Source organism: Ptychodera flava, chromosome 5, assembly GCF_041260155.1.
Source record: "Ptychodera flava strain L36383 chromosome 5, AS_Pfla_20210202, whole genome shotgun sequence".
Lineage (NCBI taxonomy): Eukaryota > Metazoa > Hemichordata > Enteropneusta > Ptychoderidae > Ptychodera > Ptychodera flava.
In genome coordinates, this window is record NC_091932.1 from 43190982 (window position 1) to 43335160 (window position 144179).

A 144179-nucleotide genomic window follows, 5' to 3' on the forward strand; every position below is an offset into this window, starting at 1 on the left:
ATAATCGTTTCTAAAACTATGCAATCAACCAGAATATGCGGTAAACGGTCATACCCTGCTTTAGATCCAATCGAGTGACTTCAACGGTGTGCGATTTTAACGAATAAGAAAATCTGCAACGAACGAAATTATGACGTTTTGGTCTCAAAAGTGGATCAGGTGACTTAACTGTCAACAAAGGGCTCTCAATCTGGCGATGTGAATGCTTTGACCAAGTCGAAGGAACTCAGACAGTCTAGTTCGTGACGCATATTTCTCTAACTTTGTTTGTTCCCAAGGAAAAGCTGGTAGGGCGCCTTTGTTGATCCAAATTGATTCGCATTGTCACTTCATGTACGAATAGTTTCGCACAATGCCGTCAAAAAAATCGAAAGGGGTGCACAATCCCGGCCCTAAGGACTGAGCCCCGTCCAGGGACACACGGCAGAGAATGAACAGTGTGTCAGTTTACGCGCTGGTGGCTATTTGCCAGCAGACAGAACGGTCCAATCGGTTTACTCTGCACATGAATGTATACACCAGCTGAATTGTCTTGCCATAATCGCCCGTACCAAATTTGATACGTTGCCAGTTGCCAGGCCAGAAGCAGAAAAAATGCGCCTTTCAACTTCCCTCAATGATGATTCTCTGGGCGGTTATATGGCTCTCTCTATTTTGATGGAACCGCCAATCGTAGTGACACCTGCAGCAGTCAGTAAAAGGGTAGACTGGGGTCGTACTTTGGCCATAGTCGACTGATTCCGACACGTTGAAGGTATTGTAAGCCGGGCTGATAGCAGATCTGGTATAGGTGCAAAATTAACAAAATAATCTGTTTCACGAATGGTCACAGATAACGACGTCATCTCGGGTGTCATATGAATTTGAACCAAAACATGAAAACAGTGTGGATCACAACGTGGTTGTACAATTTCAGCTCATCTGTATCGTTGTCAATCAGACTATTTCTCAGTCACGTGATAGTACGAGTATACGAGAGAATATTGTGTGCCACTTGTCAATTACCAATAATCGACATGTCCTGGTCCAATTGAAGATGCCAATACATGTCGATTTCCATAATGAATAAATTCCTAACGGAATACGTTATCGAGATACACTGTATTAAACGGTCGTTAAACAATATCCCACTTATCGAAAACACGCCTAGGAATTCCTTGCGTTCTTTCGTTACCTTGGTGATGTATATTGCCAAAAGTATTGGTCAAATATTTCGGCGTGCGGCCGGAGTCGATTGTCTACATGGGCCGAAACTTACGGATGTGACGTCACATCGGTCAACATGCGAGTTCAGCTCTCTGGATTCTGGAGAACTCGGAAAATCCGCAGCGGTTGTCAGATGATGTCTCAAAATATATGAAAGTGTATCTGCAGGCAGTGCACAACGACGCTCTGAGTCGTCCATCTCTTGAAAAGTCCGAAGTTGGTCGAAGTTTTATTGGGTATGGTCACGTGCCTTGAGGTGTGAAATATTACAAAGGTGAAGGTAGATTGGAGCATAAGTAATGAACCTGTTGAACTAGATTTTCTGTTAATCGACGACAGCTATTTTACACCTGGTTTGCAGTTATGTGTGTGTTGACAACATCGGTTTGACGAATCTAATGGATGTGTATGCAGAGATGAACTGACGCTGTAATTCTGGCGTATCGTGGCGGGAATATTATTGCTGTCCCTTTATGTCGTTGCCCCGACTCAAGCCTGCATGCTTTATATATGTATGGTACACCTGTATGCCAAACAATCACAGCCGTGACAATGAACCAGAACGTTGGCCTTGTCAAAACATCGCGGGTCTCAGGGAATTTATTATCACCATGACAACGGCAAATTGCTTGCTGGCGTTGCACATGTCGTGGTGTCGTAGTGACCAGATTAAGAGTGGTTGTTCCCCCCTGTCATGCACATCACCTGTCTCGTAGGGAGGTGACGCGGTTCACAGCACAGCCAGTTGGTATTGTTCAAGGCATGTGAAAGAGTGTAATTGTTAGCTTGGGAACTTCTGACAGCGGCTTTCATAGTGTATTATTGTGGCGGAGCAAAGACTTGGGCCAGTCGGTCATGTTCCAAAAAATTTGATATTTTTTGATTTCATGTGTCGTGACAGCTGGGAAGATTTCTAAGGTCGTTGACTTGATTGAAGGTTATCAAATCGGACTCTAAATGCTGACAACTGATTTCTCGGTCGCCGGGCTACATAATTGAAGATGGAGACCTTCAGGACCGTACTGATTTTACTCGTCATCTGGTTTTGTGAAATCACTCCATCAGGCTGTAGATATCGAAGCACTGGCACTTCTAGAGGTAAGCTTTGATACTGCTCTACTTAAGTTAAGCCACATAGGCCGTCAGTACGCCCTGATGGATGCATTTTGCAATGATAGGAAAATCCACTCAGAGCTATTTCTGTCACTGGACCGGTGCGAAATCTTATTTTGATGCGGTAGACCCGCGCGCTTTAGGATTTCACCAATTTTGTGAGTAGATTACTTCTGATCGCCAGTACACGTATTTTAGTCACGCACAGCGATCTGCAAACCCACTCTATTTATTTATATTTATTTATTTTCCTCACGAAGTGGCCGGTCTTTGAGCCCTTCTCCCATTGTGAATAATTAAATTACACTACAGTTCGTGTATAGATGTCGATCTTTATCTGGAGTTTTACAGACGGATGAACGCTCTCGCCATGATAAGCGTTTCGCCAGCAGTACCTGCGGATTGTCTGTCTTTGACCAGTGGCTTTTAACTGACCGGGGTATCATATGCACTGTGCTGTGAGCGTGTTTCAACGGACCGATAAGACACAACTCCAGCGACAAGATAAACGCTATCCTCTTTTGTATTGAAAGTTATGCGAATTGCAGACCCTTCGCCCGGCTGAATTTTTCGCCATTTTTCTATTAAACTCCTTTATGCTGTCTGAAGTATCTAGGACGGAGCGTGGTTCCACTCCGACTATTTTGAATAAGTTTTCCGATTTCAACTGATGTATCTTAAAGTGTGGAGATAAAGCTTCGCGTGATTTAACGTGTTGCTATTCTCAAAGCATGCCGGGCGAGTTTTCCCTTGGACCCGCCGTCGTCCCGTGCGACTGCATCCTCTTGACACTCCGAGCTGAACATTTCATCCCGTGACACGCAGCAAGCACGTCTCTCAGTTCAGCTGACCCTTACTAAAACGGGGTATCAATTCTCTCATGTCCTTGATAACAGTAAACGGTACGCAGTCCAACAGATAGACCAAACCTGCACGTTCTGACAAACCAGGGCGGCATCTGCCAAAATGTTATGCGAGCTAAATAACCCGTCCGGCAAGACAGTACATTCCCGGCGCATTGTGCTTCGCCCAGAAAGAAAGATGTTTGTAGGGTTCCTAAAAGATGTTTTGTTTTATTTTGTTAGTGCTCACTCAGTCACTTTCTCTTTGGATAATTAGTTTTTCTTTCGTCTTAATTGAAACTACCATTTGAATAGAACTCATTCATTCCTGATCATCCCCATACAAAACTTGTTTAGATTCTGACGATTACGTTGTGTCTTTTGCTCTCGCGATTATTTACTGAAAATTACGGATTGCCCGCGTTCATTCTGCCGCCGCTCTGCACAAACTTTAAGCCCCACTCTGTTGCTCGGTAAACTGACAATAGCCGCCTAAATACAGACAAAAACAGACCCAAGGAACTTTTAAAAGACCGGCCACCGTGACTGAAAAGCGACCACGATGTTTTGGGAAGTAATTGCTTAGTAAACATTTTAAAACCTTGGGATTTGCTTCAAAAATGTCGGAAATGTAACAAAATTGCCCGGTAAATATTTACCCCGAAGTGTCAGAAATTCCAGCAAACAAAAAAATGTGATAGAAGATGACAGATACTTGAAACGATGATTGCTCTAATACAACCAAGGAGTTAATTATATAGGTACTTCAGAGTCCATTGGAGATGAGCTGTACTTCTTTAGATTGTTTGTTACAAGCGGTCACCCGGACAAAGCGAGAGTAATCAATTTCCAGTGATTCATTGCGCGATCTAACGGACAAATTACTTTTTGGATGATTTACGCACTATAGGGTTCACCTCTGTCCAAGCTAGAAGACACAAACCGAACTTTGAGAGGTTTTTTTGAACACTTCGCGAATACTTTATTGGAATGACTATGAAGTTTATAAATAACTTGATAGAGCCGGTCGAGCCGATTTCGCTATGATTAACCGTTTGTTTCTTTTCGATGACACGTTCTGTGACTTATTGCGTGTTGTGTCAACGTTGGCCAACATGGCCGATAATACGTAATAATGTTGCTTTTTTCTCGAAATCAAGACTGTTCACCATTGTCTAAAAAGACCAGACAGTGGCGAGCATATCTGTGCCGTTAAAAGGGCGTGCAGACAATAGAATCCAATAGCAGCGATGAGTTCGCACGGGTGTGTGGAAAAAGTCAACAAAACCCCCACCGCTCCAAAGTACCTTTACAACACAAATATAACGTACTTTTGTGGAGTTTATGGCTCTCTATTTGACAATTACAAGTTTTATGTTTGGGCAAACTTTCTGTCCCACACATGCAAAGACTATGCGGTACAGAGATGGCATGCACGGGATTAAATTATATTGACAGCGAGACTTCACCGGTAAACCGGCGCTATAGACTTCCCCATACCACTCCATAACACCATTTATTATCCCCTTGAGGAGCAATCGCGGCGTTTTTGGAACAGGACCTGGCACCAGGAAGTGTCCCGATTTAAACAGATCATCGGTAGATTTCGGGGCGTTCAAATCTCACCAGGTTTCCATGATCCACAGAAACGCCATTTTTCTCGTTTAATCGTTAATAATTTAGTTTCTATATGCTCCACATGTGGATATTTGTCCTTGTAGCTGTGTTCCCTTGACAACTTTAGCACGGTAATCCTGCATCGCCAGAAATCGCTTTGTCTTTACAGTTCTTTGTTCAAACAGAACAATGGAATTAATTTGGTTTGGATCAAGTTATACCCGTTTTTCTGACACGCACTGTCCTCCTAGTCCATGTTCACAAGCCCCCATCACCGAAGTTCCTAGGCTGTTTGGTGCGGTATTTTTTGTTGAACCTTGTGTAGAATAAGTAAAGATACTTTTATCCGGGTTTGTTAACAGGTTAATCGATTTCTTTTGTTGGGTTAGATACATAAGGACAAACTCGCCAGAACCAATCAGTTTGCGGACAACGTTCGAGAAAATTAAACAGTTGTACCTGAATGATTTATTTGACATTTGATTACACCATGCTTGTTTTAACAATTTCCGTTGACATCTGTCGGCACACAGAATCTTCCCCTGTTCAATAAGAAAACCATCATGCCGTGGGCTACACTCAGGGACTAGCAAAATAACCGAAGTACACAGCACTGAAACATGTAATTTACGCCGATCTCTTACGTAAATTTTGCAAACATTGCAACTACAAAGCAGCCAGAAAGTATCACTGGCTCAGCTGGTGCCATGGCAACTTATTAAGATGTTTTATTACCCCATTGTTGTCATGGTTACACTAAACTCTCCTTTGGCTATCCCTGTTCGAAATGCCCCTTGGTTTTTTACTCACGGGCGATTTGATTTTTTTTCTGTTTTCGTTTGAGTTCAATCACAGCTGTTCATTTGGTAAACGCTGACAAATCTCGTTGTACCGAATAGGCCCCATAGTCTTACATAACGCATGATACGAATCAAAGCACAACAAAAAGATAAAACTTCTGCTGCGCTCCATGTACTTGAAGAACGTAGACCGTCCCTGTTTACCGTTGAATGAAAACAAGATCGCATTTCAGGTCGTTCAAGTACCATTGTGCGTCAGTTTTGTTTGTTTTTTCCTCTTTTTTCTCTCTATGACGGCGAAGCAATAATACTCGAAAACTAAAAAAAATGTCTGCCGTGATTCGCAGCATTAATTTACATTTGAGAATGTGAATGGCGAGTCCTGACGAGGGCACAAAGTATGGTCAGTTCAGATTTCGAGTCAAATCTAGGTTTCAAAACACCATAGAAAAGTCTTCGTTTGCAACAATCGACATATATGACATGCTGATCCGTCTGCTGTTGTGAGATGGTTTTAGATAAAATATTTCTACCAAATCGAAGGACATACACTAGTGACTCGTCAATCAGTGATGTCTTGTCAGAAATTCTCGATTTTTTAATACCTTCAGATTCTCCAATTGTCTTATACCGAAGACAAACTTGCCAACATCATCTTTCAACTCGTAATGAGGATTCTGAGTGACTTTTCTTTCAAACGTGTAAATTTCGAAATGTGGACGTTCGTAACACTAACACTAACACTAACGCAACTATCTTAGCCCTGGATTATTGAATGAGGTATTTTTTTCATACTGTTTAAGAAATACGCATTGCTGAAAAAATTACAGTGAGGCGTCTGTCATTTTTATTCAAACATAGAAGATTTTTGTACAAACAAGAAAAAGGTAAACGTGTTAATATTTTTCACATTTTATCTCAAAATGGTACCGTCAGTGTTTCGTGTGTAAATGCGACGTTAGCCGAAGTTAAATGTTTGACATTGTGTTATTTTAAACTTTTACTAAATAACGTATCGATATCATTTTTAATAAAATTTTCTCCATTTTAATACATAAATGTCGACTGTTTAGAATTAAACATTCGGGCCATCGGGCGGCTTCTATGTTTTTCAATTATTCCAGATTTCAAAATGACTGAAGGGGGTGGGTTGTCAGACAGAGCTTGTGCGGTAACGATGCATGGAGACACGACTGACACAAAGGTATTTACAGGACAAGGAATCAATAGAGACACATATCACACAAATTTACAATCGCTGTAAGCTAGGGACAAGAGCCAGTGTACATATCGTTGCTTTATCGAAGTGACCTGGTACGGGCCCAAACATTTATTTCTATCTGGTATCAAGGACGGAATGCATTGAAAACGAACTCTATCGCCACATCGAATGCAAACATTTTACATGAAATGTTAAAAACAAGAAGATATGATTTCACCATCTGTTTCTCAGTTTTATCTCAAGAACATCATAAATAAGGAACTAATAATAGATCGGCTTCATGTCACATTTCTTTTCCATTTCTACAAAAGTTAAGATTGGAATTGAACGGCTGTGCTAAAAAATCGTTGTATTTTCTATTCAAGAATGGCATTTTCGAGTCCATTAGCTGTAGTTGTTTCACGATTTTGCTCAATCGCTTCGTCTATTAAAATAGAGCAATATTATCTCCAACTATTTTTATATGGCTATATACCGATGAAGATGACATTACTATGTCAACAAATCTTAGCGGTCGTTTGATTGATAGGGCTACTCTCGCAAACTTTTTCATAATCATAAGTGTGAAACTCAAGTGTTTTGCGGTTACATTTTTCCCGCTATTTCCCGCTTTAATCCAAACACAAGTTACGATCAATCTCTTTTCAAAATCATTCAGTCAGCTGAATCGAGATTCAGACCGAATCAATTTGCTTGCCACTCGTCGTCGCTGACATTTTGATTTATCTCATACAGACTTTGAGTACTAAACAAACAATGTTTGGACTCGAACCAAATCTCTGCCCCGCTAATTATTATCACAAGATCGATTAATGCTCTCATTTAAGTCTAAGTGGCTAGATTTGCATCGGTTTGGGGCCGGCGCGATGCGTCATGAGGTAATGTAAGATATAGAGCCGATTTGTAAATGATGAAACTTTTTGTCTACCATCTGGATATGAACGCTACCAACGTCGCGCTTTGAAAGTTGAGAGCAAAAAGCATGAACGCGAGCCTTTGCTTATCACATGCCCTTCTTTGAATGTTAAGTGAGCGAGACATGTCTTGCTAAAAATAGACACCGACTTAGTAATAGCTCAGGTGATACGGTAACATTCGTGTGACATTCTTAAAAGGCTGATAGCGGCGACACGATACACAGTTTTATTGTCAACATCTTGGACACTATGCAATGAAAGGCGCGTGAATGAAACGAAAACATTACTATTATCATCGTAGAATTAAATTTCGCAAGTGACTCAACAGATTGAACCTCGCTGTTTTCTCAATTAGGATGGAGTACGATATACAGATACGTAGGCAGGCTATTTTGTTGAAATTGAAGTGATTAAACCTTTTTTGAAGCGGCTAATTTAGCCTACTTCATGTTAATTTGTACCTGTCCCTGGATGATAAGTTTTCTATAGAAACCGACGTGTGCGCTGTGACCATGCAGACGAGTTGCCCATCCGTCAGAAAATCAGATCGACAGACCAATACATGAATCGATTAAAAGTCTGGTTGAGTGTGCGAATATATATTAATAAAGACTTAGTCATAGAAAAACCTCTTTTGGCAGACAGATGGATAACACTCTAAACGGTCACAGCGTCAGACAGACAGACAGATAAGATGAGAGACAGACAGAGAGATTACCCCGTGAACTCTGGCCAATTTTTCGTAGTGCCCGTCTAGGGTCATCCTTTTGGTGGCATGTTTTGTTCTCAGCGATGTTTGGTTCTGGTCTGACAGTATCGCAGATGTGACGTACTTCCGTAGTTTATGCGTTTATTAACACGAGTACTCGTAGAATAATGCAATATTTGAATTTCTAAATCCCTTGTAAGATCTGTAGTGGTATAACACTTTGGGAATTAAGGTATTTGAGGCTTGGTAATAAATTAAAACCTGTGGAACACCTGTTAACAGAAACACGCTGGCTGGGGGTGAGGCCTGACGAACAAGCGCGTTTATGAGACAATTGTCTTTGAACGTGCCTCTTTGCATGTTCGTGACTTGTTGCACGGAACAGTTGAAGTCCATTTCTCCGATGAGATTTGTGCACATCTAAAGATTAGTCCAGCCTCAAAAATCTCTCTCATAGCCTGAGAAGTTTGCCAGGTGCACAATCTTAGTAAAATGTATTACTATTGTACAAAGCTTTGCTTTTTTGTCATTTTAAGATGTTTTACGTTATGCAAAGAGTGACTTACGTTATAACTATAGATTCTCTTTCGTAACCTTTGCTTCTTTTTACCCCACAGTCAAAGGCGGCAAACATACAAATTAAACTGAACAAGGATTTTTGCATTTATTGGCTCAAACTTTGCGGCGTAATCCGTCCAGTTGTTTATTCACAGTTTGTAGTTATGTAATAATCATGTTGTGATGACTTGATGTGAGAAAAGCATACCATTTTCAATTCCCAGATACTGTACCAAACTTTATTTTGCCAGACGTCAAATATTTAAGGCGTGAACAGACACGCAGGGCGTGTATGTTAGCTTAGCAGTATTAAATTCGTACGCTGACAGGAAGATTTTATTCCCTGATGTAATAATACGAAATAGAAGCCTTTGAAATTGGCAGATTAGCACAACTATTGAACTATATTATTGGTTAAGATCAATGAATAATACGCTTCATATCACGGTGCTTATCCGTTTTCATTCTGTAATAACACAGGTGCAGATTGCATGATTACAAATTTGTCGGCTAGGAATCATAGATTGATAAACCACGGTCCCTCCACAAAATGACTTTGAATTTCAAATTCTGTGGAGGGTTGTCACATTCCTTGTGACGCGGTAACCCCCACAAGCCTTATCAATGATGTGACATAGATGTTTTTATACTTCATATCGTGTCATCGAGCCATCAATGTACTCAGTCCGCGTGCTACTTTCGACCTTATACAGACGGGAATCCAGGCCAAAGTGTTCTAGCGGAAGATCCGTGTGTTAATAACAACTTATATCTTCAAGTACAATTGTGTTACTTTCGTGCTGCTTTTTTCTCTTTTCAACGTTCCCATTTTGTGTATTAGCAACGTTTTTTGTTTCACTCCAAAGAAAGCCTTACGAACCCGAGTTCTGCCCGTCAACACGGATTTCTTATAGACAGTGTGCATTGTTATTGCCAACAAGAAAATTTTGCAGTACAGAAATTAGTTTCATGATATGAAAGCAATTGACACAAGTTGTTACCCTGGAAACCTGCTTAACTTTTAAAAGCTGTAAATAGTTTTTCATACCTTGACAGGTATAGAACTACAATGTTAGGTTTGCGTGTAACGAAATTACGATATTTTTTCTGTTTTCCCATTAAACTTAGAAGCCTGGTGAACATATTATAAGACCTGTTTTAAGTCAGCATATATCAAAGTCTCTACAATTTTGACTCATAGGATCACATGATCTCACTGTATCCAAGTAAATCCTTCTATCTATGCATCCCCGATATTTGAGCAGTAACTCACAATGATTTTTTTGGTCAGTATTTGAAATTTGTCTAGAGCATGTACCAGAAATAAGGGTTAGTAATTTTCAAAAGCTACCTATCCTTTCAGAAATTTGCCTGCTCTTCAAAATTCATCTTCAGCAACTTTCATCAAAGCCAATAGTGTGAGTTCGATTCTGAGTTAAGTATAACTGTTTGTGAATGAAATTGAGCAACTGCACAGTGTTGTACCTCAACATAAACAGGGGAGAGACTATATGGTATTACATTAATTTGATATTTATGTTCTCGATTGTTTTTCTGTCAATTAATAATGTCGGACACCCATGAACACCAATACTTGGACCGTATCATGTTACTTCAGTCGTTTTCGAGTATGCAAGTTTCCTGAAAATCGACATGACAAGACTGAATTTCTTCCAACCGGATGAGGACGACGTCAAACTCGTCCTGCCGGGCATGCGGGCGGACAGTAATTTCAAACATGGTCGAATAGGTTTTATTTTTCCTGTTTTTTCAGTCATTTGGTATCATCGATACTTGGGCGCTCTTTGCCTTATCTTGAGTATATTTGTTGCAGCGTTCTGAAGTGGAGCCTTCAGGACATAAAACTTGATTGTAAGATCTAATGACATCATCACTGTACAACGTAAACAAGCCATAAAAATATGTGTCGTTATCGATAAAATGGCGGCGTTCCTGGTATCTCCGCGCGCGTGATATTTAAGAGGATAAAATATTCGCGGTAAAAACATAGTCTTTACAGAATGGAAATTATTTTATTGACTGTCGTAAAAATGCCATGATTTAAACAGCGTACTGACAGTGTCTGACTCGTAAATATGTACAAATGTAAAGAATGTTTAACGTCGTCGTCGCTGAAATGGTTTGTTTGCCAGCAGGACGATTCAGTGCTTGCAAAATTTGAGTGTTGTGATTACACCCACTTGTCATATATTTACGACTGTGTTGCATACAATACGTAACTTTGCCTCCTTTCTTTCCTTTCACGTGGGAAGGGTGGGAAGAATTTGTACTCACTACAAGGCGAATGTTCGCTGAACTTTCAAAGATTCGCCGTAAAGAGTTATTCAAAGAATTAACAAGTAATAAATATTTTACAGTTGGAAGTCAATCAGGTAAGTTTTTGTGGTCGCAAAGTGATGTTGCTCTTACGAAAGCCCTTACAAACGGCAGTGAGTAAGTCCTGATCAGGTGGCTTAATGTATGGGTAGTTCATCTTTTAAAAATCAGTTTTGCCAGCCGTGCAATAAAAATCCACAAGGTGGTTTACGGACCAAGGCTTGAGCCGTACAACTCCATTATGCGTTCTTGGTCTATCGTTCTCGGTGACGTGGCTGCTGACATGTCATCTTTCGAAGAGCCACAGTCCACAGTGCGAGGTTGTTTGTGGTTGGTTGATGGTCTTGATGGTAGATTTTAGTGCAATGTCAGAGAAGTCAGGGCAGTGGGTATAAATTGCGGTCAGTTTGCCAACGTTGAGTCGAAACACGGCGACAACGTTCCACTGTCGCATAGGCAGAGAATTAGTTTATACTCCATTTTATTGTCTGTTACTTGTACTTAGTGCAGGTCGATGTTTTGATAGTAATTTGTTTACTGACTCATCTCTTGTAACCTGTTATCAACACCAATGCCACGTAGCAATAGGACTGACATGGCATATATTGTAATCCCAGGGAAGAATATAACAATATTGTTGTATATTTTACGTCGGCTAGCCATCGTTTATGAATCGACCGACACAAAACATAGAAGAGTTGGTGAATAAGAGTCCACGATCGTCCACTGTGATTGTAACTTTTGATGAAAGTCATAGCAATATGAAAGCACGGCATAAGTTGTAGGTTGAGTGGCTTAAAAAAGTGCCAGATTTAGAAGTGATCACGGGCTGTATATAAATGGTTGCACGAAGATCAGTCTGTGATTTGATTGATGGAGTGATCGGTCAATATTATTATATGCAGCCATACAGACCAAACAAAGCATACAGATCATCCCAAACAGACAGAGCGACCCACATTTTTATGTGACAGACAGATAGACAGATAGATATACATACATACATATATGCATACATGCATACATACATACATACATACATACATACATACATACATACATACATACATACATACATACATACATACATACATACATACATGCATGCATGCGTGCATGCATACATGCATACATGCATGCATACATACATACATACATACATACATACATACATACATACATACATACATACATACATACATACATACATACATACATACATACATACATACATACATACAGGGGCACAGGCGAACAATACCCTAAGAGAGAGCTACAAATGTTAAATTGAAATTTGTAGATAGATTCCCAATTTACACAAGTCATGGACATAATAATTATTAAATCCATAAAATTACTTCAGACACTTTCGAGAGGCAGACTGAATCAAACTAACAACGTTTTCGTGAACTGTACCCTACCTACATTATTACCCTGTTAAGAAACCGGGAGAATTATTAGTTAAACGCTATTGATAGACACAAGGTCCCTCCGAAGGCCATATTACGACAATAGTGATAAAAACGTGCGAATTCTGGGATTACCCGTCCTTGACAGTTTGTCACTTGTTTACCGACTCGCATAGAGTTAATTTGCTGCAATAAATCTGACGATGATAGATTGTATTGTGGATTTGTGTGTCAACAAGCCGCACGAGAAAAAAGTTGGCCTGAGACTTGGATTCACTGTAGTCGAGTATCCTTTCGTAACTTTTCAGGGACTCTTGCCCCTCTCTTTCTCAATCGGATTCACCCTCAGATTCGACTCTTTCTCACCATTCTCTGTGTTCGGGCGACTTCCAACCAAGTTATCCCATAAACGCAGCCGGGAAATATGAACACTGTATGTAGCTCTATTGATTTATGTGGACATGTTTTTAGTTTTGATAATATCGTCGCACAAATCTCTTTTCAATTTGTCAAAAAGACTATATATTGTGTGTCACATCCGGGACGTTCTGGAAGTGAATTTTCGATCTCATTTGTCGTTTTCATACTACCATAACTATCATCAGAACTGAATCCTTTGGATTATTACCTTCGGGGAAAGCGTTATTTTACGGTCATGTTGAGTGTTGAAAACTGCAATTCACACTGTTTTGAACAAGGACTGCTTAGTCCGCACGCATTTTCGCAAACACTGGAAGAATCGAGTCGAAAACCGTTTTATGTTGCGATCCAGCGTAATGTGAAGTTATGATTTCCGTGTACATTCTGCCGATATTTCAAGTTGACATCGGAGAGGTCAATAAAGGGCAGTATAATCACACCACAACGATGCAGTGAACTCAGTCTCACGAATTCTTCTGCCATCAAAGCCACGCCGCTATGGGGACTCACTGTTGTGGTTATAGAAAGATCATAGAAGACAATAATGAGATTTACGATTATTACTTAGTCCTACCTGGCCCGCAAAGTTCACACGATCTCTGAGTCTCCTGTGCCCTGAGATATAGCATGTTTGGCGACCAACGAGGCTAAATGAGAGTAACTTCAAAATAATGCAACATTTCGTCGGACATACATGAGTTTGTGGACGTGTATTTGGTGAATCGAATGCTTAAAATTAGCAGCGTCTTTCATTACCACAAATTACGGAATCAAAGCTTTGCATGGCCGTACTGCGACAAAACTTGTGTTTTAGTCACTTGTAAGAAACATTAAATGTGTAAATTTGTTGACAACGTCAAAGACACAGTCTCTGCGTGTACTGGTTCGGCGTTCTTACGTTGCGCGGTACCAAGGTACGGTCGCCGCAATGTCGCACAGTTTGCCGGGAGCCGTAGTGTGTACAATTCACATTTATTGAAATGAAATACCTGTGTGTAGATTACCGAGCAACACTACCAAACATGTGGCCTCTACTTCAAAATGATAAAAAAACTAACACTGCCGCATAAATACTCATCATTTAACCAAACATGTGTCCTGTATTATAAATGCCAATCAACGCCATCGTTTGTCCCGTGAAGCTGCAGCATTTGAATACTAGCGTGGGAATTTAACTGTCAACCAAAACTTAGCAACCATGATATTTCAAAGTGTTCGACGTTCAACTTGATTCTGAAAATATTTGAAATTTGCCGAAATGCAAAACTTGTTTGCCCTACTTCCTCGCAAAGTAGACAGGTTAAATTTGATAAAGATTTAAAGGGATTTAACTAAGATTTCTAAATGACTTAGAGTCCGAGTTCGTTAATTCTCTACTCAAGGGCAAAAGAGACGCTTTTTGTTGGTTTGTGTGGTGATTGTAATGTGATCCATACACACTGTTCATTATTTTGTTTGCTAAAAGCCAACATTTCAACTGCTGTGAACCGTAACAAAGTTGTTGTCGTCGTCTTTTTTATTCTGAAGATGATGGATAGACCAAAGTGTAGCTCCTCTAAACAGCTCCACTGTGTTATCATATACTTTTACAACAATGGCGTCTTTCAACACCAATTTCCGGCGACGCCGATGCTCGATTTCGGCGACAAATTCTCGTCCACAGAGTATTTATCACTGTCTCCCATAATTTGAAATAAGTGGAAACCATAAGACGCCTGACGCTATTCGTAAAGAAAACTCACCAATTCATTTTGTTCCTCGAGAAATCCAACTCAAGGAGTTTGCGAAACGTGACAAAAATTTGCATCATCAATTTCGGAAAGGCTCAAGTTGACAGCGAGTCTGACGACTACAAACTTCATTTATGCGCCGCGCCGAGTAACTACTTTAGTCGGGTGACGTCAATTCTCTGATAAGTGGAAATGTCCCTTCAATTGTAAGGCTAAATGATAATGAAGTTATGCTCGATTTATTCAAAGGAAATTTCTTTCTTATTGCCAGTCCATTTGGTCTCTCAAGCCAAACGCTTCCACGACCACTGTTGTACACAACTCTAGCCCTTCGCATATTTTGTAGTGCTTGTTTGAATTCTTACCATAGTCCGTGCAACAGGAGACCGCACTCCTTTCTCTGGGTCACATATCTTAACAATTTGGCTTTCGGTGAAGTTTTGATCACCAGTCTAAATTTTCCACCCATTGTCAAAGCGGAATTCACGGGGAAGTTACTAAAACCTGAATAGAAAGTGACAATTCCCGTCCGGTAAACAAAACCTGCCTTTGGGCTACAGGATCGGTTTACAATCGACCACCAAACACCCACCTTGCCCAAGAAAGGATTTTTCGGGATCACTGTCTTGGAACGACTGTCAAAGTCAGCAGTCGCTCGACAGACAGCTGTCAAACTCAGGCAGTGACTTATCTATGTGACAGTTGGACGTAAACTTACGCAAAGAAGATAACGCACCATTAGGTTTCACTCTCTCACTTAGTGCTAGGCAAACGGATCGCAGCAATCCGTTGGAAACAGTTATGCTATACCATGGAAGGACTATAGAAACAATAGTGTGGTTGCATTAGATACTCTTCCAAGACAAATCAACTATAGCACTCCTAAATTCAGGTTCGCTGAAATAAATTCATAATATCAAAAATTACAGCGAATAGTTCAATATGAAAAGAAAACATGACTTGACAAAACGCATCCGGAAGGTATGAATGAAGATAGACTTTTTTCGATGGAATCCGGATAAAAACGCTACCTTTATTATTGCTTTTACCAAAATTGCGAAACGGGTTGTCACGCTTATAGCATTCTCAGTTGAATGAAAGTAAGAAAGTATAACTTCGCATGTGAAGATAAGAAATCCGTATCGCATGGCAAACTTTGACAATCGATCGAATAATTTCGTGCAGGAATTATTAATTTGTGATATCCTTTTCCCTTGTGACGTCATCGCTAGATTCAGAACGGAAATCTCAGAAAAGCTGTGGTTTTATTCGCTTTTGTCATCTTAATCCAAGCGTACCTGACCTATAAGAATAAAAGAACACAATCTTTTGTGAAACACTTTATGTTCTTTCTTACTCGTTTCTGACTGTGACTAATAAATCACCATAATTCATTAAACTAATAATATTCTCGTAAATCTCTGTTTATGAACTCTCCATCTTGTAACAAGCAGTGCAGATTAACACATGACCGATTGCATGCGACGCGGCCAATAAAATACAACGGTTGAAATGAACTCAACGGTAGAGAAAATTCCCTGAGAAAGTTATCTGAAGCCAATCTGCACATACTTTTAAGGGAAAAGTAGAGACAAGTTGAAGAGACTAGAGGTCGCCGAGCTTTTTCAGTGGTATTGTCTGAATGTACGACATAACTAGTTAAACTTCTAATAGTAGCGTCTCCCTGTGTAATGCGTCGCGACAATACACGCATACGTTAATTCGCCTTTTCTTTTCTCCAATTTAAGAGCCCCATAAGTGATGTCAGGACCTCGGTTCGGAATAATGCCGATCGAAATAACAAGATCTTCAGAATAACAATGCCACTTCGAATACTGGGCATTCTTTGGATTTTCACACTCCGATTCGCTCATTCTGCCTTGCTATTCTTCGGTTGCCCCTCCGATGGGGCATGGAGTCACGTGACCCCCTCAAAACCCACCCACTTGTGAAATCACATTGAATGGAAACAGTAGTTTATTTTCTTATTCGGACCTTTGGTCTGAGTTTTGCTGGTCAGTTGTTGTACCGCCACTTCGAAGCTTCGGGCAATTCTTTAAGTTCCCTGGAGATGCTTATACTCAGAACATTTAATCGCAAGAGGGCGTCCAAAAACTATCGAGAACAAATAATAACGGCAATTAATATAAAATGTCAATTATACATCAATATAATAACACAGAGCATACACCAAAAATGAAAGTTACGGTAAAGATTTCGTCTTTATAAAAAAACATTCAAAGAAAGTAAGAGACACAACTTGATTGGTTTTGTATTTGTTGTTATTTTATAGCTCAAGTCACGACCGGAGTTTCCCCACTGTTGTTTGACCAGGGTTAGTTTTCAAATTTTCTGTATGTTTGGTTTAATTCCAGTTATCACTCGGTGCTGACACATCTCTGTTTAAATGACGCTCGCCGCAAGCTTTTTGCAGTCGATCTTCGGAAAAAATAAACACTTTTAAACAAGCATTTCTGAACTATATATGCAAGCCAGTAAATGTAACATTCTGTCGCTGAACTTGTATAAAATAGTAATCCGGGACGCTTTACAAAATACTAGTACACATGCTAGCGCGCTTTAAATTAGCCACGTTGCTTATTAGGCTTTGAGCTTGTCTAGTTCGTCTATCTCGTTTTGGCAATAAAAATAAATATATTGTTGTGCTTAATTTCGGGCTCTTCTGTCGGGTGTGTGGAACCGTTCAGGGTAAATACTGTCATTTAAAGAGCGAATCAAATCTAAATCATTCTCCAACATTTTGCTTTACTTCTTTTGCAGAGTGTAGGCACGGATGTAAGACATGTTCCACCTACAATGGCTGCGTGACGTGTCGACCCAGACTCTTTCTACTTCTTCACAGAAGTGACATGAAACATATCGGCATTTGCACGCATGAGTGCCCCGTCGGTTACTATGGACACAGGGCACCGGAGATGAACATGTGTTACAGTAGGTAATTTCAAGTAGTATGTCAGAATGTAAGAGCAATGCGATGTTATAAAAGAACGATAATTAAAACGACAAAGTCGGCCATTTTTCATGAATTTTCTTTGAAAGATACTGAATAAATGGGTGACCATGCATATATTCGACAAATTAAATGAAAAACAACCGCAAAAATGAATTGACAGTCATGACCATTAATTCATTTTCGCGATGGTTTCGTTGATCGTGTCTTTAAACCGGGGTCGAATATATGCATGGTCACCCATTCATTCAGTATCTTTCAACATGTCAAACAATATTAGTAGTATCTCATATCAAACAAAATTCATGAAAAATGGCCGATGCTTGATTGCCTCAGACGTAAACATATTCACAAGTAAATCGATCGAAATTTTGACAAATATAAGATATAGGCCCTAACGATGCATGTACTTGTGTTTGTAACTTGTTTACGCTCGGTCTTACAGTCTATCTTTCACACGATTTATTATACAAGATCAAACCACAGACAAGCTTTCTCCTTGTCTGTGATCAAGCCTAATGCTTTCCTTTTCTTTCCCAGAATGTAAAGTCGACAACTGTGCAAAATGCTTTGGTCGGACTTTCTGCACTCGGTGTCAATCTCCATACTACCTCTCAGAAGGCGATTGTGTTGAAACCTGCCCGGATGATATGTACCCAGATGAAAAAACAAGCGAGTGCAAACGTACAGGTAACCCTTATGCCAGCATTGGCAATTTTAATGACTTGTTTGGTTTGATTCTGAATCTTTAATGCAGGACATCCATGCATTATGGTTTTCTCTGATACGCCCATCCTTCGCTTTCTTGTAATCTGCTTTACGCCATATGAAAGTTCATCTTTTAAATTTGAAATATAAGAACAAATTATATTTTTCTGCAAATCGGAACTTGCATACAAAAAAACTCAGGGATCTAAAATAATGACTTGATTTGTTAAGGTAGAATGCGCCTTGGAGACAGATATCGGGACTCTCTAACTTTTACAATTCTCTTCTGATCTACCACTTGTTGGGGTTCATTTTATAGCTCTTTGTGTAAGAAATATATTCAAACGTCTTAGTTTTCGAAAGTCGAAAATTTTTCTCCATAGAGTTAACATAGGGATGGCGTCAATTTTAAATTTCAAAAATATAGGTAAATCTTTGGTAATCTGTTTCCCAGTACCAAAATGTGCACGGTGACACCCGATTTTTATCCTTGATTTGGAAAGAGAATGGTTGAAGTATTCCTATAGGAAAGTTTGAGCAAAATTTTCAGTCTTGTTCGAGGTGCATACTACCTTAAGCTTTTATTGTAAATCTTTGTGTCGTCTGCAAAATTAAGCTTACAGTCTACATGCAATGAGTATCTTGACACGTTTGTACTGTGGACTATGATGTTTGATCTTGCCCCGACTTTTAAAATTCAAGGCAGAAATAAAGATCGATACTTTTTGAAAGTTATGGCTCGCTCGCATTCTTCTAAAGGCTCGCCACAAATTTTAGAGAAAGATAATATAATGTGTCAAATAACGAACCTGGAGCTACTATCACTATAGGGAAAAAGTGCGTGACTAGAGCGAGAAACTGACGCTTTCTCGCAATCGGTGAGAATCTGTTCTTATTCTCACCGCTGTCGGTGAGAAAATTTTAATCTCCACTGGAGATTGGTGAGAAATGCACTCCTTGGCGAGAATCAAGTGTTAGAACAAATTCTCACCGGTGAAATGGAAATTCTCACTAAGTACAGCGAGAATGGAAATTCACTGGCGAGAATCATCAAGACTCGCCGTTCATTGGCGAGAATCATAAAGACTCCGAACGGCGAGTCTTGATGATTCTCGCAGTGAATTTCCATTCTCGCTGTACTTAGTGAGAATTTCCATTCTCACCGGTGAGAGATTTGTTCTAACACTTGATTCTCTCCAAGGAGTGCATTTCTCACCAATCTCCAGTGGAGATTAAAATTTTCTCACCGACAGCGGTGAGAATAAGAACAGATTCTCACCGATTGCGAGAAAGCGTCAGTTTCTCGCTCTAGTCACGCACTTTTTCCCTATAGTGTATCTATTTGAACGTTCCCTAGATTATTGTGACATTCAAGCAGAAAGTTTCGGCCAGTATACCGCACTCCCAATCCACGGTGTCAACCACGTATTTCCCTCCAAAGCACGTTTAATCAATAGTGCCTGTCACTCAACTACGTAGATACTTTATTTTTATTTATTTATTTATTATTTATTTATTTATTTGTTTGTTTATCTATTTATTTATTATTCATTTATTTCGAGAGCAGCTTATCCACCAAAAATGTACAGAAAAAAGGGGGGACACAAACTATAAAAAAACTAATACAAATGGAAATGAAAATATCAGACAGAGAAAACTTAAAGATACCATGCGATTTGTGATGAATCCGTTCTGCTGTACTTACTCTGTACGGTAATACACTGAAACTTTTGCGCTTAGCTCTCAGAGTGAACCTGTGTGAAAGCATCAAATTCTGAGAACTCGATATCTTTCTCATTACCAATGCTTGGTTTGGATGTTCATCCTCCTACACTGAAATTTTTACCATACTTATACCAATAAGACATGTTGGAATGACGCTTCCACAGTACAGTAGAATGTCTTTATTTTTTAACGTTTTGAAATTTTACCGTCGTTTTCCGGTAACCTCAGACAACTACGTAGTTGTCTGAGAGGTAAGAAGATCACTAAAGTGGACAATAACTTTATTGTTTTACTTATAATATGTACAATTATGAAGAACCAGTTCGATTCCCAAATTCAAAGACTAGTAGTCCAGTAGCCAATCTCGCCATCCCTTAGTATTTCCCGTTACTCTCGATAATCCAGCGAGATTAGGAAACAAATCACGCGAGATTATATAATGACATCATTAAATCCAAACACGTTACCTCCACCAGACAAAAAATATAAATACTAGATTTATATTCTTGTGTCGAATCTAAATGCTGCCGATGGTCCCATAGTACCTCACGGTCGTAATTTGGAAAAATACATTCTTAACAGAGGTTTGACTACTCTCTTTCAAAATGAAATGAAATGGCATCTTGCGGCAAAATATTTCTACACTAGGTGTTCCCGAAATGGTCCACATTATATTGACCGATAGCTTGTTAAAAAGGTCCGAAACAATTAGTCCCAGAAAGATTAGAGGTTGATCGAGACACTGCGTTAGCAATCTATGATTCACTTATTTCTTATTTGAATTTCAGATTAACGTTTGAGATTTCAAAAAATGCAAAAAGTAACCCCGAATACTCCAAGTTACATTTGTGGTCCGGAGTTGAAATACGTTCATTCTTCACGTCAAGGAAACAAAAATTCTAAAACCATAGAATGTGTCCGTACACATGTATCTATTTTCAAAACAATTAGCTAATGATTTTCTAAAAAGTTTTTTTTAAGTTTCCATGGAAATCTTACTATGAAAATTTAAATTATCACAATTTAAGTCCTCTCCACTGAAATTGGTACTTGCGTGAATTGAAATCTCTGATTTTGTCAACAAAAATACTTTCAAATTGTCAAACATACCATGTGATACTACCTACCGACCAAATTGTCTTAATTTCACATATTTTATGGTTAAAATATGGGATTATCAGCCTATTGACGGAGTTATACAACTGTAATTAAATCTTTATCAATTTCTAACCAGAACAGTTTTACTGTGGAGAAATCATTCTTCATTGCGTAATTCTGTTGAATTAATTATGAACTATACAAATTTGAGGACGTCTTCTAATGAAATTCAGGATTTAGCTCTCACAGCCAGCGTAGCCAAGTTACAGTTGACGCACGGGTCGTAGAGTGCGTTCCGCTGTTGCCATGCTCCATGACGTAGTTAGTGACTCGATCACCCTTAACTGAGTGCTCTCTGATCTTTCAGCTCTCATCTTTGCAATTGATCATTTTCGAATGATTCACGATATCACAGGACTTTGGTATTAAGTCTATTGAGTGTTTTGCTCCTCTCCTAGTAGAACTTACACCATCGTCCAAATGTGCAATAATTGAGGTGATTTTCCACTTTTTCGTAAATTTATGACAAAATCACTGAGAAGATGCAATAAGTTAACGTATGTGATGACTGCTCGAGCATACGACATCTAAGAATATAATGCAAAGTAATATGCGCTTGCAAAATTTGTATCGTGCTTCGGCTAAAATTGTTAGACGTCAGATTTTTATTGCGGATAAATCTCAAATGTTAGGCCTCCTTGGTGACACGAGATGGATGTACCTAGGTTAATTAATCGTTTCTCACAAAATTCCTTTTTCTCGTCTCTTTCTTAAATCAGTAGCCGGGTTATGCGTGATTGGAGTAACAGACCGCTGAAAAAAAACCGACCGAAAGACAATAATTGAATTTTAAGCTGATCTGACCTGACCTGACCTCATAGTGCTGAGATATTATCGGCAGTAGTGTACATGTGTTTTATGTCATAGATTGCGGACATTGACCCTGAGGTCAGGGTCTATGGCAACGCAAAGTCACTTCTGATAGTCTTTAAGTTATAGAGTCAGGTGCAACAAACTTGTCAGCTTGGTCAATTTTACAAAATCATCCTAAAACATGTTTCTTTAGCTGATATAATCATTTCACATATTTTTAATCGTGACCTTATAATTTTGAGGGGAAAGTCAAAGTGTTCGTAACTTCCCTCCCAACAACACATGCGTAAAACATGCCCTCCCACTGAATAATAATGCCGCCCCCCCCCCAGTATCAATGGTCTGGCCGTCCCCATTCCCCATAAAAGTCACGGTTCAACATCCCCTCTGCATGCCCTCTCGCAAACAGTGACAGTTCCCCTCTACCCATTAGATGTACATACGTGTATCATTTAAACCTTGCAACATTGCTCCCCTCTTATGCACAATCCCTTCCTTGAAGTTCTATGAACCACAGCATTCCCCTCCCCCTCCCTATTTTCTGGTACCAACAACCAAGAACTTTCTCCCTCCCCACGGTTAAATTGACCTTGTCTTCCTACATACTGAAATTTGCCCCCACCCCCGCTGAAAAACTGGGCAAGAACATCTTTCAGCACGAACAACTTCGTTGGCGGCACCTGTAGAGTTGTCATCGCTTGGAGTGGGCATTTGCCCACCACGTATAACAAGTCAGATATGTCTACTACGTATGACAGGGCAGATGTCGCATCGTTTTCAGAATAGAGCTTAATACCCACAGCTTTATTTAATAAACGACGCGACATTTAGCCTCTGGCAGAAGTAAATGTCATGTTGACTGCGGCAACCAGTCAAGATCCCTCAAAGCCTCGAACCGCACGAAAATTGTCCACTGTTGCGGGATGTGGCATGTTTTCAGATACACGCAGTGATAGCGCCACACCATGCCCCATTTTGGAAGCACACATATCTAACGTAGCGCATAAAATCTTTGTCCATTCCTATAAAATCAAAGAATAATGCAAACGGATGTTTTAGCTTTGTTTATCATGACTTGGTAAAAAATTTGGACCTAATTTTCCTGCCATGAAAGTATCTCATTCTGGTAAGAATCGAAAATATTGTGTGCCTTTGAAATTAGTGAAACGTCATTATTTACGGCCTGGGGGAGGTCAGAGGAATTTCATCGGAAACTCCGAAATTTTGAGTAACCCCCATGCCAACCATGATGAATTTGAGTAACCCTCCTCTGTAACTGAGAAATTTTGACTGCCCCCTCAGAAAAGTGAAACACCAAGACATGTATTTGTAAAATTTACAAAAATACAGCCATAGTAAATACCTTTCAAATCCCTGCTAGATTATCATTGATTGCCTCATGATAGTTGAAAAAGGTGAAACTAACAGAATGAAATTCAAAGTCACAACAAAATGTAGTTATAAAGCTCACTACTATAACCTGTATCAAACTATAGAGTATTGTTTAATTTAGGATGGGTACCATGAAAGGGTTTTAAACGAGGATATTTGACAGGGCAGAATTTGAAAGTATGGGGGACACGCCAGATGCTGAGGGGAAAGCCTCAGAGGGGCTGTCCCCTTTTTCATGGAATCTTTGAAGAAATTGATAAGTGCAATGGTGCAGTCTGGTACAATCTTAGAGGTGTTTTAGTTTATTTTTACCTAGGAAAACCGTTAGAACACCTGAAGGGGGAGAGCACGAGAAGTGTCCCCCTTTCGCATCGAAAATTGTGAGAAATTGGTGTGTGAATGGTGTAATCTGCGAGGTGTTACAATTTATTTCGCACGAAAAAATTATAACCTCTTCTTCCTCTCCACATTTTGAGCATCCCCCTTGAAGTTTTCAGTATTTTGAGTGACCCCTCATATTCCTCTAGCCCCCACAGCGTAAATAATGACGGCTCCCTTATTTGTTGCAGCGGTGTTAATACTATATGGTTTGGTTAACTGCCCCATTTCTGCCGCTGGCTGCGCTGTACTCCAAGAAATGGGCCCAGTGTGCGACAGTCATTTTGGTCAATATTCTGGTTATTTGATGTGGCACACTGACTATTGAATCATTTAGCAATGTTGCACATGCGTTCCGAGGAAGCGAAAGCATGAGATCGAGAAAGCATGAGATCGTCATAGTACAAGGCTATTCTTTCCCCTGCCCTTAGTTCTGGACACAGTTTGCTCCTTCGAATACACACGAGAGCGTATTTTATACGTAGAGCAAGCTGACATCATTAATGAACCCTGGGCGAAAGAAACAACTCACCAACCAGATTGCTCGATAAAGCTGGTCAATGAAAATCATTGAAACAACAGCACACACCAGACCCCTTTCATGAGCACAACGCAGCAAACAACAGAAATGGGACACGGGAACTATGAGGGCCACGTCTGCTTTGAGTGTGATTCATGCATGGAGCCAAAATAATTTGTAGGCACCGGTGAGGGCCGTTGAAACTCCTGTATGAGAACAATTAGGAAACCCAAAACCTTTGCGAAGATAAGTTAATGTGAAACTTTCTGGTTTTATTTGCAGTCGACTGCGAGGTTTCCACGTGGAGCGCTTGGGGGATTTGTTTGAAAATGGATAAAGCATGTGGCTTTAAACGGGGACTAGAAACCCGCACAAGAGAAGTTATCGTAAAGCCCTCGTCACAGGGCAGATCTTGTCCGACGATAAGAGAGTCCAAGCCATGCAAGATGAAGCCCAGACACTGTCCAGGTGAGAATCACGCTCCAAGCAGAGGGGCCGGGCGCTGTATGGAATGCTTGCATCATTTCCAAAATTTGGTGGTGATTTGCCAGGTTTTTATATAAAAAAAGATTAACGGGGTACTATATCGTAGCGTACAAGATATCTGTGCTTGTATCCAATATCATGATTTTGCAAGGAAAACAATCGACCTAAGTTTCCCACATGACAGAGTGGAATAAAGTGGAAAGTATTCATACTCGTTTGTTATATCTTACTTCACCTGTGGCAGTATTTGTGATGTTAGATTTCATAAGATCCATACTCCCAACGATTGCGGCTATAAATTTGTTGATGTCCTTCACTAACATCATTTAGCGTGTGTGATTCATTGAAAAGCGCGCTCAGTTAGAGAGGCACCATTGCCAACACTTCGATTGAAGTCCTTATCAGACCGAGATCGTTGTAAGGGCCTGGTCAGATTTCATAGGAGGGGTGGCTGGTGCGATGGGAAGAGTTACCATTCATGCAGCACTTTGAGGCTGGCCATTTCATTTCGTGCACGAATAGGCAGCGGCTCTGCAATTTTAGTGCATGGACATAGGGAAAGATCAAGTGATACTTTTACAACACTGTGGAAAGCAAGGCCTAGGAATTTTCAGTATATGGGGAAATCATGAAATATGCTGAACTGAAGATTGTAAAGACAGATCACTCTAGTTTTGACTGTACTTGTACTGTCAAATACGTCCTCTCTATAGCTGATAAAACGCACATACGACATTGTCATTACTTTAACACTTTGTACAAAATCTATCTTCACACATAGAAACATCAAAATATGTAAAAGAAAATTACAAACTTTGTTTTATACCAATAAAAGAACTTTTCGTGAAGCTCATATTGCATCGAACACATCTTTTGTTAAAACATACCATATGGAAAACGTGAAGAGGACATATTTTCATATTTTAATAAACCAAAAAGCCAAGAAAGTATTAAATCAGTCTCTTTCACTACTGTGGTCCGTCATAAATTTTTTTCAATATTTCTGTCACAAATTTGCCACTTCTTTTTTTTTCTGAAATGTTGCGGTGTCTATTGGATTGTAAACCCATCATGAATAAAGTCAGAAATATTATTGCTGACACTCAAATTGCTTATGTAAATTACTTTGTCGACAATATGCTGACAGACTACCTTTATATTGGCATTTCTATCTGGAATGTGAAAAGACTACCAGGAAAAGGTCCTTGTTTTTGATCAAGAAGAATGGGAAAGGTCAGCATTTGTGTGCAAGCAATCAGAGGAGGGCCAGTTTTACTAAGTTTGAAAAGCACCAGCCCTTCCCATATTAATTTTGTCCTGGCCCTAACTTGTATAAATGTACTGTGGATAGTATCGAAAGTTACGACAAAGTATTCCTAGTTAGGCATTTTGACGTTTTGATAGTAAGGCTGTTTGATTTTCTTCAACCAAGTAAAGATATAATTCTTTTTAAACCAGCAGCAAGTCACGCATGCGCAGGGTGTAATTCACGTCGGCTCTGCTCGGCACCACCCGGAGGAAAAAAACGTCCCCATACATATTTACACCTTTTTCCCCTGTTAATTGTTATATCCCTTTACTCTCACAGACCATCTCAACAGTTCAGAACCGAAACCTGCTGAAGAAAGGGGTAAGAATAATAAGAAAAGAACACGGAAAGGGGCAATAGAGACAAAAGGAGACGGAAAAAGAACAAGTCCAGACGGAGAAAAAGGGTTCGGGAAGAGCGAAAACGGCGACGTAAAAATAACAGGCGGTCCCAGAAAAAGCGAGAAAAGATGCAAAAGCAGACACTGACAGCGTGATCTCATCAGAACAAAGGGTTTAAAACAGACACTGCCTGTTAGATGTAGCTGGCCAAACCAGAAGTCAATATTTCCCAAGATCACATGCTTGAGCCTGACACTTCATCGGTGTAACTGGATACTCCAACGTAAATTAATTACGGACCGGAACATCTTGTTTCATGTATATTGGAATATGACAACAAAACGGTGACCGAATTTCGACGGTGAAGACATGGTGGGCGAACATTTCTAGTTTGTTAAATGGACTAATAAGAACAATGCTTGCAACAGTCTTCGTGTTCGATACCACAGAAACAGTCTTTATGTTCGATACCATAGAGACAATCTGCGTGTTCTGTGCCATAGAAACAATCTCCATGGATTGTAACCGACTTAAAACTCGCTACATTATCCAGGAGTAAGTTTACTTTGATATTATCTAACGAACTGAAGGCGGTGCAAAATTGATTTGGGAAGGCTACCTCACGCGCCAACGACCAATAAATGGACGTTCACAAGGTTATTATTGTTACCATGTCAACAGCTAATGAGCTAATGGTTCATACTCCCAATGTAAATACATCTGCGTTTCCTTGGAGACTAACTCAAACTCGAACTCGACTGGTTTATTTTTCGTTGGTCTTTTTTTTAAGGAATGTCAGTAGTGTATGCAAAGATGCATATGGTGCTTTCTACAAGGGGCACTTCCAAGACTTCCTTAACTCTTGGTACAACTCCGGACAGGTTCAGCAAAAGCGGAACCAGTCATATTTCATCGTCTGTTGTTGTTCGTGTTCAGAAGATGTGTATTTTAGAAATCGTTTACTTCACTGTTACTGTATTGTATCAAAAGTTTGAAACTCACCAGAAAACAATGGTTTCCGCTTGATAATAATGGGGACATGAACAGCCAACTGCCTAACATATATACTTGCAATGATATATCATTAATATTTTCGGAAAAAAATCTTAATTTTAAGACAACTATTGTGCTGATTTTCGACTCAAAACTTTAAACGAGGCATTATTTGACTTTAAATGACTTCAAATCCATTCTGAATCATATTAAGACATCATACATATGCAGTGTTGAAAATTGTTTATGAGCAGTCACGTTTTTATACCTTAAAAGTGTTTGTAAATTTATTTTTTATTAAGAGCATTGCATGCTCGTTGTAAATTATTTTGGACGTGCGTCATCATGTCGTACAGCTGTCTTTATCAAAAGGCATTGTCACCGAAGCATTAAGTTTACTGTGCCATTAAGGTAGCTCGCACCACGAAAGTGAAAGTATTAAACTTCTGCGCAAGCTATCATCAATGAAAATATTCAACTATTCTCTTTCAAAATCAAAAATAAAAGTCAAGGGTCAACGTGCAAATTTGAGTAACAGAGAAACAAACTACCTTAAATTTACCGATATTTGATATTCAAAATGGAAAAATATTAAATTTTCTTATTTGACAAAAATAAGCCGGTGAACAGTTTACTTACTACAGGTTCTGTAAATGACACCACTCCAGTTGTAGACAAGAAAATGTTGAGAAAAATTTTGAGAGTACGAACTTGTCCCCGAGGCACATTCTACCGTATGGTCAGGCGTTACTCACTGAGGGCGCTATCTTTCCCAGGACCGACAAGGAGATACAATTTTTGTATTTACATAAGGATTTCTTTATAAAAGGTAGATGAGAATGTAAATAGTGATGTAGCAATCTTATTTAAAACTATAACGATATTATGTGATCGTACACGTAACTTGAATTTTGAATTCTGCTAGAAGACGTGTTTGTACAACTTTTATTCTGGCAGTTTGTAGATTTCAGCTAAAGTGAGAATAAATCACCATTTAAATAATGATCGACATTTGACTGTACGACTGCCTTTTAATGGTGTACGTTTTCATACTTGTATATGACTGTGTGTCTGTGTGTCTGTGTCTATGTATGTATGTATGTATGTATGTATGTATGTAGTATGTATGTATGTATGTATGTATGCATGCATGCATGCATGCATGCATGCATGCATGTATGTATGTATGTATGTATGTATGTATGTATGTATGTATGTATGTATGTATGCGGTGTGTCTGTGTGTGTGCATCTACTTACCATAAAATCTACATTTTTCACCTTAGTATTTAGTGTGATAATTGATTTGTCATAGGTTCAAGACTGGTCTTTGTTCAAGTGACATTATTCCTGAAATATACAAATCAGTTTTAAATGCTCAAATAGTCAAAAATCAAAACAAGGATGTACTTATCCAATTGCTTTAGCCTAATATTTATAAGATCTACTAAATTTGGAACAATATTTGCAAATATATATCACTAGGTTTTTTTCATTACAATACACTAAAACAACTTCAATCTGTTGTAAAACTATCCTTATCACTTATTAAATTTGATATGTTGGATTTCAGAAACGCATTCTCGGATTCGTCCAAATACTATAAAATTTTCATATTATGATTTCACATATTGACTAAACAACTTTTAACAAAAGGTACCACAGTGATAATTATGAATATTTTGACTTCGATTCCTAGAGATGACATTAGAAAAGGTTTACTACAGATGTTCAAATTTACATAAATATGTTTTATTGCAAAGTTTCTCATTCAGCCACAACAATTGTGTTCCTCATATCACTTGGCTGATGACTTTTCAAATTACTACTCCCTATTAATGACGTCATTCATGATACCACCTTTTTGCAAAAGAACTGAACCTGAAGGGTGGATAAGTTTCGATTTTGACAAGTGAAATGTTCATCACTGTTGATCAAATGGGAGGATTTTTTGTTTTATCAAATTGTATTTGCATCGTGCTTCATCTTGAAACATGCTGAAACCTTGGTCAGCAAACTTTATCTTAAGCTACCTCGTCTGGCTATCCCTGACGCTAATTTATGACCAATGATACAGCAATGACATGATTTCTGGTAATTTTTGGTTTCAGTCAGAAATACAGATTATGATAACATAACGACTTTTAAAGTACTTCCCGTTGATACTGTGTTGCAACTCCCACAGGAAGTTGTAGAGGTATGTGACATCAGAATGGACTACTTTTCCCATGGCAAAAATCAACAACAACAAAACTAAGCATAGGTCAAATTTTTATCCAAAAAACCCCTAAATATGTGTTGATAACATGAGAAATATCCCTGGGCTGTAGACAAAACTCTACAATGCTATATAATATAATAAAATATTCCTGAAATTTGTGAAGATCCCCTGCTGGCCTTGATATACATGACGCGTAATCAACTCTGGTGAACTCGTCTGTTTACTGATCCGGGATTACTCCGGGTCATGAAACGCTTTATTCAGTTTTTGTTTTCATGATGTTTGTTAGATGAAGTCCCTGATAAAGATCTGATTTTGACCTTTTATAACTGAGTGGGTTAATTTTATCAGTCTGCAGGGTAGGTAGCAGCCTTACCAAATTGGCTGGATTGGGGGGGGGGGGGGGGGCAAAATTAATGCAATCTTGCATTTAAAATTGGGGAAAGCAGTCAATTTGCATAACTTTTGTAATTTACATTATATCCATTTTGGCATGCGCAATTTTGGATAACAATAAATATGGTATCTTTTAATGGTAGCTGATGAAAAGATGTTACATCCACAGTGAAACAATTAAGCCTCAGTAAAAAGTACGGTAAATCAAGTCTTGTTAGCTAGCATCCTTTTTAAGCTAATTTAGCCAAGTTTTTAAAATCGCTAATTTAAAATGCCGCTAATTTAAACTTTCCCCCATATTGGCTATGGTCAAGATGTCTTTTCAGCTAATTAAAAACCCGCTGATTGCCATGAAAATCCAAAATTGCTAAAGCAGCATGCAGCTAATTCAAAACGCTTTACAGTAGTTGGTACAATGTACGTGCTTTCTCAAATACTTAGAACAGCATAAAGCTCTTTCTCTCCCAAACTATTTGCCCTACACTTTGTGCAAGTAAAACTAGTATTTTGGACAGGTGTTTCCTGCCAGTTTTGAAAACAATTACATGTTTGTTCCCACTATTTGTCGGACTCGAAGATTCTCGTTGTCTTTGTCGTTACAATGAAAATTGAATTTTTAACTTCGATCCAATGTACAACTTGTTCCTCATACTAAAACATTAACTGGCAGATTCCCAGACTTTATTTGGATTAGTCGGTAGCCCTTAAAAGCGAAGTTTGCGAATTATCACAATATCACTCTGAATCGTCAACAGCATTACCAGAGCTTGGTGTTTCATCAGATGCGTTTAGTTTGGTAGGACAAACTTGAAATTTTGCTGCATTTTAAACCTCGTTTCTGTCAATGCGGAAATTGTACCCTCAATATCCTTGAAGACAATACCAAGCTCTACGTTTTTACTGGGCACGAGACTGTTCGGCGTGAATGTTGTCCAGAATTTAAGTTCTGGCGATGTGTTCCAATTTACGGAGGATCTCACAAATGGCTCCCTATTAATGAAGGCATAAAGGTTAACGTGCTGCCAATTTATTAAAGGAGAGGGCGCATATTGAATATTAGGGTACGAGCACAGTTAAAGGCGTGGTGGGATGGGAGGGGGGGGAGAGAGAGAAAATGTTTTGTCATTTTCACAGCGCCCCCTTTCAACATTAGGGACAATTTTGAGAGCCCCTTCCATTGGCAAGGAAATTTTACGAGGGCCAAACCCGTAAATATTAAGCTGTAGAGCCGACCATAAGCTCCCAATGTCACTGTGTGTATATCTATCTCAGGGAGTGTTCTCAGACTTGAATTCTTGTATATGTCATTGTTTCCAAATTAATCTATACAGCCTAGGGTATCTGTTCAAAACTACCCGTCATATCACGATCAATGAAACCATCGCGAAAATGAATTAATGGTCATGACCATTAATTCATTTTCGCGATGGTTTCATATATCGTGTCTAAACTGGGGTCGAATGTATGTATGGTCACCCATTCATTCAGTATCTTTCAACATGCCAAACAATATAAGCTTAAGTAGTATCTCTCATAAAAAAAATCGTGAAAAATGGCCCACTTTGTCCCTTTGGCAATTTGTAATTTCTGTAGCACAAAAATTTACACGGTAACCCCGAAATTTTTGTTCTTGATTTTGAAAGGGTATGGTTGAAATACTGCTGACGAAAAGTTTGAGCAAAAGTTTTAAGCCTTTCATTGAGGCGCATACTACCTTAAAGTTTACCTGCCTCTGGAGTAGCAATTTGAATAAACTTTGGGCCATTACTATAGTAAAAAAATTGCAAGGTGACTCTCAATTCTTGTTCTTGATTTTGAAAGAGCATAGTTAGGCACAAACAACCTTAATGTTTACCTTGCGCAGGTGCTGCACATTGAATTGAAAACAACGGTAAAACTTGGCCAATTTGTAATTTCTCTAGTAAACAAAATATTGCACAGTGACCCCTAATTTTTATTCTTGATTTCGAAAGAGCACCAATGAAATATTTCTTACGAAAAGTTTTGAGCGAAAGTTTAAGCCTTTAATTGAGACACATAAAAAACTTAACGTTTACCAGCCTCTGAGGCTCCTCTTTGAACAGAAAATATAAGCAAATCTTGGATAATTTGTAATTTCTCTAGCACAAAAATTTGTACGGTGATCCCTAATTTTTATTCTTGATTTTCAAAGAGTATGGTTGAAAAATTGCTTGAGAAAAGATTAAGCAAAAGTTTAAGTCTTTCTTTGAGACGCATACTACCTTAAAGATTATCTGCCTGTGGAGGCGTTTTACCCAATAATTGACCTGCTGGGCGGCTGTATGTTTGGAAAAGGTCAATAACATGCTTGAGTTACAACTTGAACTTCGAAAAGAGTTTATTTATTTCAATGTCAAGAGAAACAACAGCAAAATTCTGCAGATTTTGCAAACTTTTGACCTCTCCATCGGACGCTTTTTTTCAGTGGGCAGGGGGGGGGGGGGGGGTCGTGGTGCCTCAAAACGCCCCCACACGGCCGAGTACCCCACTCTGCTTCCTTGGGGGGACAGCATTTACTGAAGCTATCTTCTCACCATAATTTACATATCCCTAGGAGTAAAAATCTGTTTTTATCACGTAACTTTCACATTTTAATCTAAAGTTCAACGGCTGCATGTAGGAAACATCAAATTCAGGTACTACTTTCATTACGGACTATCTTTGTGGGTAACCCATGTTATTTAGCCCGACAGTGAACTAATCTTCAAAAGGTTTCAACTGACTTTAAAAAGACGGTTAGTCATCGTAGAAACAAAAGAAATCAAAACAACCAATAAATAAACAACTGTCTGTACTTGGACTTGACATGGGGTCACTTAAGGTCATTGACTTGACAAGTTCACTGGAGTAAAACAGGATATGCTTTGCTGGTTTGGGGAAATATCGAAAAGATGCCCGACAGTTTCGCAACTAAACGTCTTCTACAAAGCAAGTAACACTCTTAGATTTTTGATTGGATTAAGGTAGAATTCGCATGGAGGACAGTTATTCGGACTCTCAAAGTTTTTCTTATTCTTTTCTTATCTACCACTTGTGGGGCTTAATTTTAAAGCTCTTGGTGTACTAAAACTTTCTACCGTCTTTGGTTTTCGAAAATCAAACATTTTATATTCCTACATGGAGTTAACTCAGAGTTGGCCGCCAGTTTGAATTAAAACTATCGGTAAACGTACAGTGATCAGAAATTCAGTTTTTCTGGTTTTTGAATTTAAGGAGAAATTATGGGAGACTTTGAAATTGAATGATGGCCTAGTTTGAAGAGTTAAACGTATTGGGAACTCTGTTTATCTGAACCAAGTAATACTGATTCTACTACAGCAACTGCGACCACACAGTACAGCCTGCACCACAGCATAAATTTCTCCGCTTGTATTATCGGACTCCAAAGTCTTGTAGGGGATTGTTCCTTAATTAATCTATACACCCTTGGGCATCTGCTCAAATCGATCCGTCATATGTAGGTCCGCGACTTGAACTGATTGTACAATTTTGAGGTGTGACTCCGGTACGTTCAAGTTAAAAGTGATCCGGTGTGACAGCGAGGTAAATCCGCAAGATATGAGTTAGAAGGGCACTAAATAACAGGAGACAGTCTTGAAAAAAGTATTTTCTGCCGTTAAGACTGATTTCGATGTGATTTGCATCTTAGCAATTTTGCAATACATTGAGGAGCGGTAAGTGAATGGAAAGCCCAAGGTCACGTGACCATTGCAATGCATCCCTGCTCTTCATAACTTAGTTTAGGGTTTTGCGTCACCTAAAAGCTGTCTTACGCTTTGGCTTATAATGCTCAATTTGGAGCATTCACCACCGCTAAAACACGCACATGGATTGCTCCATTTAGAAAAGACGTCGGATATTATCGCTTGTCATTTTGTGTCAATTTTAGGGTATTAAAACCTTATAAAGCTATACTGCTAATTACTTATTCACTTTATTTTAATATACGGTGCTACTATCTTGGTCGACAGTCGTAGCTGAACGTCTCCATTAACACGCGCCTTGATGTAACGGATGGATGTTGGCACTTTTTGCAGGTGTTCGATTACTAAAATTGGGGTCGATATAGCAACGGTTAGCTGCTTGAACTCTATGACGTACGCGGTCTGCTACCGTCAAATACAAAGCTCTTAGTAAACCATGAATTAATACAAATATAATGGTAATAAAAATCATTATTTTTGTAGGACAACGCGGACGGTAGATGGTAGCTTTTCTGCAAAACACAACAGGTTTGATTTCGGCGACCTAATAATTTCAGCTTTGTGAAGTCTTTTATTAAGCTCATACTAACTTAAAGTTTACCTGCATTTGGAACTGCACTTTGAATTGAAAACATCGGCAAATCTTGGGCAATTTATACTATGGGTTTGTCAAGCAGAAAACTCTTTCCACGGTGACATCTGATATTTATTTTGATTTTAGAATCTGATATTTATTCTTGATTTTAGAAAGAGTATGTTAAATTTAAAATATTGCTCGAGACGCATACAACTTTAAAATTTACCTGCCTCTGGATCTCCACTTTGAATTGAAAAGAAGGGTAAAGCGTGGATTATTTAAAATTTCTACTGACATAAAAAATGCAAGGTGACCCCCATTTTCTTTCCTGATTTTGAAAGAGCATGGTTGAAACATTGTTGAAGAAAAGTTTTAGCAAAAATTTAAACCTTGGATTGAGGCGCATACAACCTTAAAGTTTTCCCTGCCTGGAGGTGCACTTTGAATTGAAAATATCTGTATAAATCTTGGGCAAGTTTTTATTTCTCTAGCAGAAATATTTGCACGGTGACCCCAATTTTAATTCTGATTTTGAAAGAGTGTGGTTGAAATATTGCTCGAAAAGCGCTTGAGCGAAAGCCTAAGCCTTAGGATGTAACCACTCTCCCACAACATATCCTTGGCTGGTGTAGGTTATTTAAGGTCACAGACTGAGAATATTACCTAAATTATACAAATATGGGAGTTTCCTTGAGCAGAAGATTTATCTAACTAATAACATCCTTCAGAACTTTTATATCAAATTAGAAAGTTATCGGACAAGTAGTTTTTGAGAACAAATTTTCTTGACCAAAAATGATAAACTTGTCTTAAAATACGTTTTCTTGAACGAAAATGACAAAATTGTCTTAAAAATACAAATTTGCATATTTCAGGACAATTTCCACATATCCAACTATTGTCATCCCTGGGCATCTGTATGCCAAATATGAACGCTTTCTGTCCAGCAGTTTTAAAGACAAAAGATTTTTTACGTTTTTTTTATCAAAAATAACAAAAATTGCCCCAAAACGGTAATTTTGCCAATTTTGTCATAATTTCAACAATTTAGAAGGGTAATACCATTGCAAATATTCAACCCAATTTGAGAGCCATTGGACAGGCGGTTTAAGAGAAGGATAATTTTTACTTAAAATGAGGAAACTAACAAAAAATTTCAGCAAAAATACAAAATTCAAGATATATTCACGATATACATAAAACTCTATAAGGTCTACGTACTTGCACACTAATTTTCAAAGCAATCAAAACAGCGGTTCTTGAGTTACTTATTTTTTACCATTTTCACATTTTTTATAGCTCATTTGCATAATTTGGGCAATGCAAAATTCATTTGAAAGAAAATCTCGTCAATAGCCCAGGATGCATCCACACACCAAATACCAAGCTAAAACGTGCAGCGGTTCATGTGTTTTTTATGTTGACGGACATACTGTAGGTACATACATACATACACACATACATAAAGACGCAACCGACTTCAGCTTATACGTACGATAACCTCACATTGGTATATGAAAAGTGAGCTAAAAAACTGTTTTATCTTATCCTTCACATCTTAATCTAAAGTTAAACAATCATGGCTGCATACGGACTTGCATTCACCTGATTTATATGAAAAAAAAATTGGCAAAGAAGAAGATAATTTACTTGTTTTACAACCTACAAAGTCATTGAAATAACGTTGGCCAGCCTCTCTCTGTAAAGGACTAAAAGTTTGGCGAAGTTGAGAACTGGATGACCCGGGTTGAACCAAGGTCATCAACCATTTTGTACTATTTGTTTCTCGAGACATCTATAATGATTTTGACCTGAAATTCCCAATAGTTGGTAAAAGCATTGGGTAATAAATATCTTTAATTTGTGTCCTACTAAACCATGTGAAAATCTTCGAGGTATAACAACCATCCCCCTCCACCCCCACCCAACCTTACAATTTGTTGAGCCTGACATTTGCAATTTAAAACAGCAGACTGGCATTTCAGTCGGAAAGAGAAACCTGTCTGAGTTGAAAATCACATGAAAAATACAAAGATAGTGCCAAAGAAAAGAGTTTGATTTTGGAGTTTTGTTAATGTTGACCGTTTTCAAGTATGAAAAATACCGCAATTATACAGTGTTGCTCTTAAATATTTAAACCAGAAAAACAAGAATGACAAAAGTAAATAAGGTCTGAAACTTTAGGAACTGGAGGTCAACGTTAGCAACATGCATAGCAGAGAATGTTGCAACACAGCTACAGTAATCCCTCTTAGTTTGAGCAGGTCTGTTAATATGTAACAGTTCATAAACAATGACAGGAAATGACTCAAGGTCCGTGGAGTAGCCTGTTTCAGTCACTGGCATGCCACCACTCCTGCACATTTGCAGGATTTCCCTTTTTCTTACCTCATTTGCATATTTTTGACACTGACATGTTCATTTGAACAACGTCACATCTCAACCTCTGCATCTACCTGTACACCAAATACTGAGATGGTAGCTTTGGCGGTATGGGAGCCTTTGCATGTGACGGACATACATCCGCACATACATACACACATACATACATACAGACGCCACCGACTCACCATATAAGCTCTTTTTGGTATTTATATACATACCAAATATGAGCTAAAAATGAAAGCCCACTTTAATCGATCTTAGTCTGAGGACAGCGGAGACAGCAAGGCAGTAGTTTTCTGAAATAGATAGTCCTCAGGAATTTAAAAGCTCCTTGCATCGAATGCCCGACACTTTCCAACTAAATTTTCACTAGAAAACATGTAACACTCTTACTTTTTATTGGATTAGGGTAGAATGTGCCTCAGCTCAGTTAATCTGACTCTAAACTTTTTTCAATTCTTTTCTGATGTACCACTAATCAGGGTTCATTTAAACCTCTTGAACGCATGATATCAAAATTATCAGGAGTTGTTTTGATGGTGGACTCCATATTGTGACAAACACTTTATTGAAAGTGAACCATTGAAAAAAAATCGGGAGAATACGAGTTCGATCTTGAGGTAAATGACACACGAAAGTTTTGTAAAAGTTGAGTTTCTGCAGTTGAGTTTCTCTAGATATAATATTTATCTAGGCAGTTTGTGATGTGTACTGTCAAGTGAATGGAAAGCCTGAGGTCACGTGACCAATGCCATAAATGTCCGCTGTTCATAACTTAGTCAACAATTAGTTTGATTTTCATAAATCTGGTAATGTGATGCTCACCAACAAATACAACAAAACCTATATACACAATATTATTGCAATCATTATAATATTTTATTGCATGAATCAATCATTCATATTCGACAAGCTACAAGTAAGTATTGCATATACATGGATACATTTCCAGTTTGGTAAATAATTTGATTTAAGGTCAGGTAAACATTTTCTTTGAATATTCTGCTTTGACAGATGGGTTAGCCAATGTAAAAACATATTTCATCTGAAATACTTATATTGTTTTCCATGAACAGAATTATTTTTTGAATCATACGACATGTTATGTACCTGGTAGTCACAAAAATGAATAAATAAACTAATCTATCAAGGTGTTATGCAGGAAGATTTCAATGGTACATTATATCTGTAAGGCTTAAATTTTGCAGTTGAAGTGATCATATCTAGTTGGTTGGAACTGTTTGACCATGTTGACACAGAAGAGATCTAGTTACTTGCACACGTCACTAGCTGCCCATATGACAATAAGAAATAAATTATAAAGAATTTGATTAAACTTCTTACTTGTTATAAATAGGTAAGTAAACTTTTTACATTAGTTACATCTAATTAAAAGCAAATTTGTATATGATTCTAAAAACATACATTTTTTAAAAATCTTACAGTGGTTTTCATTTGGAACAGGTATACAGTCTAAATAAATTTCTAAAATGTATTTATGGATGACAGAGTAAAGTGTTGAATTATGAATTATAAGCATAGCAATAATCTTACTTGTGTATCTCTATTTTATAAAAACCAAAAACACAACACTTTGATTTCCGAGTTCATAAATGGTTTCATAGAATATAAATTATTTCACTACCAGACATTGCATAACAACATACTTTCCCTGATGAATTTGTGTAACTCCTGAAGGACCCAAGATTCACTTTGCTATTCTCTGCTTGAACTGCCTTATACTCAGTCATATCTCTTCATTCTGTGATCTTTCAACATTACTATCTGCAGCAAATCTACCAAGAGAAGATGATTCTGTCAGTATATATTTGCAAAATGCAGTGCGAAAATGTATTGCACACAAAGAGTGCAATGTCACAGCTACTATGAATGTCATTAGATATTAAATTGTTAATCTATCTGGCACTGGCAGTCATGTCATATCTCTAACACTGTCTGGGACTGCATGTATTGATCATCAATTATTATGACAGTATAAGTGTCAGTAACAACGCCATTTGCAATATCAGTGGTACTGTCTATGTCACCACACATGCCAATGTCAGTGGTACTGTCAATATCGCTAGACATGCCAATGTCAGTGGTACTGTCAATATCACTAGACATGCCGAATGTCAGTGGTAATGTCAATATCACTGGACATGCCAATGTCAGTGAAACTCTCAATATCACTAGACATGCCTATGTTGGTGGTACTGTCAATATCACTAGACATGCCAATGTCAGTGGTACTGTCAATATCACTAGACGTGACAATGTCGGTGGTTCTGTCAATATCAGTAGACATGCCAATCAGTGGTACTGTCAATATCACTAGACATGCAATGTCAGTGGTACTGTCAATGAAAACAAATTTAACAAACAATTATGAAGTCTTTTGGAAAAATTTGATCACTGAATAGATGAAAATAATAAACTAAGAATGTACGCCAAAATAAAACATAATTTTAGATTAGAACCTACTAACACAGTTGCAAGGTGAGAAAAGAAAATTGCTCACCAAACTTCGCATTAGCAATCATGAGCTAGCAATTGAAAAAGGGAGACACTCTGTTCCAAAAACCTAATTACTGAAAGATACTGCAATCAGTGTAACACCAACAGTATTGAAGATGAAACACACTTTTTATTAGTATGTCAGAAATACAAAGTCCAAAGAAAGAACTTTTTCAGTAAAATCAATTTCCAAATGATACAACTGAATGAAAATCAGCATATTTCTCTACTAACAAAACAAGAGTTATCTTTAAATGAACAACTTGCAGATTATATTTTTACTTTATATAAACAAAGAAATACCTAGTAGTTATGTTTTATTATTAGCTACTATTATTATACTGTATTACTTTATCTTTATTGGAGAATATTGAACTTATTTTTGTATCACACTTTAATTGCCACAAATGCGATGTAAATCCTATATTTACAAGCAAGCAATAAAATATTATTATTATTATTATTATTTTATTATATCACTAGACATGCTAATATCAGTGGTACTGTCAATATCACTAGACATGCCAATGTCAGTGGTACTGTCAATATCACTAGACATGCCAATATCAGTGGTACTGTCAATATCACTAGACATGCCAATGTCAGTGGTACTGTCAATATCACTAGACATGCCAATGTCTGTGGTACTGTCAATATCACTAGACATGCCAATGTCAGCGGTACTGTCAATATCACTAGACATGCCAATGTCAGCGGTACTGTCACGAGATACATGTATGCCAAGGTATTGGGATATCATAAAACAATGTTGTGATCATCGCGGTCCAGCTGTTATGAGTAAGCATGTGTACTTGGCTGGGCCGATCAAGTTTCTGCAAAAAATCAATTCACCGTCATGGACAAGCTAAAGTGACGTCTTTCATAATGTCCATTCAATATCCTAAGAAAATCAAGGCTATCAATGACAGGAAGAAAGTTTGTTTGGAATTATATTTTCTTTGTAAACCACAGTTCTTTGATGCAGTGCGGTAGTCTGGCATATCATAGAGATGTAGTGTATGCAACCATCCCTGGCCAGTAGTCAAGAATTCTGCACGTTTTACATTAATACATTTATCCATGCACGAAATACATTCTTTACATTTAATAGATTTATTACATGAAAGGTCTTCACGAAATACATTCTTTACATTTAATACATTTTTTACATTTATTACATTAAAGGTCTGCACGAAATACATTCTTTACATTTAATACATTTTTTACATGAAAGGTCTGCACGAAATACATTCTTTACATTTAATACATTCTTACATTTATGTCACGAAAGGTCGGGTTACAGCTGGGTCTAGCTGGGCTAGCACGAAATACATTCTTTACATTTAATACATTTAATACATTTTTTACATTTATTACATGAAAGGTCTGCACGAAATACATTCTTTACATTTAATACATTTTTTACATTTATTACATTAAAGGTCTGCACGAAATACATTCTTTACATTTAATACATTTTTTACATGAAAGGTCTGCACGAAATACATTCTTTACATTTAATACATTCTTTACATTTATGTCACGAAAGGTCGGGTCTACAGCTGGGTCTAGCTGGGCTTGCACGAAATACATTCTTTACATTTAATACATTTAATACATTTTTTACATTTATTACATTAAAGGTCTGCACGAAATACATTCTTTACATTTAATACATTTTTTACATGAAAGGTCTGCACGAAATACATTCTTTACATTTAATACATTTTTTCAACAAATGTCCGTACGAAATACACGGAACTCTCGGGCCTTTCTCGGGAGTTATCGGACATGATCGGGACTTTGGGCCGGTCTTGCACGAAATGCATTTTTTACATTTAATACATTCTTACATTTTTTTACAATTAGTACATGAAAGGTCTGCACGAAATGCATTTTTTACATTAAATACATTTTTACATTTATAATATGAAAGGTCTGCACGAAATACATTCTAAGGTCGGGTCGGGTCTAGCTGTGCTTACAGGAAATACATTCTTTACATTTAATACATTCTTTACATTTAATACATTCTTTACATGAAAGGTCTGCACGAATTACATTCTTTACATTAAATGCTTTTCTTCATAACATGTCCGCACAAACTATCAGGACTTGGTTGGGAGGGACGGTCCGACCTTATCGTGAGTCTAGGCGGGCCTTGCCCGAAATACATTCTGTACAATTAATACATTTTGTCGTAAAAATGTCCGCACGTAAAACACGTTACAGGGGCCGTGGTTGAACTATCTGGACTTCGACATGGCCATAGGTGTGAATGGGTGCTGAATAACAATAGATTATGTAACACTTTGTCATGTCAAACTTGTCCTAAGCGTCGCTCAGCGGGAATGTACGTTGTGCTAAGACGATTTTCGCCCATTTTGAACTTTTACAAGCCACATCTACAACCTGCCCGAGCTTATGATGTATTTTGTGCAGAACTTTCATGTCATCCATGTAAAACATGTAAAAGTGTATTAATTGTAAAGAATGTATTAAATGTAAAGAATGTATTTCGTGCAAGCCCATCTAGACCCGGCCCGATCATAAAATGTATTTCGTGCAGACCTTTCGTGTAAAAATGTATTAAATGTAAAAGAATGTATTTCGTGCAAGCCCAGCTAGACCCGCCAACCAAAAATGTATTTCGTGCAGACCTTTTGTGTTAAAAAATGTATTAAATGTATTAAATGTAAAGAATGTATTTCGTGCAGACCTTTCGTGTAAAAAAATGTAAAAAATGTATTAAATGTATTGAATGTAAAGAATGTATTTCGTGCAAGCCCATCTAGACCAGCCCCGATCATAAAATGTATTTCGTGCAGACCTTTCGTGTAAAAAATGTAAAAATGTATTAAATGTAAAGAATGTATTTCGTGCAGACCTTTCGTGTAAAAAATGTATTAAATGTAAAGAATGTATTTCGTGCAAGCCCAGCTAGACCCTACCCAACCATAAAGTGTATTTCGTGCAGACCTTTCGTGTAAAAAATGTATTAAATGTATTAAATGTAAAGAATGTATTTCGTGCAGACCTTTCGTGTAATAAATGTAAAAAATGTATTAAATGTATAAATGTAAAGAATGTATTTCGTGCAAGCCCATCTAGACCAGGCCCCGATCATAAAATTATGTATTTCGTGCAGACCTTTCGTGTAAAAAATGTATTAAATGTATTAATGTAAAGAATGTATTTCGTGCAAGCCCAGCTAGACCCGCCGACCATAAAAATGTATTTCGTGCAGACCTTTCGTGGCATAAATGTAAAAAATGTATTAAATGTAAAGATGTATTTCGTGCAGACCTTTCGTGACATAAATGTAAGAATGTATTAAATGTAAAGAATGTATTTCGTGCAGACCTTTCGTGTAAAAAAATGTATTAAATGTAAAGAATGTATTAAATGTAAAGAATGTATTTCGTGCAAGCCCAGCTAGCCCGACCCAACCATAGAATGTATTTCGTGCAGACCTTTCGTGTAAAAAATGTAAAAAATGTATTAAATGTATCAAATGTAAGAATGTATTTCGTGCAAGCCCATCTAGACCAGGCCCGATCATAAAATGTATTTCGTGCAGACCTTTCGTGTAAAAAATGTATTAAATGTATTAAATGTAAAGAATGTATTTCGTGCAAGCCCAGCTAGACCCGACCCGACCATAAAATGTATTTCGTGCAGACCTTTCGTGACATAAATGTAAAAAATGTATTAAATGTAAAGAATGTATTTCGTGCAGACCTTTCGTGACATAAATGTAAAAAATGTATTAAATGTAAAGAATGTATTTCGTGCAGACCTTTCGTGTAAAAAAATGTAATAAATGTAAAAATGTATTAAATGTAAAGAATGTATTTCGTGCAAGCCCAGCTAGACCCGACCCGACCATAGAATGTATTTCGTGCAGACCTTTCGTGTAAAAAATGTAAAAAATGTATTAAATGTAAAGAATGTATTTCGTGCAAGCCCAGCTAGACCCGACCCGACCATAGAATGTATTTCGTGCAGACCTTTCGTGACATAAATGTAAAAAAAAAAATGTATTAAATGTAAAGAATGTATTTCGTGCAGACCTTTCGTGTAAAAAATGTAAAAAATGTATTAAATGTATTAAATGTAAAGAATGTATTTCGTGCAAGCCCAGCTAGACCCGACCCGACCATAGAATGTATTTCGTGCAGACCTTTCGTGACATAAATGTAAAAAATGTATTAAATGTAAAGAATGTATTTCGTGCAGACCTTTCGTGTAAAAAATGTATTAAATGTATTAAATGTAAAGAATGTATTTCGTGCAAGCCCTGCTTAACCTGACCCGACCATAGAATGTATTTCGTGCAGACCTTTCGTGTCATAAATGTAAAAAATGTTAAATCGGCAACTATTGGCCATAGCTCAATGCAACACACAGTCCACACCCCAGTCATGCAAGCAATGATGTTTTTCTGTTATAATTCAATCGGGTTAATATTGTAGCAAGGAACGTACAAAACATTGCAGATAAATCAATTGGATGATCTATGTTGATCTATGCAAATTTCAAGTTTAGTGGACATCTGAAAATTATGCTTTTTGCCTTCATGTACGAGATGGCACGTTTACCAAGCTAGACGCTCACTGTTAAAAAAACAAAAGGTTTATTACAGTTTCACATTTCAACCCTTTCTAAATTGCATCTTTCTCAGCAATATTCCCAAACCTCTCTCCTTGCATCCCTGCAGCTAAATGCACTGAGGAGCAACAGACTGTCATCATTAACACTTATTTTTGCCTTGTTTTCATTTCTGCATAACTTCCAATGGCAATGATATGGTAGTACAGCAATTAATAGTTTCTGTTGTAAGTATATAAACCTATTCCTTAATTACATTGATATTAAAGATTGATATTTCATATCATTTACAACAGCTTTACATGTATGTTGACACAAGATCATTAAGTCAAATGATCATTTTACATTTTAGATCAAAGACAACAGCAGGAAAATTACCGATTCGACAACAATGCTGTTAACAATTCATGACAGCGCCCTCTATTGAGTGTCATGATTGAACTTTGTCCTCGCATGTCATTGGGGTACCAGGTAATATATTCCTGATGCCAAATCACGTGAGCTATAATGGCTGGTTGTTGTTGATACATGTACAGCAAACTTCTGTGACCAGTTTAACTTCCTTGTGAATTACTAGTTTCAAATCAATCGTCCGGTGTGAATCTACGGACCTTGTGTGGTGACAGTCAGAGACTTGGGTATGTTACACTCTTTACTTGACATTTCTGAGTTTGTGCTCAGACTATTAATGTATGGCAAATTGCCACTCAAACTTTGACGCAAAAACACTGTCTTGTTTAACTTCAAATTTACATATCACTATGATGATTTTGATTATTCTGTCAAAGAATATGATCAGAATGTAAATATGAAGATGAGATAATGCATTGAATTTTCAGCAATTTTCTCTTTAACAGAGTAAATGGTGAAGCTTCAGTACAATGGCCATTTGATTATTTGGCCTATTTTTTGACCTTAAATGACCTTTCTGAAACAACTAGAAAAGTGGAAAATGAAAGTGGTGGTGAGGACCTTGTATTGAATTTGTATTAACCCCTTTCCTCCTATGTATTCATCATTAACTAAATTCTTTATGTGATCTTTCTCTTTCACTCTGTTAGTCATTATTTGCAAAACTTGGAGGGGTAAAATGAAAGAAATCTATTCAGAAATCAATTGTACTAAGTCACAAACTTTGCTACTTTAATTTTCTAGAGCATACCTTGCAAAAACAGAGTCAATAACATTTCTATTTGAACAGAACACAGCATGTGTGTGAATTATACTGACAAATGTACAGTTGTGTGCCGAGTGTAAATTTCTTGAACTGATTGTGATGAAAACATCTTTTCCATAAATTATTTTACAAATTTATTTAGGATTATGTGATTCATATACCGGGTATGTCACATGCAGGAACAATTCCAACTTGACTGCAGATAAAAACACCTTACCAAGATAAATCTTGGTGAAAATTCAGATGAGGATAAATCAATAACATAGCATTCCAGTATTGTACCTTAGGCCAGAGACAAAATATACTTCCCTGGATTTTTTGGCAAAGCTACACAGGTAGCATTCCAGTATTGTTCCTTACGCCAGAGACAAAATATACTTCCCTGGATTTTTTGGCAAAGCTACAGAGATAGCATTCCAGTATTGACCCTTAGGCCAGATACAAAATATACTTCCCTGGATTTTTTGGCAAAGCTACAGAGATGCATTCCAGTATTGACCCTTAGGCCAGATACAAAATATACTTCCCTGGATTTTTTGGCAAAGCTACAGAGGGTAGCATTCCAGTATTGACCCTTAGGCCAGATACAAAATATACTTCCCTGGATTTTTTGGCAAAGCTACAGAGGTAGCATTCCAGTATTGTTCCTTACGCCAGAGACAAAATATACTTCCCTGGATTTTTTGGCAAGCTACAGAGGTAGCATTCCCAGTTGACCCTTAGGCCAGATACAAAATATTCCTCCTTGGATTTTTTTGGCAAAGCTAGAGAGGGTGGCAAGCTAGCTGTATTTATTACTATTTCTAATGCAACTCTACACATTCTTAATAACATGTGATCTGAGCATTCAAAAAGCACAGCTTCCCTGGACTGAAATCTTTCTGATTTTCCGTTTAATTAACCTCACATGCCATACATTTGAATGCTACAACTGTGCAGTTTGTATAGGCCGATTATAATCATGTCAGATTTAGAAAATATGTTGGCATCATTGTTTGTAGAGTTGACAGTTTAGAGCCAGTTGTTTTCTCTTAAATATGAGAAGATAAAGCCAGATATGTCAGATATATCTTGATCTCTGTAAATTGAAAGTCTTGAAAGTTTTGCAAAGTGTACTGATCATTATGAAATCTGCAGTTCATATGACAAGCCTGACAATTCCTGATACTTTTCTGTTTCCTCTATGAGAATTCAGTATTAGAAAGCAACATGCACTAATATTTCACAATCACATTTTTCTTTCAATAAATAGTTCTGGACATCTGCTTGTGCAAAAAAGAGTGGAGTACATTCACAGCTGTTAGAACTTAGACACTTTTTAGTTCCTATCTTACAACTGACATGATAACAATTTCATTAAAACACAGAATGACTAAATGTTTAAATTTACCCCAAAAATTATATATATATATATATATATATATATATATATATATATATATATATATATATATATATGGTATATATGGTATATATGGTATATATATATATATATATATATAATATATATATATATATATATATATATATAATATTATATTTATATATATATATTATATAGTATATATATATACACACTCACAACACACTGAATTATTCAATGTATATTACACCTTTGTTTTACTTTGTTGTGCAGGGGGGGGTCACCCTGTTTTTGAAAGTTGGAATAGGGGGTCACCCTGTTTTCAGAAGCTGGAATGGGGGGGTCAGCCACTTTTTGATGTCGGCAAAAAATAATCCAACCCCCCCCCCCCCCCCCCTAGGCCAAAGAAACTGACCAGTCCCTCACAGAGAGTGACTTCGATGAAGATATTCTATTGTACAGCACTTTGTCATTTTAAACATATTTTCAGGATAAGAAGCTCACAATAGAATCTGGAATTTTACCAAGAGACTAAAATGGCAAATCTGCAGCACTCTTTTTAACATCATGGAAGAACAATTCATATTGCCCTGCAAATTGGAAACTGATCACAGATATCTGTGAAAACACACTGGAGAAGAAGTCTAAGTTGTCAGCAATTTACTGCACTGTCCTTGATGTTGAACTGAGTGAAGAACAGAGGGAAGATGCAGCAAGACATGGAGTTACTTTGATTCCATCTACAAGGCCAAAATGGTCTAAGCCAGATGAAGATCCACCTGCAATCAATTGGCTTCTCAATCACAACAATTACTATCCAGGACTTGCAAAGTTAGAAGATATCACACATGTGGTTGGGTTGTATGCAAAGACACACAATGCTGCATCTGCAATACATGAAAGTCTCTTCCCTCAAGCCAACCTTCATCTGGTGCCTTCGAAACCTGCAGCATTATTTGTTGGAAATTCCTGGAGCAAAGATGAGCTGGGTCTGACAGGATTTCAAAGAACTCTTATCCAAGATTTCTGTGAAAGGAAGGCCCAGGCAGGAGAAGATCTGAAAGCCTACTCTACTGTACTTGATGTCAAAAGCAGTGATGACCAGAAGACAGATGCAGAGAGTTGTGGTGTTACCTTGATTCCAGCACAGAGAAGGCTAGGCATTGAACCAAAATCTGATCCACCAAAAACAGAGTGGCTGTTGAACCATGAAAGTTACTTTCCTGACCTGGGAAAGATAGAAGATGTCCAATATGTAGTTGGTTATGCTCCAAAGACTGGACATGCAGCAGCTTATATCCGAGCAAAACTTTTCCCAAAGGCAAAGCTAGTTCTTATCAACCATGCTTGTCCGGAATCTCATTGTCTGGAAGCTGAAGAGTACGGTGTGTTGGAATTTGAAGAGAAGATGCTGAAAATGGCAAGTCTGGCAGACTTACTGTTCTCCATTGGTCCTGTCATCTACGAATATTTCCAGAATGCCTACAGGGCTGAGTTTCATGGTAAAGAGTTGTCAGAAATTCCACATGAGGAAATCCTTCCAATACCACCAGCATGTTTCAGAGGGAAAGATCCAGTACTGAGAGAGACCACCATACAATGTATTCTGACATGTGGTCAGTTGGACACACAGAAAGCCATAGAAAGATGTGAATCAATGGCAGCTTCAATTGGTACTGCAGCTAATCGTCTATCAGAAAGTCAATCAAACATCAATCCTCCCTCATGGAAGATCCAGGGAGTATCTCAACAGGCAGACCACACTGTGGTGAAGTCCCTCTCTGATAAGATGCAGTGTCGTCAAATAAAGCCAACACTTCATCCAGGGCATTCAGCAAAGTCTCTGCACAGATCTCTACAACAATCACATCTCTGCCTGCCTGCACCATGCTATGTGGATTACAGCTTCTATGGCTTAGAAGCAATGGTATCTGGTTTACCGACAGCTACCTACAATCACACTCATCTGGCTTGCTTCATTAAGAAGTACTTGAAAGAACATGCAGACCATTGTGTTGTAGACGATACAGGGACAAAGCTGTCAGATAGAATATTAAAAGACCTTCAAGATATACCCTTGGCTTTCCAGAAGGCAAAGGCCCTGAAAACAGACTTACTGCAGAGTGAAGTCATATCAGCAAGCTGTGCAAGGTTTGCATCACTTTTAACAAAAGATGTCAAGCAACAAACTGGAACTTATCAAAAGGATCATGGAGTCAAGATGGATGAGAAAGGTATTGCATAGAATTTTAATGTTTTCTAAGCATTTAAGTTGTAATTACTGATAGTATAATATATGCATTACATAGATAAAACCTTATTAAATTCCTCAAAAATGTACCATTTGGAAGTATGAATGCTATTAAAAGACATTCTATGGGTATAGGTATGAGTAGGTTTAAGTATATTAGATTCACTTTTAGTTTTGTAACACGACAAACAAATAAGAATTTCCATTTAACACTTTCTGTGGATTTCTAGAGGGTGTTTACTTTCTACCTGTTACTTGTTATTTCACTTTGCAATGGACATCTTCTTTCTCTGTGTTAGATGAAGCGAAGACTGATGATGCACCAGAGAAGCCTGATGAAATGTCAATAAAACAGCAGCAAACTGTGTCTGAAAACAAAGGAAATGGTCATGAGACATCTGAAACAAACACTGCAGTGTTGAATGGGAAAGGAAAGGAAACTGATAAGTCTGAAGCAATATTACCAGGTACACAGTTTATACTTTCAATTGCTAGGATAGCTGCAGCATTTAGAGACTAAAGTATTCATTTTACACCTGAAATTGAGAGACCATTTTTAGGTAATGGAGCAAATATCAAATGAGACAAACAAAACATCTGAATAATGCAGAAATACAAAAAAGCTGCAATATATTATTTGTGAATTGAACTTACAAAATACTGTATAGTATGGCTGCTATGACAGTTGTTTAATTTTAGTAGATGTGACACTATATAGTATGTGAGACAGAAAGGTTAGCTGGGGAACTAAGCACAGATGACAAACTAGTAGCTTATTGCATGATGAGCACAATGATAAAACTGCCCTTTTGATCAACTCCTTCTCTCATGTCCTTGTAAATGTACAGAAGTGCAAGTCTGTAATTGTAAACAATTATCATAGCAGTCACCACAAGTGTGACATTTAAGTTGCTCATTTAATGTATTGCAATGACAAATTACACAATGCCAGGAAACTTCACACTTTTGACAAACTTTTAAATCTTGTTCTTAAAGTTGACTCCTTCTATACTGGGTGCAAAATTTCTGATTTTTGCTTTTCTATTTCAACAGCTGCAGACTCTCTAACTGTACAAATAGGATTGGATGAAAGTGTTCAGCAACAAGACCTCAGAGAACTAGAAGAAGTTAACGCCCTTCCAGCACATGTCAGACAGGAACTGATGGAGGAACTGATGGAGGAACTGATGGAGGAAGTGGTGACTACACTCAGAGCTGCACTGAAACGTAGAGTAGAAGATGTACTGGGTGATGAAGATAGCTGTCAGGAAATAAAGAATGCATGCAAGCAGAAGCTTGGTGATGTAGATCCATCCAGTTTGACAGCAAAGTCCTTAGCAATCTTGCTGAGGTTTCTTACTCTTTATAATCTCTACAGGTTAAAGCAGACTTGTAGATCTGGAAGTCTGGCCAGAGCATTTGAACCACTACTGATAACAGATGAAATGAGGGAGCTTGCTGCCAAAGTTGGTGTAACATTGAGACTGAGAGCAACATATGATGAGAAGAGGTTCAAAGATGTTGAACTTTTCTTCATTAATCGTAAGTGTTGCTTAGGATTGTCTCTGATCATTTGAATGATTAGAATGTAAATGTTCAACAGACTCATACTACCGTAGTACCGGTATTTCAAAGGTTTGTTGTGATGCGATCTCACATTGCATTGATTTGAATAGGAACATCCGGGGAGTTAGCTGGCTGTGTGAACGATGTAATAACCAGTTTCCGTAGTTACACAGTCCAGTGAAGCCCTTGGACGTTTTTGATGTCAAGGTCTCAAATTTTGATGTAAAATATCCATGCAAGTAGTGCTATTTTGACTTTCGTTAAAATCTATTTTTATGCAGTTGATGATGGTAAAATTGTTTGAGAATGCCCTGCATGAAACTAAATGTCATATAGCGTTAACTATAAAGAGACAGTAATAAAAATATTATTGCCTGAACACATGAGTTTATGTGTCCTGCAGCAGGAGACAATTAGCCCTCCTGGCATCGGGCAATTTATCACCTGCTCTCAGAGACACAAACCCATGTATTCAGGCAATAATATACAATATTGCCTGGTATTAATGTACGGATTATTTGTCATTATATATACCGGATTTTTCTGAGAGTCGACCAGGGCCGTTTTAAAAGAAATAATGGCTACATTGTCTGTTCACACCTGTAGCTAAATAACGCCCAAGGCCGTAATTCGGTAAAAATTTACCGCCAATTAACTAAAAAATAAAGGAGTTATCAAGATTAAGTTCGTTCGGGGTTGTTCGGGTGTTTCGGCCGTCCCTCGGCAGTTGACAGATCTTCAAACATGGCGTCACGTGTCCAAGCGTCGCGTCGGGAAGTTCAAGTCGTTCCACTGATTTTGATGTACACGATGTTAAGAGGTCGAGGAACAGATAATTGAGGAAGGGAGCTTTTGTATCTGCAAAGGCGCGGAGACTGAGTTGATGATAGCTTGTGATTACAAAAAAAAATGCCATACATCGTAGAGCAGCATTGTTACACGCCAACTTTTTCCAAATCCAGTTCTTGGTTCTTGCCGTTGTTTATAATGTTGTACTGGCATTAATGATATTAATAAGAAAGCATAGCTTTTAAACTGCTACGTCCATGACTTTAATGAATGGTCGCGATATAAAAACAACACGTACAATGCATTGAAACAAAGCGTCGCAGCGTCGCCTATGGCGTCGCTGGCGTCATTGAACACCCGGGAACGCTACAACTCACGGCAGTGCTGCAGTCCGCTGCACCATACTCAGTACATGATTGAAAAGTTCGTGATCAGAACTTTCATTCTAACAACGAAAAGTTCCTGCGATCGAATGTAAAGTATAAAAAACGACGTTAAAATTACCAAGATTTTGAGAATGAAAAACTTAAATTCTTTGTAACTTCACTTTTCGTGGACGGAACGTGTCGGTTCTACACTATCATGACGCACTTGACCAAGCTACGCAAATACAGTCTTTGCGCATGCTTTATGACACTGTGGAGAAACTGAGTCTGTTACGGTCAAAATCAACATCCCTTATTTGGCCATAGTTCAAATTCAAAGTCATGAGTCACCATCAACTTCCGTCCTTTAATGTTTATCTTTTGTAATACGCACTGCGCACATGCAGCCATTCCAAGCGTGCTTTTAGACACTTTAAGTTAGACCTTCAGAGAGTGGACATGTCTCTGAAAGTGACCGGCTATAGTTCTCGCCAAGATTGCTTGTAAAGACCATTTTGATGAAACAGCTTTGAACCTGTTGATGCGATAGTCTTATACAACCCTACACAAAATCGGTAAGCAATTCAGTTGATTCTTTTGTGACTAAAAGGCGGACATTCTTGAAGGAACATTGAATAGCCTTATTCCATTGTGAGACTCTAAGAGCACGTGTGCCTAACAAAAGGCCAAGGACCTTATTGAAGTATGCAAACAATGAATGTTATAATGGACACATTCAAGTTGGACTCTGATTACGTTATATACAACCTTTTTGAGACCTTTTAGTTAAAGTAGATTTTAGTGATTGTATTCTTATGCAACTTTGAGTTAGTGATTGTTTCAAAGCAGCGTATTGTTCATTAAGTCAGGGCTGCTTTTATGCAAATGAGATCTTGTCAACGAAAGTAAACGTTCAGTCACCGTTAGAGGGCGTTTACTGAGGTGGGTCATGTGACCACCCCACCTATTATGACCTTTGACCCCTGAGTCATCTTAGAGGGAGTATTACTTCCTGTTAGTTACTTCCTGTTTCTAATTTCCTGTGTCATAGAGTGTATTTACTTCCTGGTCAAAGAAAGTATTTACTTCCTGTGTCATAGTGTGAACGTAGCTTAGTTCTCACTTCCTGTATCCTTTTGTTTTGATTTGTTTTCAGTTAATCGTTCCCAAACGTTCTCAACGTTTGTAGTACAACATTCTACTCAGAGAATTTGTTGTTCTCAGTCTGGAAGACATGCCTATATTCGAATAAACCACGTGAAACTTAGATCGGATATTTGCTTCGTCTTATTTAAGAGGGAACGCATTACGGAATATCAGTTGTAGACGACTATTGCATAGTAGTTGCAGACAAATAATTTTGAGTCTTAAGGAATTTGTTTGCGCGCTACATTTCTCATTAACGATTTTGCATCGGACTTGTGATATTCACCTAAGTCAAACCATGGAAGACGAAGAAAAGAAATCAAGAACTTCGTCACCGGAAAAGGAATTGCAAGAACCCAGGCGTAGCGGCCGTGACAGAACACTGTCCGAAAAAGGACTTAAATATGAGTTAGCTACTAAAGGGGCTTCTTAGAGAAAAGAGCGGGTTCACTAACCCAAAAGTCCACAAAGATACGGGAGCTCATTGCTGATAAGGCAGACCTATTCACAATCAAACTGAAGTTTGAAGTGTGGAAGGAGCTGCATCAAGGCTTTGCAGACGCGGGCTATGAATACGAAAGTTTACTCCCAAAGGATCAGGTGCCAGACGAACGCCTTCGTTGGCTGGCCGATGTCGAAGACGTTTTTGGGACCTTCTTTAAAGACACCACTGCATGGTTGAGCGAACAGGAAGCGAAGCCAGCACCAATTCATCCACAAGAGGATGTAGGACCAGAAGATAGTGTCTCTCAAGTCGGCACACCGAAGCCGTCTGTAGTTGGCAGCCAGAGTGGGGTCAGCCATCATACGAGCCACAGTGCACTCTCAGCCACCAAACTAGCAGACGAAAGGGAAAAGGCTGAACTGTTGGCAAGGTCAGCCAAGCTCAAGAAGAAGCAAGAAATTGAGCGTGCTAAGTATAAGCTTCAACTCCAAGAACACCGGGAGAGGCAAGAAATGGAGCGGCAGAGACAAGAAATGGAGCGTGCCATGGCAAGACATGAGCTTCAACTCAAGGAGGAGCAACATGAACTTGACACGAAGATTGCCGTAGCCGATGCTAGAGCTAGATCTCTGAATAAGTTTTTTGGTGACGAATTCGAGGACGATATCGCCATCAATATTAAGACTGAACCACTGGAGGACGAATCCATTGTGTCCAGAACAAAACCACGAAAGACCACAACACCAGTACGAGTGTATAAGAAGGAAACTCCTACAATAGAAAGGGAGAATGACAGTGAGGCGGATGATTTAGAAGAAGAAGTCAGTGTAGCAGCTTCCAGAATTTCCATCAGAAGCAGTAGCAGTAACATGAGTAAGACGATCGTGACTCTGCACAGTGGGCCATGATCAGAGCAATAAAGAAAATGTCCACAGTGATAAAGAAGTTTGACGGTAACATCATGGAGTACAGATCATTCATAGATGAGTTTGAGACCAAACTAGTACCGACTGCCGAAGATGATAAAGATAAACTCACTCTGCTGAGACAGTTCACGGAAGGCACAGCCCATGAAATAGTTCAAGGGTATGCGGGTATAGATGCAAGTGAAGCATATCAAGGTGCCATGGAGGAGCTGGAAGAGCGCTATGGTGATCCACACAAGATAGCCAACGCCTACCTGAGGAAGGTTTTGGACTGGCCTCCAATCAAGCCAGACAACGTTGCCTCGTTAGACAAGTTCGCCATCTTCTTGAATCGATGTAAGACAGCAACCCGATGCGTTGATGGCCTAGAAATACTAGAACATTCAGAAAATATGAAACGGATCGTCAAGAAGCTTCCTTACTTTATTCAAGATTCTTGGAGTAAACGCACAGCGAAGATACGCAAAGCCAAGAAAAGAGTAAGATTTGAAGACCTCGTCGATCTGGTGAAGTCCGAAGCAAGCAGACTGTCATGCCCGGACTACAGTAGACAAGCAATGGCTAGTCTCGACAATCCAGTGAAAAAGAAGAGAGGTACAGACAAAGTGGAACAATCTTTCGCCACTAGCGTTACAAGCGCAGACAAGAAGACGAACCAAGGGAGCAAGAAGAGCAACACTTCAACCTCCAAACCAAACAAGGCTCAACAGAAACCATGCCTGCACTGCCAAGATAACAATCATTCTTTCGACAGTTGCGAACAATTGATTGCAGCCAGTCAAGAAGATACTGTTAACTTTCTGAGAAACCAAGGTGTATGTTTTGGCTGTCTGAAACCTGGTCACCGGAGTAGGCAATGCAAGCAGAAAGCTAAATGCTCCAAATGCCAAGGAAAACACCCAACAGTACTACATCAGGATCGTCGACCGACAACTGATAAAGATGAGGATTCAAAGAGACCAGTACAGACGGAGAGTGTCGCAGTACACTGCACCACGGCAGAGGTGGACCAAGTACAGTCCTTTATGGGGACCGGTGGTCAAGACGATGACACCGGTGGTGATGATGATAACTGCAAGGTCCTGCTGACTATTATCCCTGTCAAGGTGAAGTTGAAAGGCTCAAATAGAATGGTACAGACTTATGCCTTTCTGGACACAGGTAGTGTCATATCATTCTGCACAGAAGCGTTACAGAGAAAACTTGGAGCCACAGGCAGAAAGACAAAGCTGACGGTAAATACAGTGAACGGCTTAGGCAGCCACACCTGCGACAAAGTCACGGGCATAGAAGTTTACAACCTAGACTGTTCAGAGCCACAGGTAGAGCTGAAAACAGTATACACTAAACCAGAGATAGGCGTCTCTGAAGACTACATTCCCCGCCAAGAGGATCTCATGAGATGGCCGCATTTGAAGAATATAAGGCTTCCAAGAATAGATGCCGAAATAGGACTGATGATAGGTACCGGAGAAACAGCAGTATTTACCCCTCTGGAAACAATACGTGGTCCGGACTCAACCCCTCACGCATGCAGAACACGCGTAGGATGGATCCCCTGGCACGTAGTCAGATTGAACGAACAAGGGCAACATCCTCCCAGCTACAGAACAGAAGTTGTGGCCGTAGAGGATATGGAAGAATTGGATAAACTAGACAGGTTAGTGCGACATTCCATTGACCTTGATTTTCCTGAGCGCATGATAGATGACAAAAGGGAGCACTCCCAAGAAGACAAGAAGTTCATGCAGAAAGTAAAGGAAACCATTGAGCTAGTAGACGGACACTACAAAATGGGACTTCCATTCAAAAATGAAAGAGTTCGACTACGGACAATCAGCACTATGCCTTACAACGATTTAAAGGCCTGGAAAGAAAGTTGAGAAACAACCCAAAGTTCCATGCCGACTACCAGAAGTTCATGGCAGACATAATTGAGAAGGGATACGCAATACAAGTCCCTAACGACGAGTTAGATCGAGACGACGGAAAGGTATGGTATATACCCCACCATGGAGTATATCATCCGAAGAAACCAGAGAAGATCCGCGTTGTCTTTGACTGTTCAGCAAAGTTCCAAGGGGTGTCGTTGAACAACCTATTACTACAAGGGCCAGATCTGACGAATAATCTACTAGGAGTGTTATTACGATTTCGACAGGAACCAATCGCTTTAATGGCAGACATAGAGGCTATGTTCCACCAGGTAAAGGTTAGAGAAGAGGACAGTGACTGTCTACGCTTCTATTGGTGGCCAGATGGAAACATAGAAAGCCCTCCAAGAGTCTATAAAATGATGGTTCACCTGTTCGGTGCAGTATCATCCCCGAGCTGCGCGAACACAGCACTACACAAGATGGCCGACGACAACAGCCACCTATTCAACAAGGAAGTTGTCAAAACAATAAAGAGAGACTTCTACGTAGATGATTGCCTCAAGTCGGTAGAAAATGCGAAGAAGGCAATCGAGTTGACACAAGATCTGACTGCAGCTTGCAAGAAGGGCGGTTTCCGTCTAACAAAGTGGGTGAGCAACAGCCGTGAAGTATTGGAGACTATACCAAAAGAAGAAAGAGCTAAGGAAATCAAAGACCTGAAGCTGGAATACGACTGCCTACCAGTAGAGCGTGCCCTAGGTACTTCATGGTCGGTCGAGTCAGACACCATAGGATTCCAGATCAACATTGAAAGCCGGCCTCCAACGAGAAGAGGCATACTATCAATTATCAGCTCAGTATACGATCCCATTGGACTCGCAGCTCCGTTCATCCTACCTGCAAGAATATTACTTCAAGACTTGTGTCGTAGAGGTATTGGCTGGGATGCAAAGATCAAAGAAGACGATCGGAAGAAATGGCTAAGATGGCTATCAGATCTTCCAAAACTAGAAAACGTATCAACTCAGAGGTGCTACAAACCAGCAGACTTTGGCGAAGTCAAGGTACGTGAAATACATCACTTTTCTGATGCCAGTGAATATGGATACGGTGTCGCATCGTATATCAGACTCATAAATGAAAACGGAAGAATTCACTGCGCCTTCCTTATGGGAAAAGCAAGGGTTGCACCACTGAAGAAAATTACCATCCCACGCCTGGAGCTGACAGCAGCTACAGTGGCCGTGAGAATGAACAGAATGTTGGAGGAAGAACTCGACATTAAGAACGACAAGGTATACTTCTGGACAGACAGCACATCAGTGATTAGTACTGCGCCAATGAAACATCCCGATTCCACACCTTCGTAGCCAACCGGATCAACATTATACGTGAAGGTTCGGATAGTAAACAGTGGAAGTACGTCGACACAAAATCCAACCCAGCAGACGACGCATCTAGGGGACTAACGGTAGACAAGTTCCTGCAAAACAAAAGATGGCTGCGAGGACCAGATTTCCTGTGGAAACGAGAAAGTGAATGGCCTACACAACAGGACATCTCCAGAGCGCTAGGTAATAAAGACCCAGAAGTCAAGCGGGAAGCATCCGTGTACAGCACCGTACTAGTAGAGCAAGAGTTTGGGGTAGAGAAGATCTTACTACGCTACTCCAGCATGATGAAACTAAAGAAAATAGTCGGATGGTTCCTGTTAGCGAAGAAAAATCTTCAAGATAAATGCCGCAAAAGAAAGGAAGGTGATGAAGACACCAACGCAGATACTAGCCAGAAGAGTTGTGAAACAACAATCCCACCTGTTTCACTAGAGAATCTGCAAAGGGCAGAAGATGCAATCATGAAGTATGTGCAGCGAAAGCATTTTCCAGATGAAATGGCACTCCTACAACGAAAGAAGCAAGTCAGGAGATACAGCCCATTATATAAGCTGGACCCAATTTTGGATAAAGGAATAATACGAGTTGGCGGACGCCTGGAACGTGCCTCAGTGTCACCAGACAGCAAGCACCCGATAGTGCTGCCTAAAGACTCACCAGTGTCAACAATCATACTCCAAGAAACCCACAAAGAAGTCGGACATCTTGGAAGGAACTCGATGCTGGCGAAGCTAAGAGAGAAATATTGGATTCTACGGGCGCCTACAGCAATCCGCAACCTCGTAACCAAATGTGTCATCTGTAGAAAATATAGAGCGAAAGTTTGTGAGCAGAAGATGTCAGACCTACCTAAGGACCGCATCACCCCCGAAGAGCCACCATTCACTCGCACAGGTGTAGATTACTTCGGACCACTGGAGGTCAAACGTGGCCGTGTCACTGAGAAGAGGTATGGAGCGATCTTCACATGTATGGCGACTCGTGCGGTACACTTAGAAGTAGCCTGCTCATTAGATACAGATTCGTGCATCAACGCCATCAGAAGATTTATAGCACGAAGAGGACAAGTTAGGTCCATCAGATCAGACAACGGGACTAACTTCGTCGCAGCCGACAAAGAGCTGAAGGAAAGTATCAGGAGATGGAACCAAGAGAAGATAGCTGAGATGCTCCACCAACAAGACATCAAATGGGAATTCAACCCCCCAGCAGGTTCCCACTTTGGAGGAGTATGGGAGCGTCACATCAGAACCATAAGGAAAATCATCTTTTCCTTGCTCAAAGAACAACACACTTCGCATGTCAGATGAAGCACTCCGAACGCTGTTCTGTGAAGTGGAAGCCATAATTAACAGCCGACCGATCACCAGGCTGTCAGAAGATCCGAACGATCTAGAGGCATTAACACCCAACCACCTGTTAATGCTGAAACCAAAACAGGCCCTGCCACCCGGCTTGTTTCAGAAGAATGACAACTACGTACGCCGTCGATGGAGACAAGTGCAGTACCTGGCAGATATATTCTGGAAGAGATGGATGAAAGAATATCTCCCGTTGCTACAAGAGAGACAGAAGTGGCTCGAGATCAGAAGAAACCTCAACGTTGGAGACGTGGTGTTGATCGTCGACAACACAGCGCCGAGGAACTCCTGGTCCATGGGCAGAATCACCGAAGTGATGAAAGACAAGAAGGGACTCGTCAGGTTTGCAGAAGTCAAGACCAGAGCGACTACTCACGACGTCCAGTGGACAAGTTGTGTGTGCTCCTGGAGGCCGACGCCATTGAAGATTCGTCTGAAGGACACAAGAACAGCTAAGAACTTTAATCTTTTTTATAGTGATATATGAACAGTATATTATTCATGTTTGTTTAGTTAGATTGAATTTTGACCAGTTTAGAATATTGGATTTATAATTGTTCCGAGTCACATCTACACAATTAGGGGACCGGAATGTTACGGTCAAAATCAACATCCCCTTATTTGGCCATAGTTCAAATTCAAAGTCATGAGTCACCATCAACTTCCGTCCTTAAATGTTTATCTTTTGTATTACGCACTGCGCACATGCAGCCATTCCAAGCGTTGACTTTTAGACACTTTAAGTTAGACCTTGAAAGTGACCGGCTATAGTTCTCGCCAAGATTGCTTGTAAAGACCATTTTGATGAAACAGCTTTGAACCTGTTGATGCGATAGTCTTATACAACCCTACACAAAATCGGTAAGCAATTCAGTTGATTCTTTTGTGACTTTAAAGCAGACATTCTTGAAGGAACATTGAATAGCCTTATTCCATTGTGAGACTCTAAGAGCACGTGTGCCTAACAAAAGGCCAAGGACCTTATTGAAGTATGCGAACAATGAATGCTATAATGGACACATTCAAGTTGGACTCTGATTACGTTTATAGTACAACCTTTTTGAGACCTTTTAGTTGAAGTAGATTTTAGTGATTGTATTCTTATGCATCTTTGAGTTAGTGATTGTTTCAAAGCAGCGTATTGTTCATTAAGTCAGGGCTGCTTTTATGCAAATGAGATTTTGTCAACGAAAGTAAACGTTCAGTCACCGTTAGAGGGCGTTTACTGAGGTGGGTCACGTGACCACCCCACCTATTATGACCTTTGACCCCTGAGTCATCTTAGAGGGAGTATTACTTCCTGTTAGTTACTTCCTGTTTCTAATTTCCTGTGTCATAGAGTGTATTTACTTCCTGGTCAAAGAAAGTATTTACTTCCTGTGTCATAGTGTGAACGTAGCTTAGTTCTCACTTCCTGTATCCTTTGTTTTGATTTGTTTTCAGTTAATCGTTCCCAAACGTTCTCAACGTTTGTAGTACAACATTCTACTCAGAGAATTGTTGTTCTCAGTCTGGAAGACATGCCTATATTCGAATAAACCACGTGAAACTTAGATCGGATATTTGCTTCGTCTTATTTAAGAGGGAACGCATTACGGAATATCAGTTGTAGACGACTATTGCATAGTAGTTGCAGACAAATAATTTTGAGTTTAAGGAATTTGTTTGCGCTACAGAGTCCATTAGCAAACCCAGGCTAATTGTCTCAGTTCGGTTGCGAAGGTACAGTCGGCCACCGCAGAGGCGGAAAGGGAGTGTTAAAACCAATGGAATAAAGGGATTAAAACCAATGGTGCACAATAGTAATAAACGTAATTATCTCAGTTGTGACTCCTTCTCTACTACCTCCATGGTTTGTCGAACGCATTCAAATTTAAGCGAAGAAAATCATCGATCAGATTTTGACGTGTGCACGTGTTCTGAGGTGACCTAGTTTGTAAGTGTGACAAGTTATCGAAGTAGTCAACGTGTGAAAATAGATACACGTTGCACGCAAAAGAGGTCAATAATCGTAAACAATTGTGGATCATACCATTTCTACTAGGATTACTACTACTGTTACGTTTGTGAATGCAACAAATTTACGCGAAGAAAATCATCAGATTTTTGTATCAAAGCGAAAAAAACCTGAAAAGTAATGATGTACATTAAATAAAAAAATAATGAAACAGTTATTTTTATGATAGTCATTTTATTTATTTCATGATCCCCATCGTGCAGAATGGAAAATTCCTGGCTCCTGCTTCATCTGTCAATCATTGTCGGCATTGTGTGGCAAACACTAACGTTGACTTTGCGTTTGTCTGGATCATCCACCTGCATTTTAGTAGCATAAATAGGGGGGTACGGACATACCGGTATATCGCCGAAGTAATTATCTTAGAAGTGTAACTTATTTTATTTGTACGCTATATAAAACTTTTGACCTTTGCGTAGGTAATTTTTTCAAGGGGAGTCAAGTTGAAATGCCGTAGACAAAGGTTGAGATGAAATTTAAAATTCTTAATAACGGCCCACCCCCAAATAACCGCCCATGGGCGGTTTTTCGAGTGGGCGTACTCTCAGGGTATCATTTATATAATAATCATCACTTCTCTGGGGATATATACAAAACCAAACATACATAACAAATCATAGAAAAAAAATCATACCCAGATATAACAATTTAAATTTATTTTTCTCCAAATTATCGATCAGAAACAATGACTAGTATGCGAAGTCAACGCCATGGCTATGATAGCTAGACTGCAATGACTGTTGAGAAGTCAACAGCCAATGTATGACAGACTGCAATGACTGTTGAGAAGTCAACAGCCAATGTATGACAGACTGCAATGACTGTTGAGAAGTCAACAGCCAATGTATGACAGACTGCAATGCTGTTGAGAAGTCAACAGCCAATGTATGACAGACTGCAATGACTGTTGAGAAGTCAACAGTCAATGTATGACAGACTGCAATGACTTTGAGAAGTCAACAGCCAATGTATGACAGACTGCAATGACTGTTGAGAAGTCAACAGTCAATGTATGACAGACTGCAATGACTGTTGAGAGTCAACAGTCAATGTATGACAGACTGCAATGACTGTTCAGAAGTCAACAGTCAATGTATGACAGACTGCAATGACTGTTGAGAAGTCAACAGTCAATGTATGACAGACTGCAATGACTGTTGAGAAGTCAACAGCCAATGTATGAAGCAGACTGCAATGACTGTTGAGAAGTCAACAGCCAATGTATGACACACTGCAATGACTGTTGAGAAGTCAACAGTCAATGTATGATAGCAGACTGCAATGACTGTTGAGAAGTCAACAGCCAATGTATGACAGACTGCAATGACTGTTGAGAAGTCAACAGTCAATGTATGACAGACTGCAATGACTGTTGAGAAGTCAACAGTCAATGTATGACAGACTGCAATGACTGTTGAGAAGTCAACAGTCAATGTATGACAGACTGCAATGACTGTTGAGAAGTCAACAGCCAATGTATGACAGACTGCAATGACTGTTGAGAAGTCAACAGTCAATGTATGACAGACTGCAATGACTGTTGAGAAGTCAACAGCCAATGTATGACAGACTGCAATGACTGTTGAGAAGTCAACAGTCAATGTATGACAGACTGCAATGACTGTTGAGAAGTCAACAGCCAATGTATGACAGACTGCAATGACTGTTGAGAAGTCAACAGTCAATGTATGACAGACTGCAATGACTGTTGAGAAGTCAACAGCCAATGTATGACAGACTGCAATGACTGTTGAGAAGTCAACAGTCAATGTATGACAGACTGCAATTACTGTTGACAAGTCAACAGTCAATGTATGACAGACTGCAATGACTGTTGAGAAGTCAACAGCCAATGTATGACAGACTGCAATGACTGTTGAGAAGTCAACAGTCAATGTATGACAGACTGCAATGACTGTTGAGAAGTCAACAGCCAATGTATGACAGACTGCAATGGTGAGAAGTCAACAGCCAATGTATGACAGACTGCAATGACTGTTGAGAAGTCAACAGTCAATGTATGACAGACTGCAATGACTGTTGAGAAGTCAACAGCCAATGTATGACAGACTGCAATGACTGTTGAGAAGTCAACAGCCAATGTATGACAGACTGCAATGACTGCTGAGAAGTCAACAGTCAATGTATGACAGACTGCAATGACTGTTGAGACGTCAACAGCCAATGTAAGACAGACTGCAATGACTGTTGAGAAGTCAACAGTCAATGTATGACAGACTGCAATGACTGTTGAGAAGTCAACAGCCAATGTATGACAGACTGCAATGACTGTTGAGAAGTCAACAGTCAATGTATGATAGCTAGACTGCAATGACTGTTGAGAAGTCAACAGCCAATGTATGACAGACTGCAATGACTGTTCAGAAGTCAACAGTCAATGTATGACAGACTGCAATGACTGTTGAGAAGTCAACAGTCAATGTATGACAGACTGCAATGACTGTTGAGAAGTCAACAGCCAATGTATGACAGACTGCAATGACTGTTGAGAAGTCAACAGTCAATGTATGACAGACTGCAATGACTGTTGAGAAGTCAACAGCCAATGTATGACAGACTGCAATGGTGAGAAGTCAACAGCCAATGTATGACAGACTGCAATGACTGTTGAGAAGTCAACAGTCAATGTATGACAGACTGCAATGACTGTTGAGAAGTCAACAGCACATGTATGACAGACTGCAATGACTGTTGAGAAGTCAACAGTCAATGTATGACAGACTGCAATGACTGTTGAGAAGTCAACAGCCAATGTATGACAGACTGCAATGACTGTTGAGAAGTCAACAGTCAATGTATGACAGACTGCAATGACTGTTGAGAAGTCAACAGCCAATGTATGACAGACTGCAATGACTGTTGAGAAGTCAACAGCCAATGTATGACAGACTGCAATGGCTGTTGAGAAGTCAACAGCCAATGTATGACAGACTGCAATGGCTGTTGAGAAGTCAACAGTCAATGTATGACAGACTGCAATGACTGTTGAGAAGTCAACAGCCAATGTATGACAGACTGCAATGGCTTTGAGAAGTCAACAGTCAATGTATGACAGACTGCAATGACTGTTGAGAAGTCAACACTCATGTATGACAGACTGCAATGACTAGCTGTTGAGAAGTCAACAGTCAATGTATAACAGACTGCAATGACTGTTAAGAAGTCAACAGTCAATGTATGACAGACTGCAATGACTCGATGAGAAGTCAACAGCCAATGTATGACAGACTGCAATGGCTGTTGAGAAGTCAACAGTCAATGTATGACAGACTGCAATGACTGTTGAGAAGTCAACAGTCAATGTATGACAGACTGCAATGACTGTTGAGAAGTCAACAGCCAATGTATGACAGACTGCAATGACTGTTGAGAAGTCAACAGTCAATGTATGACAGACTGCAATGACTGTTGAGAAGTCAACAGCCAATGTATAACAGACTGCAATGTGTGTGAGAAGTCAACAGCCAATGTATGACAGACTGCAATGACTGTTGAGAAGTCAACAGTCAATGTATGACAGACTGCAATGACTGTTGAGAAGTCAACAGCCAATGTATGACAGACTGCAATGACTGTTGAGAAGTCAACAGTCAATGTATGACAGACTGCAATGACTGTTGAGAAGTCAACAGCCAATGTATGACAGACTGCAATGACTGTTGAGAAGTCAACAGTCAATGTATGACAGACTGCAATGACTGTTGAGAAGTCAACAGTCAATGTATGACAGACTGCAATGGCTGTTGAGAAGTCAACAGCCAATGTATGACAGACTGCAATGGCTGTTGAGAAGTCAACAGTCAATGTATGACAGACTGCAATGACTGTTGAGAAGTCAACAGCCAATGTATGATAGCTAGACTGCAATGACTGTTGAGAAGTCAACAGTCAATGTATGACAGACTGCAATGACTGTTGAGAAGTCAACACTCAATGTATGACCGACTGCAATGACTAGCTGTTGAGAAGTCAACAGTCAATGTATGACAGACTGCAATGACTGTTGAGAAGTCAACAGTCAATGTATGACAAACTGCAATGACTGTTGAGAAGTCAACAGCCAATGTATGATAGCTAGACTGCAATGACTGTTGAGAAGTCAACAGCCAATGTATGACAGACTGCAATGACTGTTGAGAAGTCAACAGTCAATGTATGACAGACTGCAATGACTGTTGAGAAGTCAACAGTCAATGTATGACAGACTGCAATGACTGTTGAGAAGTCAACAGCCAATGTATGACAGACTGCAATGACTGTTGAGAAGTCAACAGCCATGTATGACAGACTGTAATGACTGTTAGAAGTCAACAGTCAATGTATGACAGACTGCAATGACTGTTGAGAAGTCAACAGTCAATGTATGACAGACTGCAATGACTGTTGAGAAGTCAACAGTCAATGTATGACAGACTGCAATGACTGTTGAGAAGTCAACAGCCAATGTATGACAGACTGCAATGACTGTTGAGAAGTCAACAGCAATGTATGACAGACTGCAATGACTGTTGAGAAGTCAACAGCCAATGTATGACAGACTGCAATGACTGTTGAGAAGTCAACAGCCAATGTATGACAGACTGCAATGACTGTTGAGAAGTCAACAGCCAATGTATGACAGACTGCAATGACTGTTGAGAAGTCAACAGTCAATGTATGACAGACTGCAATGACTGTTGAGAAGTCAACAGTCAATGTATGACAGACTGCAATGACTGTTGAGAAGTCAACAGCCAATGTATGACAGACTGCAATGACTGTTGAGAAGTCAACAGCCAATGTATGACAGACTGCAATGACTGTTGAGAAGTCAACACCAATGTATGACCGACTGCAATGACTAGCTGTTGAGAAGTCAACAGTCAATGTATAACAGACTGCAATGACTGTTGAGAAGTCAACAGTCAATGTATGACAAACTGCAATAACTGTTGAGAAGTCAACAGCCAATGTATGATAGCTAGACTGCAATGACTGTTGAGAAGTCAACAGCCAATGTATGACAGACTGCAATGACTGTTGAGAAGTCAACAGCCAATGTATGACAGACTGCAATGACTGTTGAGAAGTCAACAGCCAATGTATGACAGACTGCAATGACTGTTGAGAAGTCAACAGTCAATGTATGACAGACTGCAATGACTGTTGAGAAGTCAACAGTCAATGTATGACAGACTGCAATGGCTGTTGAGAAGTCAACAGCCATGTATGACAGACTGCAATGGCTGTTGAGAAGTCAACAGTCAATGTATGACAGACTGCAATGACTGTTGAGAAGTCAACAGCCAATGTATGACAGACTGCAATGGCTTTTGAGAAGTCAACAGTCAATGTATGACAGACTGCAATGACTGTTGAGAAGTCAACACTCAATGTATGACAGACTGCAATGACTAGCTGTTGAGAAGTCAACAGTCAATGTATAACAGACTGCAATGACTGTTGAGAAGTCAACAGTCAATGTATGACAAACTGCAATAACTGTTGAGAAGTCAACAGCCAATGTATGATAGCAGACTGCAATGACTGTTGAGAAGTCAACAGCCAATGTATGACAGACTGCAATGACTGTTGAGAAGTCAACAGTCAATGTATGACAGACTGCAATGACTGTTGAGAAGTCAACAGTCAATGTATGACAGACTGCAATGACTGTTGAGAAGTCAACAGCCAATGTATGACAGACTGCAATGACTGTTGAGAAGTCAACAGCCAATGTATGACAGACTGTAATGACTGCTAAGAAGTCAACAGTCAATGTATGACAGACTGCAATGACTGTTGAGAAGTCAACAGTCAATGTATGACAGACTGCAATGACTGTTGAGAAGTCAACAGTCAATGTATGACAGACTGCAATGACTGTTGAGAAGTCAACAGCCAATGTATGACAGACTGCAATGACTGTTGAGAAGTCAACAGTCAATGTATGACAGACTGCAATGACTGTTGAGAAGTCAACAGCCAATGTATGACAGACTGCAATGACTGATGAGAAGTCAACAGCCAATGTATGACAGACTGCAATGACTGTTGAGAAGTCAACAGTCAATGTATGACAGACTGCAATGACTGTTGAGAAGTCAACAGTCAATGTATGACAGACTGCAATGACTGTTGAGAAGTCAACAGTCAATGTATGACAGACTGCAATGACTGTTGAGAAGTCAACAGTCAATGTATGACAGACTGCAATGGCTGTTGAGAAGTCAACAGCCAATGTATGACAGACTGCAATGGCTGTTGAGAAGTCAACAGCCAATGTATGGCAGACTGCAATGGCTGTTGAGAAGTCAACAGCCAATGTATGACAGACTGCAATGACTGTTGAGAAGTCAACAGCCAATGTATGACAGACTGCAATGACTGTTGAGAAGTCAACAGCCAATGTATGACAGACTGCAATGACTGTTTAGAAGTCAACAGCCAATGTATGACAGACTGCAATGACTGTTGAGAAGTCAACAGCCAATGTATGACAGACTGCAATGACTGTTGAGAAGTCAACAGCCAATGTATGACAGACTGCAATGACTGTTGAGAAGTCAACAGTCAATGTATGACAGACTGCAATGACTGTTGAGAAGTCAACAGTCAATGTATGACAGACTGCAATGACTGTTGAGAAGTCAACAGTCAATGTATGACAGACTGCAATGGCTGTTGAGAAGTCAACAGTCAATGTATGACAGACTGCAATGGCTGTTGAGAAGTCAACAGTCAATGTATGACAGACTGCAATGACTGTTGAGAAGTCAACAGCCAATGTATGACAGACTGCAATGGCTTTTGAGAAGTCAACAGTCAGTGTATGACAGACTGCATGACTGTTGAGAAGTCAACAGCCAATGTATGACAGACTGCAATGACTGTTGAGAAGTCAACAGTCAATGTAATACAGACTGCAATGACTGTTGAGAAGTCAACAGTCAATGTATGACAGACTGCAATGACTGTTGAGAAGTCAATAGCCATGGTATGATAGCTAGACTGCAATGACTGTTGAGAAGTCAACAGCCAATGTATGACAGACTGCAATGACTGTTGAGAAGTCAACAGCCAATGTATGACAGACTGCAATGACTGTTGAGAAGTCAACAGTCAATGTATGACAGACTGCAATGACTGTTGAGAAGTCAACAGTCAATGTATGACAGACTGCAATGACTGTTGAGAAGTCAACAGCCAATGTATGATAATATAGACTGCAATGGCTGTTGAGAAGTCAACAGCCATTGCAGTCTATCATACAAGAGGAATGATGATCAGATCAGCATTACCACACCCGCCACAGAAATTTGTCAGGCGTTCAGTTTAGCTCCACACTATGGTGAAATCAGTCAATGTTGATATATTGCCACACATTTTCCTACAGGAGATGGAGGTGGAATTAAACCAATGATGACCTATGATGATGTACCAGCAGTAGACACAGATCCATTACAGTTAATACTTCTTAAGACTGATCCTGTTCATGAAATCTACCAATCCACTGAGACTAATGTCTGTTCATTGTTCAAAGCTGGGGAGTATATCAGACAGAAAGGAAGTCAGTTTGATATAATCCAAGTAGTGATGACAATGACAGACAGAATTCAACATATCCTTTCCTCCAGACAGGAAATCCTGTCATTACTCAGTGTTACAAGGTATCTGGTCACTGATGTCAATTTTGAAGATTTAACATTCCATGGTAAGTAACCTACACACTGACTTGACATGAAAATACTGTATGGAGATGAAAATGGACCTTAAATTTTGACCACAACACATGTACAAAATGTACAATTTTCATGTACTCAACATTCATCCATTGCATAAGTATTAAGATTAAATGTAGCAAACATCATCTGTCATCTCCTGCTTTGAAGCCATTTTGTTTTTAAGCAATTTATTTTTTCTCATTATATTTCTGCAAACATTTTAAAGAATTTATTTCTCAATTAAGGTTTTATCAGAAATATTACAATGAAGTCTGATGTAGCAATTCTTAACTGTGAAAATCAATTGATAGAAATGTGTTTTTTGATTACAGAATTGGATGAACAGCTCACCCAGCATGGCACACTAACTCCTCCCATCACAGTGATCAATGAAACTCTAAGTTTACAAGCCAGAAGTTTACTCCCACTCCAAACCAGTGAACAACAACAACTCACAGATTCTGACATCAGATACTTGGCATTAGCACAGTCCACAGTTCAGTCTTTACAAAGTCAACTTGATATTGCTTTGAAAGAAAAGTCTAAATCCCAGGCAGCATTAACAGAAAAGATAATTCTGGAAACTCAGTTGGCTGAAGCACTGAAAAAAGAGTCACTATTAGAAAAGCAGTGTCAGGAGTACAAGCAGCAGTGTCAGATTGCAGAAAACAAAGTCACTACACAGCTCAGTGAAATTCTCAATCTGAGAGAGAAACTGAAAACTGAGCTGGAAAAAAAAGAGAAAGTTATAAATGAACTGAGGACAAAACTAGAACAAGTATCTGATGAACAAGCAGATATTGAACTGCAGAAGAAAGCTGCAGAAAGTCCTAAACTCGGTGAAAAAATTCTCTCTCAAACGGAACAGGAAGGTGAGGAACAATTAAACAAGTTGAATGACAATTCAGCTGCATTTAAACTCCAAATGGCAATATGTACTTGTCCGGTATATCTTGATATGGCTGCAGAGGAAGCTGTTGGGATTTGTTTGTGTCTGTCATCTGTATGTATGTATCTATCGACTCTACAAACTTTAAATTCAACCATGCATGTGACTTAGTATTACTTCTGTATGTGGTATCAAATACATCACGGGTCAAAATTTGGAAATTCATGATAATACCAATGCAAAGCATATTACAAGCCAGGTCATTTTCTTGAAGTTTATAGTCATTTTTTTAGCTCCCATAGCCATATGTATATATGGCAATGGAAGCTATTCTTATAGGCTAGGGAAATGTCTGTATGTCTGTATGTCTGTATGTCTGTCCGTCAACATCAAAAACTCCAAAACCGCTGTACATTTCATCTTGATATTTGGTGTGTACATGGATGATGGGCTGTAGATGAGATTTTGTTCAAATGAAGTTGTCATTGCCAAAAATATGCAAATTAAGTGAAAAAATGTAAAAACAGTCAAAATTGAAAAAACTCAATAACCACTGAGCAGATTACATGAAAAATTAGCATGTAAGTACTTTGGGCTGACATGAAATGATTGTGCACATCCTGGGTCAGTACCTTGGACTTGCTATTTTCATGAATTTTTTGTAATTTTCTCCCGTTTTTGGTCAAAAAATCTCCTGCTCTGAAACCACAAGTCCGATTGATTTGAAACTTGGTATGGAAGTGCATAGGAGTGACCTTTCCCAAATTTGGGCAAATCGTGGTGAAATTTGCATATTTTTAGTTTACACGTCCATAGACTCCCATGTATAAGGCAGATCTCCATAGACTCCCATGTATAAGGCCACAAAAAATAAAAATTTAGTTTCTCATCGTATTCATATTGCAAAAAGGATGCAGTGACACAATTTTTAGTCCCCATGGATGAAGTCCAGTGAGCTTATAGATTGGGTCATGTCCGTCTGTTCGTCCATCCGTGAGTCCATCCGTTCACGCAGATATCTCGGATATTTTGACAAAGTGTCATGTGACCTTGATGACCTTTGATCTCAAATATACATATTTGTCCATAACTCAGTAACCACAAGTGCTACAGCCTTCATATATGGTATGATGGGACAGCTTATGACGCCACATATTGTACCTCATTAATTATGCACATATCTAATTTTGAGCGAGCCAATAGAGCTAGAGGTCTGATTTTTGGTATATAGGGATAACTTAGCAAAACAATTTTTTTGACAAAATGTCACGTGACCTCGGTGACCTTTGACCTCAAATATACATATTTGTCCATAACTCAGTAACCACAAGTGCTACAGCCTTCATGTATGGTATGATGGGACACCTTATGACGCCACATATTGTACCTCATTAATTATGCGCATATCTAATTTTGAGCGAGCCAATAGAGCTAGAGGTCTGATTTTGGTATATAGGGATAACTTAGCAATACAATTTTTTTGACAAAATGTCACGTGACCTCGGTGACCTTTGACCTCAAATATACATATTTGTCCATAACTCGGTAGCCACAAGTGCTACAGCCTTCATGTATGGTATGATGGGACACCTTATGACACTACATACTGTACCTCAATAATTATGCGCATATCTAATTTGAGCAAGCCAATAGAGCAAGAGGTCTGATTTTTGGTATATAGGGATAACTTAGCAATTTTTTGACAAAATGTCACGTGACCTCGGTGACCTTTGACCTCAAATATACATATTTGTCCATAACTCAGTAACCACAAGTGCTACCCAGTGAGATTCCATTGAAGGAACTACCATCTAGATTCCTGAGCTATTTCAACTCCAAAGTTGCCAAACTTCGTGAAGGCCTCATTAGTTACAGTACCGACACCGGCAACACCTTACCATCTCATAATTTACCAACTTTCAATGAGGTGTCCGTGCATCAGGTCCGTACTCTTATTGAGCGGGCAGCTCCAAAATCATGTGATCTGGATATCCTCCCGACAAACTATATCAAGAAATTCGCCTCTGTTCTTGCACCGTTCATTACGCATCTCTTTAATGCATCACTATCATCTGGTGTCGTTCCCAGTCATTTTAAATCTGCGATCATTCGACCATTGCTGAAAAACCCGGACCTTGATCCAAACAGTCTGAGGAACTACCGACCTGTGTCAAATCTGCCATTTCTATCGAAATTACTTGAACGGGTTGTTGCTTCACAATTGAACATTCACCTGGCTAACCATTCACTGCTAACCAAGTTCCAAAGTGCGTATCGCGCTCACCACAGCACAGAGACTGCCCTTCTGCGTGTGCATAATGACATCATGCTCGCTCTCAACGAAAAGAAAGATGTTCTCCTTATCATGTTGGACTTGTCTGCTGCCTTCGATACGGTTGACCATGATGTACTCCTTCACAGACTTCAATTCGTTTTGGCATCACTGGTAAAGCTCTATCATGGTTCGAATCCTATCTCAACGATCGTAATCAGCGTGTAAAGATAGATTCATTTACATCACCCAGCACAAATATGACATATGGCGTCCCCCAAGGTTCTGTTTTGGGACCAATTCTCTTTACACTGTATACAGCGCCACTTGAAGACATCATTGTCAAGCATGACTTCAACTATATGTTGTATGCGGATGACTCGCAGATTTATGTTGTGTGCAAGAGACCTGATGAAGTGCAAGTTTCTCTGAGATATGCGTAGATGAAATTCGCAGGTGGATGAGATCCAATATGCTGATTCTCAACGACAATAAGACTGAGGTGATTCAGTTTTCGTCACGCCTGAGATCAGATGCGGTGAAAATTTCAAGCCTTAGGATAGGCGAGTTTGATATCGCCCCGTCCACTTCAGTTCGCAATCTTGGTGTTAAACTCAACAATGACGGTTCTGCTTCTGATCATATTAGCCATGTCTGCAGGAAAGGTTTCTACGCACTATCTAGAATTGGCAAGATCCGCCCATTATTGGACAAACCTACAACGGAAAAGATGGTTCATGCATTCATTACGTCTCAGCTTGATTATTGTAATAGTCTCCTGTATGGTGTTAATAAGACTCAGCTGGATCGCCTACAATCACTTCAAAATGCTGCGGCTCGTCTCGTCTCCCGGACTCCGGAAATTCGATCACATCACACCTGTTCTCATTGATCTTCATTGGCTGCCAGTTGGTGCTCGCATCAAATTCAAAATTTTGTTAATCACCTATAAAACCATTCATCGCTTCGCACCACTGTATTTAATCGATTTGCTTGAAATTTACACCCCAGTGAGAGATCTCAGATCAGCTGACTCTTTGCGGTTGGTGCCACCTCATGGAAACTTTAATAAGACATATGGGCAGAGAGCATTCTCAGTTTGTGCACCTGCTCTGTGGAATTCGCTGCCGCCAGTGATTCGCAACGCCAGATCTGTGGACTGTTTTAAACGTCTTTTAAAAACTCATCTGTTTAATCAGTGCTATTTGTGATTGAGTTTTTAGGATCATCATCTTCTGTATGGTTTTTTTAACTGGGACTTTTTAACTGGGATTTTTTAACTGGGATTTTCAATTTATTCTGCTGCTTTCGTAATGATTTTTTATCACAGTCTTTTGTTTTATTTTATTTTTATCAATTAATTTTTTACATTTTTATCACCGTCTTTTGTTTATTGAAAGAGAATGGTACAGGTGTTGATAGATTTTGACATTGTTTGTTTTCCTTTTCTTCTATTGCTGTTGCTGGTTTTAGTATTTGTTTGTTTCTTTTTTATAATATGTAAATCGCACTGAGACGTATGTGTAGTGCGTGTAAGAAATAAATATTATTATTATTATTATTATATTTTATGACATCACATCCTGTACCTTATTAATTATGTGCATATCTAATTATGAGCCAGCAAATAGAGCTAGAGGTCTGATTTTTGGTATATAGGTATAACTTAGCAATACAATTTTTTTGACAAAATGTCATGTGACCCCAATGACCTTTGACCTCAAATATACATATATGGCCATAACTCAGTAACCACAAGTGCTACACCCTTCATATTTGGTATGATTGGACACCTTATGACACCACATCCTGTACCTCAATAATTATGCACATATCTCATTCTGAGCAAGCCAATAGAGCTGGATGTCTGATAGGGATAACTATAGGAGAGAAATTTTTTGACCAAATGTCATGTGACCTCGATGACCTTTTACCTAAAATATTGTTTATGTCAATAAATAACCACAAGTGCTATGTCCTTTGTATTTAGTAGGATGGGAGACCTTATGACAACACACGCTTTACCTCATTAATTATGTACACATCTAATTCTGGGCAAGCGAATAGAGCTAGAGATCTGATTTTTTGGCATATAGGGATTAATTAGCAATATAATTTTTTTTTCAAAATGTCATGTGACCTCAATGACCTTTGACCTTGATTATACATATATATGCATATTTCAGTAACCACAAGTTCTATACCCTCCAATTTTGATAGGATATTAGACCTTAAGATGTCACATCTTGTACCTCATTTATAATGCGCATATGTATTTCTTGGCTGGCCAATACTGCTAGAGGTCTGATCTTTTTTTCCCGATTTAGAACCATAACTTAGACATGCCTCATGTGTTTCAAATTGGGAAACAACGACATAGACTATGTGCCCATAGATCTCAACATATACACTCCAGTGATACTTCTTAATGACCACATTTTCCTGCCCCATCAAGACTAATACTCCTATTACAAGTGGGGACTATGTCATTGTAAATGACTTGTTGAGTTAATGGTTGTATCACAGTATTCGATATATCTAATTCTGTATTTTTTCCATTTTATATTCTGAATAATTACATTAAACATATTTCACTGTCTCCAGTACATTTCATTTAAGTATTTTCACTTCATGCACTTTATCCCTTTCACACATGTTCAAATATCTGACCAGAGAACAAACACTAAATAGTCCAGGATGGGAGCTACAGTGTCATTGACGCTATTTTTCCAAATCTGACTTTACAGCTCAGATTACTTTTGAAAATATAATAATTACTACGGTATAGAGCAGGTGATTCTTATCCTATTTGTTAGAATAACTTGAAAGAGTTTCTGACTTTTTGCACTTTATTTCAATGTACATACATGTAGTAAATGCAGACTTGTTACATGAAGGGGTTTGCATCACTTGCAAAAACTATAAGTACCTATCAGAGCTTGTTGACAGACAACTACTCCTAATACTACTCCTAATATCAGTTCGTGTTCTCTCTTAATTTAGAGATGTACTATGCGCACTCGCAGTATCGTTTTGACCCGTTGACCCTTTATTGCGCGTACGTAGAGCAGGAAGTTGGTCGTACCTAAATGTCAGAGGTCAGAGCTGGCTCCGATCGCGCTAAGTTTTCTGCCTGACTGTCTACACCGTGTGTACTCCTTCGGAAGCTTCTGCTGTATACGGTAAACTTGCCGAATCAGGTCCACAGTTACAATAGATCAGCAATCAACGGTAAATATACCTCTTTACAGTGATCCCATGATAAATTTGTGGAACCAGCGCTTCATTTTTAACTTTCCTGGGAGCACGATGCAAGGCCTGCGTGGCAGGGCTGTGTGTGTTACCGGCGTTGAGGCCACATAACGCCGGTACCCTGCGACGCAGAGCCCGCTGCCCGGACTTGTATTTCATGTTTGCATGCACGGCAGTTGTATTTCTTTTGGTGTTAAACTTCGCCATTGTACCGTCGACTGTTTGTCCCTCCCTGCCTGTCGATGTTGATCATTTCGAATATATTGCCATGGGGCTGTGTATGGCTTATAATAAATATGATGCTGCATGGAGGTAGAGCGCCACGGTGAACGTACGTTGATGCTCCGATGGACGACTGCACTCTAGTCTGCAGAGGTACATCACAGGTGATCGTCAAAACCTAAGCTTCCGCAATGACCCTCGGGGGCTAGGTTTCCATAACTGACGTAGGTTTCTAAAACTACCGGTATATTTAATTTCCCTTCCCTCAATCTTTTGCTACACGCCAACGACGCCAAAGGAGTCTCGCCATGAAGCGGTTGGGAGGATCTGGACTAATGAAAGGAAACCAATTGAAGGGGAATTTTAGTCAGACGTACGACACCAGGATGATAAAATTTGCCTATATAGTAAATAAAATTGCTTCATGTGCATTGTAACGTTTGTCTAGTCAAGCATATAGGCTGATTTTCAGACTGTTTTGATTTTGCTCTTGTTTTTGGGAAAACCATTTCCTCCAAAAACCTAGTTTGAGGGTTTTCTTTCGGTTTTGTTCTTATTTTTTTATCATCATTATAGTTTCTGCACAGTGCAATGAAAGCATTTGTTCTTATTAGGTTAATATAAAAGACACATGTCAGCAGCATATCACTCATAGTTAGTTACTCAACAGGACTGTCCATGCAGCACTATAAAGTACTACAAAAACAAGACAAAGAAACATTTATTTACTGCAAGAGTATTTATTTGAAAATTAGAATACTTATATTGTTATACATGTTCATGGTGTTGTGAAATGTAATAAAGATACTGCAATATGACTTAGTAGTGTCTTTTTAGTGTCTTTTTTAATTCAGATCCTCAGTCATGAAAAGCAATACAAAATTACTGGAATAACAATACTGACTAAGTTCAAGGTATCTCTTGTAGAAATACCCAAATTGCAGACCTTGAAGATGCATCACCAAATTGACTAATCACAGGGCCAGGTTACTTATCCATGTGACCCCATACATATATCATCTCAAAAACAAAAACTTTGCTTGGCAACCCTAACATCAAAATTTTTTGACTCTCCAGAAGACAATTTGTTATTGTACTCTACAATATCTGATAAATGCAACCACCGTCCCTCCACCCACGGTGGAGGGACGGTGGGTGGAGGGACGGTGATGCAACGTTTATTTTCAAACGGGATCAAAATCCTAAATATTTATAATGGTGTATTTCCCTCTTATCACTTAACATCGAACTCAGTTTAAGTTTGAACCCATCTAAAGTGCGGTACGTACCCACTGACTTGATTCAGTTCGTACTTGACGTAGCCGGCCCTGCGTACAACGCTGTATGTTCCTGGCGTTACACGGATGGGAGGCCGTATAGCGCCGGGAACACACACCATCGTACGCAGGGCTACCACTTGACGCAGCTGAACACTTGGATGAAACTGTGGACAATTGAAGGCTGTATTGTTTTTCACCAATAGAATTCCTTCGCGGGCTGTTCTAAAAGTCGCCATGCATAAGATCATTATATTCTTGGTACGTATACAAAGCTAAAACATCGGAATTTCCCAAAATAGAAGTAGGACGCGATGCATGTAAGGAAATGCCGAGTGTCCCCCGATGTCCCCCATGGTGCAACGGTCATAAAATGCTAGCCTTTGTGTCCACCAATGTTCAACGACAGTGTTGTTCACGTGGGATGAAAAAATCGGCCAAAAAAGACACTGTCCGATGGATTTGAATATATAGCTGAATGAAATCATGGATATTCTGACAGAAACAACATGGCGGAATCCCTGAGAGGACCGCTGAAAGTATTGCATAAAATCTACCGGAAATCCGAACTTTCCATCCTCGCTGTTAGCCCTGACGTTAACTGATAGTCCAAACTGTTTCTGCTTCCAAGCTTGACCCGAATATGTCTCTCCATCGCCTTTACACAAGAGCCGAAAGCACCCGGTGCGGTGCGCGTGCCCTGAGAAAATTCCATTTTCGTGTTGAATGGGTCGCTTATGCAAATGTAAATCTGCGCATGCGCATGCTCCAAAATACATCTCTAAATTAAGAGAGAACACGAACTGAATAAGACTTACCAACCTATTTACAGTCTGCTAAACTGTGTCATTTCAGATCAAATGGTAGCTGGTTGCCACTGACACTATGTACTGATACTTATATACCGGTATATATATTTAATAATGCTTTTATTCCCATATAAAAGTTTTGATTGATTAAAAAGTGAGTACAAAAGTAACAAAGTGTTCTCTGTGATTACCAAAAGAGTACGTATGGGACAGTAATCTAACCTAGTCTAGCACAACATTTTCATATAACGAAGGAATTAATGTAATGCAATAGTATGCTACATTTGAAAAGGTTCAAAGGCTCAAATATCCCTAACAAGGCAAAATTGCCAGAGAGCATGTGACGATTTGCCCAATGTCAGGAGGGCAAGTGGTCACATGCTTCTAGGGCACATAGTCCCTTGTTAGAGTATAAATGTTTTTTATAATCTCAAACGTCATTTCAACACCAAATTTTTTCATTGACCAGCAATTTAAATTCATATGCTTGATTACCACAACAGACAAAAATCTGTGATCAATGATTTTCTTCACTGAATGTTTGAATTACTGTAACTGTTCTGTGTATCGTAAGTTTTATAAAGCATACCCGTATTTTTAACATGGCATTCTTTATGTCATGTACGGTACAGTGATATTAAGGCATGCGCAGTGGTTATCTTTCAAGAAAATTGTGAAATTTGGAGCATTTTAAAGTCAAGGAGACTTGTCATGTTGAAATAGTTTCAGATCACTTTTGGTAGAGCATCATGACCATGAGGCCCACTACATCACCAACTTAACAATTTAATGCTTATGGGCAAGTGAGTACAAAATACTGGACGAATACAGACATCATAGTGACATAGACCTTTCTTTGTAAGTGGCATCAATATCCCAAAATTAACATTAAAAAGACGACTCCATTCAGCTCCTTGTGGTAACATCTTTGAAGCATCATTTTTTTGTCTTAAAAAAATAGACATACATTCTTCAGAGTAAGTTTATCAAGTCAGTTACCGGCTAAGGCTTTATTAGCATATCATATACAAGATTTTATTTGAAAAGGATAGACAAAACATTAATATACCCTGGTAGCCTGTCCTGTGACAGTCAATTGGACTGCAAACACAGGTCTTACCCACACATCATCTCGGAAAGTCTTACAGACTTTTGAATTGTTGCACACACAATTTGTGACAGTTGGTACCAGTATACCAGTATATGAATTTCAATTGTCCTTAATATCTGACATTATCCTCGGACACATATCATTTGTCTAACCCTTTGAGCGCCAAAGTCAACTTTTGTCACATTTATAAAATATACCCCAGTCAATTTTTTCAAATTCTTTCCAAAATTTGATGACAACCTGTGTAGCCGATGAAATTTGATGTCCGTTTGGTCCAAAATAATCAAAAACATAGGGCCAAAGTCCCTGAAGCTACTATAGACATGGATACAAAATTAAGTATTTCCTTACTGTATGAAATTATCTCACTAAGGTCATCCTACGGACAAGTAAACTAAATATTAAAGCTGTCTGACCAGCAGTTTTGAAAGAACAAGCAACTCAACAGTTGACAGAGCTCTGTTGAGTTATGTAGAGAATAACCTTTTGTGACACATGTATTGATGAAGAAGGTGGATATCTTTGATTAACATTGTGAGTTCTGTTTAATAAGTTGAGACTGTACATACTCAGAGAAAGCACACTGAAGAGACAAAGGTTTGAAACTTAAGAAGTTCAAGGTCATCAAAGCATTATAAGGAATCATGTTACACTTTCATTGCACTGTTTACACAGATTGCATAATTGCTATAAATAGCACATGAAGAATCTTTATACAGCCCAGCTTTACCATAAAACCCTATCACTTTGACCACTCTTTTAATTGACCACTCTATTTTTTTCCTCAAAAAGTAATTTTATTTTATCCTTACCAAGTCAACCATAAATGGAAATTAGAACTTTCTCTATCTCTATCTCTATCTCTATTGACTATTTTGAGCAATTTCTTTTAGATAACATACAGGGCACAATAAATGACGGTTCAGAATATGTCAAAGTTGGGATTCAGGAAAGTTGCCTTTACATGTTTTAATCTTCCAAGATGGTAAGCATTTCACTATGAACTGTCAAAAAAAGTTGAACTTTCTGATAATTCTACACTAAAATTATTTTGGCTTTGATGATTTTCTAATAATTCAATTATTTAAATCATATTAATTATTTTTTTCTGGGTGAATTGATAGGGTTTATACAGTACAAGAATTACATACAATGTAAGTCAAATTTTGACCAAAAATGACAAAAAAATTCCTTAAAAATACAGATTTGCATATTTCATCACAATTTGAACAAGTCTAAGTTGGTTACCCCTAGGGACCTGTATACCAAATAACAAAGCTGTCTGACCAGCGGTTATGAAGAAGAAGATTTTTTACCAAAAACACCTTTTTTGGCATTAATTTGCCTATTTTCAACAATATCAAAAATTAAAAAAAATAGTTCTCAAAATCGTATTTTTCATCTACACAACAAATATCAAATCAGTAAGTACTGCGGTTCTCAAGATATTTGAGTGGACGGACGCCTCACAAACGGACATACATACATACATACATACATACATACATACAGACTGACGACGGACGCCGGACGGATACCCATCCCAATAGCTTCTTATAGACTATAGTCTATAGTAGCTAAAAATTATAGAAAAATTCATAAAAATTGTTGAAATGTTGCACTAAAATTTTGATGAGAAAAATTACAGCACTCAAAGGGTTAATTTTATGTGATAGTAAACATGTCGGACACCTACTGAATCTAGATATGTTGCAAATAATTATAGATTTTACTACATACAAATATACATGGTCTAAAACTGAAAACTAAGTTTAAAAGAAAATTATGTTGAACTTATATCTTTCTTTCATGAATTTGACTTTGTTTGTGTACAGTCTATTTACTATCGGGTCAGTCACAATCAGGGTGCGCTAGAGTGTGTCACTTAGGTCAAAATTTCAAGTTCATGATAACTGTCCAGTTAAATAATATGTTGAAAGGTTATGGTATGGGGCATATCTTCCTAAAATTTGGTGAAGCAAACGTCATTAGTATTACCACAGTGCACATTGTTTTATATGGTCGACGCAGTGTCACGGATGCTACAGAAATGTTGTACATGAAACGCAAATGTCAGAATAAAATTTTAAACAATGATTTGTTAATGTTTTCTTATGTTATTACAATATAAAAGATGCATATTGGCATTAAAATAAGCTATACTTGGTATGATTTACTTAATTTTTCCATGAATAAACACAACCTCAAGTTTAGTGAGAAATACAACAATATTGATCATATTTTTAATAGGACTTTCAACTTCTCTATGTCCTTCCGCTGGTATGCTGTACTTAAAAGTTTTATTGTCATGAATTAACCATGCTATAGCAACAATATTAATACCATTCAGTGTAATCAAAATGAACTTCTTTCTAAAATATTTTCTGTTTAGTATGACATGTAATTTTGTCACGGACGCTACCAAAATCAAACTTGAAAGTTAGGTCAATTTGAAATATAAAAAGCGATTAACAATCTGGTTTTTTCTATCTCTTTTCTCCAAAACATTTCTCTGTCAAACATTTAAATTGTGAAAATTGTGTCAAAACATTGACAATTTCTTTAAATTGAACAAGAAAGCTACAGCAACTACTGCAAAAATCAGTTGGAGTAAAAAATCACTGCAGCTGAGCTTACTTCTGGGATCAACCCTCGAGTCGTTTTCTAACGACACTCCTCAGGGTCTATAAAACAAGCATCTAAAACAAATCCTTCTTACAAAATCATAGCTCATTATGTAACTTTGACCAACATGTGAAGGAGTAAGCAGTCCGTCGATATCCGGAACGACAACCGAAAAGTCTGGTGAGTTAATTCAAACACACTTTGCCCATATTGCTCCAACAGTTAAAAGGTTTCACGATAGCGGTTTTAACAACGGGGAAACTGAATTTTTTTTTTAATTTGTCTCCATTTTATGCCACAACTTATCGTATAAAACCAAGATGCAATCTGTCATCGAATTGGTACTACAATCAACCAAACTGTAAAGATAGCTGAGCAATACAGAAAACATCATCTGGCAAAGAAAATCAAAAACTGAGAGAGCTGCTATATAAGTAATCAAAGTTGGCGGCATGAATTAAATAAACCAATACTCTCCTGATCCTCAGACCAAACCGATTTCAAAGGCCGTTTACAGCAACTATTGTTAACGAAACCATGAAACCTGGGAATGGCTAAACACAGAGAAATAAGATTTATTTCTCGAAACAGCCTTTCACAACCCCATTTTTTGTTCCGAAACACCATTAAGACGAATCACTCAATCAACAAACCGGTTTACCGGGGACCCAGATCACATGACTAGGGTCAAAGCACTATCGATTCACCGGTGTCTCGCCATGTATTCCACACAAAATAAATGCAATGATCCTTTTATTCACCATATCGTAATACTAAACAATCTTGGTAGAGCCGATGTGTGGAGTTGCCCTCATTTTCCTTTATATAAAATGTGGTGGTTATTTCACATTTAGATTGGCTTATAATCTGAAAAACAATGTTTGCATTTTATTGTAGCATCCGTGACATAATGAATTGAAATGGAATACACAATAATAAATGCATATACAGCACAGAATTCATTGTTCTTTTCACTAGAATTCTAATAACATATTCAATATAATTACTGCATTCTTAAAAAACACCAATCTAAGTGTTACAGTTGAGGCTCAACATAACTTTTTGAGTGTTTTATTACTTTTTAAAAAATCAATTTTGTGCAAATTTACAATTTTATGCCTTGAAGACATTTTGTAACCCTCTTCCATGTATGTACACACAATACACACTAGTATTTATATGTTTCAGTGGATTAACTGCTTTAAAAAGTTTTAAATAGTTATTAATTATGACTATGTAGTAAACACCGTCACGGACGCTACACCGTCACGGATGCTACATTTCCATATTTTAGGAATATTAATAGTGAACGCAAGGGACATTATTATATAATTTGTTTATTTAAGGTAGGCACCTATTGACACTTAGGCCTATGACATCAGATCTTTTATAACTCCTGTTGTCCTTAAGATATGAGTGTGTCACGGACGCTACAAGAAATTCCGACCACAACGATCTCCATTTTCATTTATTCACAAAACAATACAATATGCAATTTTATTTAAATTTTGGTGTATAAAATGCTTGCCATGGATGTTGAGGTTGGAATTAAATTCAATATTACAATATTTTATCCATTTTTCTACATATAAACTAAAAGTATATGTACTTATGGTCATAAAACACAAAAAACATAACGATGTTACAGTTTTGGTAAAAATACCACAGTTTCTGTTCCGATGGACATAATCACATGAAATAACTTGTGAAAGAAAGGTTAGGTATTCTGCAATAACATATGTAAGCTAAAAATTCCACAAGTTTAACACTTTGTTCCAAAAAACATTTTGAAATTAAGTACATTTTGAAGTGAAACAGCATAACGCTACTTTTTACAGTTTTTAAAGGCATTTTTGTGGATGTACAACCAAACCTGCACAATATATGCAATATTTCTTTATGTGACCAAGTTAGTTACAACTATTACTATTTATTAGAAACAAATAAGCAATATAATATCAGTCTGAATAGCAGATATATGTCCATATATGTTTACAACTATTGTCTTACAAATTCTGACCTAGTGTTATTGGATTATGGATTGGTATGATTGCGATTATTTTAGGACATGGCATAAAAGACAATTCACATAAAGTTGTATACAAATCTACGATAAGATCAAGATGAAAGGGTACTACTCTTATTCGTTTTAGTTTTTAAAATCCATAGTGAGGCTCTAAGGTGACTTGGAGCTGTGCATTGTGGGTTGGAATCCAATTGAGAATCTACTTGATTATAGGTGTAGTGTTTGACTACATACTGGTAGTATGGGTATAATGCTGTGTGGCTATTATTTCAATCTAAATAATAAATAATCAACCTAGTCAATATGCAATGTTCCATCACGGTGGTATTTGATGGTTTATAGAGATATCTGTCTGATCATTGCTTTAGATACCCAGGGAAACGGCCTCAGGATTCTGACATCATTTTTTCGGAAAGTAATTTGTGTGCTGGTCTTTTGTGAAACAATTACGGTAAGCCTGCCTACATTATATTTATTGCAACATGAATAATTTGCCTGTCTTTGTATTTAGAATTATCTGAGACGTCATTACATAAAGTCTACACCGAAACTAACATCAATGAATTTGAGAAAGAGGAAACACCATCTGAGATTACAAGCAGCAAAGAAAGTGAGATGGAGACAGCCACACCAACACAACCTGAGATGACTGTCAGGGAGGGAAGTGAGATGGAGACAGCCACACCAACACAACCTGAGATGACTGGCAGGGATGGAAGTGAGATGGAGACAGCCACACCAACACAACCTGAGATGACTGGCAGGGAGGGAAGTGAGATGGAGACAGCCACACCAACACAACCTGAGATGACTGTCAGGGAGGGAAGTGAGATGGAGACAGCCACATCAACACAACCTGAGATGACTGTCAGGGAGGGAAGTGAGATGGAGACAGCCACACCAACACAACCTGAGATGACTGGCAGGGAGGGAAGTGAGATGGAGACAGCCACACCAACACAACCTGAGATGACTGTCAGGGAGGGAAGTGAGATGGAGACAGCCACATCAACACAACCTGAGATGACTGTCAGGGAGGGAAGTGAGATGGAGACAGCCACATCAACACAACCTGAGATGACTGTCAGGGAGGGAAGTGAGATGGAGACAGCCACATCAACACAACCTGAGATGACTGTCAGGGAGGGAAGTGAGATGGAGACAGCCACACCAACACAACCTGAGATGACTGTCAGGGAGGGAAGTGAGATGGAGACAGCCACACCAACACAACCTGAGATGACTGGCAGGGATGGAAGTGAGATGGAGACAGCCACACCAACACAACCTGAGATGACTGGCATGGAGGGACATGGAATAAAGACAGAAGTGGTCACCACAGCAACAGAGCATCAGACAGGTAACAAAAGTTTACCGCTACTTTATATGATGTTTGCAATGTATAGATTGGCATATCAATGAGGATAGAGAAAGATTGTAGTCAACTTCGCGTGATATTAAACATTGTTGTACAAGGTAAGTTATGCCTTGATTTAGCAAAGCGCAAGGTAAACACCTGTATTTTGGACCGATATAGTCTTTATGGTACATGGGAGAAAATATTTCCTAGTATTTGAAAAGAATTTATTATGATAATAGATCATAGTTGGATTGAGGAAGGAAAATAGATCATTCATCCATATCATGGGAGTGGAAGGGACAAGGGATAATTTGGTGGCAGAACACCAGAAAAAACACTAAGTGTGGGATCACTTTGTTCTCACACTCTCTCCTATGAAATGAATGAACATAAAGGGTATACATTCACGGAACGAGAGCTCTTTGGTCATTACTCAATTGTCTTCATGCTTGTGGCATTCATATTAATTGATGAATAGGATGTCACAATCGGACGAGTCATTTCAAAGTGAGCTTTTATGAATTCCTCACAAATGAAATATATATTGAAGTAGACCAACAGACTATGTTAATTAATGTGGTCATTTTAATATTTATTATTATTATGTTATAAAAGGTACAACTGTGAGAATAAAACTTACACTTTTGATGTGGATGACTTTAAACTATATTTTTCTACAGGTAATGATAAAAACAGAATTTTGCAAGTATTGGAGGAACATAAGAAACTATTCATACACACCAATCAGCTGAGAGTGAATGCTTTGTACTGTGTTGGGAACTTCTGTCTGATATGAGCTAGACAGATGTTGAAAAATCTTGTAAAACACTTGAATCTCAACTCATTGTGGTGGGATTCTAGTAGTCACAAAAAAAGTTTACTCACCACTGGCAATTTTTTATGTCCATCCACAGGGAAGAGAGATTCCAGTGATATTTTTGGCAAGTTCTTCAACGTCTTACTGGTCGCAAGGACAAAACTGATGGTAGTAAAGTGATGTCTAGTAGTAGTGGTCCAGTGTCGTCTGTGATGTCTGGTGGTACATCGACACTGCCTGGTAGTAAAGAGGAACAAAGTGGGTCATATAGTGATGGCAGTGGCAAGGGAAGTGATTTAGAGTCCATGGAGAAGATGGTTGGTGGTGGAGCAACTCCAAGTTCAGCTGGTCAGTATATTACCATAGCATAGAGTGGTATAATTACAAATATGCGCACCATTTTTGGCTTAAGAAGCAATATCTTGATCAGATCTAAAACAATATTTTTTCAGACCCTAAGATAAAGATACAGTATCTTTTTATACACAGGATTTCCGTTAATGGCATAGAATTATAATATTTCATGGCTGGGCACATTAGTCTAACAAAACCTACTATGAATTCTTTATTCATTTATATTGCAAGGCAGTACCGGTAGGTTGTTTCAAGTTAAATGTACACACAAATGAAAATTCCAGAATGCTGCAAGATGACAGGTAGCATATCTTTTAAGGGAGAAAGTCGGCCAATTTCTACACATTTTTCGACGGCAAAAATCCGCATTCAAATCAATAGCCAACCCAAATAGTGACCATAGATGGCTTCAAGGATATACCATATAAAATTGCCTTCTTGCTCTTTATGGCAATGTTCAATGTTTGTCTTGGTGTCCACGCGATTTGAATTAACCACCATTTTTGAACCCCATCACATAAGAATTACTGCGCACGCTACTTAACATCATCATTTGGAAAACTCCGACTGTGCGTGTTAATGGCCTGTAACCCTCATTTACCTTCAGCACAATGCATTATGATGAGCACACGCGAAAACAAATTACAGTTAAATAGTGAAAATAAAAGGGCCCTTACAAAAAAGTCCTATTGGACTCCAATAGGAATCAGTCTGATAGGATTATCCAATAGTATTTTGAGACAATTTCCTATGAGACAGTCCCATAGTAGTCCAATAGGAATGCGACACCTGTCCTATGAGACAGTCCAATAGTAGTCCAATAGGAATATGACACCTGTCCTACGAGACAGTCCCATAGTAGTCCAATAGGAATGCGACACCTGTCCTATGAGACTGTCCCATAGTAGTCCAATAGGAATGCGACACCTGTCCTATGAGACTGTCCCATAGTAGTCCAATAGGAACATTACACATGTCCTATGAGACTGTCCCATAGTAGTCCAATAGGAACATTACACATGTCCTATTAGACAGTCCTATGGTAGTCTAATAATAATATGTCCTATTAGACAGTCCTATGGTAATCCAATTGGAACATTAGAACGTTCCATTGAACTCAGCCTGTACATGTGAAGACATTGTTATTGTTGAGAAATGAATTCTGGTCTGACTAGAATTAAAATGTAAACAATAACAATTTGCATTTTACATAGACAGACGCAAAAGAAGACAAGCTATATAGCGGGTGTTTCAATTTTCATTAGAGGCAAAGAAGAACTTGCAATGGATATACTTTTGAACAAAGAAACTTTATTTCTATAATCAGAAAGAATGACAGGAAATTGAAGAGAAGTATAAAATATTATACAAAGCTGTATGTAACAATTATCTAATTAAACTATTATAGCTGAGACTACAGAAGCATATTACACATAGAAATTAAGGTCTGCGCCTTCATGAAATTTTTGAGTTGCAGCTGTATATGGCTCTTAAGGTGATAAGTTCATTTGATGCTGCTATGTAATGTATCCAAAAGTTATGACACAAAACATTCAATTTTCAGTATCATAATTTTAATAATACAATAGCCAAATGAGCTCTATCAGCATAGAAAGAATGAGGGTTTCATGATGGCAATACATGAGCAGAAATCACTGAGATATCAACTTCCTGTTTGTTATGTAACAGGGGGTCCAACCCCATTGTTCCATTGCTCTTTAGTCTCACATAAATATCATCAAAATATGTATCCAATCACTAACTACATTACTACCTTGGCTTTAAACTTCACTCCTGTTTATATTATTTGTGTGGACTGAAATGCCTAGTCAACAAGCTAGAAGTCACACAATGGGTATACACTGATCATGAGCAGGCAAGTAGACAAAGGACTATTGTAAATCTGGCTATTTCCGTAACTATTCAGTCTTCAAAAGGAAAACACTGACATATAATAATCTGTCCTACCTAACTTTGCTGTACTACAGTGATATAAAAGCTGTAAAACACCCGGTTATGCTGCCACACAGTCATTTTTCAGAGCTACAACTGCCTTTTGTCTGTTCTGCAGCGGCCATCTTGTTTTGATGATGCTAGCCCATAATGCACTGCAGCCACCCAAATGCATTCTGGGCTTAGGTTTTCCAATAGGACAGTCTAATAGGACTTTCAAAAGGTGTACAAAATATGTGTTGATCAGACATAGCTAAGATAATGAGGTGATATTGATTCTCATTTATGAATTTGAAGTGCTGGTAGTTGTAATAGTCCTAAATCTGTGGAAACTCAATGATATTGTAACTGTGTGTTACTTATATGTATGCATGAGCCAGCATGTAAACTTGATTGCTGGGCCTATTTATTTTATTGATTTAGGTGTTTGTTTATTTATGTATTTTGCTTGCTTGTATATTTTTTGTCATTTAATTCTAGAAATAGCAAAATGCGATATTTTTACTAACCATGTTTCCTTCAGTACTAGTCAAAAGATTAATTGCAAATTAATTTGCAAAATATTTTGCTCTCTGAGAATGGTAAGAATAATTTTGTCAGAGCAACAGCAAAAGCTAATTATTCTGACAGAATTGAATAAATCCTCTTTGAATGTCATTTACAAAAGGATTGTCCTGTAGGACATTCAGGGATTGTTCCCATAGGACAAGCATGGTCCAACAAAGTTCCTATTGGAATTTCATTTACAATGGGATTGTCCAATAGGACTTAAAATCATCATTCCTATAGGACCAGCCTGGTCCTACACCGTTCCTGTGGTACTCCAATTGGACCACGGTCAATCCCACTTGGGTCCTATAGGACTTTTTCGTAAGGGGGCATTGTCCTTGTTACTTTAACTATCGAATGACAGGGACTGTGAAACAGAAATAAAACCATAGACCCAATGGTTCTATGATAAAACTAAAACCATGTAAGATTGCTACGGTGATACTGATAGTGAAACAGTTACAGAGTCATACATTTTCTTTGCATTTTATGGTGAGCAAATCGTGATAAACCTACGTCTTCGCAGACTTTTATTTTGGGGCATTTTTCTGCCATAGTGTTTTTTTTTCAAACATGACATGATCCAGATGATAACTTGTTGAACTTTGAAACATCGCACCCAGAGGTGTGACATCACCGAGTACTATTGATTGATACTGCTCATGATTGTTTGTTACCTCTTGACAAACAAAATCTGTGCGAATGTTATTGAATGTGGGATTTCTATTTGCCTCTTGTTACTATTGTTACAGTTGATCGGTATTTTGAATCACAAGTGAGTACAAGGATGGCAATGACGGTGACTTCAAATGACAGCAGTCACCCTTGTCTTCCGCCGGCAGTCACTTGCATCACATGGCAGTCATTGCAGCGTTTGCTGCACTAACTGATAGTGGTTTGCCCGAAGTCAAAGACCGCCAAACAAACACAAACAGCCACTTACAGGAAATTGGCCTTAATTGCTGTGAATACTGTAAAATTAATGCTACGAACACAAATTTACATATTGTTTGGACCTTTATCTGTACAATTTTGTGTTCGCCGGTACAGCTGAAACCAGAAGACTGATTCCCCTAGACATGCACCCAACTAAGCTACTGGAAGCCTATAGCTGGTAATACACAGCCCTGCCATGCAGAGCTTAGTAACTACTGCAAAACAATTTTGTATGGACGAAGCCCAGGTTGAAACATATACCCGGGAGTGAATCAGATTTCTTGGGGGCAAAGCTCTTTTTCTCACCGGTTTCATTTAGATGTGATAGGAAAATAGTAGAAGTACATGCATGTACCGGTATGTCTTGCCATATTGAAACAGTATCGTACTGCGTATTCAAGCACTCATGATCAGAGAACCGGGCATAGACAGCATGCAGTACTGGCGTTCACTCCAAGATGTACGCATCAGTCGCCAAAGTATTATTGATTCAATCATACAATCACCGGGACAGTCTGCTGAAGTTTATTCTAGACTTTCATTTTACTCTGTTTTGATATTTCTATACTCACAGTCCATGGGCAAACCTGCATGGAGGTACATGTACAAATGAAATGAAAACAATTCCACCATTTAGGCAATAGGTCACAGTGAGAGAGACTGAGAATAGGTACTGTCATTGCAGCTTGTAGGCATTTGAAATGCCTTTACGAAAAATGTTCTCTTTTGCAGCAAAGAACAGTATATTGAAGAACAGGATTGGTTGTCAAGTTCTGTACATGCAAAGCTGACCGTCAAAATGATCAAACTTAATTCAGCTTACAGCATCGATAGTAGGGGAATCCCGAACACTGTGTTATCGATCTGGCGCCATATAATTATATGCATCATGTGCACTGTGTGTTTTTTTTCACACGCGGATGCTCATAGCAGTGAACAGCCGAATTGATGGTCATGACCATTTATTATTTCTTGCGATGGTTTTATTTATCGTGTTTAAAACCGGGGTCGAATATATGCATGCGTATCTACATGTCAAACACTACACATAGTGTCCCGTATCAAACAAACTTCATGAAAAATGGCCGACTTTGTCCCTTTAAATACTGATCTAGCTGTTATAGGAATTAATCATATGCAGAGGTTGTCGTATGATATTTATGTCTGTTTTTTGTGCTTCCCCAAAAAGTGTGTAAAACTCCTTTATCAAGGCATCAAGTAAAAATGTGACAAAATGCCTTGGATTTAAAGTAATATTCACACATCTTCACTTTTACTAGATAGCTATAGATATACACACCACTGACAAAATCCAAGTTATATCAAGCGTTACAAGAATATGATGAAAAGGATATCAATGTTTGTTAACAGCGGATATGTTGACAAGAAATAAGTTCACATGACCAATTCCAATTTGAGAAGACACTGATTTTAAGTGCATCACTGCATAAAATGAGAAATTCTTCTCCTGCAAGCTATATATTTTCAGCCTGTTGAAAATGAAATTTGCATTTTACTTATATAAAATAATTCAGCCATTCCATATAATATCCAGCTTCAAATATGCAGTCTGACACCATCATATTACTTGAAACTGTTCTGTAACAGGAAAAAATACCGCAATTATACGGTGTCGCTCACATTTGATCAGAATTGGTACATACCAGTATGGTAAAGATCAACAATTAATGTTGTTTCTATCTGTTCAGTGCAGGAAAATTCTATTTTCAATGTTATGACAATGATTTCTGCACAGTACAACCAGAAAAAATACAAGAAATATTTAAACCAGAAAAACAAGTTGACAAAAGTTGGACACGCTGCTACAGAGAAATAGATGTTTTGATCAAAAAAGGGCAAAAATTGTCCTAAAAACACAAATATTGAAATTTCACCACATTTTTTGCAAACAGCTTCTCAGCTTGTCAAAAGATGACCTGCAACATTTCGCGAAATCTATCAGCAATATAAATCACTGGGCCATATGTATGTTGTAGTTACAGCACGCAATCTTACTTGCGCTAGTGATATGGATGTACATTGTATCCTCAGACAGCGTCGAACTAAAATAAATTATAAATCTTAAAATTTACTCAGAAAAAAAATTAGCACAGCTTTTCTTATTTGGAAAAATTTTTTTTTAGAAATTTACAATTGTAAAAAAATGTTCACAATTTCATTGTGACCACCCCTCCCAAGATCTAATGGTCCATCCCTTAGTTTGAGCAGGTCTGTTAATATGTAACAGTTCATAAACAATGACAGGAAATGACTCAAGCTCAGTGGAGTAGCATGCTGGCATGCCACCACTCCTGAACATTTGCAGAATTTCCCTTTTTCTTACCTCATTCGCACATTTTTGACACTGATGTGTTCATTTGAACAAATTCACATCTCAACCCCTACATCTACCTGTACACCAAATACTGAGACGGTAGCTTTGGCGGTATGGGAGCCTTTGTGTGTGACGGACATACATCCGCACATACCCACAAATATACAGACATACAGACGCCACTCAGACTCATCATATAAGCTCTTTTTGGTATTTATATATAAAACCAAATATGAGCTAAAAAAGGAATCATTGGTGATAAAAAAGTTAATATTTACATTTGAAGCAACAGTTACATGTATCTGCTAAAATAAATCATTTCAAGGTAACTGGCAACACTGGTACCAGTAGGTATTACTCCTGTAACTGGCAACACTGGTACCAGTAGGTATTACTCCTGTAACTGGCAGCACTGGTACCAGTAGGTATTACTCCTGTAACTGGCAATACTGGTACCAGTAGGTATTACTCCTGTAACTGGCAACACTGGTACCAGTAGGTATTACTCCTGTAACTGGCAACACTGGTACCAGTAGGTATTACTCCTGTAACTGGCAACACTGGTACCAGTAGGTATTACTCCTGTAACTGGCAATACTGGTACCAGTAGGTATTACTCCTGTAACTGGCAACACTGGTACCAGTAGGTATTACTCCTGTAACTGGCAACACTGGTACCAGTAGGTATTACTCCTGTAACTGGCAACACTGGTACCAGTAGGTATTACTCCTGTAACTGGCAACACTGGTACCAGTACAGTGTTGTCCTTAGAAGCGGGTGCCGGGTAAATAACCCGGCTGTTTTGCATTTTTTCCCGGCTACTTTTAACGTAATTAGATCATTTTTATAGACCTGTAATTTCGGAAGTTGCACTGCCATGCAGCTGTGAGACGGCACACGCACGATTAGCAGTTTCGCGACCCCCTTCCCCGCATGGAACTGCACAAACATGGAACAGTTTGTAAATACCCGTTTGTGGCTTTTTGAGCCCGATCTTTTCTTTGTTAAATATTGTGATTGGCTGATGGTCGAGCCTATGGTGTTGCCTGTGTTACGAGCAGTGCGATTGGTTTGATTAGTATGAAGGTAATCTAATGATCTTAGGTCACTTTAAACGATGGCGTCAAAAAGAAATGTAACGTCGGCCACTGGCACCTTGCCGATGGAATATTTTTTCCCGAAGAAAGCCCGTTCGAAAGGTATACTTGATTCCAAAAATACATTTAGTTTATGTATGAAAAACTTCAATTTCAGTGAATTGGTGATAGAAAAGCGCCGAAAAGATGTGATTTTGATCGACGATTCGAAGTTCATGAGACTGCAGCTAGTTTTCCGCCGCCGCGCTGGCTGCCAACGTCACTGAGAGTATGATCTTCTCACAAATCAAGTTATTCTCAGAGCAATACCGACGCATTTTGTAGACTAAAAAAAATGATCTAGAACTTATTTTTTAGAAACAACTGTTTATTTGAATGGGTATTTTATTTTCATTGATTATTTTTACGTACTAGAATCCACGGTAACGGGTATGTATGTTGCCGAACGGCGCATCATCGTCATGGTTCACGGCTTCACCGTGGTGCTGATCCCCTGTTGTTCAAGACAACAGGACAAATACGTCGTGGATTCCGGCATGGGTTCAATTTTACTGCGCCTCTCCATGTTCTCCATGTTGGGTTGCCCGATAGTGTCTTTCGATTGATCCTCTGTATCATTTTTCACGGATTTGAAAGAAAATAGAAGTATTTCCTTCGACGACATGCAGATATCCGCTTTGATCAAATTTGGGGACAGCGAGACGCGATGATCGTGCGCGGTTTGCATTTAATTTGTTGCAACATTTCTGTCAATCACTCACTTTGTTTCAGAAACTATCGCTCGCCTGAAAATTAGCAACGTAGTAAGGGGCCATCGATAATAAAAGCTGACGCACGACAAACGTAATTCTTTCGTTGGGGGGGGGGGGGTAAAAGCTCATTTCGTTTTGTGCGTGTCAAAATCGCACAAGGATTTTCTATTGTTTTCGAAGTGCAACTTTGCAGCGAGAACGCAAAACTACCTTCGCGTTCATCGCGAACAATGGACCACAAAATACGGAGACAGAAAAGAAAACGAAAAGACATGAATGTGAAAAAAAAAACTTCTATGCGTTTTCAACGTAAAAATGTATGTGAAACATTTTCATACGTGCGAAATACATTTAAATGTTCTGTCTTAAAAAGTGGAACGCGTAAAGTGGAGGTTTTATTAATTAATGTGCCCTTCCAGTATCTTTTCATGAGCGTGCGGATCGGAGAGGTGCGTGTAGGTTTGCCAGAAACGGCATCATAATACGAAATTGATTTCGCATAAGAACTTTCGTTTTAAGGGGGCAGGGAGGGGGTTTCAAGTAAAACGAAGGAATTACATTTCTTGTGTGTCAGCTTTTATTATCGACGGCCCCTAAGTTCATATAGGCACAGCTGACATTGATAAACATGCCTCTGACTCGACGATGCCGATTTTTCAGACTACACTTAGCGACTCTCTACGCATTTTTTCTCTAATTTTCTATAACGCATACGTTCTATAACGCATTTTTTTTCGTAAATGCGAACACTGCTACAGTGAATTATCTCACCGATTTTTTTAACAAAAGCGAATGTGTTTTTATTAGAATACTGTCTTTTTGAATTTTCCATCCTGATTTCGTTTATAAGTATGATTGGAATCATCACAGTAAAGAAATTATGGGAACATCTGATAAATATTCATCAATTAAGTTTCAAGGAGTGGGGCAAAAGTTAAAGAATTAAGTTTTGTATCCGACATCCGTCTTTTCACGTGGCCTCTCTTCTAATTGAATTGAATATCTTGTTTTAATATCATCATGAAAACAATATAAAAAGTTATAGGTACATGTAGGCCAGGAAGGTGAATACTTACTAGTATTAACTTTAATGGAGATTGTACTTATAGTATATTCTTTCTGATATTAATTTTAGCATTTTTTGAGTGAGTCCGGAGTTCTGATTTAGTTATTTGTACATTTCTCTCAAACATTAGATATCGATGACGAAGTTCTATCAAGCGCTAAACAGCCTGATCTCTCCTCTAATGTACAATCTGAGTCTGCTGAGTGCAATATGGTGAAAGATAAGCAGTTAAAACTCCCTACATCTTCAGCTGCAGAGTCTTCTATCGAGTTGAAATCCAGTATATATGCAACCGATGTATCAGAAGATGTAAAAAAGTTATTTCCAGAAGGTAGTATATTACATCACCATGATCTTTGCTCAAAAACTGGTTGCTGTGGTATCACTCATCCTGAAGTTAAACGGATGTCACAACTGGATAAAAGAAGTAAATTCCAACACGCCTGGATTTTCAGAAATAGCACATCTTATTGTGAGGCCACATCCCAATATTGGTGCATATTTGTAGAAGGTGATGGAGTTTACTGTTATATCTGTAGGAAACATGATATGGTAAACAAGCACAACAGGACCAAAGTATATAATCGTGATCCTTCTACTCGCTTTCGCTCTGAAGCTCTCATAGAACACAGTAACAGTAAACATCATAGGGAAGCAATCAGCATAGAATTGTTGCAGAGAGTTTCCACTTTCCAGAAACAAGTAGATGAGAGTGAACAGCACTCAGATGATGTACTAGTGATAGCCTTCACTGCCATTTATTGGCTGATGAAGGAAGAAATTGCAAACAGAAAGATCAAGTCCCTTTTGCAGTTGGTGGAAATGTTGGGTGTTTCAAAACTGAAATATTTCACATATTCTTCCACTAGGTCAATACGGGAAATGTTCCTAGTATTAGGGAAAACCTTGCAAGTACAAATATTGAAGCAAATTAAAGCAGGGGCCTGTTTTGGCCTGCTTGCTGATGAGGCAACAGATGTTTCAGTTGTCAGTCAAATGATTTGCTTCATACAGTATTTGAGTAAAGAATCAGATACAGTGAAAACAAGTTTTCTGTTTGCTGCAAATGTACTGGAGAATAGCGTTTCTGCTGATGCTGAGACACTGTCCAGCATTATAGAGAATAAGTTAGAAGATCTAGAATTGGATAAAGAGAAGATAACATCATTCGTACAATGTAAGTGATGGGGCCAGTGTTATGACCGGTAAAGTGAATGGTGTAGCAACAAGGCTGAAGAGAGATTTGAATAATGTACTGCTGTCAGTTCACTGTGTCTGCCATCGTTTAGCCCTGGCATGCACAAGCACAGTCAAGGACATTTACTACATTGCGGAAGTTGAGAATTGTTTACGACAGTTGTGGTATTTCTTTCAAACTCCCCAAAAAGGATGTCCATATTCCTCAATTTACAGAAAGACCTTAAGGGACTTACCTTCTCAGACAAGACCGAGACTGTTTTGTTAAAACGTTTGAAGAAAGCATGCCAAACCAGGTGGCTTAGCTTTGGTGCATCTGTGGATTCAGCATGTGAGAATTATGTCTGTATCTTAATGGCATTGAAGAAGCTGGAAGCAGACCCAACTGCTCAAGGTCTCTTGATGAAGATCAACAACTGCAAGTTTCTTGGTGCACTGTATATTTTAAGAGAGATACGACTCCCATCTCTGTGTATGCTGAGCAAATCCTTTCAAAGAGGAAATGTGGATTTCTCACACATAAAGCCCACAATCGAGTACACCAAAGACAAACTTCAGCAAGTCGTAGAGACTAAAACACCTATAACTAAATTAAGACAAGAACTGGAGAGGGATGTTGAAAGCATGTCAGAGATGAATTTAACCCCACATATAACTCAGCAGCTTGAGTCATTGTTGGTGAAGTATGTGAACAAGCTGGTTGAAAACATTGATAACCGGTTTGAGCAGTCGTTACCAATTCTAACTAGCTTTACAGTGTTTGACCCAGCAAAGATACCAGCACAATCACATCCAGCCTTCAAAACATATGGTGATAACCACATCGATGCAATTGGATCTCACTATTTCCAAGCATTAGAAGCAGTTGAGCAAGATGCCAAGAAGTGTCAGCTTCTATCTGAGTGGCGTAGCTTTAAGTACAATCTACTTGTTTGGAAGCCCGAGTGTGTAGCCTTAGCTAAAGCCTCAAAGTCTTTAACTGCTACAGACTTAGCTATCGTAAAACTGGTGAAAATTCAGGAAATATACCCACTGCTGAGTTGGATAGGGGAAATATGCATCACTATACCCATGTCAAATGCTTGGCCAGAAAGAGGGGCAAGTGCTGTGAAACGGATAAAGACCAGATTGAGAAATAGGCTAGACAGCAGCATGCTGAACGTCTTACTGCATGTGACAATTAATGGTCCCAGTGTTAACACTCCTGAATGTGAAGTCCTTATGAAAGAGGCAGTGAAGGAATGGAAGATGGTAAGAAGTAGAAGAAAACTACCAAAATTACCAAAAGTGACTGCCAGTCAAAGTGATGATCAGGGTACACTTGCAGCAACAGCTGAATCAATACAAACAAACTTGGACGCCCTCCGAATGGAACTCCGAGAAGCGACAGCTGCCCTGAAACTCTGTGATGTCAGTGACAACGAAAGTGACAGTGACAGTGGGGATGAGTTTGATGGTTTTGGGGAAACTACTATGTGGTTATGAAGAATGGGAAATGAGCAATGAAATGAGTAGACAGCAGGTGATTTAAGATTAAATGTTAAATCTTCACTGCAAATAAAACCATGTGTGTCATAAATAATACAAACAAAACAAAATCATGTTTGTTTGTTTTGTTGTATGTGAGCCACGTCTAAGACACACAACAAAAGCACTGTTTCAGTCTCAGCTAAATGTCACCTCAGATGCCACCAGAGAACACCATTTCCACTCAAAAATTTCATTTTTCGCCTTGCGAGAGGGGGACACCCCCCTCTCACGCTCTCCCCCCTCGTTCGCTACGCTCACTCGTCGCTCGGTCACTTCGCTCCCTCGCACTTAACCCGCCTACTTTCCTAAATTACCCGGCTACTTTTAAATATAAGGGTACTCCTGTAACTGGCAACACTGGTACCAGTAGGTATTACTCCTGTAACTGGCAACACTGGTACCAGTAGGTATTACTCCTGTAACTGGCAACACTGGTACCAGTAGGTATTACTCCTGTAACTGGCAACACTGGTACCAGTAGGTATTACTCCTGTAACCGGCAACACTGTACCAGTAGGTATTACTCCTGTAACTGGCAACACTGGTACCAGTTGGTATTACTCCTGTAACTGGCAACACTGGTACCAGTAGGTATTACTCCTGTAACTGGCAACACTGGTACCAGTTGGTATTACTCCTGTAACTGGCAACACTGGTACCAGTAGGTATTACTCCTGTAACTGGCAACACTGGTACCAGTAGGTATTACTCCTGTAACTTGCAACACTGGTACCAGTAGGTATTACTCCTGTAACTGGCAACACTGGTACCAGTAGGTATTACTCCTGTAACTGGCAACACTGGTACCAGTAGGTATTACTCCTGTAACTGGCAACACTGGTACCAGTTGGTATTACTCCTGTAACTGGCAACACTGGTACCAGTAGGTATTACTCCTGTAACTGGCAACACTGGTACCAGTTGGTATTACTCCTGTAACTGGCAACACTGGTACCAGTAGGTATTACTCCTGTAACTGGCAACACTGGTACCAGTAGGTATTACTCCTGTAACTGGCAACACTGGTACCAGTAGGTATTACTCCTGTAACTGGCAACACTGGTACCAGTAGGTATTACTCCTGTAACCGGCAACACTGGTACCAGTAGGTATTACTCCTGTAACTGGCAACACTGGTACCAGTTGGTATTACTCCTGTAACTGGCAACACTGGTACCAGTAGGTATTACTCCTGTAACCGGCAACACTGGTACCAGTAGGTATTACTCCTGTAACTGGCACACTGGTACCAGTTGGTATTACTCCTGTAACTGGCAACACTGGTACCAGTAGTATTACTCCTGTAACTGGCAACACTGGTACCAGTTGGTATTACTCCTGTAACTGGCAACACTGGTACCAGTAGGTATTACTCCTGTAACTGGCAACACTGGTACCAGTAGGTATTACTCCTGTAACTGGCAACACTGGTACCAGTAGGTATTACTCCTGTAACTGGCAACACTGGTACCAGTAGGTATTACTCCTGTAACTGGCAACACTGGTACCAGTTGGTATTACTCCTGTAACTGGCAATACTGGTACCAGTAGGTATTACTCCTGTAACTGGCAACACTGGTACCAGTAGGTATTACTCCTGTAACTGGCAATACTGGTACCAGTAGGTATTACTCCTGTAACTGGCAACACTGGTACCAGTAGGTATTACTCCTGTAACCGGCAACACTGGTACCAGTAGGTATTACTCCTGTAACTGGCAACACTGGTACCAGTTGGTATTACTCCTGTAACTGGCAACACTGGTACCAGTAGGTATTACTCCTGTAACTGGCAACACTGGTACCAGTAGGTATTACTCCTGCTGTAGTTCAAAACAGCAAATACAACTGTCATTCAAAAGGAAGGAATTTGAATCAGACTGTAGAAATATGAATTTATTTATTGTTCAACAATATGTATTATTAATGCAAGACATTTTTCTATGATTACTGGTCAAGAGCATTTGGATAAATTTGTTGATGGCATTACGCATAGTCTGACAGTGCGAAATGAGTACACAATATCGGTATATAGAAACAATATTACTAACTTTTTGGAATTGTAGAATTTATAGTTTAAAGGTTCTGTTTTGAAGACTAGCATTGCATAATTGTAGCAATATATTTTATAACACAACTTAGCTGTATTTTGTTATTACATGTAACCATCAATCAATTTGCTGATGAAACAATGTACTTGCTGATAAACATGTGTATCTTTCACTCAGATTTCACTCAGAGTGAACCAATGAAGATATAAGAACAAATAAGAATTTTTGAACTAATATCTACAAACGTGCTGCCATGGCAACAAACCTTTTTCCCATCAAACAATTAGAGCATTTCCCCAAGTGTTCAAAACCATGACATGATATAAACAAATAAAATTAATAGAGCACAAAAAACTGTGGTGTAACTGAAATCTTTAGAATGAACTATTATAAGTGGGCAATTGTTTAGTCACCATGGTGATAGGCATTAGAATTAATCTAACATCAATCATAAATACATTACACATTTCGGTCACAAGATTTACTTTTTGATGCAATTTGTATCAATAACTTTTCTCAGTTTCAAGGTATAGGAAATACTGCATGTTTCCATTCTTTATAATTATCCTGCCTTCATCTATGACCTTTGACCTTTCAGGGCATTGGTCAAAGAATATACTAGTATGATGAACTAATATTGCAAAAGGTATTGCCATGGCAACATGAAGTTCTTAAATAAAAAGATAACAGAATGGCAAAAAACTGCAGTGAAATGAGAACGTTATAAGTATTTCATAAAAATAATGGTAAATGCCAGTAATATTATTCTTAAATTTATTATGAGAAAGAGATTGACTTTTAATATCAATGGCATAATAGCAGAAACATAATTTTTCACCAAAGACTATTTTTCCATTATTTGTCATTGGTAGAATCAGTAATTTAGCTTGTGGAACAATGGGCTTGCATTATCTTAAATGAATTTTGAAAGAATTTTTGATGTAGCTGAACAAATAGAGCAGATATACACAGATGAGAATTTTTGAACCAAATTCTACAAATGTGTTGCTATGGTAACATGGCTTTCACTAAATTAACCATATTCAGAAAGTAGTATATAGTGATACAACAATAGCAAGTGTAATCAACAACACACCTAAAAGCTGGGATGTTTAAAACATTGGAAAGTTCTACTTATGACAAAAATTTGTATTTATTGTGTTGCCATGGTAAAAAGGCATTAAACTAAAAAACTATGATAATAGTTACATCAAAAAGCTTGGCTGTATAATTATCATGACATTGCAATTTAATTTGTGTCAATATTTGTTCAAAGTTTTAAGGTATTTGAATTACTGTACAGTCAGATTGTCAACACAGATCTGCAGGTTGTTCTGTTTATCTTGCTTTGACCTTTGACCTTTCAGAGCAAACCACAGAAGATCTAGTGACAATTCCAAAATTTACAAAAAGTGTTGCTATGGCAGCATGATGGTCATCAAATCAAGTACACCAGACAAAGTCCCCTTCATTACAATAATATGTTAATAATCAAATATGATCAATAAACTACACATTAAAAGCTGCAAATTAGATTGTCATTTGAAATGACTTACCGTATCTTTGACAGAACATTTACTTGTTGTGTTGCCATGGTAAAATAATATAAACACTAATAAAATGGCGATAATAAATAAACTAAAAAGTTAGGGTGAATGATTGACTTGGTAATATAGTTTAATGTGAATCCATATCTGCTTTCAGCTTCAGGATAGATCTATCAACTCTAGTGCAGCCTATTGTCACTGCATTTCTATTTCAGTTCCAACTTATCCTGTTTTGACCTTTGACCTTTCAGGACGTTGGTCAAGAAGAACTCTGAAGGGTCATCAAGGACAGAAGTTCAAACGTGTGAGAGGTCTGGCATTCCACAATGATAAACTTTTGGTGTGTGACAGAGACAACAATCTTGTACACATACTGAATCAAGATTACACATGTGAAAAGGAGTTGGGCAGTTTCAGTGGTCAGTTTGCCAAGCCATTCCAGCCACAGTCCATAGCTGTCTCTCAGGACAACCTCTACTTCATCCTTGATGACAGTAATGTGCAAATAGTTGTTTGTGATCAAAATAATAAAGTTATCAGAATAATTACCCTACCTACAGACTCAAATCCCAGTGCATAGCTCTTGTGAAGGGATTTGTTATTGTGCACAGATGTCAAAGGTCAACGCGTCCTGAAGTACAGCCAGACTGGACAGTACATTTCTGAGTTTGGTCTTCGAGGTAATAGTGAGGCACAATTAGGCTGGCCTGGCTTTGTTGCTGTCAACAGTAAGGATGTCATCATGGTGTCTGACAGTAACAATGCACTGCATCAAGTGTTTTGACACTGACTTGAATTATTTGTACAAATACGGTCACCACGGTACCGGCGATAGTCAGCTGTTCTACCCAGGCAGCATTGCCGTTGATGGCGCTGATCATGTTTATGTTTGTGATTTCAACAATGCTAGGATTTCGATTTGGAGTCGAGATAGGACTTGGATTGGTAATCTTTTCCATCGTCAAGTGATCGACCCCTGCTACATGGCAGTGACCGCCGACGGTGATAGAATTGCTGTTAGAGTGGATACAGCGATGAAATCTATGTATTTTCTAAGTAGACAGAAACACCAAGATGATGTGTAAATGTCTAAATTTCATCAAAATATTGAAATTTGTTCAAAAGTTTTGACGCGCTAATTTTAATCGTCACTCAAGCGTGACGAAACGATCGAACTGCACTGTTTACATCACCCTCCAAACTAATAATCGGTTATTTCTTGCATTTAGAACCGATATTCTGGGCCAACAATATTCAAAGTTGTTGTCGCTACTTCTCTAGAGTTTGAACATGACGGAATTTAATGATTTCAGAAGCATTTTCAGTGAAAAAATCAAGGAACTTTGACAAGAAGTGTGTGACAATCGACGGTGATTTGTCAACATCACAACACATGAGTCATGTCAACAAATCAATATGGGGGTTATTTTCTGCATTTTCAAACAGAATTTTGAACTGAAATATTCAACATTGCTGTCACTTCATGTCTTCGATACAAATATACCAAAAGTGAGTTGTTTACGAGAATTTGTAATGAAATATTTGAGTCATTTTGTCAAGAGGTGTGTTCTGCAATGCAAGCTTACTGATTACAGAACCGATCCCATCACATCTCAACTCGTAGAGAATGGCGAATCAACAGTTGTGTGTGTGAAACAATGTTTAAAAACATTACCTGCATATTCTCTGTTATCTCTGTTATCTATGGTTTCAAGTTTTCCTATCGATGAACCAAAATTACGCCGACATAAGTCATTATATCCAGGGCCCCTACAGACATGATGTTGACCCGACGCCATCGCGATGAACTGTGACAGTGGTATTGTAGAGGGCGCTATCACACAGCTGCATGCACCTGAGACATGACGAGTGTACGTACATGGAGAATGACCGGTTAGCTCTTCAACAGATATTAGTGGGCAGCAAGGACGATTTTAATGTCAGCTTTTCATGGTTGTTTAATTCATATGTTGACATTTGTATTGTAACAAGGACATTTTTTCAGTATCATTTATCGTTTTGGTGTTTTCTACATTTATCATGATAATAAACTCTGGTGGAGGGACCGCAAAAAGTCAACTCAAACTTTATACTAATGTTTTCTGCGGCATAACGCCGAGAGGGTCTGTCGAGATCTGCACTTCATATTTTTCCCAGACTGCTTTTTGTGATTAAAAGAGGATGGCAAAATTTTGTAAATGTACACAGTAGTTGTAAAAGTTAACCTGTGACGAAATGTTCAGGGTAGGGTAGTTCAAAGTGCACCGGTGTTCAGACTACACACATTTACTATATTTAGTATTAAATTTAATTTTCCCTGTAGAATGTAAAATTACTTTTGAGATAAAGAAGTCAGTATCGAAGGCGTATAGTTTTCATTCGTAACGATTTATCAAAATCATTCTAATTTTATCTTAATATCAATTCTCTGTGTAATAGGCTTCGTGCACTGGAGTTAGGACCCGGGAGTTAGGAGCATCATGAGAGCTGTAGTCCGCGCACAGAGAAGGCTTTGAGCAACGCGCTGCCAGTTCTACTGTGATTAGAGGGAAATGCCCCCTCAGCAGGGGAATTCATTGCCTGCAGTTTGGTTTTAGTGGCGGTTGGATACTTCTGACCAAAATAAAAAACAAAAAACCCCCGACGATTGAATAAATTAGCATCGAAATCAGCCGCATATGCAAAGATAAAAATCTTAATTCCCGATCAGTCTGGTGTCCAAACGTTTCTTTGGTTCGAACTGTCCTTTTTCCAGTCTTACACCGTTGTATTAAACTTCAGTAAATTGTCAATAGTGGCAGAAACACAGCGGCGATAGTTTTTACGTATTAAATTGCGTTTGAAGGGCGAAGTATAGAGATACTTTGTTGATAGTCGATATCACTGGACGGAGATGGAGCTTTCGGGCTCAGATGTATATAGCGCCCCCAATGTTGGATTCTTTCAACTACTTTCGTTCATACACTAAATCCGATTGAAACTTCAGAGCTTGAGTTTCTGATTCAGTTTAAAGCTATGACACTGAGATACGAAGACATATTTTTCGACAAAAACCACAAATAAAGTGGTAAAGAATGTAAAATTACATAAATAGGAAATTATAATAATGATTTAACAATGCTATCATCGAGAACTTTGTGATTTATTATCAATATGCTTTGAAAATTTGACCATCTGCATTATATTTTTTAAGCCATTTCTCTGATTCAGGTCTAGATTGGAAATGTTTTGAACACTCACCAACAGGTATAGGGCTGTATCAGTGTACTCTTTGTTTAATTCTTGTGTCCAGCATTACATTCCCATTACTTCAGTGCATGTACAACAGTGAACATTTATATATCATCAGGGTTGTACAGAGAAATAGAAAAACATCCTCTATGACCAGACTTGATAGTGACTCATGTAATATTTTTAAATTTTCTAATAAAGTGATGTATTTGGCATATTTTCTCGTCTTGCTTTGTTATAATTGGAGATGGCCTGAACAGTGCAGAGATTAAAAAGTCATTGATGTCAATGTTACAGTAAGGAAGAATGTATTCATGCTGTGTTTTTTCATAAATCTTTAGACAAGACTTGAAGCAAGCAATAAATTATTCTAATAATCAACTTTGAGGACTAAACCTAACCTCTAAAACAAAGTCTGGACAGTTAACATTTGTTTGAGCTGTTTTGTCCTTTTGACCTCACACATAAGTGCTGCAACATCTTGAGTGAGTGCTTTGCAACTCCAGGCTATGCATAAGTCTACCACATGGAGCAGTCACTAATATAGAATACAACACTGATGAATTCAGCACCAGAGATTGTAGAGTCTAGAATGGTAGGGGACCTGAAAAATTATAAACTCCATTGCTTGATGGGTTTTTTTTTTTTTTGTACATAATCAGATAAAACTCATTCACATACATGTATGTGTTCACTTTGATTGTTTATTGGCACCTGGAGCCACAAATCTGTACTTTTTGATTTTCTGCAGAATTAATGTTTGAAGGTGATAATTTTATGATTAAGAATGTATATTACATCAAGATCTTATCAGATTTAAGTTTGTATCTACATTGTTGATTAAAAACCTTAATGTTATATTTGGTTCAATGAGATATTACTGTTCAATCACATGACTCAGTAGTGTACTAAAGAATGTGTATGTAACAATGTTTACATGATCAATCTACAACAATTTACCTGATTGCACAAATACAAAAAAATTGTCAAATTTTAATGCTTAAGGATCTGTAGTTATGCAATGACAATAAGAAACTGAATTAAAATACTGTAATATTTATTTCTCATGTTAAAAATAAAGGATAAACATAATGATACATTATTTTAAATAAAAATAGTTTTCTTCAAATATAATTCTTGAATAAAACCATGATTGAATCTTAAAATGTTGAAGTGATAGACAGACAAACATTGAAATAATACAATGGATTAAAATGAAACAGGAATTCATATTAACAAGTTTTAAGTCACCTCAGAGTATGACTAAAGTCAGTTGCTTTTCATTGTCCATATTTGCCAGTCATCTAAAGAGGGCATATATTTCTAAAAAGACTAAATTTGAGCAAAGAAATAAAAAATCCATGTCTGTTTGAGGAAGAGGACAATGTCTTGTACTGTCAGCCTATGGATGAGAAATCTATTTATAAGATGACTAGGTAGCTCACTAAAATTGTTTAATAACAATAATAATAATTTATTTATAAAGCGTCTATATCCACTGTGATAAAAAGTGATCAAAGACGCTATAAAATTACACTACTATTTAAAAATGTAAAATATGCAAATGAGAAAAAACTTCACAACTAAATGAAAAATGTACAAGTAATAAAAATTATAAATTCAACAAAACAACACTTTGCACAACAACTCATGTGGTAACCTTATGTCACCAAAAAAGGACATAAAATATTAATAAAGGCTAATTTAAAAAGGTGCATTCAAGGTTTGATTTAAAAGAAGAGAGAGTAGGGGAGCATCGGACCTCAAGTGGAAGATTGTTCCAAAGAACGGGGGCAGCAACACTGAAAGCACGAACCCCATATTTCTTAGGACGTGACCTATTTTGGCAGAGTTTTAAACTGATCAGCAGATCTCAAACTACGATTCAGAACATATAAAGAAATCATGTCACATAAGTAGTTTGGAGCAATGGAATGGATACATTTGTAAGTAACTATTAAAATCTTAAAAATTATGTGTTGAGAAATAGGTAACCAATGTAATTGCTTAAGTACAGGAGTGATATGTGAAGTGGGTTTAGAACGAGTGACAATTCTGGCAGCAATATTCTGAATACGTTGAACACGATTAATTAAGTATTTGGGAAGTCCTAATAAAAGAGAGTTACATGAATCAATACGAGATGTAACAAATGCATGGATTAATTGCTCTGTGGCAGATTTAGAAAGATACTTCCGAATAAGTGCAATGCGACGTAAATGGAAAATAGCTGAACGGCAGATCTGACCAACATGAGGCTTCATTGTGAGGCTGGAGTCGAGAGTGGCTCCCAAGCTTTTGGCCTGAAAATGAACAGGAATCAAAGTGTCACCAACCCTAATTTCTCTGATCCCGTTCTCAGGCTGATTACCAGTAATGGCAGAAAAGGTTACAAATTCAGTTTTCTCATCATTTTAATAGGCAGAGAAAGTTTTCTGACATCCAGGACCTAACCTCTGAGATACATAATTCAAGATTACTAGCTACCCTTGCAGCCGTGTCAATATTGAAAGACATGTAAAGGGAGGAATCATCAGCATAAAAACTATATAGATATCCATGACTAGTGATATGTAGGTCATTTTCACACACTCATCATGACCTGAGTTCAATTAGTCTAGAACATTCTCAAGGTCACTGCCCTTAATGACCTCACAATCTTGAATTCAACTAGTCATGTTTGGAATGTTCTGGAAATTTACTGAGTTGTGCAAGAGAGATAATTTTAGAACAGTAATTAGCATGTCAATAAAAGTTCTAGATTGTTCTTATATGCTTATATAAGCACATGAGTATTAATACTGGGACAGCAGGCTTGCAGTCGGACATTTTGGGATCATGTCTCTTGCGTGTTACTTCAAGTCTTTGGAAACTCCAGCAGTGTTAATTTCAAGACTTTTCAAGACCTTCACTGCCACGCTGGATTTATACTGTGGACTTTGTGCAACTTCAAGCCTGCAAGCCAAAGGACTGTTCATTCATCCGACTGACTGTTACAACTCTGAGACTGGAGCTTTGCCGTCCCAGCTGAGATAAGTAGCCTGTACACTTTTACAGTTTGTATTCTATCCCTTGACTTAGCAATTAGTTTTATTTTCGTTATAAATTTTGTTTAAACGGAAACTGCTGAATTCACCCTTTTGTTCGTTTTCTCTGCACGTAACACTAGAAACCAATGCTCCTAAAGGAGATGTGTATACATCAAAAGTATTCAGTTTCAGGATAGGTGTTTTGTGCAGGTGCTGCTTTCATCATCTGGTCTGAATTCAAACAGTTTCTGTGATGGCATGTCAGACACTTTTAAAGCACAGTGCATGTACAGTGTGCCTCAGTGAGTGACTTTGATTTCTGTGACAGGTCTAGTTACAATTTTGTCAGATTGACCAATGTGACAAAACTCCACCATGCAATTTTGGATCTGCTCTAGGATCATCAGGTGGAAACCATGGCAACACAGCTGTAACATTGTACTCATCAAGTCTTGATAGTAATTCTTTCAAAATATATGTAAACAGGAAAGGTATTAAAGATGAACGGAAGCACTTTGTTACCAAATGTTCCTGATGGACACAGAAGTTCTAACCAGGCAATTACCAATAGATCATTTTCTTGATTAAATGTTGCATGGACAGCAGAAGAAAACATTCTTGTTTCCAGAACAAAACTCCTCAATAAATGTGTCACTAACTTTTGACACTGATCATTTTCTGATCACAGTGTGAGTCCTGTATTTCATTCTGCTAAAAATTATTATACAATATAAATCACAAATATAAATCATTAAAATATTTATGATCACTTAATAATCCAGGCATCTTTTGACTCTGAGAGTCGAGAGAAGTTGAAAGTACCTTTAGTGAAGATAAAAAAAAGCTGAAATTATCTTTAGTGAAGATAAAGAAACAATTGGAATCATGAAGTCATACTAAAAATTATGTCAGTGATTGACCAGGATACTTATCAGCAATGTTGATATATTCACATGGATCATTCTTGTTGTTATAAAGACACCGTGATTTTGTAGGTTTACAGTTTTTTGATGCATTGGTGGGTTTGTGACCACACTCAACGATGGCTGCTCTCATATCATTAGTAGAAGGGCCAGCTCTAATTCCTACAATTACAAATCATCAAACAGTATTGTACCGAGAAGATTCTTTGAAATTAAAAATAATCACTGATTGTAATCAATTCATTCACATGCCCACAAATGATTTGTTCTTATTATGCCTTTATGTTCTGGAAATTCAATTCTGATTCTATAATTTAACTTTGACAGCATTTTTGTAAGCATCTACTGCCCTTATCTTGAAGGTTTGAAAGTAAAGTCAAATATATGCAATTTCAAAGTTGCAAATCAGCTGTCTCTTTCAAATTCTATTTGTTTTTACTGAAGGTAAATTCTTGCAAGCAGTTCAAGCCTTTTATTTGAAAACAGTAACAGAAATTCGTTAAAATTCAACTTTTACCAAATTGAATCAATAATTAGTCCAAAATATTTTGGCATAGATAAGCGTTTAAGGTATATGCGCCTTGAAATTAAAAGACTTTGAGCTTTGCTTAAAACTTTCAACCTTTAAATCATTTCCTTTCAAAATAAAGAATTAAAATCAGGGGGTCACCACGCGAAAATGAATGCTAGAGAAACAAAGTACAGTACCAAATATTTATCAACATATGAAATTCAAAATGCCCATCATTCTTGTGTTAACTCTCTGGGGAAAATAACATCTTTGATTTTCACTTAAATAAGCTGGTGAAAACTTTTTATATTGATCCTCAACAAGTGGTAGGCTACAAAAAGTATTGTAAAAATTTGAGTGTGTAAATATCTGTCCCCAATATGCATCCTACCTGGAACATGTTAAAGGGACAAAGTCGGCCATTTTTCATGAATTTTGTTTGATACGAGATACTACTTATATTGTTTGACATGTTGAAAGACACTGAATGAATGGGTGACCATGCATATATTCGACCCCGGATTTAGACAAATGAAACCATCGCGTAAATGAATTAATGGTCATGACCATTAATTCCTTTTCGCGATGGTTTCACGTATAACTCACATGATAACTCATTATATAAACACATTATAACTCACATGATTTTTTACAAAAACGGATTATAGTTTAGAGCTTCATCAACTGAATGTCTTTTGAATCATGGGGGAAAAGCGTCAAGCTTGTGAACTTCCCTTTAAATGTCTAGATGATGGCCACAATTCCGTGCAATTTGCTGGCTAATTGAAACAAGAGTCTTTTCCTCAGTACCAGTGTATGGCTGTAGTGTTGATCTGGTACATGTATTGATACATACACCTTACCTTGCCAACCGTGTGTGTAGAGACTCCCAATTTCTCAAAATATCGTGGAAATGTAGTTTCATTCAGTGGCAAATCAGATGGCATCGTTCCCATTATGACATCATGCTGTAAACCTGATTTCAACAAAAACAACAATTCCATTGGTTATACATACTCTGCTGGTAACATTCTATGAAAGGACTAAGTCTGTACAATTACCAAGACACATTTGCCTACATCGCTGTCTTTCATGAATCTCGAAAAATTTCAGCAATTACGGATATCAGTACTATTGAGATCTCCAAAATAAACAAGATATTACAGAATCTTACTGAGGGCTCTAATACGCAAAAGCTATAATGATCCAGTTCATCATTACTCTAAAGACAAACAGGATTTACGGCTTTATCCATACCGGTATGTATCATCATCCACAGACGTACATGTCCATGTCTTCTTATGAATGCAGGAATAGGGACGGGGCTGCTATTGTCTCGAGTCTTCTTCTCCTGGGTAATAGACAGCAAGATAAAAAAGACTATATTTTTGAGAGTGCACATGTATACTTAATATACATATTTGATAATCATAGAAAAGACAGCACCACTCTCTGTTGACAGATTTGTATTATTTTATGCTTCCCTACAAAACTCTATTGCTGATCTGGTTTTCTTGCCAACTGATTGATTGTTCAAACTTCAGTAAAAGCATAGACAGTAGAGGGGGAAAGCCCCTCTACTGTCTGTGGTAAAAGCCAGACTGAAGACAAAGACTAAAGACACTGCTCCAGGAAACTGTAAACTGTGTTACAACTGTAGAATGTGCAATTTCATGATTCAGAACAATGAATACAAAATAATCAACAAAGCATATCATCTCACTGGCCAATTGACATGCAAAACATGCAATATTATCTATGCCATTGTCTGTGCTAAATGCAACAAATTGTATATTGTGAATCAATGAACTTCGTATCAGAATCAATGGACACATTTGTAGCATTCGTACACACAAAGATACCCTGGATCGCCCATCACTTTCATGAACCCGGTCACAATATTAACCACTTCTAATTCACTGGCCTCTGTGAAATCTATTCTCGACACGACAAAATAAGAAAGCAACTCAAACTTTAAAAATTATTAATTCCCTGGGCACTCTTTCACACACTGCTATCAACAGAAAAGTATTACTTCACAAGATCACTGTCTGTGAGAGAAATCTTACAACACATCCTAACAATCCCAAGTTTGGCTAAAAATAGACCATTGTCAGAAGTGTCAACTCGAATTGATAATTAGCCGCATTTGCATAGAGCATCATTTGAACCATTTACCTCCATGAATCAATCCTAGAAACCTTTACTCCAAGTTTCAAACGTAATCACATGAGTAACAAAAATTCATCAAAAATACAAGTTTGCAAGTTTTGTAATAATTTCAAAAAAAAATCTGACTTGGGTCATCCCTTCAAACTTGCACACAAAAGTAATCAGACAATGAAATTCCAAGAAGATTGTTTTTGGAATAGTTTGACCATAAACAGGAAAATCTACCCAAAAAATACAGTTTTGCAGATTTTCACACAAATCTGATAGAGATCATCCCAATTGACCTTCATATCAAATTTCAAAGCATTTAATCTGATGAGCGGTTTCAGAAAAGAACATTAAAAAGAGATTTTAAAATGCCCCCAAAATACAAATGTATACAAACATACAAATTACAAATTTACTAGTAAAACGAATCCGACTAAGGTCACTCCAACAATCAGCATACAAAATAAAAAACTTATCTCACAAGTAATTTCTTTGAAGAGGAATTATTTGCCAGTACCAAAAGCAGGAAATACTTGCTTAATATGAAATAAAACTCAACTAACTTGACAAAGGTTACCCAGAGCAACCTACATACAAAATTTCACGCCAGTCAGATGAGCACTTTCCAGGAAGTTGCTTGGAATGGGAAAAGTTGATATGCCTGCTGCGTACAATATGAGAGAAATCTTGCAACCATGGAGGTAGCTACGTCCATGGCTACATGGACACGATCTGCCCATCATTGCACTTGAGGTTGCAGATTGTTCTTTCACACTCAGAGGGCTCCAAATCGGAAACAAAACAGTCCTTGTCTATTATTTCCGCCGTTTCCATCTTTGATGAAAGAATTGTGCAGCAAAAATATTTGAAAGGGACGTTAAATCCACTTCTGAGATTGTGTCAAACCGCGACAACGTCTGTGTCGAGTACCTGAATTGACCATGACCATGGCACCTGCAAGCTTTGTCCATGACCTTTTGACCTGTCAGCTGAACTTTGAAACATCCGTTGGGGCGCTTTGCACAGAGGCACTGTTCTCACTCGAGGGTGGGGGCTGGAGCAATCGCAATTGAAATCTGAATATTAAAATCCAACCAACAATGCCCTAAAAACCTTTTAAAATCCCCCTCTATTTGATCAAAGTTGTTCAAGTATCCCGTTATCATATAGCCAAACATTTAAAGCCAACAAAAGAGTTTGACATTTGTTTCAGTACTTTTGCTCCTTGTATCAACTCCAATTTTGTTCAAGTTTCATACCCTTTCATGTTGATTTTTTTATATTAAGCTTATTTAGCAACCTGCATACGTGCAATGTACATTTATATTACTGGCAATTGTATTGAGTCATCCATAAATTGAATACTGCTGTCAATACGACAACATTTCTACATAATCATACCCAGGCTGTGTTTATAAGTTTAAGGCATTTCATCATGATACTTTTAAAATGTCATTCATCTGACAGATGTTTTGTTGTTGCATGATATCAGGCAATTACCGGCAATACTCAGGCAGTACGCAAATTTATTTATTGCAAAATTCTTAGAAATATCCAACCGTGTTCAATTTTACCTACCACAGATAATTAAAATATACCTATCAGATTTTTAAAACTGGTTTTCTAATCATTTACAATCTGCCATTGGTATCTAAAATTGTTTATCAGACATCCATAACTAAAAAAGTATGATTCTCATTCCTCTTTTCAAGTCATTCTGTTTTCTACTTCATGGTACAAAATATTTGAAAGGGACGTTAAATCCACTTCTGAGATTGTTTCGTCGACGGTCATGTAGATAATAGCCACAATCCTCAAGTCAACACACCGAGCAGATCTCTCCGATCAAGTCCACAAACCACACTTAAAGTTCCTCGACCCCTGTTAAATTCATACGGTGACAGATCCTTCTTATCTCCTATTCTTCATCAATTCTATGGAACAAACTGCCAGCTCATATTCGATCAGCTCCCGACATTCGCACCTTCAGATCTATCTCATTTCTTCAAGAGAGCTTACCTGTGACCTTAAGCGCCAGTGAACATTGCTGATGGACACTAGGCGCTATATAAATTATTTATCCTGTCCTAAGTATTGAACCTGCTTATGTTTACGAGGTCAAAGTAGCCAAAATCAAACTGCCTGGTACTTTTCTGGGTATGGTCATATCAAAATGATATTAATTATCAAAGTGATAATGCTAAAGTACTCTGCCAAATATAAGTGAGCAACGTGTGTCATCCTGCAGAGTTGTGTCAGCACACAGGCGCCCGTGCCCATGGTAGTCTGTTAGATCAATACCTAAATACTTGGGAGTATTTTAGGTTTTAGTGGTGGATAGATCGAGCAGAAAATCGACTGATCTATAGTAGACTACCCAGCGCACGGGCACCTGTGTGTAAGCAATGCCCACAAAATGTAAACCACTGATCCACATGTAAATTCTGGTCCAGACTAGAATTCAAATGTAAACAATAGCAGTGTATGCCTGGTCAAACGTCATCACAATTTTGATGTTACATGTCAAAATTAGAGGCAGTGAAGTGTGGTCGGGCCAGAGAACTTAATCAGTATATCAGTGCAAAACACCGTCGACAGACTGCATTTCATATTTGCTTCCAAAGGATGAGTGGAGTGATCTCTGTGTGCAATTACACTCCCTCTATCCACGTGCAATGTAGAATCTGCACAGCTTACCTGAAAACCCGGCCAGACCCGAGTAGACATGAGACGAATTTCGGAAAACCCGACTCACCTGAATCAATATTTGTAAGTCCAATTTTGACACATGCCGCGCCGCTCCGTATTGTGATATCAAGTCTAAAGTCAGAGCACTGCGAACGACCGCGCGTTCACGGCAAAATATCAAAGAACTGGATATTGGTACATTAAGAAAGTTGCTAAACGTTTCTTTTGGTGAAATTCACAATTCCTGTACTTGTCTGCAACATTAAAATTATCCATATTTATATTGACTACGTCGTGAGGGGTCTTCTATGTCGACCACTTTTGCTGAAACCTCACCTGCTTTTTCTGAGCCAAATTTGTGGAATTTATAGACCCGCATCTATACTACAAGTTGGTATTCTCTGTCGCTTGCAAATTCATGTGAACCAAGGAAAACAAGACCCCAGCACGGTCGTAATTTCAAATGTCGGTGAATCTTGGGTAATTTGTTCACTAGTTCCAAAATTTGCACGGTGACCCTCCATTTCTATTCTTGATTTTGAAAGAGAATGATTGGGAAGATTCCTTGAGGAAAATTTGAGGGAGAGTGTAAGTCTTTTACTTTCGAAGCGCACATTACATTTATTAAAACAATTTATCTGTTGCAGGTGTAGACGACTGAAACCACCAGGGATTCTGAGTCATTGACTATTTGAAAAGAAATCAGATAAAGACAATCTGTAAACTATTCACTTGTCTGCTAGTTTTCTTGTCTTTTTCTTCTATTTTTTACGCGTTTTTCTCCGCATATTTGTTTTTTATCTATTCGACATAAATGAAAAGAAGTATTACTCCCATAGCGTTGTCCTGTGGAAACTTGATTAATAATACATCAATTGTCCTTCATCACGTTATATTTGTGATCTTTAAGTCGAGAGAAACAAATAGTGAGGTAGTTTGACTCCGGCTCACAAACTACAGTAAACTCGGTTCGCCCTTTGGAGGTAACCTAAATGTAGACGCAAACAAACATAACAACTACAACAGTAACTCTTGTGGCTGAAGAAGACCGGAAGCACCCACAAAGTACATTTATCTTTTGAATTTGTTTAGTCTGTGAGAACCATATCATTTGATACCAGGATTGCTGACTTTCTCTACGTTATACAATATCATTAAAGTATTTTCTGTAACACACTTTGTGAAGAAAATGTTCTAGCTTTCCCAGTCCACTTCCCGAAACTAGCTGGTATATTTTTTTCAGAGTTTCTAAAATTTATTCGCTTATGTACACTTACAATATATAAATTCAAAAGCTACCGTATATTTAGCATATTCTTCTTAATAGCACTTCCTTTCTAGCTTTGGTCCACAGGTGTGGTGTTTTCAGACGTCGACGCGAATCCTGTCTTTTACTGGCTGATTTTGACTTTTTAGTGAAAAAGTCGTAAAACATCACAGCTATGGACCCACAGTCAGTTCCTTTCCAAATGATGTTCGTTGAGCGTCAGCTGGAATTGCCATAGCTTTGCTGGTAAATCATTTTCTGCTCTGATCAAAGTGAACAGTGAAGTGGTTGAAGATCGTCCTTGATTGTCTGCGTTACTCGAAGGAGACTCAAAGATTTAGCCGTGTGCGGGCGCTCTGCGACCTCCCACCAGGCTGCCGCTGGATTGCGCGATCCGACTGTAAAAAGCTGTTCTTTCAGTCTTATCCGAAAAGCTGCAAATAAATAAAATGGACCTCAAGCTTATGTAAACATTTCTTCCCAAAATACAGTCGCAGATTGCGTCAAATGTTCGGGGGAAATCTGCATATTTCAGTATACCTTTGTCCAAACAAAACTGTTCTTTTATGAACACTGTCAGCCACTCAACAATTGAAAATAACCTGAATATTTTGCCGAAATTGGTCAAAACTAACAACCACGTGCCATGATATTCATAACGCTATTTAAGCCAAACAAACTCTTAAGGTTATTGACCCGGGCTGTACCCAATTCAATAACACTGTCGGGGGAGGGGGATCGGAGAAACCTGAGGGAGATCACTAAAAAATTGAAAGCAGCTGCAAGGGAAATTGTTCAAAATGTGGAGAGAAAGTGAAATAAACTGAAAAACCTCACAGACTAGAACATCATTGCACACATCAATTTCTCAACATTTTCGATGCCAGAGGGGGACACCTCCTCTGTACTCTCCCCCTCTTGGTGTCTGAACAGTTTTACATAGTAAAAAAAAACAATCTGAAAACACATCTCAGATTGTACCAGGCTGCACTATTGCACACATCAATTTCTCAACATTTTCCATGCACGAGAGGGATATCCCCCTTTAACACTTCCTCCTCGGCTTCTCGCGTGTTCTCCCCCTGTACTTTCAAATTCTTCCCTGTCAGATATCTTAGTGAAAACTGTTATGTGTTAAAGGGATACCCATCAAATTAAACAATACTGTATAGTTTGATATTGGTTATAGCATTATGGGCCAGTGGCTAGAGCAGTGGACTCACGATCAAAGGATGGTGAGTTCGAGCCCCGGCATGGCTGTGGTGTTGTGTCCTTGGGCAAGGCACTTTATTCCTCATTGCTACTTCCCCACCCAGGAGTGATGGGTACCTGGTAGGACAGAGGTTGTTATGTGTAGCTCTGCTGCGCTTATTGGCTGCACATGTGAGCTGTTGTCTGCTCCCCAGGGAGTTGAGTGGTATCATATTTAGGTCCAGTGACCAGGGGTAATAATAATTGTAAAGCGCCTTGATCACATCTACTTGTGGATATGCGCGCTATATAAGAACAAATATTATTATTATTATTATTTATTATTATTATATACATAACATGGGATAACCGATGATAATTTAGCAGGGTACATTAGGATTTTAAAGGTCTTTACTATTGCTGATTTTTTGTAAATTTTACAAAATACATGTATTGATATTTATCTTTTCTTAGTGTGTGTGTGGGGGGGGGGGGGGGTCAGTCAAACTTTCTGTGTTAGAAAGGGTGGTTACTCCAATTCATCATGGTTTGCGCGTCGGGGGAGGGGGGTACTCGAAATTTCGGAGTTTTGCCAACGATAGTATTAAATAAATTGAAACACCAATTATTTAGTTATAATGTCAAATATATGTCCGAATAATGTAATTTTGTCGAGTTTTACGAGCTTAAAGCTTGTTTTGTTGTTTTGGTCTTTACCACAATATGCAGCTTATTAACGATCTGATAAATAGCTTTATTTTCTTTAATATGATATAAATGTATGATATTGCATAACAATTATGTTAAGAAAGTATAAAGTACAGATTTTACTGTAAAAGTCGAACAACTTTAGTTCACCATCAGCGTCTGTATAGGATGGAGCGTTGTCAGAGATATAAAGATGAACTCTTACAAGTCTATACTTTGGATTATCTCGGGTACCCGACTACAACAGACGGTGCAGTAATACCTTACTGCTTGTCTGCCCATCCAATATTAGCACTTAAGCTTGTTTCTTGCTTCAGTTCTCGTGAAGCGCTCAAAAATTTGACCTCACGTTTTTCACTGGCTCTCGTTCTACTTTTACGAAGCTTACCAAATCACCTTTTCGAAGCACTCGGCTTTTAAAATTGAACAAAGATATTCTTCATGCCTAACTTTCGTAAAGATTTAAAAGTCGGGTTTCTGCCGTTCGCTTCATGTTGTACAGGTGGCATTTTACGGAAAGTTGGTGTATTTTCATGATATGTTTGGCAACAACACTTTGTTTGGTTTGCAGTATCAGCTTTCTATTTGTGCGGTGGTGGCAACTTAAGGCCGGCTGGGTACCACGTACCTGTACCACAAGTGTCAAAACACCTTTTGTAACAGAAATTTGGGAGAAACATAGACCAAAATGCACCCTTAATTTAATAGAAGGAGAGATAATATCAGTATACAGTCACTAGCCATGTCAATGTTTTGTAGAGCAATGGGAGTTTTCTAACACATCAGCTGTACTGTAGTCTATATGGTTGTTGACCGTACCAGCTTACCTTCATTACAGTCTGAAGCAACATGATAACTTTTAGAGCCCGGGAAGAGTATGCGTGGTGAGGTCATTATTTAAATAAATATCATTTTCACATTAGCACTGGCATGGATGTACATCTAAGACAATTATTTACCAAATTTCATGGGTATTCAAATCCTTTCACGAACAAACTTTTTAAAAAAGTAACTTCTGTTGATGGTCGTGATCACCGTTTTCAAGGTTATTGGAACACGCATAGGTACTCATTTTTCTTGAGAGAGTGCCATTACTGGGCAATTTCGGATGTGAACGGTGAAGTGTAGTGTCTGATAAACATTTTAGACACTACACGTTTTGAGTTGCAGTGTCCGAAAAGAATTTTCAAATAACATGAGTAGACTCTGGATGAATGTTTCATAAACTTCGTGGAAAATACGCAAGCCAATCAAATCAGTTGACTCATATTCATGACAAAAGGCCTATTATAACACGTCTTACAAACATACGTGCAGATTTAGTCTGCTGTGTGTCAGAGATGATAAACAGTGCCCTCAGTGAAGAAAACGAAAGGCAGTGCAATCCATTAGACAAGACTATCTTTCTCTGGTCTTTTAAATTGCTGAGGTCGTCAGGTTAGCCCATGTGCCACTTGCTTGGTTACATGTATTTCTTCAACAACTTTTTGTTTATCCCAGTAGTATATCATGTATGTTCAATTTAGCGTGAAACCAATTTCTTGCTTGCTATCCTCTCCAACATAGAGTTGACGTTGGCTGTATAGGACATTACCGGTATTTGAGCCCTGAGTGAAGAGGTGATGACTGTGGCCCCATAATATTCACAATAAATAATTATAATGGAGCGAAGGTACAGAAAAGCATAAGCTCTTGATTTTCTGTAAACTAACTTGGACTAAACGGTTACTTTTCTTCAATCACCCTTAAAGCAGGTTCCAAAATTTGAACAATAAATATTTTCTCAAATGACAAAAAATTGACAAAAGTGTCCACAAAGTGTGACTTTGTTGCAAATTAAGTTCTATAATTCTTTCTCGGTCAAACGCAAGTAGTGTATTGCATACACTTCCAAATCGAGACATTTTCATGTCACGCGACATTTCATCAATTCTCTATATTAATGCATAAACATTTTCATGGATATATATCAAAGGAATAATAGTAAATCAATTTCTAGGTTACATACGGGGATTAATCCGTTTCTAGGTAACATCCGGGGCTTAACGTTGTCAATCATTTAGGTTCTGATAACCTATTTCTCCACAAGTCACGACAGCTCGACAATCAGCGTTAGCAAGAATGATGGCGAATCTTGAACAGGGGCATGAGGTACTGCAAAGTGGGCAGGCAGTTATTTCCCAGGATACAACAATACGTGATTAAGCCGATCACAAAGAATCCAACATTGGCCTCTTACAACTACGCTTTGAAACTGTCTCGAGGGGTAACGTCTTTCCCCAGCATTTTCCATTTCTTTCTTTCCCTAAACCCAGCCCACTTTCTTCATCGAAAATGTGTTCATTAAATTGCGCATCAATTTTATTCAGATACTCGAATGGCTATCATGAAATTAATGGGGTGCGCAATGTGCTGGGCAAACGAGCTGCAAACGCGTCAAATTCTCTTCCACAAACAATCAAACGTCTGGTCATAAAAACTTCACTGAACAGTGACTATCGTCTGTATGTCACGACACAAGTTTTATTGCAAAAATCACTGCGACGATTTTATGACGAAATCAAGCGCGTTATTTACAAATGTCAGTAAGAAGACTAATGCTAAATAACGCGAGGCAAACAGACGTTTTTGCCGAACCTTTATTAAGTCAAGACCTATGGCTGTCTAGCAAAGAAAGGCCAATTTTCTACTGAGTTGAAAATTATCTTGAATTTTATCATCTTCAGTACACATATGAGAAGTTCAAAAGGAAAATTGAAAATTAACCTGATCAGCTGGAAAAGGAAAATGACTGCTTAATTCCTGTATTTGATTTCCTGGACCAGTCTGTCTTCAAATACACCTATTACCCATCTCGTGAATGCGTTGTACTTCACAATACTCCTGATTACAGAAATACTGTACATCAATGGTTATAATAAGTTGTACAGCCCTAATATTACCTGGCTTAATGCTGTTACATTTCTTGTGTGTGCCAGTCACCGGGCCAGTAAGAGTGAACGCTATTTCTGAGCCAGCCACTGAGAGAGAGAGAGAGAGAGAGAGAGAGAGAGAGAGAGAGAGAGAGAGAGAGAGAGAGAGAGAGAGAGAGAGAGAGAGAGAGAGAGAGAGAGAGAGAGACAGAGACAGACAGACAGAGACAGAGACAGACAGAGACAGACAGACAGACACACAGACAGACAGACAGAGACAGACATACAACACAGAGACAAACAGACAGAGACACAGAGACAGACAGAGACATAGGCAGAGAAACCGAAAGAGACAACCGGATAGACAGGCAGAAGAAACAGACATTAAGCACACAGAAGAATAGAAAAATAGGCCGGGTAAACTCGCATATAGACGGATAGTATAGACCAGAAGACAAACAGTCCAAGCGCATATAGATAGTGTAAGACAAATAAGCCAGTATCTCGGATACCCGAGATATATACTTAAGTACATGTATTACATACATATGCTTAAGCAAATACGCACGTACATACATGCATACATACATACATACTGTACATACATACATACATACATACATACATACATACATACATACATACATACATACATACATACATACATACATACATACATACATACATACATACATACATACATACCGGTACATACATACATACATACATACATACATACATACATACATACATACATACATACATACATACATACATACATACATACATACATACATACATACATACATACATACATACATACATACTAATAGGTGTATAATGTTGAATAATTTATCGTATGCAGATGATATGTGCTTAGCAGCGCCTTCTATCAAGGGTCTAAGAAAACTACTCAAAATTTGCCAGAATTTTGCTGAAGAGAATGATATTGTATATAACGTTTTAAAAACAAAATGTATGTGTTTTAAATCTCGAAACAAATGCAGAATTATTCCACCAATTACCCTTAGGGGTTATAGTATTGATTTTGTGTCAAAATTTGTGTATCTTGGTCATGTTTTTACATTAGACTTAAAGGATGATGATGATATCGCCTCCCAACGTAGGGCATTATGTGGTAGAGCAAACTTACTTCTTAGAAAGTTTCGTAATTGCTGTTTGAGTGTTAAGTTACGACTTTTTAATACTTTTGTAATAACATCTATTGTGCTCAACTTTGGTGTGATTTTAATGTTTTCGTCCATTCGTAGCCTGCATGTTTGTCACAATAATGCTTTGCGCAGGTTTTTAGACTTATCGCGAAATGCTAGTATCTCAGCTGCCTTTGTTGAAAATCGTGTAAATAATTTTCCAGTCTTTAGAAGAAGACTTGTGTACAGTCTTGTCCGGAGACTGCAATGTACCGACAACAGTCTTCTAAGAGTTTTACTTTTGTCAGACTGTAGGTATTCTGGATTGCAATCTTATTGGAGACAGCTTCTGTACCGTTAGTCTTAGAATTGCTTTTTATTGTCTCTCAGGGTTCCTGTTTTTTAATGTGTGTTGTAATCTGTCTGTACTTTCTTGTAGTTTGGTGTTGTACTTTTTTGTTGTACTGTGTAGCTTTTTTGATTCTATGGACGGTCCTTGTACCTGTCTGAAATAAAGTTTAAAATATAATAATAATAATAATACATACATACATACATACATACATACATACATACATACATACATACATACATACATACATGAGCACAGGCGAACAATACCCTTAGAGAGATCTACAAATGTTCAATTGAAATTTGTAGATAGATTCCAAACACAAGTCGTCGACATAATTAATAAATCCATAAAATTACTTCAGACACTTTCGAGAGCAGACTGAATCAAACTAATACCGTTTTCGTGAACTGTACCCTACCTACATTATCTGGAAGGACATGTATTAGGCCTGTTAAAAACCGGGAGAATTATTAGTTAAACGCTATTGATAGACACAAGGTCCCTCCGTCCCTCCGAAGGCCATATTACGACAATAGTGATAAAAACGTGCGAATTCTAGGATTACCCGTCCTTGACAGTTTGTCAAGTATCTTTCAACATGTCAAACAATATAAGTATTATCTCATATCAAAAATGGCCGATTTTGTCCCTGTAAGCTAGCTAGCCACTGCTTGATTGCCTCAGACGTAAACATATTCACAAGTAAATCGATCGAAATTTTGACAGATATATGATTTAGGCCCTAACGATGCATGTACTTGTGTTGGTAACTTGTTTACGCTCGGTCTTACAGTCTATCTTTCACACGATTTATTATACAAGATCAAACCACAGACAAGCTTTCTCCTTGTCTGTGATCAAGCCCAATGCTTTCAGTCCTTTTCTTTCTCAGAATGTAAAGTCGACAACTGTGCAAATGCTTTGGTCGGACTTTCTGCACTCGGTGTCAATCTCCATACTACCTCTCAGAAGGCGATTGTGTTGAAACTTGCCCGGATGATATGTACCCAGATGAAAAAACAAGCGAGTGCAAACGTACAGGTAACCCTTATGCCAGCATTGGCAATTTTAATGACTTGTTTGGTTTGATTCCGAATCTTTCATGCAGGACATCCATGCATTATGTTTTCTCTGATACTACCATCCTTCGCTTTCTTGTAATCTGCTTTACGCCGTATTAAATTTCATCTTTTAAATGTTAAATACACCTGAACAAATAATATTTTTTCTGCAATCGGAACAAAGCTCGGGGATCTCAAATTATGACTCGATTTGTTAAGTTAGAATGCGCCTCGGGGACAAATATCTGGACTCTCTAATTTTTACAAATCTCTTCTGGTATATTACTTGATGGGGTTCATTTATAGCTCTTTGTGTAAGAAATGTTTTCACGGCCGTTTTATTTTTTCGCCGGAAAGTCGAAAATTTTATTTTCCTCCATAGAGTGAACAGACGGATGGCGGCATTTTGAATTTCAAATATCGGTAAATCTTCGGTAATCTGTTTCCCCTGTACTAAAATGTGCACGGTGACACCCGATTTTATTCTTGATTTTGAAAGAGAAGGGTGAGTGAAGTATTCCTATAGGAAAGTTTGAGCAAAATTTTCAGTCTTCTGTTCGAGGTGCATACTACCTTAAGCTTTTATTGTAATCTTTGTGTCGTCTGCAAAATTAAGCTTACAGTCTACATGCAATGAGTATCTTGACACGTTGTACTGTTGACTATGATGTTTGATCTTGCATTTCAATGCAGAAATAAAGATCGATACTTTTGAAAGTTATGGCTCGCTCGCATTCTTCTAAAAGAAAGATAACATAATGTGTCGAATAACGAACCTGGAGCTGATATCTATTTGAACGTTCCCTAGATTATTGTGACATTCAAGCAAAAAGTTTCGGCCAGTATACCGCACTCCCGATCCACGGTGTCAACCACGTATTTCGCTCCGAAGTACGTTTAATCAATAGTGCCTGTCACTCAACTACGTAGATACTTTATTTTTATTTATTTATTTATTTCGAGAGCAGCTCATCCACCAAAATGTACAGAAAAAAGGGGGGCACAAACTATAAAAAACTAATACAAATGGAAATGAAAATATCAGACAGAGAAAACTTAAAGATACCATGCGATTTGTGATGAATCCGTTCTGCTGTACTTACTCTGTACGGTAATACACTGAAAATTTCGCGCTTCGCTCTCTGAGTGAACCTGTGTGAAAGCATCAAATCTTGAGAACTCTTTAATTTCTCATTACCAACGCTTGGTTTGAATATTCACCCTCCTAAACTGAAATTTTTACCATACTTATACCTATAAGACATGTTGAAATGACATATCAACGCTTCCACAGTACAGTAGAATGTCTTTATTTGTTAACGTTTTGAAATTTTACCATCGTTTTCCGGTAACCTCAAACAACTACGTATAGTTGTCTGAGAGGTAAGAAGATCACTAAAGTGGACAATAACTTTATTGTTTGACTTATAATATATACAATTATGAAGAACTAGTTCGATTCCCAAATTCAAAGACTAGTAGTCCAGTAGCCAATCTCGCCATCCCTTAATATTTCCCGTTACTCTCGATAATCCAGCGAGATTAGGAAACAAATCACGCGAGATTATATAATCACATCATTAAATCCAAACACGTTACCTCCACCAGACAAAAATATAAATACTAATTGGGATTATCAGCCTATTGACGGAGTTATACAACTGTAATTAAATCTTTTCAATTTCTAACCAGAACAGTTTTACTGTGGAGAAATCATCGTTCATTGCGTAATTCTGTTGAATTAATTATGAACTATACAAATTTGAGGACGTCTATAATGAAATTCGGGATTTAGCTCTCACAGCCAGCGTAGCCAAGTTACAGTTGACGCACGGGTCGTAGAGTGCGTTCCGCTGTTGCCATGCTCCATGACGTAGTTAGTGACTCGATCACCCTTAACTGAGTCCTCTCTGATCTTTCAGCTCTCATCTTTGCAATTGATCATTTTCTGATGATTCACGATATCGCAGGACTTTGGTATTAAGTCTATTGAATGTTTTGCTCCTCTCCTAGTAGAACTTACACCATCGTCCAAATGTGCAAGAATTGAGGTGATTTTCCACTTTTTCGTAAATTTATGACAAAATCACTGAGAAGATGCTATAAGTTAACGTATGTGATGACTGCTTGCGCATACGACAAATATAATGCAAAGTAATATGCGCTTGCAAAATTTGTATCGTGCTTCGGCTAAAATTTTTAGACGTCAGATTTTTATTGCGGATAAATCTCAAATGTTAGGCCTCCTTGGTGACACGAGATGGATGTACCTTGGTTAGGTAATCGTTTCTCACAAAATTCCTTTTTCTCGTCTCTTTCTTAAATCAGTAGCCGGGTTATGCGTGATTGGAGTAACAGACCGTTGAAAAAAAAAACGACCGAAAGATAATAATTGAATTTTAAGCTGATCTGACCTGACCTCTTAGTGCCGAGCTATTATCGGCAGTAGTGTACATGTGTTTTATGTCATAGATTGCGGACATTGACCCTGAGGTCAGGGTCTATGGCAACGCAAAGTCACTTTTAGAGTCAGGTGCAACAAACTTGTCAGTTCGGTCAATTTACAAAATCATCCTAAAACATGTTTCTTTAACTGATATAATCATTTCACATATTTTTAATCGTGACCTTATAATTTTGAGGGGAAAGTCAAAGTGTTCGTAACTTCCCTCCCAACAACACATGCGTAAAACATGCCCTCCCACTGAATAATAATGCCCCCCCCCCAGTATCAATGGTCTGGCCGTCCCCATTCCCCATAACAGTCACGGTTCAACATCCCCTCTGCATGCCCTCTCGCAAACAGTGACAGTTCCCCTCTACCATTAGATGTACATACGTGTATCATTTAAACCTTGCAACATTGCTCCCCTCTTATGCACAATCCCTTCCTTGAAGTTCTATGAACCACAGCATTCCCCTCCCCCTCCCTATTTTCTGGTACCAACAACCAAGAACTTTCTCCCTCCCAACGGTTAAATTGACCTTGTCTTCCTACTGACTGAAATTTGCCCCAACCCCTGCTGAAAAACTGGGCAAGAACATCTTTCAGCACGAACAGCTTCGTTGGCGGCACCTGTAGAGTTGTCATCGCTTGGAGTGTACATTTGCCCACCAAGTATAGCAAGTCAGATATGTCTACTACGTATGACAGGGCAGATGTCGCATCGTTTCCAGAATAGAACTTAGGGACTGGTCAGTTTCTTCGACCTGGGGGGGCGGTGGATTATTTTTTGCCGACGTCAAAAAGTGGCTGACCCCTATACCAAATTTTGAAAACAGGGTGACCCCCCGGGCGCGACATAGGTAAGACAAAAGGTGGACATAAATTATATATAATATATATATATATATATATATATATATATATATTATATTTTACATTTTACATATATTTATATTTTAAATAGTCATTCTATGTTTTAATGAAATTGTTGACATGTCAGTTGTAAGATAGGAATTTCAAAGTGTCAATCTTAAAGTTTGAATACAGTACATTTTGAATGAGCTGTATTTTGAATGAGCTGTGAATGTATTTCACACTTTCTATGCTTAACCAGATGTCCTGAACTGTTGTACAGAAATGGATGTCAATCATTAATATCAAAGAGGAAAAAGCAGTGAATCAAAAACTTTGATGGGCAACCATCCAATTAAATCTCCTGAGGAGCCATAGAGAGCTTTTTAAATCTGATGTGTACAGTGTCTGACAGGACCTTTTCTTGTAACATTGAAACCATAAAGCACAGCTAATAATGACAAAACTGCCTTCTTAACTGTTATTTGTTCATAAAAAAAGCATCTTTCTACAGAAAACCTGTGAAACAAAGGAAAATAACTGCATCGATGAGAAGGAAAGATGTCTTGTCATTTTTCTATCTCTAAAATAAGTCACTGTATCAAATATATATTGTGAAATATTTGTGCATGCTGCTTTCTCATACTGAATTCTCATAGAGAGAACAGAAAAGTATCAGGAATTTGTCATCCTTTTCATATGAAATGCAGATTTCATAATGGTACACTTTCACTAAGCAAACATCAAGATTTCTCTGATATCTCTGATATATATGCCTTGTATATTAAAGTCATGCACCTGAAGGGCATGCTGAAAAATGTCTGATATATTAAAGTAATGAGCTTGAAGAGCACGCTGAAAAATATTGAACATACAGATATCTCTGATGTATGTATGCTTGATATGTTAAAGTTGGGCGTGCTGAAAAATGTGACTGATTATTAAAGTTACGCGCCCGAAGGGCGCGCCGAAAAATACAACTGAATGATGAAATTTGTGGCTGACACTAGCATTTTAGACAATGATGAGCCTGTGTCAAAATTCAAAAACACACTGACCCCCCCTATTGGGCATTTCAAAAACATGGTGACCCCCCCTATCACCAAAGTCAAAAACAGGGTGACCCCCCCCCATGAATCCACCGCCCCGCCCTAGGCTGAAGAAACTGACCAATCCCTATACCCACAGCTTTATTAAGAAACGACGCGACATTTAGCCTCTGGCAGAAGTAAATGTCATGTTGACCGCGCCAAACAGTCAAAATCCCTCAAAGCCTCGAACCGCACGAAAATTGTCCACTGTTGCGGGATGTGGCATGTTTTCAGATACATGCAGTAATGGCGCCACACCATGCCTCATTTTGGAAGTACAGACATCTAACGTAACGCATAAATCTTTGTCTTTCCCTATAAAATCAAAGAATAATGCAAACGAATGTTTTAGCTTGGTTTATTACACCTCACGTATTATTCAGGTACTGTGATCGGCTGAGCCTCACTGACGTGATATAGAACAAAAAGTGATAGAACATGGCACAGGTGATATGCCCTGTCGCGTGCGCTGATATAGCCCTGTCGCGTGCAGTGATATAGCCCGCTACCACGTTCTGGAATACCGCGCGTCCTTTCTGCGCGTACCACACATCATCGCGTACATTTGCTTGGTATTTTCTGTGAAGCAATGGCTTTTGAAAAGGTACAAGAAATTAGCTAGACCTGAAGTACACGTTTAGTACATTAACGAGAAAAGCTTGAACAACACTGTCTTCGTTTTTAGACGTTAATTCAACTTCATGTAGCATTGCGATCGAGGAACAAATCGAACGTTTCACTGTGGCGAGTCTCGATCGACACTTGACTGCATTCTGAGCAAAGTTTCGAAAACAAGTGTTTGTTCGGTGTAATAAAATTAATAACACACGCTAGCACGGGCAAGATCACGATTTGTTGCCAGCCCTCGGGCTGGTGCTCATGACGGTAATATTGATGATACCCTCGCCTTCGGCTCGGGCATCATCAATATTACCGTCATGAGCACCATCCCTTGGGCGGGCAACAAATCGTGATCTTGCCTTGCTGGCGTGTGTTATTATTTAATTATCATGACTCGGTAAAAATTGTGGACCTAATTTTCCTGCCATGAAAGTTTCTCATTCTGGTAAGAATCGAAAATATTATGTGCCTTTGAAATTAGGGAAACGTCATTATTTACGGCCTGGGGGAGGTCGGAGGAATTTCATCGGAAACTCCGAAATTTCGAGTAACCCCCATGCAAACCATGATGAATTTCAGTCACCCGCCTCTCTAACCGAGAAATTTTGACTTCTCCCTCAGAAAGTGAAACACCAATACACGTATTTGTAAAATTTACATAAATACAGCAATAGTAAAGACCTTTCAAATCCTAATGTACCCTGCTAGATTATCTTCGGTTATCTCATGACGGTTGAAAAAGGTGAAACCAAGAAAATGAACTTCAAAGTGACAACAAAAGACAGATATAAAAATTCACGCTATAACCAGTATCAAACCATATAGTATTGTTAGCTACTATAACTATAGTCTATAGAAGCTATTGGGATGGGTATCCGTCCGGCGTCCGTCGTCAGTCTGTATGTATGTATGTATGTATGTATGTATGTATGTCCGTTTGTGAGGCGTCCGTCCACTCAAATATCTTGAGAACCGCAGTACTTACTGATTTGATATTTGTTGTGTAGATGAAAAATATGATTTTGAGAAGCTATTTTTTTTAATTTTTTGATATTGTTGAAAATATGCAAATTAACGCCAAAAAAGGCGTTTTTGGTAAAAAATCTTCTTCTTCATAACCGCTGGTCAGACAGCTTTGTTATTTGGTATACAGGTCCCTAGGGATAACCCAACTTAGATTTGTAAAAATTGTGATGAAATATGCAAATGTGTATTTTTAAGGAATTTTTTTGTCATTTTTTGACTTACATTGTATGTAATTCTTGTACTGTATAAACCCTATCAATTCATCCAGAAAAAAATAATATGATTTTAAATAATTGAATTAATTAGGAAATCATCAAAGCCAAAATAATTTTAGTGTAGAATTATTAGAAAGTTCAACTTTTTTGACAGTTCATAGTGAAATGCTTACCATCTTGGAGGATTAAAACATGTAGAGGCAACTTTCCTGAATCCCAACTTTGACATATTCTGAACCGTCATTTATTGTGCCCTGTATGTTATCTAAAAGAAATTGCTCATAATAGTTTGTCATGATAGGGTGGTCAAATAAATAGAGATAGAGAAAGTTCTAATTTCCATTTATGGTTGACTTGGTAAGGATAAAAAAGGATAAAATAAAATTACTTTTTGAGGAAAAAAATAGAGTGGTCAATTGAAAGAGTGGTCAAAGTGATAGGGTTTTTATGGTAAAGCTGGGCTGTAAGATTCCTCATGTGCTATTTATAGCAATTATGCAATCTGTGTAAACAGTGCAATGAAAGTGTTACATGATTCCTTATAATGCTTTTGATGACCTTGAACTTCTTAAGTTTCAAACATTTGTCTCTTCTGTGTGCTTTCTCTGATTACCTACAGGCTCAACTTATTCAACAGAACTTATTTGCCATGTTAATTTGAGAGTTAAAATGTGCTTGGTTAATAGGATGAAAATACAGATAAAGATAACCAGCTGAAGATTCTTTATAACCTGACAGATATGCTGTTTTTTATGACGTAAAGGAATTAAGGAATTTTTTTCCATTTTTGGTCAGGCCATCCTGAAATGAGCTATCAAAGATATCCACCTTCTTCATCAATACATGTGTCACAAAAGGTTATTCTCTACATAACAAAGCAGAGCTCTGTCAACTCTTGGGTCGCTTGTATTTTCAAAACCGCTGGTCAGACAGCTTTAATATTTGGTTTACAGGTCCCTAGGATGACCTTAGTGAGATAATTTCATACAGTCAGGAAATATTTAATTTTGTATCCATGTCTATAGTAGCTTCAGGGACTTTGGCCCTATGTTTTAATTTAGATGGTACAACGACAGGGTTATTAACTAGGATATCTGACTAGGCAGAATTTGAAAGTACGGGGGACACGCCAGAGGCTGAGGGGAAAGCCTCAGAGGGGCTGTCCCCTTTTTTCATGGAATCTTTGAAGAAATTGATATGTGCAATGGTGCAGTCTGGTACAATCTGAGAGGTGTTTTTTAGTTTATTTATACTAAGAAAAACCGTTAGAACACCTGAAGGGGAGAGCACGAGAAGTGTCCCCCTTTCGCATCGAAAATTTTGAGAAATTGATGTGTGAATGGTGTAATCTGCGAGGTGTTTCAATTCATTTTGCACCAAAAATTTAGTACCCCCTTCTTTCTCTCCACATTTTGAGCAACCCCCCTGAAGCTTTCAATTTTTTGAGTGACCCCGTCACATTCCTCCAATCCCCAGACCGTAAATAATGACGGCTCCCTTATCTGTTGCAGGGGTGTTAATACTACATGCATATGGTTTGGATAACTGCCCCATTTCTGCCGCTGGCTGCGCTGTACTCCAAGAAATGGGCTCAGTATGCGACAGTCATTTTTGTCAATATTCTGGTTTATCACTGACTATTGAATCATTTAGCAATGTTGCACATGCGTCCCGAGGACTTTCGCATGAGATCGTCATAGCACAAGGCTATTCTTTTCCCCTGCCCTAGTTCTGGACACAGTTACCTCCTTTGAATACACACGAGAGCGTATTTTATACGTAGAGCAAGCTGACATCATAAATGAACCCTGGCGAAAGAAACAACTCACCAACCAGATTGCTCGATAAAGCTGGTCAATGACAATCATGGAAAGAACAGCACACACCAGACCCCTTTCATGAGCACAACGCAGCAAACAACAGAAATGGGACACGGGAACTATGAGGGCCACGTCTGCTTTGAGTGTGATTCATGCATGGAGCAAAAATAATTTGTAGGCACCGGTGAGGGCCGTTGAAACTCCTGTATGAGAACAATTAGGAAACCCAAAACCTTTGCGAAGATAAGTTAATGTGAAACTTTCTGGTTTTATTTGCAGTCGACTGCGAGGTTTCCACGTGGAGCGCTTGGGGGATTTGTTTGAAAATGGATAAAGCATGTGGCTTTAAACGGGGACTAGAAACCCGCACAAGAGAAGTTATCGTAAAGCCCTCGTCACAGGGCAGATCTTGTCCGACGATAAGAGAGTCCAAGCCATGCAAGATGAAGCCCAGACACTGTCCAGGTGAGAATCACGCTCCAAGCAGAGGGGCCGGGCGCTGTATGGAATGCTTGCATCATTTCCAAAATTTGGTGGTGATTTGCCAGGTTTTTATATAAAAAAGATTAACGGGGTACTATATCGTAGCGTACAAGATATCTGTGCTTGTATCAAATATCATAATTTTGTAAGGAAAACAATCGACCTAAGTTTCCCACATGACAGAGTGGAATGAGGAGGAAAGTATTCATACTCGTTTGTTATATCTTACCTCACCTGTGGCAGTATTTGTGATGTTAGATTTCATAAGATCCATACTCCCAACGATTGCGGCTATAAATTTGTTAATAAAAGTGAGAAATTGATGTCCTTCACTAACATCATTTAGCGTGTGTGATTCATTGAAAAACGCGCTCAGTTAGAGAGGCACCATTGCAAACACTTCGATTGAAGTTCTTATCAGACCGAGATCGTTGTAAGGGCCTGGTCAGATTTCATAGGAGGGGTGGCTGGTGCGAAGAGTTACCATTCATGCAGCACTTTGAGGCTGGCCATTTCATTTCGTGCACGAATAGGCAGCGGCTCTGCAATTTTAGTGCATGGACATAGGGAAAGATCAAGTGATACTTTACAACACTGTGGAAAGCAAGGCCTAGGAATTTTCAGTATATGGGGAAATCATGAAATATGCTGAACTGAAGATTGTAAAGATAGATCACTGTAGTTTTGACTGTACTTGTACTGTCAAATACGTCCTCTCTATAGCTGATAAAACGCACATAGAACATTGTCATTACTTTAACACTTTGTACAAAATCTATCTTCACACATAGAAACATCAAAATATGTAAAAGAAAATTACAAACTTTGTTTTATACCAATAAAAGAACTTTTCGTGAAGTTCATATTGCAGCGAACACATCTTTGTTAAAACATACCATATGGAAAACGTGAAGAGGACATATTTTCATATTTTAATAAACCAAAAAGCCAAGAAAGTATTAAATCAGTCTCTTTCACTACTGTGGTCCGTCATAAATTTTTTTTCAATATTTCTGTCACAAATTTGCCACTTCTTTTTTTCTTTTGAAATGTTGCGGTGTCTATTGGATTGTAAACCCATCATGAATAAAGTCAGAAATATTATTGCTGACACTCAAATTGCTTATGTAAATTACTTTGTCGACAATATGCTGACAGACTACCTTTATATTGGCATTTCTATCTGGAATGTTAAAAGACTACCAGGAAAAGGTCCTTGTTTTTGATCAAGGATAATGGGAAAGGTCAGCATTTGTGTGCAAGCATTCAGAGGAGGGCCAGTACTAAGTTTGAAAAGCACCAGCCCTTCCCATATTAATTTTGTCCTGGCCCTAACTTGTATAAATGTACTGTGGATAGTATCGAAAGTTACGACAAAGTATTCCTAGTAAGGCATTTTGACGTTTTGATAGTAAGGCTGTTTGATTTTCTTCAACCAAGTAAAGATATAATTCTTTTTAAACCAGCAGCAAGTCACGCATGCGCAGGGTGTAATTCACGTCGGCTCTGCTCGGCACCACCCGGAGGAAAAAAACGTCCCCATACATATTTACACCTCTTTCCCCTGTTAATTGTTATATCCCTTTACTCTCACAGACCATCTCAACAGTTCAGAACCGAAACCTGCTGAAGAAAGGGGTAAGAATAATAAAGAAAAGAACACGGAAAGGGGCAATAGAGACAAAAGGAGACGGAAAAAGAACAAGTCCAGACGGAGAAAAAGGGTTCGGGAAGAGCGAAAACGGCGACGTAAAAATAACAGGCGGTCCCAGAAAAGCGAGAAAAGATGCAAAAGCAGACACTGACAGCGTGATCTCATCAGAACAAAGGGTTTAAAACAGACACTGCCTGTTAGATGTAGCTGGCCAAACCAGAAGTCAATATTTCCCAAGATCACATGCTTGAGCCTGACACTTCATCGGTGTAACTGGATACTCCAACGTAAATTAATTACGGACCGGAACATCTTGTTTCATGTATATTGGAATATGACAACAAAACGGTGACCAGAATTTCGACGGTGAAGACATGGTGGCGAACATTTCTAGTTTGTTAAATGGACTAATAAGAACAATGCTTGCAACAGTCTTCGTGTTCGATACCACAGAAACAGTCTTTATGTTCGATACCATAGAGACAATCTGCGTGTTCTGTGCCATAGAAACAATCTCCATGGATTGTAACCGACTTAAAACTCGCTACATTATCCAGGAGTAAGTTTACTTTGATATTATCTAACGAACTGAAGGCGGTGCAAAATTGATTTGGGAAGGCTACCTCACGCGCCAACGACCAATAAATGGACGTTCACAAGGTTATTATTGTTACCATGTCAACAGCTAATGAGCTAATGGTTCATACTCCCAATGTAAATACATCTGCGTTTCCTTGGAGACTAACTCAAACTCGAACTCGACTGGTTTATTTTTCGTTGGTCTTTTTTTTAAGGAATGTCAGTAGTGTATGCAAAGATGCATATGGTGCTTTCTACAAGGGGCACTTCCAAAACTTACTTAACTCATGGTACAACTCCGGACAGGTTCAGCAAAAGCGGAACCAGTCATATTTCATCGTCTGTTGTTGTTCGTGTTCAGAAGATGTGTATTTTAGAAATCGTTTACTTCACTGTTACTGTATTGTATCAAAAGTTTGAAACTCACCAGAAAACAATGGTTTCCGCTTGATAATAATGGGGACATGAACAGCCAACTGCCTAACATATATACTTGCAATGATATATCATTAATATTTTCGGAAAAAATCTTAATTTTAAGACAACTATTGTGCTGATTTTCGACTCAAAACCTTAAATGAGGCATTATTTGACTTTAAATGACTTCAAATCCATTCTGAATAATATTAAGACATCATACATATGCAGTGTTGAAAATCGTTTATGAGCAGTCACGTTTTTATATCTTAAAAGTGTTTGTAAATTTATTTTTATTAAGAGCAGTGCGTGCTCGTAAATTATTTTGGACGTGCGTCATCATGTCGTACAGCTGTCTTTATCAAAAGGCATTGTCACCGAAGCATTAAGTTTACTGTGCCATTAAGGTAGCTCGCACCACGAAAGTGAAAGTATTAAACTTCTGCGCAAGCTATCATCAATGAAAATATTCAACTATTCTCTTTCAAAATCAAAAATAAAAGTCAAGGGTCAACGTGCAAATTTGAGTAACAGAGAAACAAACTACCTTAAATTTACCGATATTTGATATTCAAAAAATGGAAAAATATTAAATTTTCTTATTTGACAAAAATAAGCCGGTGAACAGTTTACTTACTACAGGTTCTGTAAATGACACCACTCCAGTTGTAGACAAGAAAATGTTGAGAAAAATTTTGAGAGTACGAACTTGTCCCCGAGGCACATTCTACCGTATGGTCAGGCGTTACTCACTGAGGGCGCTATCTTTCTCAGGACCGACAAGGAGATACAATTTTTGTATTTACATAAGGATTTCTTTATAAAAGGTAGATGAGAATGTAAATAGTGATGTAGCAATCTTATTTAAAACTATAACGATATTATGTGATCGTACACGTAACTTGAATTTTGAATTCTGCTAGAAGACGTGTTTGTACAACTTTTATTCTGGCAGTTTGTAGATTTCAGCTAAAGTGAGAATAAATCACCATTTAAATAATGATCGACATTTGACTGTACGACTGCCTTTTAATGGTGTATGTTTTCATGCTTGTATATGACTGTGTGTCTGTGTGTCTGTGTCTATGTATGTATGTATGTATGTATGTGTATGTATGTATGTATGTATGTATGTATGTATGTATGTATGTATGTATGTATGTATGTATGTATGTATGTATGTATGTATGTATGCGTGTATGTGTGTATGTGTGTATGTATGTATGTATGTATGTATGTATGTATGTATGTATGTATGTATGTATGTATGTATGTATGTATCTATGTATCTATGTATCTATGTATCTATGTATATATGCGGTGTGTCTGTGTGTGTGCATCTACTTACCACGAAATCTACATTTTTCACCTTAGTATTTAGTGTGATAATTGATTCGTCATAGGTTCAAGAGTGGTCTTTGTTCAAGTGACATTATTCCTGAAATATACAAATCAGTTTTAAAATGCTCAAATAGTCAAAAATCAAAACAAGGATGTACTTATCCAATTGCTTTAGCCTAATATTTATAAGATCTACTAAATTTGGAACAATATTTACAAATATAAATTTCTAGGTTTTTTCATTACAATACACTAAAACAACTTCAATCTGTTGTAAAACTATCCTTATCACTTATTAAATTTGATATGTTGGATTTCAGAAACGCATTCTCGGATTCGTCCAAATACTATAAAATTTTCATATTATGATTTCACATATTTGACTAAACAACTTTTAACAAAAGGTACCTCAGTGATAATTATGAATATTTTGACTTCGATTCCTAGAGATGACATTAGAAAATGTTTACTACAGATGTTCAAATTTACATAAATATGTTTTCATTGCAAAGTTTCTCATTCAGCCACAACAATTGTGTTCCTCATATCACTTGGCTGATGACTTTTCAAATTACTGCTCCCTATTAATGACGTCATTCATGATACCACCTTTTTGCAAAAGAACTGAACCTGAAGGGTGGATAAGGTTCTATTTGACAAGTGAAATGTTCATCACTGTTGATCAAATGGGAGGATTTTTTCTTTTATCAAATTGTATTTGCATCGTGCTTCATCTTGAAACATGCTGAAACTTGGTCAGCAAACTTTATCTTAAGCTACCTCGTCTGGCTATCCCTGACGCTAATTTATGACCAATGATACAGCAATGACATGATTTCTGGTAATTTTTGGTTTCAGTCAGAAATACAGATTATGATAACATAACGACTTTTAAAGTACTTCCCGTTGATACTGTGTTGCAACTCCCACAGGAAGTTGTAGAGGTGTGTGACATCAGAATGGACTACTTTTCCCATGGCAAAAATCAACAACAACAAAACTAAGCATAGGTCAAATTTTATCCAAAAAACCCCTAAATATGTGTTGATAACATGAGAAATATCCCTTGGCTGTAGACAAAACTCTACAATGCTATATAATATAATAAAATATTCCTGAAATTTGTGAAGATCCCCTGCTGGCCTTGATATACATGACGCGTAATCAACTCTGGTGAACTCGTCTGTTGACTGATCCGGGATTACTCCTGGTCATGAAACGCTTATTCAGTTTTTGCTTTCATGATGTTTGTTAGATGAAGTCCCTGATAAAGATCTGATTTTGACCTTTTATAACTGAGTGGGTTAATTTTATCAGTCTGCAGGGTAGGTAGCAGCCTTACCAAATTGGCTGGATTGGGGGGGGGGGGCAAAATTAATGCAATCTTGCATTTAAAATTGGGGAAAGCAGTCAATTTGCATAACTTTTGTAATTTACATTATATCCATTTTGGCATGCGCAATTTTGGATAATAATAAATATGGTATCTTTTAATGGTAGCTGATGAAAATATGTTACATTCACAGTGAAACAAAGCCTTAGTAAAAAGTACGGTAAATCAAGTCTTGTTAGCTAGCATCCTTTTAAAGCTAATTTAGCCAATTGTTTAAAATCGCTAATTTAAAATGCCGCTAATTTAAACTTTCCCCCATATTGGCTATGGTCAAGATGTCTTTTCATCTAATTAAAAACCCGCTGATTGCCATAAAAATCCAAAATTGCTAAAGCAGCATGCAGCTAATTCAAAGCGCTTTACAGTAGTTGGTACAATGTACGTGCTTTCTCAAATACTTAGAACAGCATAACGCTCTTTTTCTCCCAAACTATTTGCCTTACACTTTGTGCAAGTAAACTAGTATTTTGGACAGGTGTTTCCTGCCAGTTTTGAAAACAAGTACACGTTTATAGTCCCGCTGTTTGTCTGACTCGAAGATTCTCCTTGTCTTTGTCGTTACAATGAAAATTGAATTTTTAACTTCGATCCAATGTACAACTTGTTCCTCATACTAAAACATTAACTGGCAGATCCTCAGACTTTATTTGGAATAGTCGGTAGCCCTAAAAAGCGAAGTTTGTGAATTATCACAATATCACTCTAATCGTCAGCCTCGGGGACAGATCTCTCAGACCCTTCTTATTCCTTTCTTATCTACCACTTGGTGGGGCTTAATTTAAAGCGCTTGGTGTAATGAAACTTTCTACCATTTTTGTTTTTCGAAAATCAAAAATTTTATTTTCCTCCATAGAGTTAACACAGAGATGGCCGCCAGTTTGAATTAAAATTATCGGTAAACTTACAGTGGTCAGAAATTTAGTCTTTCTGGTTTTCGAACTTGGAGACAATTTATGGGAGACTTTGAAATTGAATGATGGTCTAGTTTGAAGAGTTAAACGTATGGGAAACTTTGTTTATCTGAACCAAATAATACGGATTCTACTACAGCAAACTACGGCCACACAGTACATCCTACACTACAGCATAAATTTCTCCTCTTGTATTATCGGAATGTATGTAATGTAATAATGGTTTATTTCCTTTTCGAAAATGTGTGAAAAAGCACACTCACAAAGACAGTTACATGGAGAAAGTGTTGATAAGTGTAGGAAAAACGAGAGTGAAAAATAGTTGTCTTGCAACTAATCGGGTCACTCCCGAATACCTGGTAATTTGACACATTCACTGTATGGGCTGAAATTTATCAATGAATTACATGGAAAATGCGGATCAAAAATTTGCAGCAGTAACTATGGAGGCGTGAAAGCTCTCAGGAAGACAAAAATGATACACAGCATAAACTTGATAAAATAAAACCGTTTCCAAGTTTCAAATTCACACAAAGGGAATTTATGGAAAAATAAAAACCAAGGATTAATGTACATCAATGACCAGTGAGACTATTCTGAAGATAATTTTTGTATTCCACTTTAAAGCGATATCTATTGTGTATTTCTCTTATTTCAATGGGTATAGCATTCCAGACTTTCGTTGCAGCATATTTTACAGTAAATTCACCTGCCTTATGTCTAATTTTTGGTATGGCTAGATCGTTACGAACACTTTGTCTTGTACTATATCTATGTTGAATCGGGACAAAAAAGTCTTTAAAAGTATCTGGTAGTCTGTGGTTTAAAACATCATGTACAAAAATTGCAAGCTGTAGTTTATGTTGCTTGAAAACATCTAAAATACCAAGTTTCTTAAAAAGTGGGGACGAGTTTGCGTTATAATCGCTGAAGGTCATTATACGGACCATCTTTTTCTGAACCAGGAAAATATCATTCAAATAAGTAGGAGAAGTATTTCCCACACTTCAAGGCCATACATTATGTGGGGTAAAACAAAGGAATTGTATAACAATACAAGTGTAAATAGCGGTACTTCATGACGTAATTTCAGGAACACACCTGTTAACTTACTGATTTTCATTCTTACTTGTACAATGTGATGTTTCCATGATAAATTACTGTCTATAGTTACCCCTACAAAAGATGCACTGTCTACTCTTTCTAAAATTTCATTTTTCATTCTTAGTGAACCTTCACATATACAATCTTTTCTATTACTTTTTATAATTGCATATTTAGTCTTTTTAGAGTTTATAGTCAGCCTGTTAGCATCGCACCAATCAGTCACAGCAGATAAATTGTTAGTAACCACATTCAAATCAAGTTTACAGGATTTTTGTATGGTGTGAAAAAGATTTGAATCATCGGCGTACAGTCTAAAATCAAGAACATCAGATGAACAAGGAAAATCATTAATATAAATAAGAAATAAAGTAGGTCCTAGGATCGATCCTTGGGGAACGCCACAAGAAATATGTTTTTACGAGAATGTACGCCATCGATGCTGACAAACTGACTTCTGGAGGACAAGTAATTTGTATCCATCGCAAAGGTAAGCCTCTGACACCATAGTACTCTAACTTAGACAGCAAATTCTTGTAGGGGATTGTTCCTTAAGATATTTATACACCCTTAGACATCTGTTCAAATCGATCCGTCATACTTACGTCACCACGACTTGAACTGATTGAACAGTTTTGTGGTGTGACTCCGGTACGTTCAAGTTAAAAGTGACCCGGTGTAAAAGCGAGGTAAATCCGCAAGATGTGAGTTAGAAGGGCACTAAATAACAGGAGATAGTCTTGAAAAAACTATGTATTTTCTGCCGTTAAGATTGATTTTGATGTGATTTGTCTCTTATTAATTTTGCAATACATCGGTAAGTGAATGGAAAGCCCGAGGTCACGTGACCACTGCAATTTATCTCTGCTCTTCATAATTTAGTTTAGGATTTTGACGCACCTGGTTGCTGTCTTATGCTTTGGCTTATAATGCTCAATTATTAGCATTCACCACTTAAAACACCCACATGAATTGCTTCATTTAGAAAAGACGTTGGAGATTATTGCTTATCATTTTGTGTCAATTTTAGGGTATTAAAACTTTCTAAAGCTATGCTGCTAATTACTTATTCACTCGCATTTTAATATAACGACGCTACTATCATGGTCGCAACAGTTGCAGCTGAACGTCTCCATTAACACGCGCCTGGATGTAACGGATGGATATTGGCACGTTTTGCAGGTGCTCGATTACTAAAATTGAGGTCGATATAGCAACGGTTAGCTAATTGAACTCTGATGTATCACGGTCTGCTGCCGTCAAATACAAAGGTCTGAGTATACAATGAATTCAATACAAATATAACGGTAATACAAATTATTATTTTTGTATGACAACGCCAACGGTAGATGCTGGCTTTTCTGCAAACACAACAGGTAACCAACGGTGGATGCTGGCTTTTCTGCAAAACACGACAGGTTTGATTTCGGTGAGCTAATAATTTCAGCTGTGTGAAGTCTTTTATTAAGGCTCACACTACCTTAAAGTTTACCTGAATCTGGAGCTCCACTTTGAATTCATAATATCGGCAAATCGGGGGCAATTTATAATTTCTCAAGCACAAAACTTTCCTCGCTGACATCCAATTCTTGATTTTGGAAGAGTATGTTAAATTTGAAATATTGCTCGAGAAAAGCTTGAGCGAAAGACTATGCCTATTATTGAGGCGCTCACAACTTTAAAATTTACCTGCCTCTGGATCTGCTATTTGAATTGAAAGAAGCGTAAAGCGTGGGTAATTTATAATTTCTACAGTGAAAAATGCAAGGTGATCCCCAATTTTTTTCTTGATTTTGAAAGAGCATGTGAAACATTGTTGAAGAAAAGTTAGAGCAAAAATTTAAACCTTGGATTGAGGCGCATACAACCTTAAAGTTTCCCTGCCTGTGGAGGTGCACTTTAAATGGAAAATAACGGTAAAACGTGGGTTTCTTGTAATTTCTGTGGTAAAATAAATTGCACGGTGACCCATACTTTTTATTCTTGATTTTCAAAGAGTATGGTTGAAATATTGCTTGAGAAAAGCTTGAGCAAAAGCTTAGGTCTTTCTTTGAGACGCATACAACCGCAGTGTTTATCTGCCTGTGGAGGCGTTCTACCCAATAATTGACCTGCTGGGCGGCTGTATGTTTAGAAAAGGTCAATTACATTCTTAAGTTACAACCTGAACTTCAAAAGGAGTTTATTTATTTCAATGTCAAGAAAACCGGCAAAATTCGGCCGATTTTGGAAACTTTGGGCCGCTCCGTTGGACCCTTTTTTGGAAGAGGGGTCGTGGTTCCTCAAAACGCCCCCACACGGCCGAGTACTCGACTCTGCTTCCTTGAGGGACAGCATTTTCTGAAATTACCTCCTCACCTAAATTTACACATCCCTAGGAGTAAAAAATCTGTTTAATCACGTATCTTTCACATCTTAATCTAAAGTTCAACGGCTGTATGTAGGAAACGTCGAATTCGGGTACTACTTTCATTAGACACTATCTTCGTGGGTGACAAAGTTATTCAGCCTGACAGTGAACTAATAATCTTCAAAAGGTTTCAACTGACTTTAAAAAGAAGGTTAGTTATCGCAGAAACACCGAAAAAAACAAAAGAAATCAAAACAACCGATAAATTAACAATGTCTGTACTTGGAGTTGACATTGACATCGACCTGACAAGTGTCCCTGAATTCATCGGGGGGAATATCGAAAAGATGCCCGACAGTTTCGCAATTAAATGTCTTCCTAAAAGCAAGTAACACTCTCAGATTTTTGATTGGATTAAGGCAGTAGAATTCGCCTCGGGGACAGCTATTCGGACTATCAAGCTTTTTTTATTCTTTTCTTATCTACCACTTGTAGGGCTTAATTTTAAAGCTGTTGGTGTATAAAAACTTTCTACTGTCTGTGTATTTCGAAAATGAAAAATTTTATTTTTCTCCATAGTGTTAAGATAGAGTTGGCGGCCAGTTTGAATTGTAAATATGGCGAAATCTTGGATAATTTTGTTTCTCTTGTTCTAATATTCGCTCAGAGTTTAAATCTTAATTTTGAAAGAGAATGGTTGAAATATTCCTTGAGGAATTTAGAGGAAAGTTTAAGTCTTTCATTGTGGCGCATACAACCTTAAAGTTGACAACCTGAAACTTGACCTGCCTCTGTGGAGGCTTTTTACCCGAAAATTGACTTGTCAAGTTGCTGTGTGTTGAGAAAAGGTCAATTATATGCTAGATTTTAAGCTTGAAGTTAAAGGCACTGGCCTTTTGTTTTACATCGAAATTGTAATCCTGTGGGTAAATTTCTGATGAGACAATCTCGTGCCAACACAGGCCTTTAAAAACAAGTTTATTATTTGAATTTCAATTGAAAACAACTGGAAAATTGGCCAATTTGGGAACTTTTGGTGCTGCGGCGGACCTTCTTTTGAGTTGAGGAGCCTATCAGATGCCCCCACATGGCCAATTACTTGACTCTGCTTCCTTGAAGGGACAGCATTTTCTGAAGCTAACTCCTAACCTCACTTTACACATCCCTAGGAGTATAAAATACCGCCAATGATATGCAGCAAAATTCTACGTTGATGTTATGACAATGACTTCTGCACAGTACAACCAGAAAAACAAGAGTGACAAAAGCAAATAAGATCTGCAACTTAGGTACTGGAGGTCAACTTTAGAAACATGCATATCAACTTCTATAGCAATGGGACAAGCAGATCCTACATACATTAGCAAATGTCAATAAAAAATCAGCCAGAGAAGGCTTGACAAAAAGAAAAGGTGAGAGAGTAGGGGAAAAAATAATGTACAAAGGATCAGGTAAAAAAATTAATGCTACCTCATCAATCTTCTACACCCCCCCCCTTGATATCAAATTTTCCACCCCTTGGTATTTACCATATTTACATAGAGCTACAATGGCCAGATGGCAGGAAATATAAAGTAGGTGAGCTATTTACAACCTTGGGTATTTTTTAAATGCTATCAGTGCTGTCATTCGAATGTAAACAGCACTTAAGTTAGTTACAGATAGTGAAATGCCTTCCACTGTGGGGGTGATTATGACATCTGGAATTATCCTGGATCCAAATTTCTTATCAGTTCTTGTGTGTCTTACATGGAAAAGTTGCAAAATTGGTCTGCAATGAAAAATTAAACCTAAGCTTTATTTTCTAGACCAAATAGGACAAAATTATGTTAACAGCCTTAACCACTGTCCCACAACATATCCTTGGTTGGTGTAGGTCATTTAAGGTCACAGAATGAGAACATTACCTAGGGGAACGAGCACAATTAACGGCAGGGGGCTGGAAGAGAAAATATGTGGTGCATATATTTTTTACAGGCCCCCCTAACACCAGCAAAAATTTTAGTGGCCCCCATCACCGGCAACAAAATTTTGTGGCCCCCTCCCAAAAAAAGAAAGATTACATAGGTACAAAGTTGTACACATATATATAATCCTTATAACTTTTAATATATGCTTTAGTGAAAACAACATTCTTGCATTCTTGAAATAAATAATAAGCAAATAAATATATAAATAATAAACAAACAAAATAACATATGTTCAAGCTTTACTACTTGTAACACCTACAGCTACTTTTCAGTATTGTGTTGTGCTATTTTAATCTCAAAGAATGATGAAATTACCAAATACCTTATAAACAATCTACAAGTTCATTCAGTGCTGTTATAGTTGTTATAGTTGAAGCATTGATAAGAAATTCAATGTTACTCCACTGTAATGACAGTCTGCCATTGGAATAGTCCTTCATGGGCTAACTATAAAAGACCCATTAATGCCATTTTTTTCTCCTTTTTTCAGTAATTTTTCCAGTGTGTCCACTACGTATTCTAGTTCTTCCTATAGCATGATGAAATAACCAGTTTCAACCTAGCCTCTGTATCATTACCAACCATTATTATTGTTGACAAATGAAGTCAATTTTCAATAATAATATTGCTCATTTTACACATAACAACTGCATTGTGAGGTTTAAGACTTGGTATTTCATCATGCTACAAGGAGTTTAACAAGGAACTCCAGCTTCAACAAGGAACAAAACTGCTGAAATGTTCTGTTTGTCATGGTGTAAAAAATTTGGTGGCCCACCCCTTACTTTCCCTGGAATTTTCATGGACCACCCCAAGAACACTCATTTTTTTCATGCCCCCCCCCCCATTTTCTCTTCTGCCCCCCTTCCGTTAATTGTGCTCGGTCCCTAAATTATACAAATATCGGAGTTTCCTTGAGCAGAAGATTTTATCTAACTAATAACATCGATCCTTCAGGACTTTTATACCAAATTAGAAAGCTATCAGACAAGTAGTTTTTGAGAACAACTTTTCTTGACCAAAAATGATAAACTTGTCTAAAAATACGTTTTCTTGAACGAAAATGACAAAATTGTCTTAATAATACAAATTTGCATACTTCAGGACAATTTCCACATATCCAACTATTGATTCCCTGGGCATCTGTATGCCAAATATAAAAGCTTTCTGTCCAGCAGTTTTAAAGACAAAAGATTTTTTACGTTTTTTTTTTTTTTTACCAAAAATAACAAAAATTGCCCCAAAACGGTAATTTTGCCAATTTTGTCGTAATTTCAACAAATTAGAAGGGTAATACCAGTGCAAATATCCAACCCAAATTTGAGAGCCATTGGGCTGGCAGTTTAAGAGAAGAATATTTTTACTTAAAATGAGGAAAATAACAAAAAATTTCAGCAAAAATACAAAATTCAAGATATCTTCACGATATGCATAAAACTATATAAGTCCACCTATGGCACTTGCACACTAATTTTCAGAGCAATCAAAACAGCGGTTTTTGACATTTATTTTTTACCATTTTCACATTTTTTAAGCACATTTCCATAATTTTGGCAATGCAAACTTCATTTGAAGAAAATCCCATCTATAGCCCGGATGCATCCACACACCAAATACCAAGCTGAAACATGCAGCGGTTCATGTGTTTTTGATGTTGACGGACATACTGTACGTACATACATACATCATAGTACATACATACTTACATACACACATACATAAATACAGACGCCACCGACTTTAACTTGTACGATAACCTCACATTGGTATACAAATGTGAGCTAAAAAACTGTTTTTATCACGTATCCTTCACATCTTAATCTAAAGTTAAACAATCATGGCTGCATACGGACTTGCATTCACCTGATTTATATCAAAAAAATTTGGCGAATAAGAAGATAATTTACTTGTTTTACAACCTACAAAGTCATTGAAATAACGTCGGGCCACCTCTCTCTATAAAGGACTAAAAGTTTGGCGAAGTTGAGAACTTGATGATCCGGGTTGAACCAAGGTCATCAACTGTTTTGGACTATTTGTTTCTCGAGACATCTATAATGATTTTGACCAGAAATTCCAATAGTTGGTAAAAGCATTGGGTAATAAATATCTTTAATGTGTGTCCTACCAAACCGTGTGAAAATCTTCGATGTTAACAACCACCCCCCCCCCCCCCCCACCGAACC

At 38.2% G+C, this 144179-nt stretch overlaps 3 protein-coding genes and 1 long non-coding RNA gene across 6 annotated transcripts; all 4 read left to right on the forward strand.

Annotated features, from left to right (window-relative positions):
• Nucleotides 1-1193: 1193 nt before the first annotated feature.
• LOC139134027 (R-spondin-2-like) lies at nucleotides 1194-28683 on the forward strand. Of its 2 annotated transcripts, XM_070700867.1 has the most exons (6): nucleotides 1194-2304; nucleotides 17174-17215; nucleotides 17662-17832; nucleotides 18392-18541; nucleotides 24828-25013; nucleotides 26620-28683. In XM_070700867.1, the coding sequence occupies exons 1-6, from the start codon at nucleotides 2208-2210 to the stop codon at nucleotides 26826-26828; spliced, it is 855 nt and encodes a 284-aa protein (XP_070556968.1). In that variant the 5' UTR covers nucleotides 1194-2207; the 3' UTR covers nucleotides 26829-28683. The 2 variants fall into 2 exon arrangements, with proteins under 2 accessions (XP_070556968.1, XP_070556969.1); XM_070700868.1 differs by lacking the exon at nucleotides 17174-17215 and having other exon boundaries at nucleotides 1475-2304.
• A 15912-nt stretch (nucleotides 28684-44595) lies between these two features.
• On the forward strand, nucleotides 44596-103979 carry LOC139134045 (golgin subfamily A member 4-like). 2 transcript variants are annotated; one of them, XM_070700908.1, is made up of 9 exons: nucleotides 44596-44743; nucleotides 47136-48879; nucleotides 49196-49363; nucleotides 49950-50438; nucleotides 68179-68496; nucleotides 68839-69378; nucleotides 83501-84349; nucleotides 85264-85514; nucleotides 100785-103979. In XM_070700908.1, exons 2-8 carry the CDS (start codon nucleotides 48054-48056, stop codon nucleotides 85344-85346), a joined length of 3273 nt encoding a protein of 1090 aa, XP_070557009.1. In that variant the 5' UTR covers nucleotides 44596-44743; nucleotides 47136-48053; the 3' UTR covers nucleotides 85347-85514; nucleotides 100785-103979. The 2 variants fall into 2 exon arrangements, with proteins under 2 accessions (XP_070557009.1, XP_070557010.1); XM_070700909.1 differs by lacking the exon at nucleotides 44596-44743 and having other exon boundaries at nucleotides 47106-48879.
• Nucleotides 51974-52883, forward strand: LOC139132631 (uncharacterized). The gene is made up of 2 exons (XR_011552383.1): nucleotides 51974-52191; nucleotides 52773-52883. It is a non-coding gene; the product is annotated as an uncharacterized lncRNA (long non-coding RNA).
• Nucleotides 103980-121551: 17572 nt separating the features above from the next.
• On the forward strand, nucleotides 121552-133931 carry LOC139134028 (R-spondin-3-like). Its single transcript, XM_070700869.1, has 3 exons — nucleotides 121552-121700; nucleotides 130071-130256; nucleotides 131871-133931. Exons 1-3 carry the CDS (start codon nucleotides 121661-121663, stop codon nucleotides 132077-132079), a joined length of 435 nt encoding a protein of 144 aa, XP_070556970.1. The 5' UTR covers nucleotides 121552-121660; the 3' UTR covers nucleotides 132080-133931.
• The last annotated feature ends 10248 nt before the right edge of the window (nucleotides 133932-144179 follow it).

Coding starts and splice junctions, on each gene's coding strand:
- LOC139134027 (XM_070700867.1), top strand. CDS start 2,208: ATGGAGACCTTCAGGACCGTACTGATTTTACTCGTCATCTGGTTTTGT. Junction 2,305..17,173: donor AAGCACTGGCACTTCTAGAG/GTAAGCTTTGAT, acceptor GTTATTTTATAG/CTCAAGTCACGACCGGAGTT. Junction 17,216..17,661: donor CCCACTGTTGTTTGACCAGG/GTTAGTTTTCAA, acceptor CTTCTTTTGCAG/AGTGTAGGCACGGATGTAAG.
- LOC139134045 (XM_070700908.1), top strand. CDS start 48,054: ATGCTGAAAATGGCAAGTCTGGCAGACTTACTGTTCTCCATTGGTCCT. Junction 49,364..49,949: donor GTCTGAAGCAATATTACCAG/GTACACAGTTTA, acceptor CTATTTCAACAG/CTGCAGACTCTCTAACTGTA. Junction 69,379..83,500: donor CTCTCAAACGGAACAGGAAG/GTGAGGAACAAT, acceptor CTTTGTATTTAG/AATTATCTGAGACGTCATTA.
- LOC139134028 (XM_070700869.1), top strand. CDS start 121,661: ATGTACCCAGATGAAAAAACAAGCGAGTGCAAACGTACAG. Junction 121,701..130,070: donor AAGCGAGTGCAAACGTACAG/GTAACCCTTATG, acceptor TTTTATTTGCAG/TCGACTGCGAGGTTTCCACG. Junction 130,257..131,870: donor GAAGCCCAGACACTGTCCAG/GTGAGAATCACG, acceptor TTACTCTCACAG/ACCATCTCAACAGTTCAGAA.